Here is a 144179-nt window from a genome sequence, read left to right on the forward strand (position 1 = left end):
GCATCTAAAGCCGAATCCGCTTGTGTATCTTTGTAAAATACAGCAGAGGGAATACTAGAACACGATCTCTTTGACTTCACATAACGCCAAAAAGCCTTCGGATTCACTTTAATATCGTCTTCAAATTTACTTATATAATTCCGCTTCAAAACTTTGCTCAATGATTTAAATTCTTTCAAATATTTTAAATACAATTCCTTGGAAGTAGGAGACCTAGATTTTTTAAATTTTTTGAAAAACTTGTTTCGCAAATTCTTCAGTTTTTTCAACTCTTTTGTGAACCAAGGAATTTTGTAAACCTTTTTTCTTACACTCGGAATATGTTCACAACAAATGCAATTTAAATTATTCTTAAAAATATTAAAACAACTGGTAACTTCAACCTCAGCAAATAGCGAATCCCAATCAATAGACTCAATTGCCGCATTAACAGCATCAACATCGTAATTTTTAAAACAAAACTTGGAAAGGGAATCTTCTACGTAAGAATTAAACTCATAAAATTCCAAATGAAGAACAAGCGGTACATGATGGGGACCAGGAGTCGACAAAGGGTCTAGACATTCCTGGAGGCAAAAATTCATATTATCACTTAAAAATATGAGATCTAATATTCTATTAAGACTGTTATTAAAACTGTTAATCTGACTAAGGTCACATCTTGAGAAGCCGTCAATCAAATAGGTTTCAGCAAACGCATTTGAAGACATAGGAAGAAGCCCCCGACTATTATCAAAAGCAGACCATTCTAGGTTACTGAGGTTGAAGTCGCCAAACACGCAAACATTTTCATGACTAGATGCTAAGGCTAAAATATTATCAACATGCTCTTTATAAAGTAAATCGCTACTAGTAGGCGGTACATAAGAAACACAAATTAAAAGTTTAGAAACTCCATGTACAGAAACGCAAAGCATATCTAAAAGAGAATCAGCATTCGGCAATGGCACCAGAGTTGCTCGATATTTTCGCCGAATCGCAATTAAAACGCCTCCTCCTCTATACAGACCAGTTCTTAATGCATCGCGATCTTTTCGAAAAACGCAGAATAAATTTTCATCGAAAAATTCACCATCCATAAAAGTGTCATTTAGCCAGGTCTCGACAATAACAAAGATGTCAAAATCCAAGTTTGAACTCATCGTATATAGTGAGTCAGACTTGGTTCTTAGGCCAGATACGTTTTGAAAATAAATTTTAAGATCCTTGTAAGAATGAATATTAGCTACATCGAATCATCGTCATTCGTCCACTGTCGGTTGGGTCGCCAATGCACCTACGCGCTCCATAATTCCTAATGTTGCCCAGTATTATGAGAGAGTTCTTCTTAACTCCATGTATCGTTCCCTTCTTAATGTTAGCCCTTTGTCCGGGTTGGCAGACGGCTTCTTCTACCCAGCGCTCTGACTACTGCACACTATCATCGCTATTCGCTGATAGCGATTTCCTCTTCCCCGGTTTCCAACGCCATCGCATTTTTCTTGCCATCCTTTCTTATTTTTGAAGTTTTTGAGTTCATCTTGGCTGTACGACCTCCTGCTCGACATGGTGGGCTTAGCGTCCTAATATAAAATGTGGGGATAAAAAACCGCTTGCCACAGCAGTGCTACCGGGCCTGTACAGCCGAAAATACCTCTGGCTGCAAATCGTCTAATATTCCCGGTCCGCATAACATCCTGGATTAGGGAATTGGCAGTTCTTGACCACCGACATCCCACCGCCTTCCTATGAAGCGAAACGACATAGTTAGGCGCCATGGAGTTCGGCTCGGCCCTTACACTAACGACAAGGTGCCTTCTACAGTAAGCGCACCAGTAGCCAAGTAGATGAGAATGTCATAAAATGCATAGCGTTAACGCCGTTCAGATTGACAAAGGCCTTTTTGGACATGTGTGGAAAATTGTGCCGGTTTTTTCACCTTTTCGAAAACATTCGCGATAAAGACAATTCCTATAACTTCGCGATATCAAGCGCTCATCACTACTATGCCCTCACCATCAACAGAAAATTATAGGAGTGAGAACCATGTAACTGTAAGTGAGTGTATAAAATTAAAGCAACAAAGAATAACACAGCTCACAAGAGTGTAGGTGGGAGTAAAGACAATATGCAGCACAAAGTAAACGATTTTTATGTCACAGGATGCATGAAAGCAAATCACGTGATATACCACACTTGGGAGCAGTGAATATGCTTGCGAAGGATATCGACGCATAAATGTGCGTTTCGCGCAAATGCAATGCCATTGAGACGCTGCTGACAATTTTAAGCGTTTTTTTACGCATCATCAAGAATCAAAAAGGAAACGAATATTTCTTAGCTACCGTGACTTGGCCTTCTTTCAAAGGCTTCTGCGTCTGGTGTATGGCAATGCCAACAACACACATCGAGAAATTGAAAAATTTCCAAACGATAAAATTTTATAAAAGTTGATGAAGGAGTAGAATGAAAGGATGCTAAAGGTATATGTGTGTTTGTGTGTGTTGGAACTGAATATGTACTATTTAAGTACCTCATATGCTAAAATAAAAGGGTAACAAATTCGTTGCACAGACATTTTTGGCGGCAATCCGCGCCAATACTTACTTCCTTAGATGGCAGTAATAAAAATAAAAAAACGAAAATCGTATAGCAAATGGCGCTGATCACAACAATGCTGGGGAGGAAGCTAATGTCAAGTGGTACTAAAGGATACGCGCAGAACGAAGACGCAAGAAATAATATTACAATGATGCTGACAGAGATCACGCAAATATACTGTGAGTCAACACATCTCCATTATATGCAAGAAAATGCAATTAAAATATTTTATTAAATATAAAATAATGCCATTTTATATTTAGCAAAGAGTTACATATGAAATGGCAAATAGCTTGTAGTTCAACCCTGGGTTAAGTACATACCTTGCAGCGAATATGGAAGACAGTCACACAAAAGGATTGGCTCGCACTACAGGATTAATAACAAAACAAAGGCACGAATATGCCAAAGACTACAGACTAATATGTTTAAAGTTCTTGAGAGAATTTTGGATATCTACACTAGGTCAACAATAACAGGGTCATGCCTTTCAAAGGCGCAGCATGCTTACATGAAGGGAAGGTCAACAGAAACAACCTTTCAAAACGCCGGAGTAGATAGCCACATATTCGGTTGGACATAAGCAATGCTTGAGAGCGAAACTATGGACACAGACATGGGTTCGGTAAGGTTAGGCTGAACTGGCCGGTCAATAAAGACCTCCCATAGACTGTTTGACGACCAAACGGCAGAACTCTAATCAGGTGCCAGGACATATGACATATTAGCAGTTTTCTAGGACCCAGCTTAATTTTTGCCTCGAGATGTGGCAACTGTACAGCTCCTAATAGCTGGAGCCTTGACCTGGCGAGCGCAGGACAGGAACACAGAACGTGCTCAACCGTTTCTTCCTGCAGCTCACACTTCCTACACTTGCTGTTACTGACGAGGCCTAACTTATAAACAAGTGACGCCAGAAGCCAGTGTCCAGTCAGTATGCCCCTTGTGAGCCTTAAGTCATGGGCTCGGAAAAACGACCCGAAACTTGGGAAGCGGAGTAAATAAAAGAGGAAACCCTATTACTGTGGACTGTAGCACTGAATCAGATAATACTCGAGCCTGATAAGAATGGCGTAAAGGTAGAAGCGGACGATGTTGTTATCGCAATTTCGTGAGATTTTCCTACAAAGTTAAGCGAAATCCTACAGGGTGCGCTTAGTAGTCTTCATACCTGAGCGGCATCGAGTGGCATTAATGTTTACACAAGCCAGATGGAACTGATACTCTTCAGCAATAGAACCAAAATAACTAAATTTCGTCTGTCTTCACTAAACGGCACAGAACTCTTGCTCGTAGCTAGGGTTAACAACTTTGGAGTCGAAATAGGCAACAAGCTAAACTGGGAATTCAATATTGAAAGAAGGCGTATTTCGCCTACCACACCTGTAAGATAATAGTTAGCAGAAATTAGGTCCTAAGACCAAAACTCACGTTGTGGATTTACACAGCCATCATAGCTCCCATTCTATCGTACTGAGCGATAGTCCTGGAAAAGCAATATAACAATGAAAAAGAACACTAAAGAAATTTCAACAGGCAACCTGTGCAGGGTTAACAGGAGCGAGCACTTAGGTCATGTCCAACAGACGGATTAAAAAATGTTATCATTAACCAGATGGCACTGGAACTACTCACACGCCTTACGGCTACTACCGCTGCCGTCAGACTAAGGGAGTTAAGATGCTGCAACGGGAAGCAGTATGGCCACATCTGTATCCGTAAATTGGACAACAGGTTATCTTTCGCTTGTATCGAGCTGTAACAAGAACTTCAAGGTGATGATACCCTCGAGAACGGATTAGTCAGCCGAAGTGATATGTATCACCTCCTATTTACTGACTGGTCCTTTAAACCGATGTCGGAGTGGTTTAGCCAGGTTGCCGCCCTATTAAATTACCATACCATTATACGGATTTTCAATGGCTCCGAAGAGGATAATTGGCTGCAAAAAACGTGCTGTAGTGAGCTGCTTGAATCGCATGCAAAATAATGGCTTTAGTCATTTTCTAGTGAGCTGCAGTCAGAAGCTGTTCACTTGCGTGGACTTCTGCACAGGTCCTCACCCGTGTTGGGTGTTCAGTTAGTAAGTGTAAGAAAACGTTAACTTTAAGAAGGAGATAATATGTTATTTTTATCCTTATGCCGGCTCTGCATGACTGAATGATAAATAACCGATAACTTTTTAATAACATTTCGATAATTTATCGCTAACTTTTCGCTAGCAAATCGATTAGCTGATTGATAATATTTGTTATCGATAGTAATTCGATAACATTTCGGCAACAAACCTATAACTTTTCCATAACTTTTCGATGATAAATCTGTAATTTTTTAATAAATATAGATAGCTTTTTGATAACTTTTCGAAAATTGTTTGATAACAAATCTATAAGTTTTTGTTAACTAATCGATAACTAATAAGTAACAGGTCTATATATTTTTCCGAAGTTGGTGATAATGAGTCCATAATATTTGATAACATGTTGAAAACTTTTCGATAGTAAGTCGATAGCTTTTCGATAAAAAACCGATAACTTTTCGATAAAACACGGTGAGTGATAATTAATATTTTGTAATCGATAGGAAAGGTGAAACACTTAGATGACAAATCAATAACTCGACTTTCCCTCGTACCTCACATCAATAACTCGTTGATAACAAATTCTTAGCCTTTGTACAGCACATTAAAACCACGCCGTCCGGTTTCGGTTTCGACATCTGATCTTTCTTTCTGAATGTAGTCTGTCTACAGTGTAGTAACTACACTTGCGCTTACATTCTGTATTCCCCCACATAGCATACCACTTACCTTATGCGTACATACGGGATTCCCCAATATCGTGAGCGAAGATGTTTACACACCATAAACTTTATGGAATTAAAAGCACCGATCATCGTCCATTGCTGTGCCGATGGAAGCAGCCTTTCGTCCATTTTAATAATCTTTGGGATCCTTGAACTTTGTAGCACATCACCCGCCAGCACGCCAAATTGCAGGGCGGAAGCGATTTACTCATGCAGGTGGGCATCCAATGAAGTTAAGTCACCAAAAAGCTTATTAGGAAGATGATGAGAATAAGAGATTGAAAATATAATCTCATGTTGTCAGATGATAGCACTAAAAATGAGAAGTCACACTTGGAAAATGAAGGCGCATCCGAACAGAGAAGAAGAGGGGAGTACCATTCCTAGTATCTGGAGCCTTCAACCTGGCGTGCGTAGGACACGAACACAGAACGCGCTTTATAAGCATGAGAAGCCAGTAGTGCAATGTTCTGATAGTAAGCCCATTATGAGCCTTAAGCATTCTTAAAAAATTTGCAGCACCGCGCTTCTATCCACGCCTTTCCTGCTTAATTAATAATATGCAATTCCTGTCTATTTTCATTTCTACCATCTTTCGTAGGTTCATCAAGTACTGTACCCTACTTTGCCCACTCATCGGCCTTTTTCTAACCTGAGCGCCAAACATACATGTAGAAGTCTCCCTTATATTTGTTGGCCTTAATGGCCGCCTGGCTATCAATTTATATTTATATTTCGAGAGTTTTCGCTGCTTACTTTACGGCTACACTTTTCACCTGAAATGAACTACAACCTGTAAGATTAATTTTACTTATTCCGACCCCTTTATTTTGGAACCATCAGTATCCGCGTGAATAGTTTTTTTCTGTAATTTACGCACCCTTACTTCAACTTACATCTCTTCTGTAACTCCAAGATCTCTTTCGAAGTTCAGTCTGTTCACCTTATACTAAATGACGCTATGCTTCTATGGCCATACAGTCAGCACTCAAGCTGCCCCGAGGCTGCACTAAAATTGCTTGGATCGATGACATGTAAGTCCAGGACTGTAGAGAACTGCCACAAATCTCTTAACGATATCGCTCAGCAAACTTCCCGTAGTCTGGTATGTGCGCCTGGACACTCGGATATACCGGGCAATGAGATGGCTGACGAACTTGCAAGAGGGGCACATCCGTTCCGCTTTCGTCGTCTTGGAAGGGATTGAGCATGCCGCTCGCTACCTGTAAGCTAACTTTGAAATCTGCTAGCTTCGAATCCTGCTACCACACTAAGCTCGCGTAGCCTGAATGGGACGCGAGACGCACAAGAAGTCTCCTTATGTTCGGAAGGGGGGACATATCTCTGGTGGTTGGACTTATAACTGGCCACATAGCAATCGAGAAGCGTGCACAACGGCTGGGTGCTCCCTATAATGATTACTGCAGGAGCAGCAAAGACGAAGAGGAGATAGAAACAGTCAAGAATTATCTGTGCGATTGTTTGATTTATGTTTGACGATCTTTGTGATCTTGATAAGTTGGAACCTAAGAAATTCCTGATATTTGCTGCATCAACCCGTTGGTTTCAGTAGGCGAGAGATCCACGTGGCATCGCAATTAGACCTTTTTGGGCCTAAGTGCACTGGTGCTCGTACCGGTGGCCACTCTAACCTAACCTAACCATACTCTTGGCTATTCGGTCTGCAATCTTCGCCTCCTTCTCCCTAACTTTGTGTCTTTCTAGGCTAATGGAAAGTGGCCAAACTAACGCTAATGCTGTCTTCATTTACTCGTATTTCCTTAGGAAGTCTTACGAGATACTGTACATTTGAACATAACAAATGTGAGACGGCGCTCAGGTTCCTAGTATGATACACTTGCCGCACTGAGAACGAGGACGTTAAGGGTAACATATTTGACATTCAATTCAATACCTGCGACTCGGTGGCCAATAAAACACAAAAATATTTTCACAAACCTCCCGCAAGCGTATAAGGCAATTCCCCCGGGGGTTAAGTCTAGGTGATTATAAAGCTGTTATTATAAACCTTATTTATGGACAATCAATACCAAATTACATATGTTTCTATTATGCTCACAAACCTAAATTCTAAAGCGAGGCGTATCGACCGGCTTACCAAGTCTTTGTGCTGCACGTGCCTACCTCGTTTGCGCTGAATGAAATGTGTAACATAAATAAAAATAATAAAAAAACACTAGTAAATTATATTTATTTTGCATTAAATTGAAAATTTTAAATCAACCAGCAAATGTATTGCAAACCCTCCCCCCCACACTCCGGGCCTTTTTCCAAATTTAAAATCAAGCATACTCGACCTTTTGGCAGCGCAGTCATCAATTGCCATTCGTACGGTTATATTTTGTATTGTTGTTATTGGCTTGCATCTTGTTTGCTGATGGTGACTTCTTTTTTTCACGCTCCATATGTCACGTGTGCTTTTATTGTGTGCATGTGGATGTGTGCGTGTGCTTGCCGCAAGTGCTTTAACTTATGTGTGTCCTTTAAAGTGGCACAAAACCAGCAGGGATATGAGCATAAGGATAATGATTACAAACGTTAAGGCCAATGGCCACAACAAAAGAAGCGTCTCAGTTTTTATATCCCAATTCGCCAAACAACGTCGTATCGCATTGGCTTGCGACGAGTGATATCGCGTGTCGATGCGATATTATTATTTCAGTCGCTCTAAACGGATTTTTTTTCTCCGCTGCCGATTCGCAAAAGCCCGATCTCAGAATATTTTTCGAAAAGTAGAATGCGCTTGAAGAATATCAGAACTTTGTTTGAAACCGCGCTTATTCTCTGAAAAACCGACATCACAAACATCGTACACCAGGAAAAGATATGTACTATGAGAATCAAATAATTCGGACTATTCAAATCGGCGGGATCGGATAGAGTGATACCGGCCATGTTGTTAGCCTTTTGCGACCTTGGAGCAGGTGTTCATTCCTAAAGCAGGAAAAATAAACCACTGGAAAGTCGAGGACTACAGGCCACTAAGCCTCTCCTTCATTATTCTTAAAACATTGGAGATACTTATCGTCCTGCATATAAGGGACAACGCACATTCTGCAAGATGGGTGCAGTTCAGCATGCATATTGGAAAGGTTTTTGACTTCCAGGTGCAGAACATAATATATCCTTCAGGAAGAAGTGGGAGGGAGACCTAGAGATTGGTAGCGTAATTACAGTACAGTACAGATGGCTCTAAAATACAAAAGGGAACATGAGCTGGAATTTACTCAAAGGTAAATCCTTCGTACGTCCCTGAGAGAGTAGTAAGACTGCTCAAGGATATTATGGTACCACACATCAATATAGCGACCTTAAAAGCATTAGAATTCAGCGTTATAAAGAGAGATATAAAGCGGACGTGAAGACAACGAATTGATTCTTAGGGTTTCGATATAAAATCTATAACTTTTCGATTACAAATCGATACCTTTCCATGTTAGGTTATGTTGAACTGGCCGGTCCATAAGGACCGTAGTGTTACCAGAAGTTTGTTTTAACGACCAAACTGAAAAGCCGTATCAAAAACCAGGACCTATGTTTTAAAATAACTCCGTCCTCTTGGCAAATACCAGAAGCTTACTAGGACTTAAGCCACTTGCCACAGATCTGACAGCTGTATCACTCCTATTAGCTGGAGTCTTAGCCCGGCAAATGCAGGGCACGAGCACAAAACGTGCTCGATCGTTTCCTCTTCCAACCCGCACATCCTACATCTGCTATCACTGACCAAGCCTAATTTAAAGGCATGTGACGCCAGAGGGCAGTGTCCAGTCAGAATACCCGTCATGAGTATACAGTCCTCTCTTTTTAATGATTGAAGTAACTTTGTTAGTCTAAGGTTGTAAGACCTACACATAAACTTCAACACTTTACAATCCCGCGCTTGAACCCACGCCTTTCCCGCTTGGTCGATCATTTGCACCTCACGCCTTCGTTTAATATCGCCCAGTCTAATTGGGACGTAAACGGATCAAGCTTCAAGGGATGCACCCTTTTTAGCTAGTTCGTTCGCTTTTTCATTTCCATCTATTCCCATATGCCCTGGGACCCAATATAGATGTATGCTTCTCTCTGTCCCGATTCTCTCCAGAGACTGCTTACATTCTAACACGCATTTAGATGCTGTGCTATGCGAGATTATTGCCTTAATTGCTGCTTGACTGTCAATATAAAAGTTAACACGATTGCAGCTCGGGCTATATTATTCCAGGGTTTCTACTGTTTTGGTTACGGCTACTATTTCCGCGTGGAAAACGCTACAGTAATCCGGCAGCCTGTAGGATCTGTTTATTTCCGGATCAGCACAGTATACCGCAGACCCTAATCCTTCCACTACTTTGGAACCATCTGTGTACACATGTATTACCTCGTCCGCCATTTGCGCACCCTTGCGCCAACCGTCCACCTCTATTGTGGCCTTAATATCTCGCTCAAAGCGCAGATAGGGAATCAGGTATTATGTTCGTCTTGTGGTTGATGACGCTATACTACTATGGCCATTTGGTCGGCACTCAAGCTGCCCCGAGGCACCGAACCTTTCCATGTTATGGAACAAGAATATGATAACACGCCGATAGAAAATTGATAACTTTTCGATAAAAAAATTGATAATTTATTGATACAAAATTTACATATTTTCGATAACATATATGTGTTTGATAAAAAATCGATAACTTTAAAACAACAAATGGATAACACTTCGATAATTGGTTTAAAAAAATCGATAATAAATCGATTAGTCTTGGATAACATAACCATAACTATTTGATAACAAATCGAAAACATTTCGATAAGTGGTCGCTAAAAAACCAATAACTTATCGATCAGCATCATTAATTGGCGATCAACCACCTAAGCCTGGCCTGGACGTTTGGTAACACGTCCAGCCAGTTATTCCTGTTTCGCGATTACTAACGCCTACCAGGAGCACCAAGTGAGGTCACGTCTTGTTTCACTTGCCTATCACAACTCAGGGCGGTCCGCCTCTTCTTCTGCTTCCAAACTGCAGCGTCGACTGAAATATTTTCTTGGCCGAAGCGTCTTCGTTCACCCGCATAAAGTGAACTAACTAGCGAAACCTTTGCACTATCTTCATATCAGCGTAAAGCTCATACAGCTCCTCATTAAACCTTCTTAGATAGTCGCCGTCAGCATCACGAACAGGGCCATATCTCTTCTGCAGAGCTTTTCTCTTGAGCACTCCAAGAGCCATCTCATCCTTTCTCGACACCATTCATTATTCCGAGCCGTACATCAGAACAAGTATGATGAGCGACTTGTAGAGCGTGATTTTGTTCATCTAAGCTGAGACTGTTTTCGTATTAATGCTGGTTCCCAAATACAGTAAAGTAGCTGCCAAAGCGCGAGTGCGCCAATTCTTTCTTGCATGAAAGCAAGTACTTCGTTTTGCCTTCATTTAACGCAACTGATAACGCCCCAATAACAAACCGATAAATCGTCGATATGAAATTGGTAACACGATATCAAGCCGTCGATAACAAACCAATAACTCAACGATAACAAACCAATAACTCAACGATAACAAGCCGTTATCAAACGAGCTCTCTCATATCAAGTTTATCACGTAAGCTTTAGTCTTTTGGAACTCATCCTCTCCCTATAGCAAATTGGGTTTTCCTTTTTAACGTCAATATATAGTAGGCATGGGCTTTTTAACAAGAAGCAGAATTGTGGGTCCAACAACCACAATTTAAAACTGTAAAAATTCATTGAAAGTTTTATGCCACATAAATTTTGTTAGCACAAGCCACAGGATTTGTGACGATTTACTTTTTCTTTGCGAGTAAACCAAAGGAAACTTCAATAAATTTAGCGCCACCAGAAATGATTGTCCTTTTTTGCCCTTAATTCCATACGCATAAAATCTCAATAACTGCCCTTTATTTTGTGAATTTACAAATAAACAGAGACATAGAGTTTTCTTTTCGCATAAAGGATACTTGTGTCCTTTTTATGTGTGTGTGTGTGTGTGTGCATGTGGCTTGTGGTATTTTAGAATTTTATAGCTTTTTGATTTGCCATTTGATTGTGCTGTCGAATATCCTTAAGATTGTTGTTGTTCTTGTAGATTTTTTTTCTTTCTTTTCTCAAGTGGTTTTTACTTGTGTCCTTTTTGTTTGTTTGCTTTGTAATATGTCCAAGTTGTTATATGTTTGTACGTCCAATTTGTGATTTTTTGATTTTTTTCCCCACCTCTTCATTTTGAGCTACAAAATCTTCGAGTGTCCTTTAGTCAGGGTTGTTATGCACCTTAATCAATTTTAATTTGATGAGCATTTGGGCAGAATAAAATATGCTGTCCCTTATCCCTCATTGGAAGCAGTTGCCTTGCAGAAGCTCAATAGTTTCGTACATACGAACTCTAAATGGAAGTAGATTAGCTTCCCAAAGCTCCTGCATGCACCACTGCTTAAAATGTATTAATTTTCTATGCTTGTAATTCATGTGATCCGATTTGATTGAAAGCTAAAAATTAACGTACCTAATACCTTAGATATCTTTAACCGGGAAGTGGAGTAAAGACCGACCCATACCAAGGAGCCAGAGAGGTAAAGGGTGTAGGAGAAAGTCAGAGCGATGGAGACGTTAAGGGTAAAGAGGATATATATGTAGGTGCAGGAGATGAGCAGGTGTTGGGGCGGGCATAGAGTCAGATAAGTGAAGAACAAGAGGGACGGGAAGGAGTAAGGAATTAGAGCGAGATATTCAGAGGCAGAGGAAGACAGAAACATGAAATGAAGGGAAGATAAGGGGCCGTGAGAAGAGAAGCAGATTAAAGAGAGAGGCAGAGAAGGGTATAGTGATATATTAAATAAAGGAGAGTAAGATACCAAGTTGGGAAAATAAGAAAAGGAGAGTATTAATTATGAGCTATAGCTGAATCTTTCAGATATGAATTTTTCTTTGTTTATAATTTTACGGGTCATTACCAACACGGTATTGGAAGGTGCTTAACTCGTCTCGACCCACGGGGGGGATGCAGCACTACAACTTTCAAATTAATAAGAAATCGGAAGATGTATTGACCTTACAGCTAAGAAGAATGTCCTGCGACGCTGGCAGTATTAATACGCGCCTAAGGTAGAAAAAGCCCTTTGAGAACCTGAAGATAGCCGCAAATGAAGAGGCGGAGGTGGCGGAGGCGTTAGAAGCACACAAAAAGCTCTATAGCACTGCGAGTCTATGCTAACAGCAGGTATAAAAGGAGCCCGTAAGCCAGGATGTAGCATCACATACCGTAATGGCGGAGGTGATGGGAGCGGACAAGCTGCTCAATGATGTTGCGGGTTAGATTAATAACCATAAGACACTACAATCAGGGGAGCTAGAAAGGACCTGGAGAATTTCAAATGGGCGGCAAAACTCCATTGCGTAAATGCCGTGGCGGAGAATTGAGGGAGTGTCAAACACCGCAATGGCGCTGCGAGTCTTACAATTAAACCTCAAACACAGTAAACGGGCGTCGAGCGAACATCTCCTGTTTTTTGAGAAGGGTTTGTCTGATGTGGCGCTGAAGTGGGGCACAGAAGTGTGCAGGGATGAATATTGAGATCTTTTGAAGATCTATAAATCTGAAGTCAGCAGATCGAATAGGGTTTCGTGGAAAAATTTCTATACGGATATAGAATGCTCCAGCGAATCGGCAATACTGAGGAAAGCCCTATATAAGGGAGATACATTGAGGGGACAAGGGCAATATGCCCACAGTAGTGAATAGCCTCTTGAATCACTTTCATCAGGAGATGATACGGAAGATTTGTGTAATAACTTCTGCACTCCAAATTAGAAGAGAGCAGTACCAGGATTGGTGCTAAATACCAAAATTGAATGGGTGCTAAAAACTTGTGTCAAGTCAAATCGTCGGGTCCAGATGTTATATCTTCAGCTTTGTTCCAGATGTCAGTTGGAACGATTATAAGTTAGACCTCGTCAGTAGCAGTAGGTGTAGGGAATGTAGGATGTAGTAAGCAACGACTGGGCACATTCTGCATACGTGTCTTGCGCTCGCGAGGTCAAGGCTTCAGCTTATAAGGACGGGAGAGTTACCAGTTCTCGAGGCAGTAATTAAGCTAGGTTCTAGAAAAGAGGATGGAATTATTTTAACAAAAAAGTATTGGTGCCGTATCGGGGTTTTTTCCGTTTGGTCGTCAGACAAAGTCAGAAGCCATTCGATAACACCAACGGAAATTAAATTGTGTTCCACCTGGTCCTTACAGCGGAGTGAGGGACACCTTCTACCTCTACATTCGTAGGCGGGTTAGGATAACCAGCGTAGCCGCTGCTCATCATTAAATTTTCTTCGGTACTCGCCAATGCCAACACGTAGAGGTCCGTAACCTTCGAAGAACTTTCTGTCGAACATCTGATGTTGTCATTATCCATGCACAATATGACTGGACAGTTAGTATGAGTAACTTGTAGAGCATGATCTTCGTTTGCCTAAATAGGACTAACTCAGTCCAAAGCTGCTTACCAAATAAACGAAGTCCTTCAACAATTCTAAATTATGGCTGCCAACAGTGACGTAATTGCCAGTTCACGACGACTATTTGCTTGATGACCGCAGGTAATACAGTTTGCCCCCATTCACCATCACACCCTCTTTTCCCCTTCTTTTACCAGTTTAGAGTAAGCAGTGTAATTTTCTCCAGCATCAAATTAAAGAAATCGCATAATAGTGGACACCCTGTCCGAAACCTAGTTTAGTTCCGAACGGCTCGGGAAAGTCCTCCCCAATCCTGACTGATCTGATGGTGTTGGTCAATGTCATTCTGCACAGTCGTATAAGTTTTCCATAGGCAGCTCCATTTTGTGCTGTCGAATTCGGCTTTAAAAGTGACGCAGAGTTGATGTGTGTATATTCTTGGGGCATAGTGAAAATCCGGTAGACTTACCAGGTCTACCCGCCATGATCAGGTCCAGTCAGCGCATTCACCGTGCGCTTCAACCTTTTCACAATACTTATGTCTGACGATTGGAGTTTAAGTGTTCTTTGCCCAATCCAAAGGAGGGAGATCCTGCAAACTGTGTTAACTATTGCGGAAACAGCTTTTATAGTATCGCTTATAAGTTTGAGCAAAGAACCCGTCAGACCATATCTTGCAAACAAGCTGATGCATGAACCACGGTGCCCTATTTGAGGTTTTGTTTCGCTGGAAATCCATCAGCTCTCGCGTACATTAGTCTTCCATTTATCATGGCTTCCATAATAAATTCAGAGCGAAAAGTTACTTCGTTTTAAATATGAGATGATCCCCCACACGCCAAGGATAGCCTTCGTGAGATGTTCTCCAGGTTCATGGCCTGTCACCAGTCTTCTTACCACACCACCCATATATGGCACTACCTCAGCAACGAGTTTGCGAACATTTTACTAAGTCGCGTGGGTAATACATCCTCCATCCAGAAATGATCGATTAATCCATCGCTGGTCAATCACATCTCTTAGTTACTTTTAAATTTAACAAGATATGTGCTCATATCTTCATTTCCTATAACACTGAAGCTGTAAACATTAATATCTAAAACTGCACTTCACTCATTTCCTGTTCTCATTAAGGGTCAATTTATGTGCGTGTGGCAACTTCACACGCCCTATGACACGATCGCTAGCAGACGACAAGCAATCGGACAAATAGACAGTGAATACTGTTACTTGACTAGTCAATGATTGTCAGTTAAAGGAAGAACAAGATAATACAAAATGTCATTTTCAATTAATATTTAACACCACCGAAGTAGTATATTTGCATGTATGTGTGTATGAATGTGGTGAGGCATGCCACATAATTTATGCAGCAATAAAGTCAATGAAGATGCAAGTCTTTGAAATGTTTTGTATTTTTATCCCAAACTGTCGATGGAATAAAAATTACTGAAGTTGTTGTTTAAATAGCGGTTTTTCTAGTATAACATGAACACTTACAAATGATATACATGCATTAGGATGTCCACTAGACTGGGTAGATTTATTAACCTATATCGCGCCATCGATTTTTCTATAGCATTTGGGCTCAGGAAAAAAAAGTTCCACTACACATACCCAAAAAAATAATTTTCGAGCCTGCGAAATTTTTATTTTTTTGTTTTTGATTTTTAAGGTTTCTTTCTAAAAAAATGTTCATATGTAACGTTGTCGATAACAGTTTAAAAAAAAAATATGTTTTGGGTTTTGGGGAGTGTTTTGGTCGAAAAATTTACCCTTTCGCCATTTTTTTTCGCAGGCTCGAATATTATTTTTTTGGGTATGCGTAGTGGAACTTTTTTTTCTGAGCCCAAATCCTATCGAAAATCGACGGTGCGATATCGGTTAACTTTCGTCCATACAAATCGACCCGACCCAGTGTCCACTTCTACTTTAACTTACGCTGCTCCAGGTTAGTACGGTCTCAGACACCGATGTAATAATCTTTGTCGAATTCAACGTGATACATTAGAATATCGTGCGGAGTCGTCGATCTACGCTGATTTCCATAAGGCATCTCAATGTGATTTTGCTAGGACCCTGGCTAAAGCAACATAATCGAGGTGAACAGCTACGTACGACCCAAAGCGGGTTAGGGGTTAGAATATACCCGCGGCAGGTATGTCTGTCGTAAGAGGCAACTAAAATACCAAATAGATTCAAGGGGTTGTGTAGCGCAACCCTTTCAAGTTGCCAGCGCAATATATAGCTTTTCCAAACCCAATTGTCAACTTCACCTATCCGTAGCGAATCCTATTTCATTAACAGTCGAGGATCTGGCGACCCCGAGCTCCTAAGGATATAGGGGCTGGGAAGGCGGGATGGGCTAGAAGCTCGCATGTGTTCATAACAAATCGTTCCCGAGATGGTCGGGCTTGGTACCGGAACGTACTGGATCTGCATAAGACAAAGGACCATCAACATCGATAACACTCCCCAAGGCCTTCGGGGAGTGTCCTTATCGTTACAACAATTACAACAACCACCGCTGGGTTATGTCTTGAGAACAATTGAGGAAAATACGTTTAAGGCAACGCACTTGCTGTGGCCAATCGGGTTGATTGCGCGGTCTCAAGGTCCTTATGTCCCTATTTGGATGAAAAAGGAACTACCTTCCTTCTCAAGCTAAACAAATCTGCAGTGAGAGTACTTAAGGGTTTCTTCACAGCTCATTTCGCTATTGTACCAATGCTCCCACTGTGGCACATACCAAAAAGTTCGCTCTGTATAATCTATCAGAAGGAGGAGGAAGAGGTGTCGATTCATCACTCTTTCTGCTGATATTCAGCACTGCATACAAGACGACTCAGATTTCTGAGCTCACGGTTTTTCGACATTCTGGCAGAGATGGATATTTAACGCCTGCTTTAGTTCATCAGAGGAAGCAAGCGGTTCGTTGGGGAAGAAATATGGCTAAATGAATTTCCCGCCAACCGGCAATCAGTGAGTGCATGCACCATGGACAAATTACTCTGTGTGCCTAAACTAAGCTAAGACGTAGACGGAAACAGTGAAAGAGTGCAGATATTTCAGAAATAACAGCAACCCTAATGTCTGTTTATACATGCATTCATATGTACAAATTTACATGTGTTTTAAGCGGATAGCTGCTTTTCGTTGCTGTCTATATAAACAATTGACTGTCGTTAATTGATCAACATCAACGGCGCGACATGTTGTTATTGCTGCTCGGACCGAAAGAAAACCCGAAGAAGAGGAGTCACAAATGTCACCGACTCTATCCGCACTGAATTGAACTGTAAATATACATGCATGACTAGTCGTACTTTTTTAGTCCTTTGCGCCTCTTAGAGGCCACTGTGGTCGCTTCAACAAAAAAAAAAAAAAAAAAACACACACACACACACACTTAAAGAAGTACTCACTTGCAGCTGCAATTGTTGCAACGTGCCGTTAAAAAATTAATAATTTGCCGCCATCGAGTATGCCAACACGCCAAGCTAATAAGAATTATTTATAAGTGATGCACATGTCCAGCTCACAGTCTGCTATGACGCTGCGCTACTCATTAGATAGGCAAAGAAGAAAAAAACAGAACCAAAAAAAAAAAAAAACAAAACACGTGCACTTTTTATATTCCACAACCCACTGCGACCTCGTTAAATACTAAACATTCGAAGGCTGCAAAAGGGATAATTTTTTTATTTATCTCTTGCCTTATGCCTGATCAGTTGATCAGTGAAAATTTAAGCGCTTCATTTCTTGATCTTACTTTTGCCCTTGCAGCAATGATACCGGCAATATTGTGCTTTATGTGTTGTTGTTTTTGTTTTGTTTTTACTTCTGACAGTAGCGCGTTTATTACATTAATTGCATATTAATGAAGTGTCATTACTCATAAAAAGCTCTATTGAATTATTGCCCATGTGCATAGGGAGCACAAAAATTACAATACAGTGGTTGCTAGAGTAATAAGGAGAGTGAGGTGCATACCTTCAACAAAGCTGTTATGAAGTGAGTTTTGTCGAAAGCTGAGGTAGCACTAAGTCATGCCAGGATTCAGCAGAGTTCGAGCAAACCCCCATTCAACAAAAGCACAATATTTTTGGGTTAAGAACACTCACACATGGTTTGAGGGGTGAGAATGGCAGCAGTTTTCCGTACCAAGACAGTCGTTATAGAGAGAGATGGCCTAACGCATCAGTATGCGATGGACGAAGGATGCAGAAAGTTGGCGCAGCAACAGCCGAACGGCGACGGTATAGCAGCGGCGGAGGGTGTGACGACGGTAACAGCTCGGCGGTATGGTGACCAACAGCGATCGGAAGGCGACGGAGCGTATCACAGTGGCATAGCCAGGAAAGGAGCGTTGGGATAAAGGGGGTGTAGGGATATGTCTTGATTACCTTTAGGCAATGGTGGATTCTTTACAGCCGGAATGCAGAGTCGTTTATGATGCCTTGTCTGCAATGATACTTTAGCAATAATCCTTATGGTTACAGGTTATGCAAATGTAAGTTTGAACAAGTTGTGCACAACTCAATTCTACAGATGCAATGTAAATTTGTTGATAGTTTTTTGGTAGCGCTAAAGCTTTCATCAATGGAAGGGTCATGAGTCAAACGGGGTGTCTCAATATACGTCTCTCAACGAAAACGGTTGTAAGTGCCATGCTGGCCTAGCTAGGCAGCTCAAAAGTTCCCTGAAATACTAATAACTTGCAATAAGACACTGTTCTGGCCACGTTTTTTTTTATTTGATCCTATTAAAATTGGGCTGCTTGGGTGATATTATTTCATAGTTTTCACATGATTTCATTTGCTGTTATTTGATTGAAGTTATCGTATGATTTGATATGTTTTGATTTGATGTCACCTAATATTTGATTATGTAATTTGATGTCTCACCTGATATTTTATTAAGTGATTTGATTTGACGTCACCTGATTTGATACGACTTGTTATGATTTGATATGCTTTGATTTAATGTCACCTGAATTGATATGACTTCGTATGATTTGATATGTTTTGATTTGATTTCACCTGAATTGATATGACTTCGTATGATTTAATATGCTTTGATTTGATGTCACCTGAATTGATATGACTTCGTATGATTTAATATGCTTTGATTTGATGTCACCTGAATTGATATGACTTCGTATGACTTGATATGCTTTGATTTGATGTCAACTGCTTGGATGGTGTAGTGTGCCATAATTTACCATAATTTTATATGATCGATCTAGATTTTAATATCATATGATTTTATTGTATGTTTTATACTGAGCGTGCTTTGCCCACAGAGTATATTAACTTTGATTGGATAACGGTTGGTTGTACACTGGCACCGCCCCTATTATGACTGAGCAATTTTCTATATTTCGGGAGCCATAACTCGAAGAAAAATTAACGGATCGTAATAAAATTTGGTACACACATTTTCCCTAAAGCAGAAAATATTTCTAGTAAAAATGGACGGGATCGGTTAAAGACCATGGCAACTTAGATATAAGACAAATATAAAAGGGTCGTAGACTAGAATATAGGCTATAACCTAGCAAAAAATAGTTTTGAATCAATGGTATTTCACTTATCAAGTTTTACTGTAAGAGGAAATGGGGAGAATTTTTTTTTTAAACGGGCGGTGCCACGTCTTATATAGAAAAGTAATTTATCTGAAATTAAATGTACAATTGAAGCTCACGCTGAGTATATAATTTAATTTAATTTAATTTATTTGGATTAAAGTCGACACAGACACAATGCGGTCGACTACTAAGTTATATAAAACATAAAATTAATGTTACAATTAAAAATAATTAAATTCAACCATACATATGAAAGAAAGTACAAAATATCAGGCCAGACGTGACAGTATTGAATTATGTAACTCGGAAAACGAACATTCAAAACTGATGCAGTTATACAAGTTGTTGTAGTGCGAACACCAGCTTCGCAGTGGATTATTTTTGGCTAAATTTTGCCGGCAAAGCGGTAAATAAAAATAGTGTTCGGTTACAGCCGAACTTAGACACTTTTACTTGTTTACCACTTGATTTGATGTTGCCTCAAATGAAATGATGGAATTTTACATTATATGATATGTTTTGATAGGTCTTGGTTTGATGTGATGTGAATTTCATATAATGTGATGTTACATACTTGATTTATGATGTTATTTGATTTGATATGACTTCGTATGATTTGATATGACTTGGTATGCTTTGATATGTTTTGATCTGATGATCTCATCAAAGTGATGTAGATTAATATAATTACATAATATGATTTGATAGGTATTGATTTTATGTGATGTGATATGAATTGATTACATTATGACATGATGTGAGATGATTTGATTTGACCTGATGTGGTATTACTCTATTTTTGAAAATTTGATACGATCAAAATACCGAATTTTGCGTTTTTGTGCTTATAACTTAACCAAAAATGTCATAGAAGTTTTTTGCATAGCACCACAAATGTAATTGGATATGACTACATATGATTTGATGTCACATGATTTGAAATTTAATGCTGTTTTGCAATTTGTCATAATTTGTTATCATGGCCACTTGAATTGAAAGGATGTGATATGACGTAACTTTGCATAATTTATACTTGGCTTAAGATTATTTGATTTGACACGATTTAATATGATGTGATTTTATTTCATTTGATATGACTTCGTATGATTTGATATGTTGTGATTTAGTATCACCTCATACGAATGATGTTATTTGCTTTGATAAAATCTATCTTGATTTCAAAGTCATGTGACTTGATTTAATTCTCTTTTTAACACGCTTATTGTTACTTGATTTGATGTTGCTTCAAATAATTTGATATAGATTTACATTATACGGTATGGTTTGATAGGTCTTGGTGTGATGTGATATGAATTGATTACATTTGATATAATATGATGTTACTTGATTTATGATGTTATTTGATTTGATATAACTTTGTATGATTTGATATGTTTTGATTTGGTATCACGTCATATGAAATGATGTTATTTGCTTTGATAAGATCTATCTTGATTTTAATGTCATGCGACTTGATTTAATTCTCTTTTTAACACGCTTATTATTACTTGATTTGATGTTGCTTCAAATTATTTGATATAGATTTACATTATATAATATGATCTGATAGGTATCGGTGTGGTATGATATGAATTGATTACGTTTGATATAATATGATGTTATTTGATTTGGTATGACTTCGTATGATTTGATATGTTTTGAAATGATGTTATTTGCTTTGATAAGATCTACCTTGATTTTGATGTCAGGTGACTTGATTTAGTGCTCTTTTTAACATGCTTAATATTACCTGATTTGATGTTGTTTCAAATAATTTGATATAAATTCACATTATATGATATGATTTGATAGGTGTTGGTGTGATGTGATATGAATTGATTACATTTGATATAATATGATTATGATATTACTTGTTTTATAATGTTTTGATTTCGTTTGATGTACGGAGGTAGTCATTAAACCAGTAGTGTGAAACTAAAGCTTTTCGTGACTGTTCCAATTTTCGCTGCAGGCTTGTTTCGTGCTACGCAGTGATGGGAGATGATGCATTGTGATGAGTGTGTCATTGCACTTTGTTATCTAATTTAACTTTAGCTTTAAAATTTCATAATTCTAAGATGTTTATTTATTTGCAGGGCCTATTTTAACATGTACGACCAAGCATGGGACGGAGAAAGAGAGGAATCGAAGCACGCTACTAAAGGAAAATTTGTTTTTAAATGTTTTACGAGCGTCGAGCCCATCGAATCCCTAACAGAACGCCTAAAAAAATCATTGACTTTCAGCAATTCTTATCAACATCAACACAAAGAAAACGAATCAATCCTTGTTACTATGTTCATCACTGTGCTTGCCAACTACTTATTTAAACGATGTACAATTCAATATTTTTTACACAAAAAAGAAAAATGGTTCATTTTTGTAACATGAATAGCTTGCATGCCTAAATCCCTAGTTTCCTAGAATAAGTATATCCTTTTATTTCTTTTCTCTTTCATACTTTTTCTACATACAGAGTTCACGTTTGTAACTCAGACAGTCATCAATAATACAATAATATATAGCGATCACTAAGATTTGCATAAGAACAGCTAGTACGAGTTGCTTCGAGTCCCACTTAAACTTCGTCTTGTACCTTTGCTAAGCCGATATGAAAAATTCTATTGAACCAATCGCTGCGTTGTGCTAATCGTGCTACACCACAGGTTAGCTAATATTTTTTATATCCAGCTGTTGTGTTCTGATTGCTGTTAGCTGCCGTAGAACGTGCTACACGTCCACGCTGACGGTGGAAGATTGGTCTATGAGTGAGGTGGTGATAGAGTTGCCAAAGTAGTTGTGAATAAGCGTTTAAAAGTATTGTTACGATGTATACGCTTATTTGTGACATGGCTAGCATTTGAGGTAAGCTATAAGATAAGGCTTTTCTCAACAGTCATCATAGCAATGGCGCCAAACGTGGGGCCCGAGCCTACGCACGACGTTGATATTAGACATATATAGCCAGTTTCACAACATCTTCTTTAACCTTTTTAGTGCCTTGTTAGATAGACCTTGCTCAACCTGGCCAAAACTGGAATTAAAGCTGGTGCATACCAGAGTCATAGCAGAGCACAAGAACAAGCAGAGTTTCAAAGACATGCAGCTCCGCGCGTTATACCAGTATGCTCTGGCAAAAATGTCCCTGTGTCGGTTTAAATTTTGTAACATCAACCGCACCTGGACAATCATAAAGCAGTAGCAAAATAGGAGGTTGATGTCTAGGGCTCTTCAAGAATTATGGCTACGCGCGATATGGAACACTTCTGTTGAAGACATGAGCGATAACCTTATAGAGTTTGAGGATTAAAATAAATTTATATATATAATACATACATATTATCTGAAAAGAAAAATTATAATTATACTGAAATGAATTAATTTCTAATACTTACATTATAAATATTTACCTTTTACTTACCTTTGAAATATTTACCTATATGAAATATTTGCTTAAAATTACTTACCTTTATTCTATACTCACCCTTTTTGGAATACCATGTATATTTACCTCTTTGGTCCGAATTGGACCAGTTTCTGACTACTCGGTATGAGGTGGTTGAACGCCTAACCACATATAGGCCTAACAAACCAAAGCCTAATCAATCGAATTTCACCCCGCGGTCTTCTACTCCTACTAATAACTCGTTCCACTCAAGGAACAAGACACACTCATTGCACACTGACCCAAAAAGGCAGGCTTCGTGCAAATTGTGCAACAGTAATCACTCGCTGATGAATTGTGTCAAATTTAAAGAGCTCTCAGTTCAAGATAGAAACAAATTCGTAAGGGAAAACAGGTATTGCCAGAACTGTTTGGCTTACTCCCACTCAGAAAGACAATGCGGAAGCAGTTTCACTTGCGTTTACTGCCAAAAGCGACACCACTCCCTCCTACACTACTCAGCCAACAACCAAACGCAAAACAGCTCAAAACCGAAGAAAAATCTCGTCACATCTCACGTGACCATCGATGAAGAAAAGCCTTGTACCTCTCAACAAGCGGCATCGATGAACTCTGAGCTAGCTCCTCAAAACAGCACGAAGAACGTACTCTCACACTTCTCTAGTAGTAGAGAGCGAACCTTGCTCCCTACAGCAAACATTCCCGTGTTACACAAAGGAGAAACCTTTAATATTCGTGCTCTTCTGGACCAAGGATCCCAAAAAACTTTTGTAACCTCTAGAATACAAAAGCTACTTGGTCTACCCGTTCAAAAGACCAATTACGAAATATTGGGAATGGGCGGACGAACAGTCCAGAAAGCAGATAAGGTGTGCTCAATCACCATATGTTCTCCAGATCTCAATATTAAAATCGCAACTAATGCGATCATACTCCCTCAACTGACGCAATTCTTGCCAACGTTTAAAGTCTCTTATATAGACCTCAAAGAGTACTCAACACTCTCTCTAGCAGACCCCAACTGTTTCGCGCCTGCCAAGATAGATATGGTACTAGGTAGCGACATACTCCCTCAAATACTGATTCCGGGCCTCAAAACCAATGTAGCTGGAAGTTTAATAGCCCAGAACACAATCTTCGGGTGGATATTAAGCGGGCCACTTAAGGAACAGATCTCAACATTCTCAACTCAAGTAGTTGAAACGCAAAAGGAGTTCCTCGAAGACCTACTCAAAAGGTTTTGGGAACAAGAAGAAGTGCCATCGGCTTCCTCTCTCAAAGACGATGATCTAATATGCGAAGAGCTCTACAAAAGTACCACAATCCGAAGAAATGATGGCCGCTACGTAGTAAAACTCCCATTTAAAGACTCGTTTCCCAACTCAATAGCTTTAGGGCACTCTAGACCCGCTGCTCAGCAACAATACCTCAGCGTAGAACGAAGCATTGAGAAAAAACCAGAGCTTCGAACGACCTACTCCAACGTCTTAGCGGAATACTTAACCCTAGATCATATGGAGCCCACAACCCCTCGGGAAATTATACGTGATGGAAAGTATTTCTCGTTTTACTTACCACATCATGCCGTACTCAAACCCGATAGTAAAACTACTAAAGTCCGAGTAGTTTTCAATGCATCCAAACGATCTCACTCCGGCATCTCACTCAACGACGTGCTTCATACAGGTCCCGTTTTACAAAATGATTTAATGGTCGTTATACTCAACTGGCGACTCTACAAATATGTATTTAACGGCGACATTGAGAAGATGTATCGGCAAATATATGTCCACAAGGAAGATCAAGACTTCCAACGAATACTCTTTCGTCAATTTCCTCAAGGCCAAGTAGAAGATTTTAAATTAAAAACAGTAACCTTCGGTGTTAACTGTGCTCCCTACTTGGCGATTCGCACCCTGCAGCAGCTCGCAGAAGACTGCAAAGCCGAACTCCCCCTCGCTACCAACGTTCTCCTGCGAGAGACCTACGTGGATGATATTCTCTCAGGCGGACATAACATACAGTCCATTCGCGAAACCATGACTCAGTTGATCGAAGCACTAAAGTCAGCAGGCTTCCCACTCAAAAAAATGACAGCGAACCACCCAGAAATATTGGAATCAATCCCCGAATCTGATCTTCTCGATGCGGACTTTCTAAAATTCCACGACTCAAGCTCCACAAAAACTCTTGGAGTACGCTGGAACGCACTCGAAGACTCCTTCTCTTATTCTTACAACCCCATATCAGACGCACACTCGGCAACCAAGCGATATATTCTCTCGTCCGTCGCGAAACTTTTCGACCCGGCAGGATGGCTATCGCCTATAATGATAGTAGCAAAAACTCTCCTGCAACAGCTCTGGATGGAAGGAACGGATTGGGATGAGCACATCAAACCCGGTTCACTTCTCAAATGGAAATCCTTTACGGAAGACCTCTCAGCAATTGGAGATATAAAAATTCCACGTTGGGTTCAATTCACCCCCAACGTGCCCACTCAGATACATGGTTTCTCCGACGCCTCTGAAAAGGCATATTGTGCCTGCGTCTACTTAAGAGTTCAACACAGCGATAACTCTATATCCTCTCACTTACTCGTAGCAAAAAGTAAAGTTGCACCCCTACAAACAGTGAGCCTTCCCCGATTAGAGCTCTGCGGAGCGTTACTACTCTCAAAATTAGTAAAGCATATTCGAACTTCGCTTAAACTCACAGGGAGCAACTTGACTCTGTGGACAGACTCCTCCATAGTGCTGGCTTGGCTCGAAAAGCCACCACATACATGGAAAACCTATGTAGCAAACCGCGTATCCCAGATACTCGACAATGTCAGTAACGCAACGTGGCGACATGTACCCAGTGGAGAAAATCCAGCCGATATGGGCACTCGGGGATGTCGACCCCAGGACTTGGTCGACTGTTCACTCTGGTGGAACGGCCCAAGGTGGCTCGTACACTCCCTTCCTGACTGGCCGAAAGATAGCCATCATAATGACTCACCCCCAGAACAACGACGGATAAAAGCCCTGCACTCACTGGAAAATCATGACTTTCTGGACCGGTTTTCGTCATTTGCTCGAGCATTGAGAGTCCTCGCTTACATTCGCCGATTTGTCTCGAAGTCCAGGAAACAGCTGATACCCTCCACAATTCATCTCACCCAAGAAGAGATTCGTCATGCAAAGGTGCAGCTCATTGCGAACGCTCAGAAAAACCAGTATGGAAAAGTGATTGCAGACCTCAAAGCCGCAAAGTCTCTCGGAAAAGGAAGTGCGTTGCTCCCGCTCAACCCGGTCTTGGACGAAATGGGACTATTACGCGTAAATGGACGCCTCGCCTATGCAGACATTAGTCACAACGAAAAGCACCCTATAATCATACCCGACAACTCACGGTACTGCGCTCTCCTTTTGGACTTCCTCCATGCAACCTTACTCCATGCCGATGCACAACTTATGATCCGCATGGTCCAACAAGAATATTATATTCCCCGCCTGAAACAAAGGGTGAAAAAATGCATATTTCAGTGCAAGAAATGCACTATCTATAAGCAAAAAATGAAATCTCAAGTGATGGCCGCTCTACCACCAGAGCGCGTAACTTACTCACTGCCCTTTCATACCACTGGAGTAGATTTTGCAGGGCCTTTCCTCGTCAAAACGTCAACTCTCCGACGTGCATCATACGCCAAAGCATACGTCTGCGTTTTCGTATGCTTTTCCACCAAAGCCATACATCTCGAAGTCTGCTCAGACCTCACCACTGAAGCTTTCAAAGCAGCATTCGCCCGTTTTGTGGGCCGTCGAGGCATCCCCTCAAAGATTATGTCCGATAATGGTAAAACATTTGTAGGAGCCCAACGCAGCCTGCAACGCGAGTTTACCACACTTCTCCAGGAAGCTGCCGAAGACATCGTAAGCAAATATGCTCTCCACGGACTCTCATGGCAGTTTATCCCTCCGTACGCCCCCCACATGGGAGGATTGTGGGAAGCAGCAGTGAGAAGCTTTAAAATTCACTTAACCAAGGTTGCCGGAAACCAGAAGTTTACCTTTGAGGAGTTCAACACTCTCCTCATTCGCATAGAAGCGGTCCTCAACTCCAGACCGCTTTCACCAATGTCACAAGACCCCGACGATCTAAAAGCTTTAACTCCAGGTCATTTTATACGCGGTGCTCCCCTTCTGTCTATTCCTGAGCCTAACTGTGAGAACCTCTCTTTAGTGAACAAATGGCAAAAGCTAAAGGTACTGCATCACCAATTCAGCAAACGCTGGAAAACCGAATACCTCCAGGAACTCCACAAGCGATACAAATGGCAACGCCAAGAAGCCAACGTTAAGGAAGGTGACCTCGTCGTCATTAAAGACGATCTCTTACCACCCAACGAATGGCGGTTAGGCCGAATCACAAAACTTTATACTGCTCGTGATCAAAGTGTTCGCGTAGTAGATATCCGAACCGAGGGCGGAACTGTCACTCGCAACATAACGAAACTCTGTCTGTTACCCCCCGCCTAATCGTATTCCTCAGTTTTTATAGGACCCCTCATGATACCCGAATGTAATCTCTCCTCATCACACATACCCCCTTCTAATAAGGTTTCGACGTTTCTTTCCAGATCCAAGGATTATCGGAAGTGCCGCCTCTGCTGCCGCATTCACTCACTTCGATTTTGCCGCGCTTTTCTGGCTATGACTCCAGACGAGCGCTATGAATCCGCAAAGGCGCACCGTTACTGCATAAATTGTTTAGCCACCTCACATGTAACGGGCGCCTGTGACTCTCCAACAAGTTGTCGTCGCTGCGGGCTAGCACACCATACTCTGCTTCACAGGCCCCCCCGCGCTCTATCAAAACGCTCGCCAAATCATGACCGCGAAACAAATCGACCTCCGAGGAATCAGAAACAGCGAACTAGCACGGCAACCAGGCCGAAGTCCACTACTCAGTCCCAGCGCAGTCGTGTAGAGAAGCCGCGCCAACCACGTCGTCCTATCCTCCAAAGGCGCCTTCGCGGCTTATTCAATCAAGCCAAGGAAACGCTGGAGGAGCTGCAGGATCTCATGCAGATCACCTCGCCCCAGGCCCGCCGGCATGTTGAAGACATGAGCGATAACCTTATAGAGTTTGAGGATTAAAATAAATTTATATATATAATACATACATATTATCTGAAAAGAAAAATTATAATTATACTGAAATGAATTAATTTCTAATACTTACATTATAAATATTTACCTTTTACTTACCTTTGAAATATTTACCTATATGAAATATTTGCTTAAAATTACTTACCTTTATTCTATACTCACCCTTTTTGGAATACCATGTATATTTACCTGTTTGAAGAACCCTGTAAATAAGAAACATAATTACTGTTTAGCGTACACATATCTATGTATACCCACATACATATGTATGCTCTCAGCAAAAGAAGTAAACGGTCCAGTGGAATGTGCTGGGCCGTTGTAAAGTTAGTTATTCGCCATCAACCTAACTAATCACGCCGCTAAACTAAAGAATTATAATCGACTCAAAGTTAAAAGTGTCAATTGAAAAAATAAATAATTTATAATAAAGTTTGTAATTTATATTTAAACCTAAAGTGTTTGCGCGTTTATTTATTGAAGTGAAGGGCTTCTCTAGTGCACCCTACCCCATATAGTGCCAAATTATACAACTTCAAATATGTGTGTAGGTATATTCACGCGGAAACCCTTTACTGGTGCTTTAACTAAGCAAAATCTCAACCCTTATTGTTTATTTTATGATGCATACCTATCTAGTTTATTTTTTATTAAATGGCAAAGTCTCATGTTTCACATACAAACACCTCGCGATTCCGCATAATTCCGCGACCTGTACACACACATAAACTCACACATATCATAGCAGCGGGTCACATAATGCGCTGCGATTTTTTCAAACTGTCAAAATTTTTTTATTAAAACAAAAAAATGATGAACAATATAAAAAAGGGGTATATATGCGAGGACCAGTGGCTGGTGGTCGCGCTCTGTGTCGCGTTCAGACGCCCACCAGCTGCGACGCCAAAACTGTTCACTGCAATCGAAGACTATGTTCGACTGGTTATTTATGCCGCCAACTATTACTTACATAGTAGCTTTGAACATCGCTTTTGTTGTTATTGTTGTTGTTGCTGCTACTGCTACTTTTGTTATATAAAGTTGTGTGTCTATGAAAAATGCTGCCAACAAATAAGTGTTTATAAAAGTGGCTTCTTATTTGCAATTTAGCCACTGGTTTTGATTTTTCATAATGCGCAGGCGCGCGCAAATAACAGCTGCGATATCACAAGCCGGAGCGCTTTTGCAAAACGGCAGCAAATAGCGAAAATATATCTTCTGCAGGGCCACCAGTGCACTTTGTTTACCTTTCTTCTAGCTGGGATGTATGGAATGCTGCTGTCATGATCATTATCGCAGTATTTTACTATAAGAAATTTTTTTAATGGAATTTAGCTCACATAGGGAGTAAGTGCATATACATGTACATAAGTATATAAGCTACAAATCAGTTGTCACCGAGTTGCAAAAAAGAAATAAATAAATATATCGTGCGTACCAACTAATTTTGATGCACGGCTCAGGGCTTGAAGTTGAAGCACCACAGTTGTAACTTTACCACAAACAAATAATTTCGGATAATTTACGAAGCACCTCATCGGCTCTTATCGGTAACAAACGATAGCGAAAAGCTACTGTTTTACATATTATCAGCTTATTATCGAAAGCGAAATTATTGTCGAGTTAACATTTTGTTATCGCCGAGTTATTGGCTTCTTTTCGACATCTTATCGGAATTTTATTGACAACAGATAATTTTTCAATAAATAATCGAAAACTTTTCCATAATAAATCGATAATTTTTCGATACGAAATCTATCACTTTTCGATAACTACTGGATAACACGCTAATCGATAGATCAGGGTTTGAATTTAAAGCACAATAGAGGTAACTTTGCCACAAACAAATAATTTCCGATAATTTACGAAGCACCTCGTCGGCTTCTTATCGTTAACAAACGATTGTGAGAAGTTAATCTTTTACATATTATAAGCTTATTATCGAAAGCGAAATTATTTCCGAGTTATAGTTTTGTTATCGCCGAGTTATCGGCATCTTTTCGACTTCTCATCGGATTTTATTGACAGAAGATAATTTCTCAATAAATAATCGAACACTTTTCCATAATAAATCGATAATTTTTTGATATGAAATCGATCACTTTTCGATGGCTCCTCGATAACACGCCAACCGATAGCTCAGGGTTTGAAGTTAAAGCAGAACAGAGGTAAATTTACCAGGAACAAATAATTTCGGATAATTTACGAAGAACCCCGTCGGCTTCTTATCGTTCACAAACGGTAGCGAGAAGTTACTGTTTTACATACTATGAGCTTATTATCTAAAACGAAATTATTTTCGAGTTATCGTTTTGTTATCGCCGAGATATCGGCTTCTTGTCAGAATTTTATTGATAGATAATAATTTTTCAATAAATAACTTTTCAATAACTACTCGATAACACGCTAACCGATAGCTCAGGGTTTGAAGTTAAAGCACCACAGAGGTAACTTTACCAGAAAAAAATAATTTCGGATAATTTACGCAGAACCTCGTTGGCTTCTTATCGTTAACAAACGGTAGCGAGAAGTTACTTTTTTACATACTATGAGCTTATTATCGAAAGCGAAATTATTGTCGAATTATCTTCTTGTTGTCGCCAAGTTATCGTCTTCTTTTCGACTTCTTATCGCAATTTTATTGACAGAAGATAATTTTTCAATAAATAATCGAAAACTTTTCCATAATAAATCGATAAATTTTCGATACAAAATCCATCACTTTTCAATAACTACTCGATAACACGCTAACCGATAGCTCAGTGTTTGAAGTTAAAGCACCACAGAGGTTACTTTACCAGAAACAAATAATTTCGGATAATTTACCAAGAACCTCGTCGGCTTCTTATTGTTCACAAACGGTAGCGAGAAGCTATTGTTTTACATATTATCAGCTTATTACCGAAAGCGAAATTATTGTCGAGTTATCGTTTTGTTATCGTCGGAGTTATCGGCTTCTTTTTGACCTCTTATAGGAATTTTATTGACAGAAGGTGATTTCAATCGAAAACTTTTCCATAATAAATCGATAACTTTTCGATACGAAATCGATAACTTTTCGGTAACTATTCGATAACACGCAAACCGATAGCAAATCGGTAATTTTTATATAACATATCAATAGTTATCGGCTTCATTTCGACTTCTTATCGACATTTTATTGACAGAAGATGATTTTTCAATAAGTACACGAAAATGTTTCAATAATAAATCGATAACTTTTCGATACGATATCGATAACTTTTCGATAACTACTCGATAACACGCCAACCGATAGCAAATGGATAATTTTTATATAACACATCGATAGCTTTTCGATAAATAGTCAGTAAATTTTCCGTAATGAATCGATCACTTTCGAAAAATTTTATAAAACAAATCGATAACTCTTCATTCAGAAATTTATAAACTTTTAAAAACAAATCGATAACTTTTCCATACGATTCCAATATGCAAACGAAGCTGTCTGCCTCGCATATCTCCAATACGGAACCTGTCCCTGGCCATCTCATCGGCAAATTCATTCGCTTCCTTTGCCTTGAGCTCAGCAAAAGCCGGCAGTTAGGTGCTTAATGGGAGCCAGCGTGGCCGGACACACCGAGTTCGTTGGCCTAATCTCATATTCCTCTTTTTTCTTCAGGAGATCACCCAGCAGTGGTCATACGGGGCTATCCGCCTCAATTATGTCCATTTTGGCACTTTCCTGGCCATCTCATCTGCATAGCATTCCCTACAACATCGCTGTGCTCCGGATCCAGCAAAGGGAGATACTTAGGTACCTAATGGAAGCCAGTGTGGATCGACAACTCCGCAGCATAACCGATTTTTTCACATTAGACTCCAATACCTTTAAAGCGGTCTGACTGTTGACAAAGATTGTTACTTGATATCTGTGACCGTTCTCTCTCAATATGGCATAGACCTACGCCGAGAAGATGTTGCATGTATCTGGAATTTGGTACTTTTCATTTTCCTGCAGATGCTTTGAATACATTCCAGCTTCAGTTCCTTTTTTAATTTTTGAGCTGTGTACATTGTAATGCCCCTGCCACTGTATAGGCCTTCTTCCCATTCCTCCCTTGAAGAATATCTTATGTTCCAAGCCTAGTATACTGTGGGAGGCCCACTGAAAGCCCATTTCTTACTGTCGTGTTCCAAGTTGCTGAAATTGAAGAAACTTAGACGAAAGGCTTCAGATTGAGCATATTTGCGCAACTGAGACTTTTAACGCAGCTGGTCGTTGCTCTTTATATCTCAACTGCAAAAGATTACAGCCATAAGCATGATTACAAACATACTACAACGCATACACTAATATCTGTAATATTTACCTATTCTTCTACCTCAATGCGCCTTTGTCGATCTTTGACTGCTGCACAATTTCGACAGAACTGCTTGCCTCCTGCCAGTAAGTGGCCGCTAATTCACTGCGGTTGGTCCTGCCAACATACACACATTTACATGTGTCCCTATTTACATATATACCTACATAGTCATATAATATTTAGTCTCACATTGCTCTTACCTGCCAAATGTAGCGTTGTAATGAGTGAATTATGCCCTTGTTGAACAGGTACTCTCTGCCGTTGTCCTAAGGTGTTGTGATCTTGTTGCAACACCAAATTGAAACTATTTGACTGTGGATTTATTACGTTGCGGGTGCAAGAAATAAATTAAAATCGCACATACATATATATATGTTGAGACTAATGCAACGGGTTTGGGAGGGAGATGGCCACCTGATGCGCAGAATTAGAAATAAGCGGTATATACCTACAACTTTTTTGACTTACATTGGATCTTAAAGGGATCAACTGCGGGTTAAAGCATCAAAGGCGGCACGTCTGCCACGGAAGCCCTTTAACCAGATGTGACCACTTACTATTTCCAGCTACATTTGTGACCCTTCCTCTCTTTCCGATTACTCACCGCCGCTGCTTGCCGATTGATTAGGAACTTTGTGACTTTCCTTTATTTCATGTTTCTGCCGCAACAAAATGTCTTTTCATCTGTAGTTTTATCTATGAACATGGTTTCCCATTACTTATGGTTGCCCTAGTGTATGCCACAGAAGTTCACAGAAGGCCTCTGGACCATAGAATGCTGTTATAGCTATCGCTGCTTGGCTAGGTAGTCTGTATGTTTATTGCCCTCATTTCCCTGATGCCCGGGAAACCATCTTAACAAAAGGTTGCTCCTCGAAGGCTTTGGGGAGTGTTATCGATGTGATGGTCCTTTGTCGGATACAGATTCTGTACGCTCCGGTAACACAGCACCATTAAGGTGCTAGGCCTACCATCTCGGGAATGATTTATATGGTCACATTAAACCTTCAGGCAATCCCTCCCTCCCCACCCCCAAGTTCCATGAGGAGCTTGGGTTCGCCAGAGCCTGGTCTGTTGGTGAAACAGAATTCGGCGCGGATAGGTAAGGTTGGCAATTGGGTTTGGAGGAGCTATATATTGCGCTGGCAACCTGAAGGGTTGCGCTACACAGCCCCTTTGAATCTGGTATTTAAGTCGCCACTTACGACAGGCATACCTACCTCGGGTAAATTCTGACCCCTAACCCGCTGGGGGCAACAAACACCAACAAAACCTCGTTTTAGGCATTTGTATCATTTAGGACTCCAATGCATTCATTCACTTGCTTAGAAGTAGTTGTGCAAGACTGCAAAGCACGCAAGGCTACCTGTCCGTCTACGAGGATACTCCTCACGAATGAGACTCGCTACAACAACAACAACACTCTCGGCGTTCATTCCCTACTTCAAACTTTTATTGCATGGACTTCTGCCTGAATGTAGTTGGCATCCCATTGGTATCGATTTCTTGAAGTTCGGCCTATAAATACCAGCTCCCTTTTTTCTGTCATCAAGTTTTTTTAATCCATCCGTGAACCGTACCTCTGATTCAAGATCAGTATATAGATTCCTAGTTTTCCAAGCAGTTATGTCAATAATGAACACCTTAAAATTCCGTGAGATCCGTGATCTTTAAATAAATAAATTTAAGGCGCAATAAACTGCGATGAGATTTAAGGCCGAGCTCCTTTTCCAGTTTGCGTCGTTCTCCCTTAAATTTTTCCTACAAATTGGCGGAACGGGACCTACACATTTTATGCTGACTCCAAACGGTATCTGCAGAGCAGATGAGTTTTCACTGAGAAGCATGGCGGAAATATACGCGAAGTGCTTGCCAAATTACTGCCGAGGGGCGACCCCTCTTAGAAAAATTTTCTTCCGATCTTTAGCTGGGAAATATTTTGAAGTATTAGTGCGGCAAATGTTGCCCCTTTCTCTTTTAGAATAGGAAAGGAAGGTATTCTTGCTAAGGCGCCAAGTGCATCATATGGGTAGGTTCTCATTGCACTTGTTATGCCTAGGCGGCCGATCGGGAGTAGGTGGATACTAAACCGGTAGTAGCTTCGGCTGCGAAAGTCAGACCAAGACCCTAAAGTGGTACCATGAGGAGTAGATAGTCCGCGGAGCTTGCCACGTTTCTACTCATTTGAGGTAGGTCCCGTTTGGGAGCATCGTGGTGGTTGTGGTTGATATCCGAATGCGCTAAGAGTTGGTTAGCTCGTATGTGGGGTTGCATTGCAACCGGGTGCCATGACCCTTTGAATGGAAGAGGTGTTAGATAGGCCTCAAACCCCACCAAGGTGATTGTGTGTCCATTCACATTATCGATTGGGACCAAGGTAAGCGAGCCTTGGGGGCTGGTCACTGCTGCTTTGACTTGTGTACTATGGTGCATCCGTGAGGTTAGGCCGACGTCGCCAGGTGCTCGCGTAAAATCTACACTCGCTGCACTCGTTATGCCAACACAAGTTAGTCGATACAATTTGCTTAGATTTGTTATTGATATTCTTTACGTGGTATTCGGCCACTAAGGAAGTATTGATGCCTATTGGCTTCACAACGGTATTAAATGTCCAGTATACCATTTTCAGAGATAGCATCCATGTTTAGTCATAGAGTCAAGCGCAGTCGAAAGGTGCTCTGATTACTTTGCTACACATAGTTACGGGGGTGTAGGATCAGCATTTCATAAAACATCTTGGACCAATACAAAATCACTCTCTTCAAACAATGTCTGACCTATACTATTTCCACAGTGAACAAGGTCATACGAACTCTTCGACTAGTGGTCGACTTCAAATTACACAGCTTATTCGTCAAAGAAATCTGAAGTGTAGGCATGAAGGTCAACCGAGCTCGGTTAACTGCCTAAGCGCCAATCAAACTAAAAATAAAATAAAGTCTATGGGCACCGCTTAATTCCAATCGCCTTAACAAGTCTTGCAACTTTACAAAATGTAATTTGTTGTTCCACCCTTCTGAGCTCACCTCAAACAAATACGTGCACACACACACAAACGCACAACTAATCGATAAAGCAAATCCGCAAAATCTTGTTAGTATCAAACGCAAGCAATTCATTAAAATAATAGGTGCCATTCATTATGAAATGGTGCTGTTTGTGAGATAGAAAGAGTGCGCGCGGGTGTAGGACTATAGAAGATTTTACTTTAAGATCATTAGCGATCGCACATAATAATATAGTGACCACCAACCAAGATGCGACATACGAGACAGAATACGAATATGCTACAACTAGAAAAGTATTAAATAAATAGCATTTACTATCAAGCGAGGTGTAATGGATGCTTTATTAATAACATGCGACAACGATCGCTCTCGAAACTACAGCAGAGATACTTAAGTAGATGGCGATCGACGATCTACAGTGTAGATTCTACACATAGCAGACTATTAAGCTTTGGCAAAATTCAAATTAAGTGTATGACTGCGGAGATTGGTGGGCGCGGTGGACTGAGAAGCCATTAAGAGTGAAACGATTGCTTTGCGATGGAAAAGCGGCTTATAAATGAATAATATTGAAGATGTACTCAGAAACAGCTGAGCAAGTGATCGTGTAGTGCTCTTTGCTGGGATGGTGAAGGTATGCGAGACGAGCCTTTATACATGAGGACAAAAACTGAACAACATTCGAGCTAAAATCGATGCATAGCAGGTGGAGAGTGAGTGTAAATAGTGAAACTCGGAACGAAACAAATACATTTTTGAATGAGAAACTAGAAGCCGACGAGCAAGTGAAGCACAATGACTGGTGACTATGCGGCCAATGCCGCACTCAACCGCGTAAACGTACAAATAAATGAATTACCAGATTAATGGACAGCATAAATCACATTATCGCTTCCCTACACAATAAAACACAGTCGCATAATATATTTATGCAACAAAAATAACAAGAAACTAATTAAAGTACTTGGTGGAGTGAAGATCAGTGGTTAACGCGCGTCGAACACAATGTTATGCGCACATCTATGTAGGGTGTGCTTGCAAAAACAAAACAATAAAAAAAAACGCGCAAAAAGCGGATCAGTGGTCAGCGCGCTGTGAATTTAACACTATGCAAAAGGTACACACGCAACGCGCTACTCCAGACGGCTAGCGGTAAAATCGCAAAACATAGCGCCTACAGCAAGCGCACAAAAGTTATATAAATCTGTGTATGCGTATACAGGCGCGCAAAGGCTGCTTTCAAGATGAGATGCTAGAATTTATTAAACTCTAGCAAACTTAAGTGCTCTCCAGCAGCTGCCGGTTGAAACAGAATCATCGTTGATGCGCGAGTGGCTGTGTATACGCCCGCGCATTTCGCACCGCGCCACGCTGCTGCTTTACGTTTTGTGCATCTCTTCAGGTGCACATATATCTGTTTGTTTGTATTTGCCGTGCGCTTAACATGCAAATGCTGCATGCAATGACAAATCACACCTTCTACATTTGTTGAACAAAATAAATCTCGTAATGAGTTACGATAAGACGATGATTTCGACAGCTAAACAAATCACCTGCAATTGATCTTGCAAAAATGCGTTCACGCGCGTATACAGGTATGTATCTATGCATGTGTGCGCGCACTCGCGCGCTCAATGCGCATTGCGTTTTTTTACTTGTTCTTGCATGCTTTGTTGATTCTTTGCCTTTTTCGGCAGATTTTAAGTTGCCGGCGTCCCAATGTTCCCAAAAGCGATCATGAAATATGGCTTGCATTTTGCATTCTGGAGCAATCGAGCTGCCGTCTGCTTTGTTTGTTTTGAGAAAGTTTTGCGAAAATAAATTACATTTATTTGCACTAAATAAATTTTGTAATGTGTTTTGAATAAAGTGTGCAATTCACGGTATTTGGTGCACATAAATGTGAAAATTTCGTTTATTGTGCAAGTATTTGTAATTCTCAATCGATTTATGAAAAAATTATTTGATATCTTGCGTAGCCCAATAATGAATTGTAAACTCAAATCCTTTTGCCCACTTTCACTGAAATATCACCGCTAAGGTGAGCCGATATTGTTATTTCTGAGGACCATCCCCCAATTATTCTCTAGCGCGTCGTTCCTTGATCTTATCCCGGTGCTGCTGAATACAAATACTGAATGCGAGATAAGTGTCCGCCACAACTGTTCATATCTGAGCAGCGGGTTTACTTCAAACCATGCGATAGACTATCATAGAGGTCAGTTGTTGTTGTGCTAACAGTGCTTCACCGCATTCATTGAGTGCGACCACTCACAATTTGTCATCAAAATCCTCTGACGGTAGTCCAAGAAACTAGCAGTTTCAACAGGGTCTGACCATAGGGATGCTGTTCATAGAGGCGTAGATTCTACACGACTGCATTGAAAAGATGGTTGGTGTTATTTTGGGGTTGATTCTGAAAATGTAAAAGTTACAGTATCCAGAAGTTAAACGTATTTCCCTTGCTAGTCTAGATTCCCTTTTCTACAAATATTGGATAGTGTAAATTGATAACGTGGCACACCGGGCGCGACCTAGCAAAGTTGTTAACCGATTCTGTGTGGATTAGGCTTTTAAGGTGGCTCTCATGCTTATCTGGATAAAACGGCTGCGTAAGCAGGTGCCGGATCTCATTATTGTGCTAACGGAGATGTTTCCATATGCTTCTTGGAGTCGGGGCTAGATCAAACCGTTCTTTGTGGTCTATCTTACTAATAACACTGTCACTTCCTATCACGCTAGAGTATTGTTTACCTCCAGCTCAACGCTATATTTATACCAACAAAATATACCAACATCTCTAAATAATTAATTAATTCACGCACGCAAAGAGCTTAGTGCTAGAAGAATCATATTCCACGAATTTCAAAAATTAGTGATATGTCAGTTGTTGTTGTGGGCTATTTGTAAACAAATTACCAAACGATCGCGGTCAATCCTTTGATTAATTACTTTATTGAATGCTACAAAGAAGTATACTGATTTGATGAGGCAATAATTGAATTATTCTTAGTCTACAGCCAAGAGATGACAAAAGAATTTTCGAAAAACAAGATAAATGAAAGAAAATCAAAAAATGGTAGAAGAAACAAATTTCCATAGTCAATATATCCAAGCAAGAAAACTTTGATGAAGTCAATCATGCAATGAAGCCATCAAAGAGCACACTAGAAATGAACTGCAAACAAAAAGGGAAAAAATCTATGGCTCAACAAATAATCTAATTTGTTTTACTTCATTATTATTTTTCCGTCCAACACACATTGACGTCGCCCAAAAATCAAAGCACATTCTCTATTGAAGCGTTTACACGACATAATCTATCAGCTGTCAGCAGCTGTCATTCATGTGTCAAACACACACCCTCACACGCAGCGCTCAAAAGATTGACAGCACTTGTCAGTTACGGCCAAGGAGAGTAGCAGCAGGTGGCCATATATGCCATGTATCAAATAATGTTGTGGCACGTTGCATTGGATACGACAGAACAAATGTAAAACAAAAATTAATAAATTTTTAGGGAAAAAATCACTCAATAATGCACAAAAAAAAAACCATTTAAATTTTGGTTAGAAAAAATGATTGAACAAGACATAAGTAAACAAGAGTACTGACAGCACTGAGAAGCAAGAGCAGTAAGAGAGCGCAGCACGATGGGTCAAAATGTCTACTTTTTTGCGCAAAAATACGATATCAAGAAAAGAAATGGTAATCCCGAAGTTATCCTGCAACAGTTCTTAAATAGTTTGGAAATGATCCAAAAGTTATACCGTAAGGATAGCTCAAACAGTCCTGAAGCAATGCTGAAATTGTTCCAAGTTGGTGCCGAAATAATCTCTAAATAATTTTGAAAATAGTCCCGAAGTGATCTTCAAAACAACCTGGCGCTGTCTCGAAATGAGTTCAAAATAGTCTCGAAAGGATCAAGAAGGTGTTCGAGTTGATGGTTAAAATAATTCTGATGTTATCCAGAAATCGTGCTAAGTTGGCCACAAAATGGTCTCGCAATGATTTCGAAAACAATTCCGATGTGATTCTATAACAGTCCTAAAATTTTTTCGAAAGTCTCGCAATGGTTCTTAAATAATAAAAAAAATAAAATTTTACCTAAAGTAATAAAAAAGTAACTCCTCAACAGTCTTAAAATGATTGCGTAATAGTCTCGAAATGATCCAGAAGTTTACTTGAAAAGATGGCATCAAATAGTTCTGAAACAATCCTCAGATTGTTCAAATTGTGCTGCCGAAAAAATTCCGAAAATAATCCCGTAGTGATTCTAAAAACGTCCTGCAGCTGACTCGAAATGAGTTCGCAATAGCTTGGAATTCAGAATGTGTTCCAATTGAAAGCAAAAAATAATTTTTAAGTGGTCCTGAAATTGTCCCAAATTGCTCCCTATACAGTCTCGAAATAATCTGGAATATAACCCAGAAGTTATTCTAAAACTGCAACAAAACCGCATCGAAATAGTATTGAAATAATCCCTAAAATTACCACGAGGTTTCCTTGAATTCATGCCGCGATTTTTACGAAACAATCCCGAAGTAGTCCCAAATTGGGCCGAAAATGTACGATACATTTCCATCGCCTCCAAAATTTGATCGAAGTTGAACTACGGTAAATTTTATCATAGCTCAAATTTACCAGATTATTTTGCATAAAGTGGCGAGAGCTTAAGATTTCAAATAAGGGCGATCCACGCCTTGCTTGATGAATCGTGATGCTTGCTTGCTTGCGACCGTGATAGAGCGTGAACTCGACGTACACACCGATGCGTTTACTGTCGGGCTCGCTGGGGTTGTTTGACAAGCATACGACTGCAAGAAGTGGAAACTCGAGACGACATAGAGACGCTGTCAAAACTATGATCTAAGAGTGTATGTTGGTACCGAAATATTCGACCGCTTTCCGAGAAAAATATTGTAAACCGAAAATTTCCGATTATCCAACCTAATGCCGAGAGAAATGGAAACAATTGACGTCGGGTTTGAGGTGAAAATTGATTTAATTATGTGACAAGAAAATGAAGTCTTTTTCAAGTTCTTCACTGGCGTCATTCATTTCTGCTCAATCAATCCAATCCGTTTCCAAGGATGAGTATACGTTTTATGAATACGCTGATTGCTAGTAAACATGGCAACCGTTAAGTTCTAAGAGAATTGGGCTTCCATAGCACATTCCGAATCGCAAAAGGCATGCCCGACACCAAAAAAACGCCCTTACTCAAGGATTCCAACAACGTATATAGTGATCCCAAAAAGGTATTTGCACACCTGAATAAACTCTCATCCATACCAATTGAAATCACAAATTTTACGAAATCTTTTCATTACCAAACCAATTAGAATGACCCACAGTACAGCAGTCACAGCAAATCACTTTTGATAGAACGCAAAACTTGCACGCTGGAAGGAGAAAGAGATATAGAGAGAGCTAGCGCAAGCAAATTTAAAAGAATAACTGAACGCACACAGAATCATCGCATTGCTTGGTAATTGGTAAAGTGTCAGTATTTGACAATCATTAATCATGCGATTAGTTAAGTAGGCGTATGTGTGTAAACCATATACGCAACCTGCTGAATGACCACTATGCTGTCGTTGCCGCTGCTGATGACGTACACAAAAGCGCAGCTAAACGTTATGGTTCCACGCTGTTTAATTTGACGTGCGAACGCATGATTGCAATGCAATATTTGACAACAACATATTGGCAGTTCTTAATGATGCACATCATACTCACCTATTGATGCGAGGAGCTGAAGATCATCAGTTCATGCTTTGCTGCTGCTGCTGTCAAAATAATCTCACATTCAATTAGCGTTGGGAAAAATAAATCAATTTTCTTATTTAAGAACACCTCACGTTATTCAGTGGAGATTTGGTAGGGGTAGCTGGTCGTTCGATGAGGCGTGCGTGTACTGAATAAGTTGTTGTAGGTATGTAACTGATTGACAGTTGGTTCCGTGTGACTGGCTGATGAGCTATCTGCTTTCCGGTCTCTTAGGTAAATAATTAATGTTTTAAATGATTTTTGTAATTGGAAAATGATTTATGGTCAATGAGATGACTATTTCCGAGGCGGAGGCATTTTTTTGTTTCTACCGGAAGGTCACTTGGACTAATATGAGAATAACTGAATTTCACTTGTTGTAGTAGCGTTCGTTGCCCAACACATTCAAGGCCCTTGACACAGGTCTGGGCAAGACAACGTCAAAATTCAGACAAAAGCTTTTCTAAGCGAAGGTCTTCCCTCGGCAGTGGTTTGGTAAACACTTTGACTACAGAACGGGGCTGCCTCTAGCTTGTCAGCAATTAGAGGTAGTAGGTTATCGAGCTGTATTTCTATGCACAACGAATGATACTTTGTTGCCCTAAATCATCGCCGCTCTTAAGCTCGACATAGAATGTCAAGACTATACAGAAGCCTTTAACATAGAGTATTTGGTACCACCTTGGCGCCATCTGAAATTGTCTCCAGTTTTATCTAAAAGATGCGGTAAAATGTCAGAGTATACCAAACGAAAAATTTGGTCTCAAAGTCACAAAATGGTACCTAAGCATATCCCAGCTGGTTAAGAGGCTTACATCATTCCCGCGGTTGCCATGCCTGTGTTAATAGGTGACTAAAATCCACAGACCTGGAAGGTTCGACGTGGTCTTACTGAATCATTTCCGATATGGTGGGGCTAGTGCATTAATTACGACAGTCCTTATCCAAAACCATTAAAAAATACTTCCAAAAACTTGCAGGAAGGGGGAGGTGGGTGCATTTATCGCTTAAGAAAGAAGAAGAGCATACTCAATCGTTTACTTTTTCCATTTAAAAGAAATATCACACTTAGTGGAGTTATGCCAGACTGCAGAGTATCCTTAAGGCAGAGCTACATAACCAAACCTTCTGTCTATCTTCCCGAAGGCACGCGAATTGTCTGCTTTGCAGATGATATAGTCGAAGAAGCAGTGGCCAAGAAACTGGCTCTTACTTACTTTCTTAATTGGCGCTTAACCGTTTAAACTGTTATGGCGTTCCAACAAAGCGCGCCAGTCGCTTCTTCTCTCTGCCAACCGGCGCCACTTGGTCACACCAAGACAGTTTAAATCGTTTTCTACCTAGTGCTTCCAGCGGAGGGGGCCCACGCTCTACATCTGCTTCCATAGGCGGGTTCCGATAGAAACACTTTCTTGGCCGAAGCTTCATCTTTCATTCGCATAATATGGCCTAGCCAGCGCAACCGCTGCGTTTTAATTCGCTGGGCTATGTTGATGTCTCGTAGAGCTCATCGTTAAAGCTTCTTCCGTTCCCGCAATCGCCAACGCGTAGAAGTCCATAAATCTTTCGCAGAACTTTTCTCTTGAGCACTCCCAGAACCGCTTCATCTGATGTTGTCCATGCTTCTGCACCGTGTAGCAGGACGGGTACGATAAGTAACTTGTAGAGTATTATTTTCGCTTGCCGATAGAGGACTTTACTTTTCAGGTGCTTACCTAGTCCAAAGTAGCATTTATTGGCAAGAGTGAAAAGGTTTGGCATGGTTTTATTGGGCTACTTGATGCCAGTGCGCTGCCGAAATGTCTAAGACAGAATGTATAATGTCGCGGCCTCTGTCGAATTGTATCGCGCAGCCAAGGCGAATTTATGCAAGGTGGTGGAAAAGCGAGTTCTAACCAATTCGCTGTGAAGAGGAATGTCAAAGTCAAAAGAAAATTTGCACTGATTGCGATTAAATAACATTTTGCTGAACCAAGGCATAGCCTGGAAATTATCAAGATGAAGCAATCAGCTGATGGGATCATACCACCTTGTACCAAGTTCGCCTTGTCAGGCAACGTAGGCGTACGCACCATAGTTTCAGTCTTTGATCTACCCTCGAAAAATCTCATTAATGGTTAGTTAAATTTTGGGAATGTAATAAAATACTATGAGAAATCTATCTGTACTCTTTCTATTTAAAACATGCAGTTCCAGCATTTACAAACTACAAAAAAACAACTAAAACAAATCTTTTACGATCTGTCATTAAAATGAGATCAAATGAGCGCCGAGCTGTTCCACGTGGAGAAGCAGTTGCTGCAACAAGCCCTTGCGGCTCGCTAGGCAGGCAGATCGTGTGTTAGTACCAAATGTGTATGTGGTTGTCAATAATCACCACACATTTGCCTTGACACTTTATCGCTACCGGCAAATCGGACGTTTAATGGGTTAATGATGTACCACACACACGGCATGATTGTTATGAGCCCTTCCGTAAGCAAACAAAAAAGGCAAACAGATATAACAAACAAAACAAAAAATCATAAAAATTGTCTAAGTAGGCGTAAACATTAATTGAACGCTTCGTAAAACAACAGAGGCTGCCGTTGTGGCTATAAATGCCGACAACGCTTGAACAACGGTATCAAGCATTCAAATGGCATAAATGGGAACTGTTTTAGCGCATCAGACCACCCAAATTCTGTCAGCGCTGCATCAATACAGGCGAAATATTTTGAAGAGTGTATACGTCTGTATATATGTCAATTTAGGGTAGCCATTATCCGGCGGCGTTGCTGTGGCAGGGAATCCTATTTCAGAAATCTTTCACACACTCCCACCACTCTCCACCTTTGTCTCTCACTAGGCCCTCTCCTATAGCTCTCTGCAAGCCTCTTCACTCCCTTTCATCTTCCTCTCACTATACATCTATCCCTCTCTCCCAATTCCTCCCCTTCTGTAAATTTAGGGTAACCATTCCAGCCGCGTTGCTGTGGCAGGGAATCCTATTTCAGGAATCTCTCATCCACTCCCAACACTCTCCATGTTCTTCTCTCCCTAGACCTCTCCTCTACCTCTCTGCAAGCCTCCTTCCTCCCTTTCATCTTCCTCTCACTATACATCTCTCTCTCTCTCCTAATTCCTCTCCTGCTTTCCTCTTCTCTCTACCCGTCCCATGCCATGGCTTCTTCCTGTCACTGTACATCATTCTTTATTTGTAACTATCCGTCTCTCTGTCCTCCGCCCCGTTCTTTTTTCTTCTTTTCCTCCTTAACCTACTTCCGTTACCTATCCTTTTCTCTTTCCTCGTCCCGCCCCCTTACACCTTTTCATCTTTCAATTATGGAACGTTTTTTTTATACTCAGCTGAGCAAAGCTCACAGAGTATATTAATTTTGTTCGCATAACGGTAATCCATAACGGCATAAACTAATCGAGGTGGATATAGACTTCTATATATCAAAATGATCTGGGCGAAAAAAGAAATTCATTTAGCCATGTCTGTCCGTCCGTCCGTAAACACGATAACTTGAGTAAATTTTGAGGTATCTTAATGAAATTTGGTATGTAAGTTCCTGGGCATTAATCTCAGATTGCAATTTCAAATTAACGAAATCGGACTATAACCGCGCCCACTTTTTCGATATCGAAAATTTCGAAAAACCGAAAAAGTGCCCTTTTTCATTTAATTTGTCTATAATACTTTTAATGCCATAATTCGAACAAGAATTTACCAATCCTTGTGAAATTTGGTAAGGTTATATCTTCTATGACGATAACTGTTTTCTGTGAAAATGGGTGAAATCGCTTGAAGCCACGCCCAGTTTTTATACACAGTCAGCCGTCTGTCCTTTCGCTCGGCCGTTAACACGATAACTTGAGCAAAAATCGATATATCTTAACTAAACTTAGTTTACGTACTTATCTAAACTCACTTCATCTTGGTATTAAAAATGGGCGATATCCGACGATGACCACGCTCAATTTTTCGATATCGAAAATTTCGAAAAATGAAAAAAATGCCATAATTCTATACCAAATACGAAAAAAGGGATGAAACATGGTGACTGGATTCGTTTTTTGACGCAAAATATAACTTTAGAAAAAACTTTATAAAATGGCTGTGACACGTACCATATTAATAGAAGAAAATGAAAAAGTTCTGCTGGGCGAAATCAAAAGCCCTTGGAATCATTCATATTGCATATATAAATAAATTAGCGGTACCCGACAGATGATGATCTGGGTCACCCTGGTCCACATTTTGGTCGATATCTCGAAAACGCCTTCACCTATACAACTAAAAGCCCTCATTAATACATTTAATTTGATACCCATATCGTACAAATACATTATAGAGTTACCCCCGGTCCACCTTTATTGCGATATCTCGAAAAGGCATTCACCTAGAGAAGGCCCACTCCCTTTTAAAATACTCTTTTATACCTTCCATTTGATACACATGTCATACAAACACATTCCGGGGTTACCCTAGGTTCATTTTCCTACATGGTTGTTGTTGTTGTTGTTATAGCAATGCTCGCCCCACCTAATAGCCGCGACCGACCACAAATTGTCATCAATATCCTCTAACGGGAGTCCAAGGAAACTTGCCGTTTCAACAGGGGTGGACCATAAGGAAAGGGGTGTTAGAGGCGTTGGTTCCACATTACAATTGAAGAGATAGTTGGTGTCATGTGGGGACACATTGCAAGCGTGGCATACATTTTGTATGTCGGGGTTGATTCTGGATAGGTAAGAGTTTAACCTGTTACAGTATCCAGAACGAAGTTGAGCAAGAGTGACACGCGTTTCCCTGGGGAGTATGCGTTCATCTTCCGCGAGTTTTTGATAATTTTCTTTAAGTACTGGATTCACCGGGCAATTCCCGGCATAAAGGTCCGACGCCTGTTTATGGAGTTCACCAAGGACCTGCTTGTGTTTTTTCACTTCATACGGCTGGGTCCTCAGGTGCCGTATTTCCTCAAAATGCTTACGGAGATGACTCCTTAAGCCCCTAGGCGGTGCTGGTTCATCAATCAGATGTCTGTTGGGATGTCCAGGTTTCTGGGTATTCAACAGGAACTGTTTGGTCAGCATCTCATTTCTCTCCCTGATGGGGAGTATTCTCGCCTCATTATGCAGATGGTGTTCTGGGGACATAAGAAGACAGCCCGTGGCGATTCTGAGAGGAGTATTTTGGCAGGCCTGTAGTTTCTTCCAGTGGGTAATTTTTAGGCTTGGCGACCATATGGGTGACGCGTAGCACGTAATCGGCTGGCTAATTGCTTTGTATGTAGTCATGAGCGCTTCTTTATCTTTTCCCCAGGTACTGCCAGCGAGGGATTTGAGGATTTTGTTACGGCTCTGAATTCTCGGAACAATTGCGGCTGCGTGCTCACAAAAAGTATATCCTGATCAAACGTCACACCCAAGATTTTGGGGCGTAGGACAGTCGGTAGCGTAGTGCCATCGACGTGGATGTCCGAAATGGTCGACATTTGGGACGTCCATGTTGTAAATAAGGTCGCGGAAGATTTAGACGGTGATAATGCCAGGTTTCGCGAAGCGAAAAAACTGGAGAGATCAGGGAGGTAGCCGTTTATTTTATTGCATAGCGCATCGATCTTTGGGCCTGGGCCTGTGGCCATTATTGTGCAGTCATCGGCGTAGGAAACGATTGTGACTCTTTCTGGTGGTGAAGATAGCTTAGATATGTAGAAATTAAACAAAAGTGGGGATAGGACACCACCCTGTGGCACCCCTTGTTTAATTCTCCTTGGTTTTGATGTTTCGTTTCTAAATTGCACCGATGCCTGCCGACCACCCAGATAATTTGCGGTCCACCTTTTAAGACATGGGGGAAGGGTAGACCCTCAAAAGCTTTTGATAGGTCTAGCGCTACGAGTACTGTTCTATGGTGGGGGTATTGATTTAAACCGCAATTTATCTGGGCGCTAATGGCATTTAGCGCGGTGGTAGTGCTATGGAGTTTTCTGAAGCCATGCTGATGAGGGGCTAGCTGCAAATTTGCTTGGAAATAAGGGAGCAAAATGGCTTCAAGCGTCTTTGCCACTGGCGATAGGAGAGATATCGGACGATACGACTCTCCTATGTTAGCTGGTTTCCCAGGCTTTCCAACATGGTGATTTTCACTTATTTTTTCTCCAAAGCTCTTAGCTGAGTATGTAATGTTCGGTTACACCCGAACTTAGCCTTCGTTACTTGTTTTTTTAAAATAATTTCTGGAAGATTTGTATTTTACATGACCTTCAAAGAAAAAATCTATCAGAGCATGGCTCTAAGATCAAATTCGAAATTGTGCGATTCAGAAGAAACTTAAACAACCATCCATGAGCTATTATTTGCCGATATTTCGAAGCCCACTAACATCGGTTCATTATCTCTAATAATAGTGATATAAGAAGGGATTTTTTCAATTTCTTATTATGTTTATTATGTAGAAGGACTAGCTTTTATTCAAATCAGCATCATGAAAACCTCCACCTCACCCTTACGTTAGAGGCGCTTAGAGGCCTGGAAAGGCTGCGCTGCTTCAGCAGCTACCATACAACGCAAAGGGTTTCAAGACCGGAATTGGAATATGTGTTTTCCAACCGCGGATGATACAAAGAAGAAATCAAACAGTAGAAGGGGGGTACGTATTGAAGACTAGGCCTCTCCAACCGTCCCAACCGGGGAAGAAGAAAAAAAAATAAGAAATAGTAAAATCTAAAAGAATGAAGCGACTTCGCGACTGTCAAACTTTACTGAATGACAATGCAGCTACTTTGTGGTAGCAGCTGTAAAATCTGGGTTATGAATGTTGAAACGAAACTAAATTTTCTTATAGAAGCTGTTGTGAAGGAAACTTCTCCGAGTAATACCAGTGGGCTTCAGCTCGTTTTAAAGCTGATCGGGATACTAATGACAAATGCAGTGATCTTGTAGCATTTATTGTATTTGGTAATTCAATCGAATCCCTCTTGACCCGTTTTTTGGACCTTCGAAACTGTCTAATGGGAGAACATCGGTAGACATGTGAATTCCAACGAAAGTGGCAGCTCTAAACATGAGTAAGAGTTAGAATGGGGCTATGAGTTCAAGGGGCTTAGAATATTCCTGCGGTAGTCATATCTGTCGTCAGAGGCGACTAAAACACACAGAATCAAAGGTTCGCTTGTTAAAAAAATATCATTTCCGAGTCAGTCGGGCAGAAGGTGCTAGTACCTGAGCGTACCGGTTTCTTATGCGCAAAGAACTGTCTATAACCGAAACACGCCTCTAACGATTTTATGCCTACAAAAACAGCATAAGGAGATAGAAAGTGTTGAGCACTTTGCAGATGTTCCTGATGTCTGCATCGGCTCTCAGTGAAGGTCACCTCCTGCGCTGTGTGCTGAAACGCGCTTCCACAGATATTCATATTATTAAAAATCGTCCAAATATTACAATAAATGGTACTTAGCATTGCACCGTAGTGTTGCATAACGTCGACATATCTTCGAATACAAACGCAACTTTTTTTTGTAGTAGTGTGTATTTACATGCTGAATGTTTGAGCTTAGAACTCACATATGACATATTTACTGCTTGTAGGACAAGCTAAAACTGATCGACTACTTGCTTTACTGAATCTCTGTATGTACGCCGAACAGTTTGCCGAAACTCTACGTAGTTCTTGAGTGCATATCTGATCTACACCTTAATACAAATCGCATGCTCCTGAGCGCATAGCAATCAATCAAAACGAAATGTTAATAAAATTTCAATGCGAAGTGCAAATGCATTCGCAATGCTATGAAAAACGTCGGAAAATTGGTCACATTGTAGGCGCCAATCAAAAATGAAGGCGCAACGAACTGTATACATACTTACTGACCCGTAAAAATATTTATAGAAACCAGAACTTTATATTTACTCAAGCTAAGCGCGAGACAAATTGAAGAACGCGTTCAGTGAACACATACAAAGTTGCACATACCGCGGCACACAGGTTGCGCGACTGAAAGGTGATCAATGATTTGTCACGATCGCGATCGCGTACGAAATTTGCGCTTTTGACGCAAACCCAAACACAATTGATTTGTCACAATGCCAATACAAAAGTCAAATAGATAAGATCACGAATTGATTGTTGCATAGTCAAATAAATAAATGGCAAGAGCGTTTTGCAGAGCAAGCGATCAGACGAGAACTGGAGCTGGCGTGTGTTGATCACGTTGCTTGACGCGCGTACGAACATGCTGCGCGCGAACGTACATTGTTTGATGGCGCTAAAGCCAGCGAATGGCTAGAGCGCATGGCGTTGCTAGAACGAATTATGTGGCAAGGTTTCTTTTTTCATGTTTTTTTTTTGGCTTGAAAAATTGGCGAATTTCAAGAAAATCACGAAAAAGTGTCGGTGGACACGCGTTGCATGTATTATTATTTTTTTTTTTGTTTTAGCGCTTTTATATATATTTTTTATTATTCAACTTAAAATACAAAATCCAATCGAATCGAAATGCAAATTACTATACAAACCGCAAACAATAAAAAAAATTTGTGTGACTGCATCGAACTGGCGCAGCGTAAATGTGACGCGCACAGCGTGTATGTTGAGGGCGACGCGCAACGCGCACAGCGTACAATAAAGACTAAAATCGCTAGCGTTACAAATTGTTAACTGAGAATTCACCTTAAAACACATTGAGTTTACGAGTTTTTTGTTTTAAGATTTTTGTTTTTGCATGCATTGAAAGTAAATAAAAAGAGATGCAAATTAGTTATGGTTATTCAGCGACGATTTTTGTTGACCGTAAACTGCGCGCATGCGCCGCTTGCAAAGAGAAAATGATTTTTGAAGATGACAACGATGATGACATTAAACAAGTCAATGATGAAAATGTTTCTTGTTTTTGTTGTTCCCATTCTTTGATGGTTTGTTAGTGTATTGGCCATTGAAAGTTTGTTGAGCGCGTGGTTGAACTCTTGCAATAGTCAAGCGCTTCATACAACTGCTGCAAGAGTTGACACTCAATCACGTGATTATTCGTAGCGATTTGAATATCTGTTACATTTCTCGCCGATTGGGGTTTTTAAGTATGAGAAAGCTTTATCGGCACGGATAGGACATAACGAATTAATTATTGGGATTTCAACGTCTTGAGTTATGAGAACTTACTTTTATAAAGGCCTCAATAAAGGCCTCAATAGACTGACTGTGTGTGTTACCAAAATTTGTTTGACTACCAAAAGCAATGTACTAAACTTACAAAAAGGCAGTAACTAGTCAAAAGCAAAGCGCTACGTTAATAGTCGCCGATGTTTGGACGTGGCACATCTTTGTATGTAATATTTGCACTTTCAAATCAAACCCAGCTACGCATCTATGAAAGCAGATGGAGGGGACAGGTCTAGTTTTTTGGCCACTTGGCTTTCCTTTTGTGAATGATCATCCAACCAGATTAATTCCTAGTGATCCTCAACGAACTACCTGCTTTCTTTGACGAACTTCAGAAAGATCCACCTTCTAAAACTCTGCCACACTGTCGAAAAACCGTACGCGCAGAAATCTGAGTCGCCTTGTTTGCAGTCCTGAACATCGGCAGAAAAAAGTAATGAATCGACTTCTCTTCCCGAGCATCCTGATAGCTGCTGCATATGGAGCAGTTGGTATGCGCCAACGTCGTAGCATTGCTGCAATAGCGCAATGACCTGTGATGATCCGCGTCAGAACCCTCACTGCGGATTTGTTTTGCTTGAGAAGGAAGCTAGTTTCTTTCTTATCCAGAAATGGTCATAGGAAGCTTCACAATCAACCAAATTAGTTCACAGCAAGTTCATTACCATAATCTTATTATCCTAGACGACCTACGACCAGCGGTGGTTGTACGGTGCTATCCGTCTCTCTTATGTCCATTTCGGAACCTTTCCTTCCCATCTCAACAGCAAATCCATTCCCTTCGTTGTCGCTATGCCCACCAACTCAGCAAATATAGACATTCAGATGTCTTAGGGACGCCAACGAGGCTCCGCACATCCGCACGATGCCCGAATTTATCACGCTGAATTCTTTTCATGCCGCCTGGCCGTCGACAAAGAAGTTTATATTGGTTTCTGCGATCGTACTATTCTGGAGCAGTTGGCTGTGCTCTCAATAGCATAGGTGGGTCTTTTGTCAAGAGCTAAATGTAAGCCGCAACTTTAAGTTGGCTGATAACTCCAGGGTATTCCAAGCGGAAGTTGCTGCGATTAAGGATGCGGCGGATGAAATGCTATCCAGTGCTACTACGATTAGGGAATTTAACATTTACTCTGAAGCCAAGCGGCTATTAAGGCCTTGAGCTCAACTACAGTGCGATCGAGGGTGGTTCGGGAGTGCCTGACCTCGCTTGTGATTGCATCGAATTATTTTACAATTACGATTATCTGGGTCCCGAGCCATAGTGATATCCCGGGTAACTGTGAAGTGGATCTCTTAGCCCGCATCGGTACAACTGAACCGCATGAAGATGGCTGTAGGGATTTTGGGATTCTGCTGCCCACCTGTGGATTGCTCCTCCATAGCTGGGCTTCGAGTCAGCTCAGCAAATGTGGGCGGACACCACGTATTGCAGGGTAGCAAGATAATTCTGGCCGAAAGTGGATGGCAGGACGTCTGCTGAAATAATTGGGTTCACTTAGGCTCACCTATCAATGGTCATTGGGGTTTTGACAGGGCACTGTCCAGTAGGTATCAATGCGGTACGTCTCAATATACTGGAAACTCCATCCTGCTGCAGCTGTATGGAGGATGATGAGGTGAAATCACCAAATCACTTTATGCTTGATTGCCCAGCTTTTGCCAGAACTAGGCGAAAGTACTTCGGTCGCGACTCACTTGGATCTCCTGAGGATTTATCCAAAGTTAAGATCGGTATCATTCGGAGCTTTATCGTTGCTACTCAACGATTCTCTAAGTAGCTAGATCTAAGTCATCGTTATTTTTGGTGTATGTGGTATCACAACGGACCTTCGTGTTGTCCAAGTGAGCTATCCTTATCAGGGCAGCTACCACCTAACCTAACCTTTTCAGGGAGTCTTCTTTATTTGTTTTATATTTTGTTTAATACAGAAGATGAACTGAAAAGGTACGAATAGTATCGAAAAATGTAGGTGGAAAAGGAAACCTTTTGTTTTTGCCTGCGTTGATTATGTAACTTGGGGTTCTCCTAAAATCACAACAATTCAACACATAAAATGTTCCTCGGCGTATATGGTTGGCGGTTTATATACTCAGATACTCCTTAACTCATCGACTGTTAATTCCCTGTATGGAAATAAAATGCAGCTCAATGCAAAAGGTTTAACAAAAAAAGCTTGGTCTGACTCAAACTCTCTACGAACGGCGTCGAGTAATAATTCATACCTCTACAGACCATTAAGGATAGATTAACTATTAAAAGCTAAATAACAAAACTTACAAAATGAGCTATTTGCTGGCATAAGAAACTACTAATCAACACAATTTACAAGGTGCTTTAGTCAAAAGTTAATTATTTTAACCAAAACCATTAATCTAATTTCCCGAAAATCATTTCATATACCGACGCCGAGCGTATGCGCACCGACCTGACAGAACCACATAAAATTGTTGCAATTTTCGCAGCATGTAATTGTGGTAAAAAAAATAATAAATTTACGCCAGCTACTGGTCACACCGTTCAGCGGGCAATGACCAAGACTGTAAGGCTATAAGCCGTCGTACGGACGGCCGCAACCTGTAGGCCACCCTAGCAGACATTATTAGCGCATGTGATATGTGACCGATTTGCATTTCAGCTTTGATGTGAGTGCTAAGCAAAAAAGAATTTACCGTATATGGTAGAAGAGCAACAACAGTAAAGTGGAACGTTGTAGAGTGCAAAGGTGCTGGTGCGGGCGCAAGGGCATGAAATGTGGAAAGTTGCGTGGCTAAATTGTTGCTACTGTGCTGTGTTTAACGTAGAAGAAGTTGTTAAATTTTTTGCTGGATTTTAAACGAATTTTCGAAATTGTTCTTAGTAAGAGTTTGGCGAACTTGAGTTGGCATGTGTATACAGGGTGTTGTTGTATAAGGCGTCACTAAAATGTAGATCGTTTAATGCCACAAACATTAGTTCATATGACGCTTCATTCTAGATCGGTGTTCAAAATTGAGACTGTGGCTGTGTTGTTAGGAGTAAAATAATTGTAGGTTTAGTGGTTTAGTCGTTTATTACCGAGCAACGAGGCAAGATGTAAGCACGCATGTTTGCGCATGGGCGTTTGTTTCCAAGTAAACTCAAGCCTTTCCGATCTTGCTATTCTGTTGTGCCTACTAAACGAAAGAGAATTATAAAATAGGTGCGAAAACTTCAGTTCTAGATATTTTAATTACATCTAAAATGAATGTGTTCCTTAGCGTAACCGTAAACTAAACTGGGGTAAACTATTAAGACTCGTCACATTAAGCCCCAAACTTTCTGCATGCAAACTTTAAAGTACTTAGGTTCTTGTGTTCATTAAAGAGGAGCCTGTTATAATTTAATGTAAGTCATCTTATCTGTAGAGGCAGAAAATATGTGTCAATTATTAAGAAACCATTATGTTAACGGCGGCCACCGTGGTGTGATGGTAGCGTGCTCCGCCTACCACACCGTATGCCCTGGGTTCTCACCCCGGACAAAGCAACGTCAAAATTTTAGAAATAAGGTTTTTCAATTACAAGAAAATTTTCCTAAGCGGGGTCTCCCCTCGGCAGTGTTTGGCAAGCGCTCCGAATATATTTCTGCAATGAAAAGCTCTCAGTGAAAACTCGTCTGCCTTGCAGATGCCGTTCGGAGTCGACATAAAACCTGTATGTCCCGTCCGGCCAATTTGTAGGGAAAATCAAGAGGAGCACGACGCCAATTGGGAGAGAAGATCGGCCTTAGATCTCTTCGGAGGTTATCGCGCCTTACATTTATTATTTTATTTTATTATGTTAACGGAATATTCATCTCCTGCCATAGGAGGAAGAGGGTTTGGGAAATTGTATATTATTAATGTTCATACACACACAATGTTTGGTTCTAGTTCTTCTCTATCTCGCAGGAGTGCGAAGTGGGTGAACGAGGAAGAAGGTTTAGAAGACGGAAGGTAAGACGGGGAGTGAGAATGTTAGGAAGGAAGAGAGTTTGAGAAAATTTATAAAATCAAAAATTCAGAACGAAAAATGTTCTCGGATCACATTGGTCTACCACATCGATTTCGAATCCAATCGTCCGACTTTCCGCAGTCACTTTATTTTCTTGGACATTCGATGGGACCATTTGTTTTCCGGTGGACTACGGCGGACCCACCATTCGAACAAATTTTACTTTTATTAAAATTTGATTTTAATTTGGGACAAAGGAAACTTATTATTATGGGCTATTTCATGAAAGTAAACAAAGGAACACAATGAGTGACCTATGAAAATTTATTATTGCAATTATTTTACAATTATTCTGGTAAATCAAAGATCGGGCACGGAAAAGTCGCTCTGTTCTCATAGTATCCTACGCAATAACAACAATAATTTGGATTGACACATTTTAGGGTTGACTAAAATACCCAATTGACGCAAGGGGTTGTGCAGCGCAACCCTTTCAAGTTTCAATGTGGTCTTAATAAATCGTTACCGAAATGGTCGATTGCTAACACGGCAGCCCAAGGCTCGACTCAGCTGGCTTATATGTCCCTGATAGATGTTTGGAGTAAATATAATCACTTGAAGTAAAGGTAAGCAGGCTACTGGTATTGCTCGTTACAATCCTAACCTTGCTTGGCACTGCGAGGATTATGGGCACGTCAACGTATATTTTTGTTTAGGATTTCGAAATTACACTTGCAGAACGATTAAACGGAATCAATGCCACCTAACGTCCGACACCGACGGCGGCATGCAGACCATAAGATATTCTTCGAGAGGGGAATGGGAGGAAGGCCTAGGCAGAGGTAGGGGCATTACAATGTACACACACGGCTCAAAAATGGAAAAGAAAATGGGAGCTGGCATAATCTCAAAGCTTCTGTAGGTTAATCAATCGTACCGACTCCCTTACGCATGGTGTGTCTTCCATAGAGAGATCAACCAGACTGCTGAGAGTACGGTCCCAGACATCAATGTAAAGATCTTTGTCGACAGTCAGATTGCCTTAAAGGCGCTAGAATCCAATGTGATAAAGCCGGACATCGTGCGCAGGTGTCGAGCCCAGCTGGCGTCCATAAGGCACCCAAATGTCTCCAGAGCTGCTAGGTTCCAGCGCACAGCGATATTGAAGGGAATGGATTTGCAGATGAAATAACTAGGAAAGGTGCTGAATGAACATAAACGACGCGGACAGCTCTGTTCTACCCACGCTAGGGTTTCTTCTCCTTAGGAAATTCGAGGAATATGAAATTCGTGCAACGCACTTGCTGTGTACCAACCTGAATAAAGGCGAGATATCAAGGTCCTTATGGAAATAGGAGAGGAACTAACTTCTCTCTCAAACTTAAAAAATCTGCAGTGGAAGTACTGGTCATTGCGCTTCAATACCAATGCTCTGACGTTGACACATATCAACAAGCTCCTTTGCAGAGGCTTTCAGGATGAAGAAGAGGCCAGGCATCATTTCTCTCAGAAACACTATGGACTCAGTCATTCTATGTGGGGGCCGCGCGGACCAGCCGGTTCAACCTAGATTTATCAGAGAAGGCAAATGATTCGTTGAGAACTGTTAGGAAGTCATTTGGTTGGAAGAATCTGCCGCCACCCTGCAATCACAATTTACAAAAAATTATTCCGAGTGAAAGTGTGGAAAACACACTAGACCGCTCTCCTACCCTAACCTGACCTACCCTGTTGCCTTTTACGCCACCCTGTTTAACATATATGCTTGTGACTCTAATTATGTAAAAATTACCAGAACGTGTCACAATTACATAGCAGCCGATGACGAAGTACCAAGTACAATGGTTGATGTTTTGTCTTTAGCGGAATTGAGCTTCTTTATTTGTGCTGCAAGTTTACATTAACAAAATTTTTTTGTAATTTTTTTTTTAGTACTGCATTATGAAATGCTTCTTACTTGGTTGCCACATAATCACATACATTTTTTATTTTTATTTTCTTTTATTTCAAACTGGCCCATTAGACCACCCATAATATTTGCGACCGCGTCTGCTCCGTTTTCGAAATTTGTTTCCCTGCCTCTACATCGCGGTTTTTAATGAACTCGCTAAACATTTTCATTTATCTGCACATTTGCTTCTTCTTCTTGTTTTAAATTCAATTTTGTAATTTTGTTTGTATTTCAATTCAATTCAATTTATTCACTAAATCAGTTATTACCATACCAGCAGATTAGTTACCATCTTCGTTTCATAACACATCATTTGCCAGTGATGCACAACGTCGATAGAGCTTTGAATACAAACATGGCGAAACCAGACAAGGTGACAGCACGGTGACATGAAGACATATATAAATACAAAGTCCATGTACTTTGTTTGTGTAAAGCGATGGACTAATATCAAAATCGCACTGCGCCGGAAGTTGAAGTGTTAAATCGTATTAAAAAGGTACAAATCAGCTGATTTCCGGTGGTCACCTATTCTTGGTTCCGCCATGCAAACAAAAGCAACTTTTTTTGTAGTGGTATGCGTTTACATCAGTGGTCAGCGTGCCATAGCTAAATTGAACCAGACTTGCTTCACACATATTCTTACTTTCCATCGTCAGTCGTCAGCGAAACAACTTCATCTATGGAAATAGCAACGAATAAACACTGCGCAGGGCTGTCGCAGAAATGTAAAGGTTCCCTGTGAAAAATATTACGATGGGGAAACGCAATTGTAATGACGGCCTTTCCATATGTAGCTAATCTTCCAAACATGTTTAGGTTTGGATTTTTACCCTTTCAGGTATGTTATATTTAATAACTTTTCAATACAATATAATATTTTCAAATTCTTTTAACAAAAGTTATACCAATTTTATTCTGTACTGCAAAAAACTACTATAGAATATTTAAAGAAACTTAGCAAAATAGTAAACAAATTGTATTGTATTTTTTTTTGTAATACAGCTACATATTTTATAAACTGGGAAAACTTCAGAATATTTAAAACTATTTCTGAATTAAAAATTAAATTTTCCAAAATTTTTGGTTTTTAATAAATGCACCATCTGCATGTTGTAATTTAAACTTTAATTTCCTGCTGGGATGCTCTTGCTTTCGCTCTCACTAATACAATTACGTTTTAATTTTTGCCTACCACTGGTGTACATGGATAATGTTTAAGCATAGAATTCTGTCATGAGAAGAGTAGAGCCCAGAACTGATTGCCAGCTTGCTTTACTGAGTCCCTGTCGCTGCGCTCACACGACAGTTGCGTGAACGTCGAATAGTTTGCCAAAGCGCTCGAGTGCACCACTGTCGTAAGCCAACTTGCTGTGCTCTGGTTTGTCGTGTTGTTGTTGCTCGTCAGCATTGCGCGTTAGTAATTTTTGCTAAAATTGATTACTCCATTTCTGTAATTGTGTTTACTCTGCGCATTCCCTGCTCTTCATTTGCTTCTGCAATTGCTTGACGGCTGACATCAATGTTTCGATCTCAGGGTGGTCTCTTGGCTTATGTTGATACGCTTGTGTTGTGCTTGATCCATCTGATAAGTGCGGTTTAAGCAAATTTTCAATTGCAATTTATTTACCTTTAATTTATATAAATTTTTTTGGCAATCATGTAAATTCATATTAAAATCGATCACGTTTCGATATTTGTGGTTTCAACAATTGATCGCAGACCACCAAGCGTGGTTTTTGCAAAAAAAAGATGAAATTGTATTTTGTTTATCAAACGAATTTGGGTGAGCACAGCAGTCTTACTTTGGAAGAATTTATAAGCCGAAATATCGTTGCTGATTTTTATGTGAAACTTAGATCAAAATAACCAAAGAATATTACAGGAAGGGTCTCAAGTAGTCGTGTAGGGCACCACTTTCGAGGGGTTGCCTGCGCAACTTACAAATTCTCTAACCCAAGTATTTATTTAGCATGCGAAGCTCTGGCACCCCTGTTACCTATTAATAGAAGGGGTTTGATAGCATACGAGGTTCAACGTGGTCATATTAAATCTTTTCCGATATGTGCGGGCTAGTACTTTAATGGTACCTTTTTTGGGAACGTACTGGAACTATTTGTATCAAATAATCATAGGTGAGGTTGAACTGGCCGTTAGTTAAAGACTTTACATAGACTGAATGTGTCCAAACGCGAAAGAACCCAAATTAGGTAGCAGGACATAAGCCTCATAGAAAAACTGCAAGGTCTACTTATTTCTGGATGTAAATAGTAAACAGAAGACCCTACTCCCTACATTACTTTCCCTGTATCGCCTCGTCTGCCATTTGGCACCTTTGCGTCAACCATTCATCTCTATTGTGGCTATTAGAGCCACTTCGAAGCGCAGGTACGTTATTAAGTAATCTGTTTGTCCGGTAATTGATTGGACCGTACCTCTATGACCTTATAGTCTGCGCTCAAGCTTCTCCGAAGCACTGAGCCTCGTTGCAGTTGTTAGAGGAGGAGGAGGAATGTGCAGTATGGTATGCACTACAGCCGTTGGGGGTTGTTTTAAGGGTTCTATTAATACTAAGCATTGATAGCCTGCATACCGCCTGTAAATTTTTGCGGTACCTGCTTTTTGAGTCGCCCCACGTACATCCCAGCATTCTGTTACATGTCTAAAGTGCCATCAATGCCTTTTTCACTCTCTCCTCCACATTGAGTTTCTACGGCAACTTACTGTCTAGAATAATTTCTAGGTATTTGGTACATGGTTTCCACTGCGGGGTTACACCTACCGACGTCGTTCCGCGTAGGTATGCCTGTCGTAAGAGGCGAATAAAATAATAAATTCATTCAATGGGTTGTGTAGCGCGACCCACTCAATGGTTTGCCTGCACAATATATATCTTTTCCAACCCAATTGTCAATCTCACCTACCCGTCGCGAATCCTGTCTCATTAATAGCCGAGGCTATGGCGACCCCGAACTCCTGATGGGTCTAGGGGGTGGGAGCGCAGTATAGTAGAAGGTTTTATGTGGTCACACCAAATCGTTCCCGAGATGGACGGGCTAGTACCTTTATGGTGCTTGTTACTGGAACGAACCGGATCTGCATCCGGCAAAGGACCATCAACATCGACAACACTCCCGAAGGCCTTCGGAGAATGTCCTTATCACTACAAAAACAACAAAAACAGTCTACAGACGTCAAAACTGCAAATAGAACCGACACGTGATTTTTTAAGTGATTTTCGTGGTCTCATCATCTGTCTCTTCCATCTGTATCTTCCAATTTCAACGTACTATAAGAAAAATTACCGACAGCAAGCATTTGGGTGTCTTCACAAAAGTGAAAGTGAAAAGATGCAGGTGACCTTACCTTTGAACTATGCAGGCAATATAAAGAAATGATTAGCAATCACAATTAGGTGCTATAAGCCAGAAAAAACATAGAAACAAAAGAACAATACAAATATTATAAAAAACAACAGCAATAGAAACTAAAACCGCAACAACAGTAATTGCAGTCAAAACAACAACAAAAACAACAAACGAAACTCATTTGCTAAACAAAAGACTAATAAGGAGCAAATGTGGGATAATCAGACACAAAACTAAAAGCAACATTTACAGTTGTTTGACAAACAATAACAACTACAGTTGAGCGTAAAGGTACGTATATTGAAAACAAAAACAACAACAAAACATAATAAATAGCAATCAATCGATGACCCAAGCTACCTTCCTACCATTATTTCATTATACACCCATATGAGCTCAACCAAATGGACTTCCTTTTAGTTTTGTTTAGGGTATCAGTATAGTATTGTTGTTGTTGTTTTAGGGAATTTATTGCATATAGAATTTCTGTTTCGATCTTCTTCTTTAATGTACAATCTACACAAACAACTACTTAATGCCTTGTTCAATTGGACATTTTGACTTATTATTGTGTATTTGTCAACATTGGCTGTGCTGTCAAGAAACAACAACAAGCACATTTTAGGCGTACAAGCAGGCAGTCTGTTCTTTTGTTTTTTTTTGAGATGGATGACTAAGTTGAATGGACATGCACCGACTGCCGTCGCTAATAAATCCAAATTCAATGGCTCAGCTTAAATGCTGTGGGAAAGTAATTGTAAGCGATCGTTAAAGATCAGTGAAGATCGTGTTCAATGTGGCAAAACAATGAACAAAACAAATAATAGCAACAACAGCCACACCATAGTAGTACCTACGCATTCTAATGAGTTTATCACGTGGTAAATGTGTATGTGTGCGAAGCTTGTGGCTCACTTGGTCAGCTCCGACAATAAAGTTGATCTCACGTCGATCGATGCGCTTCGATCAGCGCCTCTGATTTTTTTGTTTTTGTTTTTAAATAAAAAGCAGGTAGTTATAGTAGTAGTCATACATTGTTGGAATTGAGGAGGTTTCATTCGTAATGCACTAAGTTACAGTGTTTAGTAAGAACAATTATAGCAGATTGGCATCTTGGGTTTACGTTTAAGTAGTAAATAGTATCAATTCAGGCTTATCAACTTACAGTGCTGGTTCTGACTTTTTACTGATGACCGTTGTTTTTAATTCATGTAATTTTTTTATTTTTAGTTTTTATTTTGGTTCCTCTCTCCTTTGTAAGCGAATATACGCGTCTTGCATATGAAATTAATCGATTGTCATTACTAATAAGATTTAGGAGGGCATTTAAATGTTCGTATGACAATTTTTCATTTATTGAACGCACACAAGCACAAAATTGAATACGTTGGAGATTGGGCATGTTTGCTCTCGGTTTACAAAGAAACGCGTTATTCTTATGAATTCCCGAGCTCGTGCAGTATTTACGCAGATCGACGAGCTTAGGTTAGGTCAGGTTGAGCTGGCCGGTTCATGAGGACCTCACATAGACTGAATGAGTCCGTAGTGTTACCAGAAGTTTGTTTTAATGACCGAACTGAAAAACCCCATCAAAACCAGGACCTATGTTATAAAATAACTCCTTCCTCTTCGCAAATACTAGAAGCTTTCTGGGACTTAAGCCACTTGCTGCTTCTAGATCTAACAGCTGTATCACTCCTATAAGCTGGAGCACGAACACAAGCGCAGAGCACGAATACAAAACGTGCTCGATCGTTTCCTCCTCCAACCCGCACTTCCTACATCTGCTACCACTGACTAAGCCCAATTTAAAGGCATGTGACGCCAGAAGGCAGTGTCTAGTCAGAATACCCGTCATGAGTCTACAGTCCTTTATGAGGCGAAACGCCGCCCTCCTATGAGGCGAAACGGCGTAGATGCTAGTCCTAAACCGCTCCGCCTCATAGTCTGGCGCTATGGAGTTCGGATATGCCCTCACACCAACGACAAGGTGTCTATCCTAGTAAGGGATTAATGAGCTTAATAAATACAGAAATTATTTGAGAAGCATTCCACGTGAACGCCTGAATTACAGCGCGGTCTATTCAAAATATTCTCTTTCTTGCTTCCGTACAGATTTGGTAGTGAATTCCCCCACCAACGAAGCGTACAGATTTGGTAATCCTATCAGATAATTATCATCGTAAATTGGTGCCTAATAGCCTAGCAGATTTTGGCCTTTTCGTAACAAGTCACATCACAGCTTCACCATAACTGACGCCAATTTGGAGTACCAACAAAATGCGAGTCTTGCTGCACCTGCCTCTTGCAACTCAGTGGTGGTCTTTCGCTTCTTCTGCTTCACACTGCAGTGTCGACCCAAATTGTTTCTTCTCCTGAGTGTATTCGTCCCATCGCATAACAGGACCTAGCCAGCGAAGGTTTTTACTCCCTGCGCTACCTTATATATCTGTATATATATATCTTCGTAAAGCTCAAAACAGCTCATAATTTTATCTCCTTCGATACTTGCCGTTGACTTTTCTATCGACCAATTCAAGGGCCATCCCAGCTCCTCTCTGATAAGGTTCAATCAGTTCGTTGACTAACGGCTTCTTTTTTTCGCACAGTACGCTAGATAGTATTTTACATGCGGTGTTAAGCAAGCTGATTACGCGTTAGCTGTACAGAGGCGTGTAAGTATCTTGACTGCAGCAAGATAATGCTCCGAGTCGATATTTTGAACTTGAAGAGTGCGCACATTCCGGACACTGGAAAAATGTTTGCGTTGATCATGATGGGATCGATTAATTTTTTGTTCTTTGATCAGAAGACAGAAAAGTAGCTTGGTGTATCTTTTTATGCCGGAACCTGGTACTACATATGATTATAATTTGAGTCGCGGCGAAGTCAATCAGCCTCTGATGTTACATCGTGTGGGCTAAATATTCCGCCAGTAGGCGTTAAAGTCGTCCAGCATGATTTAAATATCATGGCGGAGGCAGTCATCGCATGTATTTTCTAGTTTCTCAAAGAAGATGTCATTGACCCTTTCGTCCACATCGTCTATAGGTGCGTAAGCGCATATAAACGAAATATTGAAAAGCTTCGTCTTAATGCTGATCTCGGAGAGGTTCTCGCTCACAGCCGTGAACATTAGTGCTTTGAGGCGAAGTTTCTTTGCCACCACAAAACCTGCACCTTGGCTCCGAATTTCGCGTTTGTTCATATGACCATTGTAGTAAACCTCCCATGACCTTGTGGTTCTCTTGTCTTGTCCACGTCCAACATGCTTCCTGTATGGCGGTGATGTCGGTCTATGCCTTGACAAGGATATCAACCAACCGAAACAGCCTAAAAGTGTTCCCACATTCCAGTTACATGCCTTAAAATCATGCTCTTTAACATCTTAGTCCGACAAACGCTTGGCGAGGTCGTAATCTGAAATAACATAAATAAAATTAAAAAAAAAACGCCGTAGCGCAGAGTCTCCGCTATTAAGCACAACTTGTTTTGTAGCGAGTTATTCAGTAATTGCCGCTAGATGGATCTCTTTGCGCGCCTAGCCTAGAGAGTTACAACCATACAAGTGAAGCTTGTATAAGCGTGTTAAAAATAAGTTCGCGCAGTCCCATCGTCGGGCACCATGGAGTTCGCCTGAGCCCCGATATAGTGAGGGATTCTGCATATCAACTTGAGAACTAAAAACTTCCTTAATGTTGAAGAATATTTTTTCGGTGTTTATTGGGTTGGTACTGAGAGTGTAGTTCACGTCAAATACGATGGCCAAATTTATGACAAAAACAATCAGAATTCTAAAAAAACTGAAAAGGTTGATTTAAAGTAACTGATAGAGTAAATTAGAAGAAATTAACAAAACCAACACATACTCACATGTTTACATGTAACATTTCCTTGTAATAATATATTTATTAGGAGTTAAAAAACAAAAACACTGTAAACAACAACAAAAAACAAGTGAATTACAAATCGATGCTCAAATTACGAGGTCACCAATGAGCTATGCCCAATTTCCACAAAAAATAAACCAAAAAATGACTACTAACTGCCAACTTTTGATTTACTAGAAGTTTGGTGGATTCTACATATATGAACCCTGCAAAAAATCGTGCGATATATCCATCAAGAGAGTGGTCTGCGATTGATCTCTTTTGTCCCCATTGGGGTACAATTGATCCCCTATAGTCCCTTTTGGGTATATTTGGCATCAGTCAGTTGAAATTTATGTAGCCAATTGAAGAAATCAATAAAAAACAAACAGCAAAGAAATGAATAAAATAAAAATATTAAATGTGATTGAATGGCATTATTTAAGAAAAAATGCGGAGCTCTATACCTAACCTAAAATACTAGGACCATATGTTCCATTATCGTAATATTTCTTTTGTTTTTATTATTCTACAGCACTAATACGAAAAAATTAAGAATATTGTATTATATGTGAGTTTAGAAAATTATAAATCCGTAAGAAATTCCGTACGGGTAGAAAGAGGACTTGTCCGACAGTACCCATAGGCGAACCAAATAGACTGGTGTGACTCTGGCTGTAGGGGCACGAAAAAAATATGTCCGTCACTACTCGTATGGATATAAAAAGGGCCTATCGGACACTTCCCATATGGATACAAAGAGGAAGTTTCGAACGGTAGAGAAAAGATCTGTCCGACAGTAGCCGTATGGGTAAAAAGAGGTCGTGTCGAACAGTACCCAAAGGGGTAAAAAGAGGAAGTGTCGAACATTATAAAAAGGCTCTATCCGACAGTACCCGTAGCGATATAAAGAGGACCAGTCCGACACTACCTGTTCAGGCAAAAACAGGTACAATTGGTCTCTCCATAGGACATGCTAAAATAAAAGGGATCACTCCAACCCATATAAAAAGAGCAGAACTGGCTATAGTCGCATACTCCTTTGTGACTCAACCCAGATTCATCCTAGACTAGTCGCATTTTTTGCAGGGTATACATTTCTACAAAGCGTGTGATTCTAGTACAATGTTGTTGTTCTGGCACATTTAACACACCACAATGCAGCGTGACCTGCGACTCGAACGGCGTTGATGCTTCGCACCTGAAGATGAGCGAAGGCTTTTTTGTTTGGGTAATTTGTGATTTGGATGTGCAATGATGTTGATCATGTTGATGACGATGATGATGCTGCTGCCTTTCCTGCAGAAGTTGTATACTATTATTTGTTGTTGCCTTTTTTCTTCATTCAATGTTTACATACACACAGTATTTGTGGTTTTGTTGCTCATTGTTTATCATATGAGCTCGTATTTTACTTATTTGTTATTGCTTATGTTGTTGTTGCGCTTATTTTTGGTGTTATTATAACGTTTTTAGTAAGGTGGTCCGTAATACATCAAAATTTGATTTATTCGCGCACGAAAATTAAGGGACTACCAAAACAATTACACCAACAAAAAGCAGCTAAAATATTGGTCGCATGCTTTCACGCGCTCACAGCCTCGTCAAATCCCAACACATTTTGCTTGTGTTTTTGTTTTTGTGTTTTAAGCAGAAATTGATATTTAATAGATTATGAAAATTTTGTAGAATTTTAAACATTAAAAAATTTAGAATTTAATACTAAATCAGCAGCTTAAGATCTGTTTCGCATTTCTACTTAATTGCTATGCAGTTCAGCTTCTGTTTGATAGGAAGATAATCTGTAGCTGAGAACTTGTTAGAAGAGGTGTAAGTAAAATGCTAGAAAATGATTGTCATCATTGTTGTTATTGTTGTATTAACGATAAGAACACTCCCCGAAGGCCTTGGTGTGTGTTATCGATGCTGATGGTCATTTGCTGGATACAGATCCGTTACATTTCGGTAACAAGCACCATTGAGTTACTAGCACGACCATCTCGGGAACGATTAATATGACTAAATTAAACCTTGATACCATAACACCTCCCACTTCTAGTTCCATGAGTAGCTTGGGGTCGCCAGACCGTCGCCTGCTTAATATGTGCATGATACATTCATATTTGTAACAGGATTCCCCACGCATAGGTGAGGTTGACGAAGCCATAAATATATAAAGATTTGTATTGCGTTTACCAACCACTTGAATTCCATGATTGATATCAAATTCCTCTACCGGTAGTCCAAGGAAACCAGCAGTTTCAAAAGGGTTCAGCCATAGGGATGCTGCTGTCAGAAGCGTAGGTTCCATATTGCAATTGAAAAGGCGTTCAATGTCATAGGCATACACTGATTCTGAAAAGTAGGAGCTTTAACTGTTGTACAGTGCACAGAACAAAGTTGGCGCAGAGTGACCCTTGGTACTCTGTTTTCTTCTTTTTTTATACTGTTACAGTATCCAAAACGAATTTGGAACAGAGTAACTCGTATCTCACTTGGTAGTCTGCTTTCTTCTTCTGCTTTGCTGTTACCGGTTCCAGAACAAAGTTGGTCAGATTGGCTCGTGTCCCCCATGTCAGTCTACTTTTATATTTTACTAAACTGTTACAGGTTCCAAACAAATTTGTGTCAGAGTAGCTCGTGTCCCTCATGTCAGTGTACTTTTCCTTCTGATAAACTGTTCCGGTGTGTAGATTAAAGTTGGGGCAGGGATACTCGTGTCTCTCTTGGTAGTCTGCTTTCTTTTTTTGCAAGTGTTGAACACCCTTATCAATGTACACTATACAACGGTTGCGACTCAGCGAAGGTGTTTACTGCCTCAGTGTGGATTAGGTTAAAGGCCTCCTTATGCTTATCTGGACCAAACGTACGCAGCCGCAGGTTGCGGATATCATCATAGCGCTTACAGATATGTTTCCCTATCCCTTTTGGAGATGAAACTACATCAAGCAATTATTTGCTAGAATATGCAGGTTTGTGACGACAATTCACCAAAAACTGTCTGCTCAGCATTTTGTTATGCTCTGTTATGCTCAGTTCTTTTCTAGATTTTGAGGTATCGTGCCTAAAGTGTGTCGGCGCTTGCCGACCAACGCATTCGCCACTGGCGAATGGCTCCCTGCCGTAAAAATTTCCTAAATATAATTATCCGTGCGTCTTAATTACTTACTTAATATTAAAACTTATTGTCATTTGTGTTGTACTCACTTTGACCCCCATATTATAGATCATTAGTCTTCTTCTTCTTGCGGCGATAAGTGGACTCCCCCAAAGATTTGGCGAGTTTTATCGATGTTCATGGTCTCTTGTCTAATATTGATATGGTACGTAGAACTCTCTAGGTCACCCCTCCTTCCCTAATGAGCTTGGCGTTGCCAGAGCATAGCCTGCGTAATAAAAATTACTCGCCACGGATAGGTTAGACTGACAATTGGACTGGGGAAGATATAGATTGAGCTAGCAATCTCTTGAAAAGTTTGCGCTACAAAAAGTTATAAATGTGACTTGCAAAGGCTCCAGCGGTGCCGTGGATTTGACATGCTTTCCTAAAAACAAAAAATTCGAAACTCTGAAAGAGTTTTGCCAGTTACATTCTTACTACAAAAGATAGAGCAATAACCTTTAGCCAAAACAATATTTAGAGGCGTTTCTGGAGTCATTTACTTAAAGGCTGTCACCATGTAACCAATTTTCCACAAGGTTCAATGTGGCGTGAAAATATGGAGAATTCGAAGATGCTGACTGTTAGGATTCAGCATCAGAGGGAACAGTATATCTACTCCTCCTGTATTAATAGGTAGGTGAAATGGCTTCGACCCTGGTCGCTCAAGTAGCTATTTGCCGTTTTGATGCCATATAACTTTTCTAAAAACCTACGGAATGTTACGGTCAATGTATTACAACCAGCCAGAGTTGTTGATAAAATTAAGAATATTCGGGATTGCTATTACAGATAACTCTCTGAAGTCTTCTAGAAACGGGGTTCCATGGAACCCTAGCCGGACTCTTGCTAGAGCCGGGCATTTACACATAAAGTGTTTTACTGTCTCCCTGGCATTTGGAAATTTGCAGCTTCTGCAGTAGTCTCCCCATCTTTTCCGCATGCGTACCTACTGTCCAATAACCGGTGCAGACTGCTATCAGTTTGCGTGTGGTAGCCCTGGATTTATTCAGAAGGCGTCTCGTCCTCTTTCCATCATAGTTTGGCCCATAGCTGGGGAATAATGATTAGTAATCCTAATGATTAGTAATCGGATTAGAAACTTTTATTTTGCAGAATAATTTATTAATTACGATTAGTTGGCTATACTAATCGATTACTTATTGATTGGCCAAATGGATTTTGGTATTGCACAGGTGGTGATGTTATTCCACTTTGTTTGTGCTTTCTTCAAGTAGAAGCTTTGGATATTCCCCTTGGCTATTGTTAAGGGTATTCCTATTTCGACACTGGTTATTTCCTCGTTCATCTCCGATGAGCCCCTACTTGCTAGCTCGTCGGCCTTCTCGTTAACCTCTATCCCCCTATGACCCGGGACCCAGATATCGTGTAGTTCTAGATTGGTGGATAACTGGGATATGAGTCGCTTACAAGCCCACACTAATTTTGAGTTTGATGTGTGGCGAGGAAAGCGATTTTATCGCTGCTTGGCTATCCGACAGAATGAAAACGTTACCAGCTATATTCAAGCCCTCCAGTGATTTGCAGGCTTGCCAAATCGCGAGGATTTCTGCTGGAAACACGTTGCAGTGCGATGGGAGTCTGAATGATGCAGACAAATCTAGGGACTCAGAGAAGACTCTGGCCCCCATTCCCGACTCCATCTTGAAGCCGTCAGTGAAGATTTGGATGTCGTCGACCCTTATGCCCGGGTTTCTCTTCCACTCGTTCCTGCTTGGAATGGCGGTATTACAACCGTACTCAAACTTCAGTTTGCGAGGGTAGTAATCTGTCTCGGTACTACATGTACCTTCCGGAAGTTTCTTCAGGATACTGCTATGCCCTTGCTTAGCAAATTTCCAACACCCAGACTCCCTGAGTCTAGTGCGGTTTGTGACGATGTACAAAGTATATGCAAGTCGATCGGAAGCAGGTGCAAATGGGGTCTAAAGCAGCTGTGGGGCAAGTGCGTCCGGCCCCTATGGCACCAACGCACGCAGTGTGCCGGACTTTTTGCAGGCTGGTGAGATTGTAGCTCTTACTTAGAGTTTTATTGTGTAATAATAAGTATGGAATAAAATATTGTAAAGCAATTTATCTTGGTTAAGGGTATGTAAAACTGTATTCCATGGATTTCTTACGTAAACTCTCACTACGCTGAGCGTTGAACTCTTCTTCATATCTTTCTTAATTCAACTGCTAGTTTTTTTCTTCTTATTTCTTTTGAAACATTTTTTTGCCGCTTCCACACCTTCCTATCACCACCCATCTACAAACAGCAAAACATATCAGCAGCAATTCCTAGTACAACAACAATACCCACGAGAAATGCAGTAGTCGTACATTTAACGATCTATGTTGAAGCTTCATTATAGCAACATGTTGCTGAAACAAATCGCTAACATAATGTGTACATATAAATATCTGCCAACTTTACACAATATAAATGTACGCGTAGCATCTATAACTTGTCGAACAGCAAAATGCAATAAATGTTAATGTAAAAAAAAATAGGCGAATTTTGCAAAAAAAAATATTACAAAAATTTTACAACAAAAATCGTATGCGCTTAATAATGTGAATATGTCGCTATTTGTTTGGAATTTATTTGTATACTCAGTTGAGCAGAGCTCACAGTTGGTTGTACAGGTATAAAGGAATCGAGATAGATATAGACTTCCATATATCAAAATCATCAGGATCGAAAAAAATTTGATTGAGCCATGTCCGTCCGTCCGTCTGTCCGTCCGTTAACACGATAAGTTGAGAAAATTTTGAGGTATCTTCATGAAATTTGGTATGTAGGTTCCTGAGCACTCATCTCAGATCGCTATTTAAAATGAACGATATCGGACTATAACCACGCCCAATTTTTCGATATCGAAAATTTCGAAAAACCGAAAAATTCATTACCAAAGACAGATAAAGCGATGAAATTTGGTAGGTGAGTTGAACTTATGACGCAAAATAGAAAATTAGTACAATTTTGGACAATGGGCGTGGCACCGCCCACTTTTAAAAGAAGGTAATTTAAAAGTTTGCAAGCTGTAATTTTGCAGTCGTTGAAGATATCATGATGAAATTTGGCAGGAACGTTACTCATATTACTATATGTACGCTTAATAAAAATTAGCAAAATCGGAGAAGGACCACGCCCACTTTTAAAAAAATTTTTTTTTTAAAATAAAATTTTAACAAAAAATTTAATATCTTTACAGTATATAAGTAAATTATGTCAAGATTCAAATCCAGTAATGATATGGTGCAACAAAATACAAAAATAAAAGAAAATTTAAAAATGGGCGTGGCTCCGCCCTTTTTCATTTAATTGGTCTAGGATACTTTTAACGCCATAAGTCGAACAAAAATTAACCAATCCTTTTGAAATTTGGTAGGGGCATAGATTTTATGGCGTTAACTGTTTTCTGTGAAAATGGGCGAAATCGGTTGATGTCACGCCCAGTTTTTATACACAGTCGTCCGTCTGTCCTTCCGCATGGCCGTTAACACGATAACTTGAGCAAAAATCGACATATCTTTAATGAACTTAGTTCACGTGCTTACTTGAACTCACTTTATCTTGGTATGAAAAATGAACGAAATCCGACTATGACCACGCCCACTTTTTCGATATCGAAAATTACGAAAAATGAAAAAATGGCATAATTCTATACCAAATACGAAAAAAGGGATGAAATATGGTAAGGTAATTGGATTGTTTTATTGACGCGAAATATAACTTTAGAAAAAACTTTATAAAATGGTTGTGACACTTACCATATTAAGTAGAAGAAAATGAAAAAGTTCTGCAGGGCGAAATAAAAAACCCTTAAAATCTTGGCAGGTATTACATATATAAATAAATTAGCGGTATCCAACAGATGATGTTCTGGGTCACCCTGGTCCACATTTTGGTCGATATCTGGAAAACGCCTTCACATATACAACTACCACCACTCCCTTTTAAAACTCTCATTAGTACCTTTAATTTGATACCCATATCGTACAAACTCATTCTAGAGTCACCCCTGGTCCATCTTTATGGCGATATTTCTAAAAGGCGAACACCTATAGAACGAAGGCCCACTCCCTTTTAAAATACTCATTAACACCTTTCATTTGATACCCATATCGTACAAACAAAGTCTAGAGTCACCCCTGGTCCAGAAAGGCCCACTCCCTCTTAAAATACTCATTAACTCCTTTCGTTTGATACCCATATTGCACAAAAGAATTCTAGAGTCACCCCTGGTCCACCTTTATGGCGATATCTCGAAAAGGGGGAAAGCCCCACGCCCTTTTAAAATAATCATTAGCACCTTTTATTTGATACCCATATCATACAAACAAATTCTAAAGTCACCCCTGGTCCACCTTTATTGCGATATCTCGAAAAGCGAACACCTATAAAACGAAGGCCCACTCCCTTTTAAAAATACTCATTAACACCTTTCCTTTTGATACCCATATCGTACAAACAAAGTCTAGAGTCACCCCTGGTCCACCTTTATTGCGATACCTCGAAAATGCGTCCACCTATAGAACTAAGGCCCACTCCCTCTTAAAATACTCATTAACTCCTTTCGTTTGATACCCATATTGCACAAACGAATTCTAGAGTCACCCCTGGCCCACCTTTATGGCGATATCTCGAAACGGCGTCCACCTATAGAACTAAGGCCCACTCCCTTTAAAAATACTCATTAACACCTTTGGTTTGATGCCCATATTGTGCAAACAAATTCTAGGGTCAGCCCTGGTCCACCTTTATGGCGATATCTCGACCGGCGTCCACCTATGGAACTAAGGATTACTCCCTTTTAAAATGCTCATTAACACCTTTCATTTTATACCCATATCGTACAAACGCATTCTAGAGTCAACCCTGATCCACCTTTATGGCTATATCCCTAAATGGCGTCCACCTATAGAACTATGGCCCACTCCTTCATAAAATACTCTTTAATGCCTTTCATTTGATACACATGTCATACAAACACATTCCAGGGTTTCCCTCGGTTCATTTTTATACATGGTTATTTTCCCTTATGTTGTCACCATAGCTCTCAACTGAGTATGTGATGTTCGGTTACACCCGAACTTAACCTTCCTTACTTGTTAAGTTTGTGTTCGTCCGTGTTTTTTGACACTTTGTTTTCGCTTTCACATCAGCTGTTCGTGATATAGAATGCTGAGATTACGTAAAATTCGGCTGTTATCGTTTTGCCTATCCTATTGCTAATCGTGCTACTAGCAGGAGAGCGACGATCGTTTTGAACGCGATAGCATCAAAGGTAGTTGTATACTGTAAATCACTTCAGAATACTTAGAAAGGAAACGAGCGAGCACGTTTTGTGTTCGAGTCTTATGCTCTGCAGACCAAAACTCCAGCTATTAGAAGTGACACATCTACCAGATCTAGAACGAGCAAGCAGCAAGGTAGGTCTCAGAAATCAGCTGGTATTCACCAAGAGTTCTAAGCTGTTCCTAACTTTTGGTTCAAGTAAAGTAGTGCAGAACCTCCTAGGTGTGTTTGAATAAATGTTCTGTATTTAGTCTTCCCATTTAAGAAACTATCAGCTGCTGCTGTGAAATTCTTCCCTTATAATGAGTATCATAAGCTTTGTCTGAAAGATATTTTATTACTTTCCTAAGATCATGTGCAAAGCCTACGATATTGGCCCCACAAAGTGGCTCATATTTCTGAAGAGAGAAGACTTAAGGCTGACGGTGGGCATACTGAATGGACACTGCCTTCTGGCGTCACATGCTTACAAGTTAGGCCTTGTCAGTAACGGCAAGTGTAAGAAGTGTGAGCTGCAGGAAGAAATGGTTGAGCACGTTCTGTATTCATGTCCTGTCTCGCCAGGTATAATTACTTATACTTAAATAGAAACAATTGCAATTTGCATTTAATAGGGTAACGCAGGTCGCGACCTAGGAAAAGGTAAGTCTCTACCGCAAACACTTTGCTTTGCACAGGCCCGTTACTTTTCATCATTCGCCTACTACTTTCTCTCAGACAGAGTTGCGTCCACCATTTCCGTACCTACGAGGACAGACCACCATATCAATTGCCTGGGTATATTTCCAAAAATGCGTTTCCTGTACTCCTCGGCCACCGATTCCATCAACCATAGGTTGCTTTGGAAATCCATTCACCAGTTCGTCGCCTGGAGCATTCCAGATATCGAGTTCACCAACCTTCAGTTGCTGCTAAATCGACCCTCCTGCATCCCATCCACCAACCCACCTGTTCACCATCTACAACTCGCCGGGTCTCGATTTTACCGTTGCTGGAAATCACTGCTTTATCGGGTATGGCCATTACAACGCCACCAAGGTATCAACGCCACCAATGGCCTGTTCAATCATCGTAACCCGTATACTGGTCGATAGGAAATTAGTCCACTGCAAACCAAGTCACCACTCACTGATTCCACCAGCAACCGTAGGACACCGTTGACCCGTGCTACGCTGCCTATCTGACCAAGTCTTTTAAGGAACGAAAGCAAATGTTTCGAATCTAAGGCGGCATTTCATTACACAACAACCCAAAAAGAAGCAGAGAAAATAATGAGCCAGCAGCGCTAATGAAATTTTATCATTAGTCAAGGAATGAGTTGGCCGAATGATACTTATAAGACACAGTGATGAGCTAAATAGGATTAAGCAAGGGCTACGTACATAAGTTGCTACGAGGACTTTAATGTGGTAAAGGCCAAAGTGTTATGTGTGTGTGCGGCTTAGAGGGTGGGAGGCTGAGTTCATGTGTCTGGGTTTGATTAGAAAACATGTCATATTGTGGTCAAGCAAAAATCAATGATTATGAGACAATATTTAATAAAAGCATGCAACATATGCGCACATACACACACGTCGACATACACACATACACATGCAAACACATATTAAAACAATTTTGGTCAAGTCATTGTCAAAGGGACATTCGACAGCAGATGATGACAATTGGCAATGTGACGAAAAAAAAATTTAGTGCGATGGTTAAGTATATTAAATATGACTCAGTTGGATATTGAAGATAAGTATACTTAATGGGCGTGCTTTCGAAGGATATTGTATTACATGCGTTATAAGAACGTACCCTGTAGAAAGACTTGTACGACCGTACCCATACAGGCGCACAAGTGCCATTAAGGGTACGAAGGGGACCTGTCCGATAATAGCCGTAGGGGTTAAAACGAGAACGTGTCGAACAGTACCCGTAGGCATACAAAGCGGACTTGTCGAACAGTAAACGTCGGGGTATTATGGAGAGTAGAAAAAGGATCTGTCCGACCGTGCCCGAAGTGGTATAAAGAGAACCCGTCCGACACTATAATTGGTCTCTCCATAAGACATGAGGAAACAAAAGGGATCACTCCAACTCACATAAAGAGATTAAAACTGAATATATCTAGTCGCATATGCCTTTGCGACTCGTCCGGGACTCATTCTAAGCTCGTCGCATTTTTTACAGGGTACTTACTTATTCAAGTATGTATTTGGTTCGAGCTTATTTTTACATGAAGATGACGAGCATTAAAGCGATTTTGGTAAGACAAAAGTCGAAAATCATTAAGTGCATATGTACTTGGGTAACAACTTACACACATATATACAATTGGTACGTATATGTTGCGCTTTCATTATGGTTTAGTTTGTAATAAATATTATTGACCATTGGATATGAAATTAAATTAGGCGGATGTTGTAAGGGTGAGAAGGATTTTATCGGTTACTGCCACCCAACAAGGCGCGCCAGTTGCTTCTTCTTTGGGCTAACTGGCGCCAAATGGTAACACCAAGAGAACGAGAAATGACACTGAAGATGGCGCAACACCGAAATTGGCCGGAAAATTAACGGAATAAAAGAAATTTTATTCACCCTGCAAGGACCGCAGCGGGGAGCCGCCTTTTTCCTATGCTTCCTTCGGTGAGTTCAGATAGGAATACCTCCATACCTCCATAATACCATGGCCGGATCATCATCTTTCATTCGCATAAAATGGCTTAGCTAGTTTAGCAGATGAGTTTTAATTCGCTGGACTATGTTGATGTTTGCGTCAATCTCGTACAGCCCATCATGAAATATTTTTCTGTACTCGGCGTCACCGACGTGTAGAGGCCCATAAATCTTTCAAAGAACTTTTCTCTCGAAGACTCCCGGCGCCGTCTCTTCTGATGACGGAGTTGATGGTGTTGCTCACCGTCATTTTGCACAGCCGTATAAGTTTTGCAAGGAAACCAAATTTAGACAGCAGCATCTACGCAGCTCCCGTGCTGTTAAGGGTGGCTTTAAAATCGACGAAGAGGGGAGGTGATTCATTTTTCACGGTTTTCCTCAAGATTTTGGGCATAGTATGAATCTTGTTGATGGTCCATTTCTCAGGCCTGAAGACGCACTGACTAGATCCAATCAGCGGTTTCACAAAATACGCTACACAGGACCTTATATGCAATACTAAGAAGGCTGATTCTGCAGTTCTTCATTGTGATAGTGATCCGAGTTGACGTTACGTTCTCAAATCGCGCCTGCATATAAAACACTGGAGGCATACCATCCGTCTATCACAACGTGGTCGATCCGACTATATATGTATATGTTTCGGTTGCGTGCCAGCCATGAAGCTCGATATATACCTTTATGCTTAAACCTGGTGCTGGCTATGATCATATTTTGAGAACAAGCGAAATCGGTAAAACCTCAGTCCATTAGGGGAGGTTTAATTGTGGGGCCAAAACACCTTCTTTACTCACCTTGTCGTTAAAGTCACCAAGCACCACTTTTTGCGTCCTTCACCTAATCGCCCTTCTCCTCTTTCGGTGCATGGCGAGGATTAATAGGGAAAATTTCGATTTTATGCGGATATCGGGCAGACGTTTGTCCATATGCCTTAACGGAGGAAAAGCGGCAGGTAACAGTTTATTTTAATATCAAATAAGTTTAGAGAATGTTAGTGGGAAATTCATGAGAATTATGCATGCCCTGCTTCCAGCTGTTGGATTTTCTAGCTGTTTCCCGTAGGATCAGTCGAACCCTTGCTCTTGCATTTAGCTAAGTAGATATTGGAAACAAATGAAGAGCGCAACTTTTAGCCGCCTGTAGTTAAGTTTGAACATGGCGGAAAAGAATAATACCACAAAAGACTCGTACATTATGTCACCTCTTCATCTCTTTCATGGGTAAAACCGCATCTCAACGGTCTGGATGAAAGTCTGTGAGAACAGCAAAAATTCTGATTTTTCATCCACAACGGCAACTCTGCTCAACATACCGCTTTTTTGAGTCACCTCTCCATCCGCCATGCACTCAAACCGCTTCTTTGGAACACACCGCCTTAGTGCTTTGATTACTGATCCACCATTACTCAATCAGATACCTATGTCGTCTATTCCATGCATGCCCTCGATTCAGTCTTATGCATATTTGAATATAAATTGTACGGCTCGATGACATTACAACATTTTAGCTTAAGACTCTATATTAAATAGTCATTTTAGCTATAGAAATGATCCATTAATGGTACTTCTCTCACTAGACGAGTTAGGTTCATCCTAGTTCCGAATAACAAATTTCTTGGTTTCCAGGAGTTGAAACGTCAGCGTGCTACCACCTATAGTACGTTCTCCCTCATTCGGTCTAAGCCCCCAACGACGTGACCAGCACTAATTCGGTGTTGAGCTTTTGGAATGGCGGAGGACCCCGCATAAAAGTACGAAGTTTGCGTTTATCGCCATGAGCGAGAATAGGGACTGGGTGGTATTTCAGGTTTGCGATCTAGATGAATATAGTGGCTGTAGCTGGACGTCGCTAGGCTATAGTAAAGTGTGGACTTCGTTTGTACTAACATCCGCTGCCAAGGCCTACTTGTGATTTGACTATGTTCTGTCTCCACAACAGGGTGTTTGTCTTCGCGATATTGATAACAAGATTTTAGTTGAGTCGGTCTAAGATGCTCAAGTAGTGTAAACTTCGGTGATTTCGACAATTCTTTACTACCGATTAAGCTTATTTCATCTGTCCCAATTGTATTTCATATTGATCTTTATGAGGGTTACCACCTTCCTACAGTTTGAAACCTCCTGTTCTTTAGGTAGAAATCGGAGACTTTGTATACGTTTTTCCAGCGAAACAACTAAGCTCTTTCGAATTCCGTGAAACTTTTAATTTGTTTATGAACTGCAATCAACGTATTCAATTTCCATTAAGATGTTCTATAATTTTATGATATTGCACGTACGCACGCAACATATGAAGATGAACCAAAACAGCAACAAATTCAAAACGCATATGTGTGACAATATCGGACGCTTGCGATCGGTTAACGATTTTGACAAATCACAAACGCCAGCACGATCACCACCGACAATAAGCTAGCAACGAGAAGAAGTTACAAAAAGTCAAAGCGCAAAAGAAATAATGGAATAGAGGAAAAGAGCAAATAGGAGCGTGTGAGCCATATCAGCCAAAGCTGTATACACTACGCCAGTGTTGCACTCGAGAGCTTCGGAAAAGTATTCGGTGTCGAGCGCAGCGAGAGCGATTCAATAAAGCAAGCCATCAATCAGTTTTAGCTTGCACTTCAAGCAGTAAACATCTAATGTGTTAGTTCTATGCTCAAACGTAAACAGATAGGTTATGTTAGGTTGAGGTGGCTGCCCGTGGGCACACTTAGGCCAGTAATATTAGGCCTGTTGTGATACCACGAAAACACACTCTTACCTTTCCTCTTGGAACCATTTTGAGGACCTGATAAAAGCTACCAGGTCTTTGACGTCATGCTCCACAACCTGGCTCAGATTATCTAGAAATGGAGCACCCAGAAAGCGCTTCCGGGCTCCGCTTAGTGCCGGGCAGTTGCAGATGAGGTCAGCCACCGTTTCCTCTTCCTCATCCTCTTTACAACTCCTGCAGCATCGATGAGGAGGCGTTCCTATCCTTTCTGCATGCCTTCCTATAAGGCAATGATCAGTTAGTGCCCCCACAAGTGTAGAAATTGTATACCTACTTAGGTTGTACACGAGACGGGATCATTTAGGATCCCATTTAGGCCAGGTTTCCTTCGATGTTCGACAGCGCGGTGTTTGTAGCCATCTTTCGTCAGCTTGACGGTGGATATGTTCTTTTAGCATTAGATTGCATATGGAGAGGGGCATACATAAGCTTTCTTGGCCGGGAAGAATCTGCCTGGTTGTACCCTGCCTAGCGAGTTCACCTGCAATTCAGTTTCTCTCGATGTCCTATGTAAACAGGTACTATTACAAAAAAAGTTGTATTAGCATTCGGAGCTCTGCCGGCGGTGTGCACCACTGCAGTACACACTGTACGCCTTCAGATACCATCATAATTTTCGCGATTTTTATTACTATTTTTTGAAGTTTTTGATTTCTGAGAGGCTCCGAATGATTTCAATCTGAAATGCACAAATCGTTCATTTTTTTGCTGACACTCTCGTTAAACGCTTGCCTTTTGTAGCTCCGCAAAGGCTTGTGAAACCAACAAAAAAAAGTAGAAGTCCTACTAAAAAAGTCACACAGTCTGGTAGGATCGAAAGTGTGGTCACAACATAAAATGAAGACGTAAGCCACGAGGTAATACTTTTAACTGTGCTGCCATATTCAAACCGTCAACAGCTATGGTACGGTGTTGGCAGCCGTATCGGCGGCGGGTTTGGCTGGCGGCTTTTGTTTTTGATGCATCAGCGCATGCGCGAAACGACGACATTTTTATGATGCTGACGCTTTGCGTTGTTAATTTGGTGCGCGTTGCGCTTTCCACGAGTGAAAAAGATTCAAATGTTCAAATGATTCCTCCTTTTCTTTATAAACTAATCGTTTTGATTGTTGTTATTGTACGACGTACTCTTTCAACGTGTTCGTCTGCCGCAATCGTGCTTTGCATATATAAATACCATATGAATACTTTGTTTAATATCTTTATCAAAGGTAGTGATGAGCCTTATTTTAAACCGTTTAAAACTTAGGTACACTAGTGAGACCGTAATGGGCTATTTTGTCAAAGATAGGCAAGGGACTCAGTCAGTGCATAGGCCTTCAGTTGCTTTTTAATAGAAATGCTTTCGTAGAGACAGCGTTGTTCTTAGAGATGAGGTCTTTAATCGCACTGACCGGCGCATCGAATAGTTAATTTGATGTGGGCACTACGGGAACACAGACGTGTATCCAGTTAGGATTTTTGCAGAACACTTGCTGCTGGAAGTACATGGTGTCCGAGCAGGAAGAAAGAGAAAGTTTTGAGCACATACTGTGCAGCTGTCTTGCTTTGACCAGAACTCGTATATTTGGTGAGGGAGCAGGAAAAAGGTGCCTCTGCCGAGAGCGCATGGAAACTGAGAGGGAACGAGGAATGATAGAATTCTTGGGCACTTTCTTGCAGATGTTTTGCTCTGGCACCTCTGCCGCAAGTACATGGTGACTAAGCAGCAACGATGCAAAGAGAGTACAATTTGAACAATCACTTTGCAGATGTCTTGCTCTGGCCAGGATACGTTTTAGTGTTTAGTAAAGCTATACTACGTTGAAATTGGGCACATTTTACGCTACATTCTATGTATAAAAAGGTGGAGTTCATTATACATCCAAGGAAGGGGTCACTTCAGCTCACACTAGGAGCACCATAATAGGCCTACCGGCCACTATGACTGCAAACCACTGTGCTGATAGGCTGTCATCATAACCTAGACTAAGCCGAACATGATTTTTCATTATCATTATTACAAGGCCACGATGCACTTACTGCGACCTTTCTTTAGATATACTATGCTTGACCTTTCAGCCTATTACTAAATGTGGAGGCTATCAATGTACTTAAGTACTTCCTCCGACTTTTATTCCATATCGCGATGGGAGAGTATCTGTGAGCCAACGTTTCATCCTCCAGCGTACAAAAGGTGATACGGCGGACTAAAGTGTTTCGTATAGCAACCAATGAGGGTTCGTAGGTACTCTCTGCTGAGATATATAAGTTTTGCTGATACTCCCGTTTCTGGGAGTAGAAATAATTTGGTATGTATTTGCCTTGAGTATTCAATCCAATGTTGTTTGAACTGCTGTTTTTTCTAGCTACTTATGGTTCTTCTAAGTATTGTGTGCATTTGTGAGTTCACAGAAGGGCTCTGGACCATATAAAGCTACTATAGCCGTCTGCTTGGCTAGGTAGTCTGTCTGTTCAAATCCCTTATTTTTTTTTGATGCCCGGACACGCTTTCTAACAAAACGTTGTTTATGGCTCACAGATCATTTAAGACTACAATGCATTCATCCATTAGTTTAGAAGCAGTTGTGTAAGACTCCAAAGCATGTAAGTCTGCCTGGTTGTCTCATGTAATGAAAATATTCCGCGAGGACAAGCTTCTTCGTAGACATTCTCTACTACACGCTCCAATTGCAGAGATTTCTGCCATACAAATAGTTGATTAGTATTCAATTGATATCGATTTCTTGAATTTCGGCCCTTCGATGGCAGATTCCTATTTTCCGTCATCAAATTTCGATTCATCCGTGAACCAGTGTTAGGGTCAGGGTTAGTATATGAATTCTTCGTTTCCCAAAGGGTTCTGTCCACAATGGACCTCACAAAGTTCAGTGAGATACTAAGCCAGGGCTCATTGCATCCCGTAGTTGCATTATGGTATTTTCTATAAGTTTTCTTATTACTTTCATATGCCCTGTTATGTTTCCGATTTTTAGCTCATAGTTATTTTGAAGTCTTAGTGGAGTAGGTGTTGTCTCTTTAGCCATTAGAATAGGATATATTCCCACTAAGGTACTGCAACAGCAGGGGATGTTAATGGCACCCCCGCTATGCCAGTACAAACTAGTCGATGTAGTTTGCTTAGTTTAGTTAGGTAGTTTTGTTATTGCTGCTCTTCGGCTACCAAATACTTATGAGGTTGGGACAAGAGAGAAAGAGTGTCCCTCCGAGTTTTATCAAGAGATTATGATAAAGCTGTGACTAATAGATTACGGGGCTTCCCACAAATAATAATAGTTGTGTTGTGATCCAGTTTGCGTGAGTTAGAGGCGACTGAATTTGCTTATCTTGCCGTAGCTAGGAGACATATATGTAATCCTTCCCGGTAAGGTGGCCGCCTACGGCCAGTGAGCCAGTCACTGACCCCTCTTTTAGGTCCATTATGGACAAGAAGTGTTAGACATGCTGAATCAATTCCTTATTTATAAATTTTGGTGAAATTGTTGTTGTACAGTGTATCTGTATCTTATAGATAAAGATTGTGGCGCCACATTGCTTTATTATGTTATATTTAAACAAAATCATAACATATTCCAATGAAATGGAAAGCAATCAGGAAAAAACGTTAATACCAAATGTTGATGAAGTGATTACACTAAATTGTGTACAAGCGCACGCGCTACAATGACTCTGGAGTGGGTTCGGGACTAACCCGCACCAGTACATACATATGTATGTATGTACATATGAACATGAATAAATTTTTGGAGCTAACCCGTACGTGAAAAATTTGTTGATGATCATGGTTTAATTGTTGTCGATTAAATTTTTGGTAGAATTGAGCGTGCCTACAAATTCAAGTTCAAATGAAGTATGGCTCAAATACCGCGTTTTACATATTGTGATTGGAATGTTAATAAGTTTTTTTTTCTGCTTTTCAAACTACTAGCAAATTAGCAATTGCAATCAGCTTGTGTTTTTTTTAACGAGCTGGATTTATTGAGCATCTAAAAAGTTGGAGAGTTGTACAAACCAGGAAATGTTATCGAAGTTCGACGAATAACACTCCACACACATAACCAGCAGCTTAAAGCCAATATATTATCTCATATACACATATGTAGTCATCAGCTAAGAGACGAAGTTCGTACTCACACATACACACGCATATAGCTAAATAACCAAGTATGCGATACCGCGGTTCGATCTTCGTGAAAAGTCTAGAAATTAGCAGAAATATGCGAACGAAGCAACAGAGAGTATAACAGCAGCGCAAGCTGAGGAATCAGTAATCAGTTTGATTTAAACACGCTATAAGTGAAGTATAATAGTGAAGCACTACTCGCAAAGTAGTCTAAATAAAGCCCATCTTGCAATACTGTATATTGGAGCTATGTATTCGACAGTTCAGCGATTCGAACGTTTAATGGTGTAAGCTGATAACATTGTAACGAATTTACTGCAAATTCTCTTATTTGCCCTTTTTCTAAGTTCGTATCACTAAACTGTTGAATAAATAACTCCAATATTGAATAATGGAAAAATGGCCTTTATTAAAGTACTTCACAATAACACTTATACTTTGTAACTAGCTGGCTTAATAACCAAACTGATTGATAGCTCAAATGAAACTAAACCATTGCCCGGCAGATAGCGTGCTTAACTGAAACTGGCCATAGCGCCCCTACCGCTGATGCTTTTATACTCTGTGATTTCCTCGTGCCATCTTCTAGGCGCTTTCAGAATTTTACTTAATTAGTTATAAATTTCTCAGCTACAACTACAGATGAATAATTTTTATAGCTTCTCTCATACCCCATGCGCTTGTATGTGTGAGCAACAATTCCACAATCACAATTGCATACCTTTAGGAGCATTTCAGATAAGATATCTGCATGTGCTTGTGCGTTGCTCTCAGGTGCGTGTACCTACATATGTGTACACATAATGATTGATTCGTTTATGTAGATACATAATGACTGATCCTTTAGTTTTGCTAATATTCGTAACACCGCCCCCTCCACCTAAGTCTGATCATCCCGATCAGACAAATCTCTCGACCTAAACGCTGCTAGCATCGCCAAATGTACCACTCTTCTATTTCGTGATTTCCCAATTGCTTGTATGCGGTAGATGACATCACTGATCGTATTCACAACTCTGTACGGGCCTTCCCAACTGTACCGATATTTGGATGGAACACCTTTCCGCCGGTGAGGGTTGTATAGCAGTAACAAATCTCCCTCCTGGAAACCTTCCGAATTATTTTCTTTGTCGTACCTCTGTTTTATCTTACTACTCTTTATCCTGGATCGTTCCCTTGCACTCTGTTGCTTGGCCAATGAAGAACTACTTAGTAGAGCTTGATATTGACGGATTGACTTTGCATCATCAGTATCGTCTTGACGTTTCACAACAGTAGTGCGCGCTGTCATGAAACCACCCTTGCATTCTTTCTGGAAAATTCTTTCAGTCGTTTTGGTGCGTCCATTAGGGTTTGTCAATGCCAGTGTTTTTCTCGCAGGTACCTTTGATTTCGCTTTATTTGGCCCATTTGATGCATCAACCTTTGCTCGATCTACTTTCCTTGACTTTCGTGGTCTCTGTCGAATATCCTCCACTAGCACTTGCTTACTGCTGAACCCTTTTTCCCAACTGAAGTTAAGTGGAACATCTTGGTTCACATAACTCATCACCCTTGATCTTGATGTCATGGTCAACCAAGAAATCTACTCCCAATATATCTTCATCAACAATCTCCGCCACAACGAATTTGTGTAAAACCATGACCTTCTCAGTTAAGACTTCACAGATCACTTCTCCCCGGACTTGGTTATACTCACCAGTGACCGTACGCAACCTCGCTCCAGGTAATGACTTTACTCTCCTGTAGACCAAATCAGATCGAATCAAGGAATGAGATGCGCTCGTATCTACAGTCAGTACATGTTTTTTACCATCCGCATTCCCTCTGACGGTAAGACTGCTCGATTTTCTACCAATTTGCAACACAGATATCACAGGGCATTCAATAGCTGGATCTAGCTCTCGATCTCTACCTCTTACTCGCTCCTGCTCATCTCCTCCAGATTTGCGTTTACGGTCACCCACATTGTTGGAACTAGTAGGACCAAGATCGCAATGACGTGCAATGTGACCGGGCTTCCCGCATTTGATGACTTTTTCACTCCGCTTTTGCGATCCTTTCAGCGCCTCCAATATTGCGTCTACCCACTCCGGCTTTTCTACTTCCACACGGCGTGCTTAGAAAACTGGCTTACACAGAAGCGACGCTGTTTCCTGAATCAGAGCTTGTGACACCGTTTCTGCGAACGTTGGCTTTGGGTTTGCGTATGTAGCTCGCTTTGTTTCGACCTCCCCTATGCCATTTATGAAGCTCTGAATTTTTACCCTTTTAGTGTATTCCACGGGTGCGTCCGCATTCGCTAAATGTGCCAGCCTTTCAACATCCGGCGCAAACTCTTGCAATGTTTCACCAGGCCTCTGGAAGCGGTTTAGTAACTCCATTTGGAATATCTGTTTTCTATGCTTGCTTCCATAACGTCTCTCGGCAGCGGCCATCAATGCTTCATAGTTGTTCCACTCTCCTTCGGGAATTGTCTGTAGGATTTCGGCTGCTGGTCCCTTAAGTGCTACGAATAGAGCTCCGACTTTATCTTCAGCATTCCAATTGTTCACTGCTGCGGTCTTCTCAAACTGTAGCTTAAAAAACTGAAAAGGAACAGAACAGTCAAAGGATGGTGTCTTTACCTTTGGATTACTCGCTGAAACTGTTGGGCGATTTATTTGCAACTCCTGTATACGACCTCTCAAAGCTTCTATCTCGGCATCCATTTTGTCCTCGAGCTGTATAATTTTTGTATTCTGTGCTTCTAACTGCGAAGATATTTGTGCCACCTGCAATGATAAGCGCTCCTCTTGTGCTTCCATCTTGGATGTAATTTGTGTCGACATTTCTGAAATACGCGTTTCTTATGCTTCAATCTTCGATGTTATTTCTGACGACATTTCTGCAATACGTGTCTTCTGTTCTTCCATCTTGGATGTTATACGGTTCTCCTGGGATTCTAGTTGAGATGCCATACTTATCTTTTGTTCTTCCAGTTGAGATGCCAGTTGAGATGTGACATCTGTCTTTTGCGATTCAAGTTGAGAAGCCACTGTCGATGTTTGAGCAGATATTGCAGCCAAAATCATCTTGAAGTCTGTGCTCGTAACTGTCTGCGTAGCTGTCTCTTCCATTTTTGTTGTTGTCTCGCCATCAAGATGAAAGTCATACTCTTCCACGTCAATTCCTTCTAATTATATTGCCTCTCGTAGTCGTGCCTGAAGTTCGAGTTTAATGCCGGTTGTATTCAATCCACGGCGCTCCAACTCCTTCTTCAGTTGCTGGATCTTCAATTCACTGAACTTTGCCATGTCCTTGTTGTCCTCTGGAATTTATTCAACAATTCCTCTTCTGATACCATTTGTAACGAATTTACTGCAAATCCTCTTATTTGCCCTTTTGCTAAGTTCGTATCACTAAATTGTTGAATAAATAACTCCAATATTGAATAATGGAAAAATGGCCTTTATTAAAGTACTTCACAATAACACTTATACTTTGCAACTAGCTGGTTTAATAACCAAAATGACTGATAGCTCAAATGAAACTAAACTATTGCCCGACAGATAGCGTGCTTAACTGAAACTGCCCCATAGATGCTTTTATACTCTGTGATTTCCTCGTGCCATCTTCTGGGCGCTTCCAGAATTTTACTTAGTTATAAATTTCTCAGCTACAACTACAGATGTATAATTTTTATAGCTTCTCTCATACCCCATGCGCTTGTATGTGTGAGCGACAATTCCACAATCACAATTGCATACCTTTGGGCGCATTTCAGATAAGATATCTGCATGTGTTTGTGCGTTGCTCTCAGCTGCGTTTACCTACATATGTGTAGACAATGATTGATTCGTTTATGTAGATACATAATGATTGATCTATGGATGTGCATGCAAGGCGCTGCTTAGCATCGGCTTAGAAATGGCAGCACCCCTTAGTTTTTCTAATATTCGTAACAATATTGATATAATTTGCCTTAACAAATGCGCTGTGAGTTCTACCGTCTCTGGATTAGATAAAGAGTCAAAAACGTGGGTCTTGCGGGTAATGACAACAAGGCGAGGTACTTGCTGTCATCTAAGAAAGAATCAGCGCACTCGCACCTTGGCAACCACGTCACTATTGACAGATATAAATTCGAGACCGTGAAGGAATTTGTCTATCTGCTTAGAAATCAAACAAATAGTGTTGCTTTGGACTGAGTAGGTAGTTGAAAAGTAAAGTCGTCCTCTCTCCACGAACAAAATTCGCGATTTAAAAGTCGCTCATTATATCTGTCGTGATGTATGGCTGGGAATGAAGGACGGTGTCGGAAGAAGAAAAATGGTCTTTGGAGTGTTCGAGAGAAAAGTTCTGCAGAGTATTTATGGTCCTTTATCGATTGTGGTAATGATGAGCTGAAAAGATGAAGAAGCTCCGGTCAAGAAAGTATTTCAGGCGACACCGCAGTTTGAAAGCAGAGGAAAGCAGAGACCTTGACAGAGTTGCGAGAAGAAGGTGGAGGTAGGGTTGACGTCCTGTGGTACTCCCAATTGGGGCGCGTTATTGTGAAACAGGAATAGCTTAAGGTTGAGCGCCAATTAATGATGATGATGATGATGATGATGACAATACTTGTGTGTGGTGCCTAAGCCTGCTGTAATAACTTCATGTAAAGAATTTTCAATAAAAAATATTTCAATAGTAGTGGACACGCTATTTTCTTAGGTAGGGTTGAACTGGCTGGTCAATAAGGCCTCACATAGACTGAATTTGTGCATAGTGTTGTTTGTGTTAGTTTGTTTGACGAACGAACGGAAAAAACCAGTTACCAGGACTTTTGTGATAGAAAAGCTCCGTCCACTTGGCAAATATTAGAAGTTTTTAGGACCTACATCCGCTGTTACTGACGAAGTCTAACTTATAAGCATGTGATACCAGAATGAAGTTTCCAGTTAGTATGGCCATCGTGAGCCTTAGGTCTTCTCTCTTTAGAGATATAAGCAGCTTTTTGAGTCTCACGTCATAGCATTTGCAACCCCGTGCTTCTGTTCACGCATTACCTGCTAATGGATCATATGTAATTCCTGCCTCCTTTTGATTTCTCCCAAACGGATTGGGATGTCAAACGTCGTTTCATCGAGTTATGCACCCTCCTTTGCCAATTCATCGCCGGAAAGGAGTTCCACGAAGGAAATTTTTATCAACATAAATTCAAAGGAGTACAGTAAGCAACCCATCTCTGAGTCAATTCGTCTTAAATATGCCTAAGTCTTTCAGAAGGCGACTTCGGGGAGTCCAGATTTTTATTGCCTGTGCACAGACACTTATGAATGCTCGTACTTTGTATTGCGTAGCCGGTGTTAGACTGATCCTGGGATATTCTTTTAATGAGCGGCCAAAGGCCGCCAATGCAGAACTGTAGCAACTAAAATATGTCGAATTTTCGCCTGCATCAGAACTATTTTAAAGAGGGAGTTGATATATCCAGTGCAGATTATTATGGAGTGGTTTGGAATTATCTAAAAAGGCGATAAAATCGTATTAGAAGCGACATATAGAGTTTCGGTCTGGTTCGCAACAAAGAAAGTGATCTAAACTGTAAATTTTTACACTAGTTTGGAACTATTGAAAAATTTCCAAGAAAGTAACTATTTCTAAATTGGAAACTTTTAGCTAGTGCAAAGCTACAGAAAAGTTAATGCAGCGCGGATGATCTGCACCGTCTAGGACATCGTGGTGTTAAATTCGCGAGTCAAAAGCATGTAAAAGAGATATAGTGCGTACTACGAAGTGTTCCGAACGCACTAGAAGCGCACCAGTTTTGAAGTAGAGATTTTCCTTACAGGGCACTGACTTGCCCTAGGTCTATGCATGTTGTTCTTAAGAAAGTAACGCTTCATTTATGTTTGATTTAATATGAACATCGTACGGGTAGAGATGACTGGCTCTTTCCACTTTCGGTATGAAGATTACTCGAGCCGTTCTCCAAGATTGCGGGACAAGCTTCAACATTACGCAACCCTCAAATATTGTTATAAGCCATTCCACACAATTCTTCAGCATCATCTCCAAATGGGAAGTGTATGCTTAGTAGCGCCTCAAGGAATTCTTCACTACTGTGTGTCCATTCCCAGTCGTACTTATTTATCAGACCCTGGGCTGTATCTCCCTTAGGTAGGGCTTTCCTCAGTTCTGCCGTTTCTCAAGTAATTTTTCCTTGGAACCCCTTTTGACCTGCGGATTTTAGCTGATCTGTATATTCTCCCACCACTGCAATCTAAAAAGACTCGACTTTTACTCCACAATGGCGGCGGCGGCTTTTTTCCCCCTTTAATCTTCTCAGAGAACAATCTCTGTTGTACGCATTTGCCAGCGCCTTTGATAAGAAGTTGTGGCTCTCCTCCAACTCCTCTGCTGTGATAAAATCTTCAGGTTGCGACAGTCTTCGTACATGTGAATATTGTTAGAAATATTTAATAAAGAATTTTCGATTGAAAAAATTTAAGAAAACTTTTTCCTCAAATTAATGAAATTTTTATACAAAAATTCTTAAGGCCGGAACACATTCGACTTTTGCGTCATTTTGGCGCTGGTGTCACTTTGAAATGATGCACGATGGAAGTTTGCCTGTCACAACGAACGCAAGAAAACTCAAATTTTGATTTCTTTTCATTGAATAAATTTTAGAAACAACAATTTTTTTAACATGAATGTGGAAATATTTTCTCAATATAAACAAAATAAAAACAAGTAAGGAAGGCTAAATTCGGATGTAACCGAACATTACATACTCAGCTCCCAAATTACAGCTTGCAAAACTTTTAAATTACCTTCTTTTAAAAGTGGGCGGTGCCACGCCCATTGTCTAAAATTTCACTAATTTTCTACTCTGCGTTATAGGGTCAACCCACCAATAAGGGGATTGACAGCGTAAGGGGAAACGTAAGTTTTGAACTCTTTTGCTGCGGCTTTGGCGTTACCGCTGCATCGCCAGAGGATTGGGAACAGAGCAATAAAGGCAAGTGTGTTTAGTCAACTGTAGACGGAACGTAAACGCCAAAACGACGCAAAAGTCAAATGTGTTTGGGCCTTTACTCATGAAATTGAAAAAATTCCTCATTTTAAAGAACTATTTTTTGGGAATGTTCTTTTTTGAGTGTATGGACGTATCAGTTTAGTCGATGTTTGATCTCTCTGCAAAATTAAAGTAATAAAAACATAAAACTTTTTAAATATCAAATATTTTGGTCTAGCTAAAGAAATTTAAACAGGGACCGAAATGGTTTCAAATACAAAAAAGAAGTTTTTGTAAAAGATTTAATTTCATCAAAAATAGTAAACATTTTATCAAAAATGCCGCAATAAAGAATTTCGATTAATAAAAGAAGGGTGCAATCCATCCTTCCGGAAAATTTAGTACAAAAAATTTTAAATTTTTTTAATTTCAGTTTGGACAGTAAAAAGAAAAACAAAAAAAAATTGGTCAAACAGCCACTTATGAAAAAGGTGCTTACAAAGATTCGTTTGTAAAATATCAAATATGTTTATGTAATTATGAAGAAATTTCTTTAAAAAAATTAAAAAAAAAAAAAAATTATTTTCAATCCCTGTCGACTTATTTTTTTAAATTTTTTTACATATATTTTGTACTTTTCACCTTAATCGTAAAAATGCATTTTTATTACTATTTTTTAGTAAAATATAATAAAATATGTATTTACCTTTCTTTTTTTTAATGTTTGTACAAGTAAAATAGTAATTAATTTTTTTTATTCATATTTTATTTATTATATTTAAAAAAAAGTTATTTTGAATTGGAATTATTGTGTGTGAACATTTAGGCAAAGACTGCAGCAGCCCAACAGTAGCCGCAAAGCAGACAAGTGCATGTAAATGAAATACAATTTTATGTGTATTAGGGTGATTCGAAAAGGCGAAACTCCAGTAAAACTCCCAGGCGGGCAGTAAAAACTTGATTGCGGCTGAGCTTGTTTATGGTCGGGCTGCAAGAAAATAAAATTTTTTTTATTGGATCCCTTACCCATTGATGATATAGTATCCCTATCTTAGGTACACTGTCTTTGCAGCTATGAATAATGGTATATTTTCTTGGCTTCTCTTTGGGGCCCTGATCGGGCGCCACTTAAAAACAGAAATTTCTTTATAAAATTTATTTGACGGGCTAACTTACGCAAAGTTAAATACTCAAGCTGAACTTTATTAATATTATTAAGTAGATCACACTCAAGCCTAGAGTTTCATCTACTCAACAGCAGCTACCGCCAAACTGCCTTGACTGATTTGATTAACTAGTTTGTGTTAACATTTTCGGAATCAGGGGGTATATCAGGTGTTCAATGTGCGCTAGCTAAGATTAGACTGGGAGACATTGGGTATTAACTTATTTTGTTGTCGCATATAATTTCAGGCAACAGGCTCGAAACTCCGCTAACTGCATGTATCCTTGAAAGGTCCCAAAACAGCTTCGCAGGATGATAGCGTTCATAGCCATTTTGCTCTGTTTCACAAAATTCTTCGCTGTCACTAAAACGCCCATGCTTCTCAGACTGATTAAGGCTTTTAGTCCTTCAGTGCCTTCAGATGCCGAGCCGATATGGTTAGGCGCATAGATTCCACCCACCATTCTTACTTTTTTCATAAGACACCGTCAGTTCCATTGGAGCTGGTAACACATGATTTCCATTTAGATCTCAGGGATGATAGGAATGTTGGTTGTTTGGTTGCTGTTCCGCTGGAATATTAGAGATCCAAGCTCAAGTAGCGCACGTTGCGCCATTTTGATGCACATTTTCCTAGTACCAATTTTTGCTGTTTAAATATGATTTTTCGGTGGTCCGTTTAAACCGTTTAGTGTAGGCAATGAACCTGCTGACATCCCGTGACATATAAGTGCTCGTAGTTAGAAACCGTGTGTGTTCTGGGGCTGGGTATTCACGCAGTTAGTGTGCGAATGTTTCTTTGCTGCCATCTGCGCAGCTGCTATAAATGCTGTGTAAAGAGATCCATATTATTTAAGCATGCAGGCCTAGCGGCCAGTGCCTTGTGATTATTGTTCTCCTACTATCGTAATCGGCCAGGTTTGCGTGGTTATCCAAGAAGTGCCGGTAGAGACCGCTAATTCCATCAATCTGCCTGGTATTTTCTTTTTATTGATGTAAGTGTACGATACATCTCGTCCGCCTCCGTAGCATGCAGTTGGGCTCCGGCCTTTGCAAGTTCGTGAGCCTTTTTATTTTCCTTAATGTTCCTGTGTTTTGGTATTCATATAAGAATTATGTTCACGAAGTTAGATGCTGCTTTAAGCGATTGCTTGCAGTTCCTGACGGCCTGAAACAAAGTAATGGTGGGGTTACCCGCCATGGGAGCTGCATGTAGTGCATGTAATAGTCTGATGACGGAACTACACGTGAATCCGTTTGAGGATACTACTGTTGGCCATACTACCTACCAGACTAACGAACTATTACTGCCGAACACTTTGCAGTCTCCCGTATGTGAAGGTTCAGATATAGGCGGCTTAGGACCGTATGTAGCGCGTCAGTTGAACACGACCTTAGTGCATCTCCGAAGGTTGCCCGTTGTACCCTATTCATGGTATGCATGTCGCCCCGACTCTTTATACCACCATCCTGAATGTGCTGTCAGTCCTGATATAGCACAGTGAAGACTCTTAAAGGATTCAGAACCAAATGCACATTTTTAGGAGGATTCTGCCTTTGTACCGAAACAAATTTTTATCTCCCTACAGATATGGCTCACCCTAAGTTATGGACTCATATAAAGACATGCGATCATTTATTACCAAAAAAAGGGCCACATTATAGCCATCAAATGCATGCTGTGTTTTTATGATACGACAGGCGCTAGCAGAGATAGAGATCGCACTACAAGAAGCTAACATTTTCTACTTAGTTCACTTGTGTGAGCGCCCACCGAAAAGAAAGTCTACGCGTAAGAGCTATAAAATTAGAGAAATTGTCAAAAAAATGGCAAAAATAAAAGACGTTGCAAAGAAGATGAGATCTCAATGACTGCAATTTCAATAGGCACTCGCATGGCATCTACAGCTGAGCGAGACAGTAGTCGGTAGCGGTAAAGAGACGAGAAAAACAAAAACAAAACCCATTAAGTGAAATCAATACACAATGGGATAATTGAATCCTTTGGGTGATTTTTATGATGTCATAAAATTGTTAGAAAAACTAACAAACATAAAATGCAATTGTTGAAGCGCCAGCGTAACGAGGAACTAAAGGCAATATTTAACAAGTAAAGGTGTCTAAGTTCGGGTGTAACCGAACATTATATACTCTGCGTCAGCTTTAATTGTATATTTCATTTCAGATAAATTATTTTTCTACACTGACACCGCTAGTTTAAAAAAAAATTTCTCCCCATTTCCTCTTACAATAAAACTTGATAAGTGCAATATCATTGATTCAAAACTACTTTTTGCTAAGTTATAGCTTATTATTCTAGTCTACGACCCTCTTAAACTTATTTTATATCGAAGTTGCCGTGGTCTTTAACCGATCCCGTCCATTTTCACTAGAAATATTTTCTCCTATAAGGAAAATATGTTTACACAATTTGATTACGATATGTTAATTTTTCTTCGAGTTATGGCTCCCGAAACATGGAAAATTGCTTAGTCATAAAAGGGGCGATGCCACGCCCATTTTCTAAAATTTTAAGTTTTTCCTATTTATTGTTATAAATACACTTGGGAAATGAAATACCATTGACATAAAGCTGTTTTTTGCAAAGATATAGCTTATTTTATTCGTCCACGACCCTGTTAAAAATATTTTATATAAAAGTGGGCGTGGTCCTTAACCGATTTCGTTAATTTTTCTTCAAAGCATTCCTTATAGTAAATGCAACCTCTCTACCAAATTTTGTTACGATAGCTTTCACGATTTTTTATTTATGATTAATAATATTTGTAAAATTGATTTTGTCACAAGTGGGCGGTGACACGCCCATTTAAAATCTTTTTTTCAAATTTTTATTTAATATCAGTACACGCGTCAAATTTTTACATTCTAGGTGTTTTATTTACTAAATAATCAGGTTTTTGTGTTTTCCAAAATGTTATATATATAAAAAGTGGGTTTGGTGAAGATATCTCAATATTTACTGAAGTTATCGTGTAAACGGGCAGACGGACGGACGGACGGACGGACATGGCTCAATAAGATTTTTTTTCTATACTGATGATTTTGATATATGGAAGTCTGCATCTATCTCGATTCCTTTATACATGTACTACCAACCGTTATCCACGCAAAGTTAATATACTCTGTGTGCAAACCACTCTGAGTATAAAAAGACAAAGAGGGTGGGCTGCAGGTACATGACAAGTATTTGAGCGTAAATTAAGATAATCTTAAGATGGGGATACAATGGAAGCATTTGCTAATCAAAGCAATTGGTTTGAAGTAAGAAATTTTTGGTTTTGGATTTTAATTATTTTCAAAGCAAATTTATGTGATGCCTATCGGTAGTAAAGATGGAGTGATAGATTCAGCTGATGGGTGGTTTTGCGCAAAGGGTACTAAATTACGTTACATGAAGGAACTTTATGGTGATCCAAAGGAAGTGTTTTTATTGTAACTGCTACCACAGAAGAGGCTATAATAGGCTGACAAGATGTATTCTTTGTAGTTCGGTGATTTCTCGTTGACATTATCTACCTCGTGAAGGGCTTTTTGAACTGATTTGCCTTACCCGTTCGCGTGCTGAGCTGCGTCCAGCTTGCAGAAATTTGCGTTGTCTTTTACATGCAGGTCTATAAGTCCCTCCAGTATATCCAGCATAAAGTAGGAGGGGGCAACCGGAAAGTTTAGTTTGACATCTTTTGGAATGGACAGCACACTTGCAAAGTAGATGGTGCATACATTTTTCGAAAGCGGCTTGCGCCGAATTATTTGATAGCAAATAATATCTTATTCTGGTCTATGGTGTTTGTTATATCGTTGTTCGACATGCTAATGCTAATCGCATTCGTCAATCCCGGAAAGTGTGTCTCCATCAAGATTTCAAAAATTTTCTAACTGAAGACGGGCCATAAGCAATTAGAATTCTTTATGCTACTTGGGGCTACTTTTGGCCCCAGTATTTTGCGAAGTCTTGATGCCTCATTTGTTAGCCTTAGGTTCTCACAGTATTATCCCCATACTCTTTTTTGGTCTTCCTAATGCAGATTTGGTATTTGTCCAAGTTGCATCTATAAGCGTCTCATCGGCTGTGTTCGGCTTTATTGAGGTGTTTTGTTTTCATTGAACTAAATTTGCCTTATTCTGTATTCCACCACATTGTCCTACGTTTTGCGCGTAGCCTAGTTAGGGGACAGCAGAGTTTGAACGTGCTGGTGAATATCTCTGTAAACCAATTTACCGCACTGTCTATAGTGCCAGTCCCCTTTCTGACTTGTACTTTTGTGGCTGCCTGCCTGTACTTTTGTGTTGGGATATCACTTGAGAATATTTTGCTAGTTTGTGTTCTTCGAATTTCTCTACGGCCGAGAGACTTCAACTTCAAAGTCAAAGGTGAAGAGTATCCTGCTGTGGTTCGAGAAGAAGAACGTATCTTCTCCTCTCCAGTTACCAATTCCAGATGTCTTAGAATCTCTTGCCAAGATGATATCTATTACCCCTCTCTACTATAACTAACTCTACTAAATGTAGGAGCTGGCACGCCCACTTTCCACAATTTTGACAAATTTCAAATTCCCTCTCGCGTTTTAAAGTTAATTAAGTCTTAAAGTTTCATCACTTTATCATTTTGCGAAATTTTCGATATCGAAAAAGTAGGCGTAGTTGTTATCTGATTTCCAAATCGCTCAAATTTCAGCGAAGGACCATCAACATCGATAACACTCCCCAAGGCCTTCTGAAAGTGTCTTTATCGCTACAACAACAACAACATCTGATTTCGACCATTTCCAATACAAATATATTTTGAGTTCAGAAAAGTTTGCTTACTAAATTTCGGTAAAGATATCTAAATGTTTGCTGAACGAACGGACGGAAGGGCAGGTTGGGTATAAAAAGTGGGCGTGGCTTCTAACCGATTCCAGCTTTTTTGCAACAAAGAGATTTTTTTCTTAAAAACAAATTTTGTATCAAATTTCTTAAGGATTGTTCAATTTTTGTTCGATTTATGCCATTGAGGGTGTTGCTGAGAATTTTGGGAAATTCTTATTTCTTCTGCAGCTTCTGTTATAGTTCGAACCGCTGAAATGTCGCATAAATAACTCAAATATTCAGTATATCAAAATATTATTTATTGATAACACTACTCTGGTATTAGTACTTCACAATTAAATTACTCGCGTACTTTACTTAAAGCATGTTAAAATCCAACTCATGGATTATTCCCCAGCTTGCACTGCTTTTAACCCTCAGTTGCCTCGTTGGTCTACTTCTACTAGGGTCAAGATTTTTCACGAACAGCCTTCTCGAACAGTTGTATCTCATACTTGGTTATTTAGCTATGTTTAAACGTGTATGTGTGAGTAATGCCACCTTCGCCTTAGCTTCTGATGTAAGCATGCGAAATGTTCTCTTCGCTCTTAGCTGTTCTGTTTACATGTAAGTGTGGCTGCTTGCTTTTATGTTGTTGTGCATTTGTTTACAGCGAAGGTTTGGAGAGTATTATCATGAATGCTGATGGTCTTTCGCGGGATATAGATCAGGTACGTTCCGGTAGCATGCACTCGGCCGTCCATCTCGGAAACAATTTAATATAACCATATTGACCATTCTAGGCCATCGCACCTCTCACTCCCTAGTTCCATGAAACTTGGGGTCGACTGAGCCGCGGATGCTAATGAAACAGGATTTGCTACGGGTAGGTGAGGTTGACACTTGGGTTGGAAAAGCTATAAATTGCTCTGGCAACCCCTTGAATAATTTGGGTATTTTAGTCGCCTCTTAAGATAGGCATAAATGCAGCGGGTATATTATACGACCCCTAACCCGATGGGGGTGTATATATATACCTTTTGTACGTGTGTTTGTGGCAGAAATCTTACCAAACGACTGGTGTGTTAAAGGGTATTTGAGTATGGTGTAAGTTCACAGTTTGGTTAGGTTTCTTTATTACGTTTCCGGTAAATGAACCGCGTCCGAGCTTTCCTAAAGCAAATGAATTATGGTGCGATTTCCTTTAAGTTGGTATAGGGGTACTCTCTTGACTGGCTTGTTATTTGCAAAACTTTTCATTCCGGGAAGTGGACCAGGGTCTGGAATATTGTGATATATCGTTTTTAAGAGAAAGGAAGTGGGGAGAGAAGGTGAGAAAGAAGAAAGAAAGTGGGGTTAGGAAATGGAGATAAAAATGTAGAAAAAATGTGGGGTTAAGATAGCAGAGAGACTAAACTTGAGTATGGACCCAGATGAAGAAAAATGAAGATATGTTGTGGGAGAGGAAAGAAGTTGAAAGAAGGGAGAAAAATCGAGAAAGGAAGAACCAGAGAAGGGACAGGGTTATAGATAAGGAGTGAGAGAAAAGCAGAAAAAATGTATTTATTTTATTTCGGGGAGCACTTTTTTAACTTTTTTTCAGAGATACCCTCTGTAATCACATTTTAAAACAATTAAGAAATTCTCTTACTGAGAAACCCTTTATTACACCCTAGCCATTTATTAAAGCTTTGATGTGAAATTATTGAACAGTGCCGGTATAACTGCAAGGTTTATAGGTTTCTTGACTAAGTTTCCTTTCAATTGATATATGAAAGACGAGTCGGTGATACAACAACAATTCCAGCAGATATTATGAGAAAGGCAAATATGCTTCAAACCTGTATGTGGTATGTTTCATGTTGTTTCCAGCAACACATCATAACTTCAATATGACATAAGAGTGGCTTACAGAGTAGAGCAGCAGGCGAATGGGAATATGAAATAAAATGTGAAGGGAATCGAACGAAATAAAATGAACTAAGGCGCATAATTGTTAGCGTCCAGCAAATTTTCCGAAAACTGTTTGCTGGAGTTTATCCCGATTTATATCAGGCACCTTATCGTTGCAGTTAGGGCTTTCACGAACTTCGTGACGCTCGACTAAGGGGCTGAGCGGTGTAGGGGCCTGCATCTACGCCGTTTCGCTTCACAGCGGAGAGGCGGGATGTCGGTGACAAAGAAATGCTAGCTCCCTTATCCAGGGTGTTATGCGAACCGTGCCTCTTAGAGAATTTGCAGCCGGGGATATTTTTTTTCAGCTATTTTCGAACGGAGCTTTGCCGATACCACGCCGCCTCGGGAAGTAATGTTGGTCTTGGCACAGTAAGGGCCGCTACTTTGTCGGCTTTTTTTTATTTAACATTCGACCAGGTGGTCCAACGACCAAGATAAACTCAGAAACTTCACATAAGAAAGTATGTGAAGTAAAAGGCGATGACTTTGCAAGCCGGGAAAGAGGAAACCAATCAGCGATGATTCGAACGCGGATAGCGATACTAGTGTGAGGTAGTCAGCGCGCTCGGTTGAAAAGCAGTCTGCCAACCCTGACAAAGAATTAAGGTTGGGACTGAAACGAAACCATAAGCTTAGGAGAACCCTCTCACAATACCGGGCAGCATTAAGAACTACGTAGCGCTTGGATGTAGTGGTCGGCTCAACCGAGTGCGAAAGTGAGCGTTTGGCACCTATCTCTCCAAACTCAGTGGAGGTCTCCCCTTTCTCTGCTTCCAAATTGAGCGTACTTTAATTTTGAATTGCGCACTCAGTCCAAGATTATACCATTACGGTTAAGTGCTGCTGCTAAAATTATCTTCACCAGCATTATGTTAAAAAAATTGAATGAAAGGAAGTGCCTTGTTTAAAACTTCATTTGGAATGACTCGGAGAGGTCCTTCACATCCCTTACGTAGCTGGTAAGCGTCATTTGGCAAAGCCTTATTCACTTTGAAGAGAGCCCAAATTAAGACATAGCAGCATATAAGCAACTTCTTTTTGTGCTGTCAAAGGCCGCTTTGAAGTCGACAAAAAGATGGCGAGTGACGATTCTCTTATTGTTAGTCATTACCAGGCGCCTTGTGATTTTTGGGTCGGGTGCCGCGACGGTGATTTGGGTGTAGAGTTTGTCTTCTCCCTTGCTAGCTCGCAATAAATTTTCGTGTTCCCTACACAACTTTTCCTATCAGACAGCTTCCGTAGCCCGTCGCACTCAAAGCGTTCGGCCTCGCATTTCTTTCCTTCTAAATATGCATATTTCTTCCTTCTCCGTCTCCCGATAACGTTCCAATATACCGCGCTTTGCCACACTAGGCAGCGTCCTTCTTTTCCGAGGTAGCGCGACATTCCTCATCGCACCAGTTATTTGTGTGGACTTGATGGAAACCTATGGTAACAGCAGCGGCGTGAACACCTAAATCCCAAACACATACCAAACATGTCAGAGTCACTGCTATTATCACTAGTTGCTTGTCATTGGCAACAACAAGCATCAGGAGGTAAACTTGGCAAAAACAACAACTATGACATCGCCGATGTCTAGCATGTGACATTCTTTAAAATACTGAATTGCTAATTTAGTGACTGTTGTAACTTCTGTTCGTAACTGAAAAGACTGAGTTGTTACCTCGCTGGTAAATAAATAAAATCGTTAAACAACATTTAGCACATACATAGTATGTTACAACAACAATCAACCAAAACTCAATAAGGCGGTGTTTAGATAAGAAAACTAGTAGCTTGGTACGCGCAGTCACATGATAACCGACAGATCGATGCTATAAGGTACCACTGCACTCAACATAAGGGTGCACGCTCTGTTTTCATAGTTTTCTTTACTCACTGCAAAGCTACAACTAGGAGTTGCCATGTAGGAATATGGCAAGCAATGCCGAGTTGCCTGGTCTGAACAACGCTTAAGCAGCATGCGATGTCAAAACGCGCATACGAAAATTCGATACATTTTGGGTAGAAATCGTAAGCGAGTTACATAAGCTACTGATCAGCAGAAGTTGCTGTGCTTATAGCCATAACGAAATGCGACCAAAACAAGAACGATGATGTTGTTGTTGTTTTGGCCAGTGGTGTGGCATGCCACACAACAGTAGCCATGAATTTGCATGTACAACATGAAAAGCGTGATCTGCAATTTGTAGGCTAAGATTTCAGTGAAGAGCGCAGAAAAAGACAATAACAATAACAAAGGAACCGTACTTAATGCCTCTAGTCAGACGTAGTTGATGAGGAAGAAGTCGGGAGGATATCCCTTTTTAACAATGAAGCTGCAGGGATGCTGTACTCAGCTACATTGGTGGTACACAGTGAAAAATTTTGATACATTTTTACATTTGTTAAATATAAAGAAAGTTCCGTCTGGTTAGTATTTATAAACTCTCTTGACGAGAAAATAAAAGTTAAAAAAAACTAAAAAAAACACGCTTTTATAGCTAACCGAACTAAAAAATAGAAAAGATACGTGTGCAAAATTTCAATCAAACTTATGGCCATTCAAAGTGGTAATAAGTCCAATTGACCTTATGACCGTTGACCTTATGTCACCACACTACCACATTAATGCATTGCCATCGGTCCCTGATACGTATGCAAAGTTTCAAATTAATCAGACTTCTAGAAACCGGTGAAAATTAAGCTCAAAGATTCCGTTACATACAGGCCAAGCTAATAAAAGCGTGTTAAAAAATCTACGGTGCAACACATTTGCAAAATGTAAGTCTTTTACGCGAACAAGTTATAGAAGTCATTATTAAGAGCAGCCCACAGAGAAAAGTTTGCATGAGAATGTCAATAGGAAGTTGTAGCTGGCCCACGACAATCCTACACAGCTGTCGCCCGTAATCGCTTGCATGATTGCGATCGAAGCAATGCAGAAAACGTCGTTTATTCACACCATGTGATTTAGAGAAGCTCGGGTATTAACGAATGAGTCAATTTTTACCTTTATTTGAACGGGATGTTGTATGTTTGTTGCAATGATGTTTACTACCATTTAATATCCAAATCGTCATGTTGGATTTGTGAAGGTGGCTCGCGCCTATGAACCAGCCCTTTGCGCTTCTAAGCGGAGCCTTCACGCAGACTTTGAAAAATACAACTGTAAAACGTTGCGAACGTGGTGTGGTGATAGCGTGCCCCGCCTACCTCAACGAAGGTCATGCGATCAAGTCCCGGCCAAAGCAACATCAATGTCTTTAAGTTTTTTAAATGAAAAGAAAATTTTTCTAAGCTGTGTTGGTTTGGCAAATACTGTGAGTGTATTACTGCCATGAAAAGCTTCTCAATGAAAATTCAGCTGCCGGTTGGAGTCTGTTCCGCTCGACCAGTTGGTAGTAAAAATTAAAAAGGAGTACGCCGCTATATAGAAGCGAAGTTTGGCCTAAATCTTCTCTGAGGTAAATCGCGCAAATTTGTTTTATTTTCTCAATTACCTAACAGTAATTCTTTGCGACTCCAAAGTCTGGGTTGGAGAAGCTATATATTGCGCTGGAAACCCCTTGAAATGGTTGCGCTACACAACCCCTTGAATCTCTTTCGTAGTTTAGTCGCCTCTTACAGGCATACTTACCGCCGGTTTATTCTAACCCCCTAACCCGTGCATCATTCCTGTTAGCCACCATCTGATGATCCTTGCAATCACGCCGTTCTGCCACACGTTTTTTAAACTGCTAAGAAGTTCTCTCTCTTCCTTCTGCGCGGAAAGATATCGTACCCGTACGTTGCCCTTGAAAATTGCTATATTTAATATATACGCTATAGAGGCCTATGAGGAGTGGAACTTGCGCACTGTTGAAATGTGATCACTTTCAATTCGAATGCCTTGAGGGAAGTTTTATAACCTTCGAATAAATAAATCTAATCTTTATCATTGAAAATAGAGGATAGTAAGCGCATGATGGGTATTCTGATTAGACATTGCTCTAGGGTGTCACATGATTTAAATTAGGCCTTGCCTTTGATAGCACATATAAGAGGTGCGAGTTGAAGGAGAAAACGTTCCAGCACGGCTTAGACTCCAGCTATTAGAAGGGGCACAGCTAGGAGCAGCAAGTGGCATAGGTTCTACAAAGCTTCTAGTATTTTTTAAGAGGATGGAGTCATTTTATAACACAGGTCCTAATTTCTGATAGGTTTTTTCAGTTTGTTCGTTGAGCAGACTTCTGGTAATACCATGAACTTATTCAGTCTATGTGAAGTTCTCATCGAGTAGCAAGCCTTACTTAAGGCATCTAAGCGGTCAATAAAAATATTTTCCTATTTTTGAGCCGGTCGTGTAATTAGCAATTGTCTTTGCACTATTCGGCTATAGTCTCTGTGGGTTAGGTTGCACTGGCCGGTCCATGAAGACCTCACATAGACTGAATGGGTCCGTAGTGTTTAGTCTCTGTGGGATATAAGGCCAGAAATTTATTGTTGCGCTGTTCAACTTCGGCAGTTTTAGGATGGTTTTTTTGGTGTAACAAGTATGACCAAGTGAATCAAATGCAATTTATTAGAAATTTTCTTCTATTGAGGACGCTTTCATGATGTATTTTTATTAAACTTTTTTTTTCAGTGTATCCTTTAAAAGCCAGTCCCAGTTTGAAACTTCTTGCGGAAATATATATATTGTGTGCATAATTCCTCTAACGCAGTGGTGCACTCGAGAACTTCGTAGAGCTTCGTAAAACTATACGACGTTCACCAACATATCGTGTGAACGCACCGACAGATATGTATTCGGTAAAGCAAGCAGTCAATCAGTTTAAGCTTGTACTTCAAGCAGTTAATATCTCACGCGTGAAACACATTCGGTCGGCATTGTGCACCACTGCGCTATTACAAGCCAAAACTTATTGACAGCTTGCTTCACCGAATCTCTGTCGCTGCGCTCTCACACGACATGTGGATGAACGCCGAATAGTTTTCCGAAGTTCTACGAAGCTCTAGAGTGCAACGCTGCTCTAGTAAGTCAATTCTGTTAGTTACTATGTCAACTTTGAACTGCATTTTTTTTTAACATTTTTTTTAACATATTTATTTTTCAATGTTGTGTAAAAATTTGCGAACGCAAGCGTTCGATAAGACAGAAAGCGCAAATAAACAAAAACAGATCACATAAAGCACTGCAGCAACAAAATAAAAACAACAATTTTTTAACAACAACAAAAATACATTTATGCATGCTTAAAGCACAATTGAAGAGTGTGTTTGGTGAATACAACAACAAATTGCAACACAACCAGCAACACAATATAAATTAGCCAATACACAGTGGTTACAACAAAATATAATAAAAAAAACAACAACAAATCAACAACTCAAACCAATAACAACAGCGTAACTTCTTAAATTTCAATTTGTTAACGCGAATCGGGCTGTTGTTAGCAAAAAAACAAAAAAAGTATTAAAACAACAATGAAAGAAGTGCAATCATGCTGCTGCTGCAACTCGCTATTGCTACAACAACAAAGAAGCGTCTTGCTGTGGGCACGCGCATATTTCGTGTGGGTTTAGCGCGCAGCAATGTGTATATTGGTAGTTTTGCTTGTTTTTTTATGTTGTTGTTGTTGCTGTTGTTGCTACAACGCTTGTTGCTCAGTGTGACTTTATTGACCATATTGATGTATCGATCGCTTGGCGCTGATAAACTTTTTGCATGTTGCTGGCGCGTTTGCTGTTATTGCAATTTGTTACTGCTGCACTCTGTTGTTATTGTTGATTTTTTTTTTTAATTTTTAGCTTATGCATGTATTTTATTGTTTGTGTATACTGCATGCTCCCTGCCTGGAGTGCATATCAATAAATAAATATTTGTTTTTGTTACTTTGCTTTCTGTATTTCGCTTGTAAAATATTTGCCATCCACACTTCGATTGTTTTTAGCAGCTCACAAATCTCAATTTGACAGTTTGTCGTTTGTGTTCGCGCAGTAGGTGGTAGTGATTCAGTTAATTTATATTGAAACATATTTACATACCGAAATATACATAAATGTAATACAAACTCTGTATCAAGAGGTTGTATAGGATTTGGAATAGAGCTAAGCAACATTGCCAAAAAAAATTCATAGTTTCTTCTTTCTTTTTTAGAGGAGAGAGCAACGAAAGCCGCAAAGTCAATGTGGGAACTTCACCAGTACTAAAAATCCTACCGTTTACATAAGTACCATTTCCCGCCAGTACTACCGTCACGTATTCCATCGGAAAGTGGGCTAAGCACTAGGCTCTACACATCCGTTGGCGTCACGTTGCAGTACTTTCTCAGCCGGCTGTCGAGCTTCGTAGTAGATGAACTCCTACCGAGGATAATGGAATTCACTGTCAGAAGTATGCGGATGATATCATTGTCATAATAAGTTACAGATTTGAGAGCACCCTTTATGACATAATGCAAAAGACATTGATGTAGACAAAGGCCTGGTGTACAGAGGTAGGGTTAAGCATCAACTCTAACAAGACAGTCATTGTATCCTTTATTAGAGGAGAATAACACCGGAAGGGGTGAGGTAAATCGTAATGTATGGAGTACGGTTGGAACATGTGACTGAGATGAAGTACTTGGGAGTTACGATCGACTCCAGGCTAAACTGGAGAAAACATGACGACAACACCATATAAAATGCTACAAAGAAAGTAAAGGCGTACAGATGCATTGCAGGAAAATTCGGAGCATGCAGTCCCAAGATCCTAAGATAAATGTACACTATGATAGTGAGATCCCAACATAGTGTATGAAGCAGTTGCGTGAGCACCAAGAGCAACTATGGTGATTGTACAGAAATCACTAGCCAAATGCCAACGCTTGGCGTGTGTCTGCATTACGAGAGCCATGCGAACATGCCCGACGGCGGCAATGGGATGCTACTCAGCTAACGCAGCTACAAAAACAACAACAACATGCAGCCAACAGCACTTTGGTGATCATTGCTAAGGAGGGATTTGGCAGAGGAAAACTAATATAGACGTGAAATTGGGTGGGACTGAAAGAGCAGAATCCACACATTCAACTTCGCAGGAATAACACGGGCAAATTGGTTTAGCTTGAGAAGCATTCAAAATAGCGCTGGGGAACAAAGGTACGTGGGACACGTGCTCTACCAGGCTCATTTTCTTATATAGTACACCGATGGCTCGAATACGTCAGGTGGCAACAAAGCGGGGATTTTTGGTCCCAGATCCAAAATGTTCATACCACTCGGTAAATATCCGAGCATTGTTATACTCAGCGAGTTCGTGAAGACGTTAAATCGTTTAGGGGCTACTAGCACCATTAATTTGGCTTAGGTACCTGGCCACAGAGGGTTGAATGGAAACAATCAAGCATACAGGCTGGCAAGAAAGCCCCTGACGGCGACAGGGTCACACATTATTGGAGAAGAGCACAGGCAAATGGACGCATGCCTCAAAGAAAAACACTGGTGCGAACAACACTGACGCGGAAGTCCAGAACTGTAGCAGGTAAAGGCATACACAACTCAAAGCGTTATAAAGTATTAGAATTTTAACAGGCATACTCACAGGCCACTGCAGACTAAAAAGCCACATGCACAAACTGGGTTTATGGTCGCATAGTCTCTGTCGGTTGTGTGACAATGAGGACGAGACTGCAGAATATATTCTACTCGCATGCGGCACAGTCGCGAGAAGAAGACGAAGAAATTTTCTGTATTTCCTCAAGAAACTCGGTTTGGACGAGTGCCGAATAAACCAATAGGTCGCGGCGCATTACCTAACAATCTGTCTATCTTTAAATCTATCGCAACATCTATGAGTTATTGCTTTGCCTCCCGTCCGTAGATCAGCCGTTGCTACCGCGGTGCAACCTTTCAAGGGCTCTTAGCCACCACATGATGTCTGTAGCTTGCAAGCATATGCCCCACAAAAGTCTCGCAAGTGTAATCTGCACCAAATATGCTAAGGAATCTCTATCTACAGTTATGAAGGCTTGCATATGTTGACCCAACATCCAGCAATGTTTTTGATATCATATTGAGCTCTGAAAGCGATATATCACGTTATGGTTGGATGTCCCTTCCTAGACCATTCTTATGCGACCATGAGTATATCAGCTTCAGGGTTACCCGTAAGAGGGTGGAGAAAGAAACTTTAAAAACCGTATAACAACGAACTGGATGAAATTCCAATAACATGTAGAATCAAAACTTGGACAACTGAAAGAGGTTGCCAATATGAGGAAAAAGCCGCCATAGTAGAGCAATGAGCTGAGTCTTCTTACTATGGCAGCTTTGCTTTTCCTCTGAATCTTTTTAGAAGCCAAGTAAATGAAATTTTTAAGCGAGGCGAAGCGTGCCGGACGAGTATAGAGATCTCGTGGACAAGTTTATGAGCGGACATCGAGTGTTTCAGCTAATCAGCGCTGTTGAGGAGAGTCAGATAAAAGTGAAAAGTCCCTTAGCGGAAAGAAGATCTTCTAAATACTTATCCTCCACAAATTGATAATGCGAACATTTCTTAAAGTGTTTCGATCGTGTCGCAGATGTGTTGTAGACTATTACGATTTTTGCACGTTGTTGTCATATATAATTGTTGTTGTGTACGTTGATGGCGCTGATGCATGTCCGACGCCTGTCTGGACACCTACGCAATAAAAGTGGATACAAGCACCAAACTACCATTTGTGGCGCAAAGAATCTTGTTGCTTCTGCAATCAACAGACATACACACATATGCCTCAGCAGCAACAACAAAAAGCATCACTGAAATCAACAACACCACCAACACATTTGTACATGGAAATCTTCCTCCATCGTCATCGTCTCTGCTGTCAAAGTCTATATTGTGTTGACACTAAATTTGCATTAAAACACACTTTTGCCACCGCTGAGTACACTCAATCGAGTGGGTAGGTGCATGGTGCATGCAACAAATGTGCAACCAGACGATGCGACCTGCAATTTTAAAGCGCTGCATTAGCTGTTGCTGGCGATCATGCTGCTTTTACGGCTGATCGTTTTGGCAATGTAATGCAGCATGCATTTGGGGGCACCAACAAAAGTTTGCGCCTGTTGCGATTCGGGTTTTGCAATTTGTATGGAGACAATAAGAGGAAAGAAAAAAGCAAGAATAAGAAGTAAGACAAACAATTTTAATAAAACTTAAGGGGAACATTAAGACGAAAAATAAAATCAAAGAAAATGAAAGAGAGGAAGTGGTGAATATTTTAAGAAAAAGAGAGATAATAATATTGATCGGTAATCGTTGATTTAAGCATTATTAAGCAACGAGTTACCAGTCTGTTATCGATTTGTTACCGAAAACTAATCAAGTTGTTATCGAAAAGCTATAGATTTTGTATCTAAAATTATCGATTTCTCATAGAAAAGTTATCGATTTGTTATCGCAGTTTTACCTTATAAATATCGGTGTGTTATCGATTTGTTAACGATGACTCATCGATTTGTTAAAAAAACATATATCGATAAAACTGCAATACAAAATCGATTACACATCTGTAAACCGTCGCTAACTAGCCATTAAGAAGCCAATAAAAAGCTGATGTCTCGGCCATAAGGAGGCGATTATAAACCGATTACTCGACTATAATTTTCTCACACACACTATATTTGAGCCTTTAAAACTTGTTTACAAGAAACAAAGTAATCACACAGGTACAACAGACAAACACACAACAACAAATAAACCCAAAGCAATACACGCACCAAAGCAACAAACCGATGAAGGTAAAATGACTAGAATTACTGACTTTTACCTGCCTCAGTCAGCCACACAAATCGATCAGTAAAAATCAAATTTGACATGGGGGTTAAATTTGACCTGTTCTGCATGTAGGCCTTATAGTGAAAGATCTACTAGAGATGGCGTCTCCCCGTAGAGCTTTAATGACATTAATTCTGAAGACCTTATGAAAGTTACCCTCATTCGAATAACAGATGAGGGTAGATGTGGTTTCTAATGGATGCAAGGCTATAAGGTCTACGTGCAGAACGGCAAGTTAGCTGCTTAACTCAGAGTTCACTTCTTGTGAGAGGTTAGAGTCATACAATTGACACATTTTTAAATTAAATGTGCGTAAACAAATTTTTATTTTAATAATTATTTTCTAGTCAACTAAACGAACGTTTGTCATTCCCCACGTATGTTGCACGTTTGGCGCGCTTGTGGCAGATTACTCATTCAGCTAAGAGTGATCTTATAAATGTGAACAGCTAAGTTTATATTTGTACTATGTAAGTTTTTGCACTTGAAAGTTAATTTGTTGTTGTACTTATTGTTTTTGTATATTCGGTCACATTTGATTTCGGTGCCTTAAGTTAATTAGTTAAAACTTGAAAAAGAGAATTTGAAGGTATATTCCTAGTGGACTATTGATCGGGGAGTGCCTTTATCGCTACAACTTCAACCTCACGAGGAAGGAGTAATTCTAAAAACAGTCGGACTACACGCGCAGATAATTTCGATACGGAGACGGACAGAATACTTTGGCAAATCGCTGTACCTAAGCCAACTTCAGATAGTTCTGTTGAGATGGAATTTTAGAGTTCAGCATCAGTAAGGGATCTATATGAAAAAGTGACTCACAATGGAATAATTAAGAGTCATATCGTCGCTAAGCCGCCCAATACTTCCGGACAATATAGCCTGGTCCACATTAGTATGGGTTTCAGCAAGATAATGGACGTACAATTGATCAGCTGCCCACCAACAAAACAACTGTCTGCGTGACCCTAGATATATTGAATACTATCTGTCTCCTTAGAGATGTAAAGCATCCTCACCTAAAAATACAAAATTTAGTAGAGTTCAGCAACGTATAAGCAAAGTGAAGAAACATGAAACAAGATGCCCCAACCTTTTTGTAGTTCTTACATATCGAAACCCCCCGATTAATAGTAATGATGATTACTCGATTGTATGATTGCTGAGATTTGCTCAAAACTAAAGTTTATATATCGACTGAAACAATAACGTCGCCAATCAGTCCACCGCCACCCAATCACGACCTAAATAGAGAAGATAAGACTACCATTTACTGTTTACTAGAGCAGAACTTTTGCTACCGACCTGCAAAATTTTGGCCAAAGTGTAGCCTTGTAACGAAATCCTTAAGTCAATTGACCATAGTCTGCGATGTCGGGTCTAAGCACTTGCAGTCAAGTCTTAGGTTGAACTTGCCGATCAATAAAGGCGTCACATAGTCAGGTCTTAAGTTAAGTAAAGTATTGAAGTTGTGCCAAGGCGAAACCCATCTCGTGGAAAGTCTGCTTTTCTCGACTGAACGTTTGAGGTATTGAACTTAGGTAACGGGGTTGGTTGGCATTTATCGACATAAGGCTTTGTCGACTCTTTGTGAAGGAGGGCAAGGTCCTTATTATGCTTTTCTGGCTCAAAGCGTTTGAATGTTCCGGATCTCTACGTAGCGCTTACAGTCATGTTCTATTTAATAGAAACTGCCTGTTCGGCATTTTCAGTCTCTCCTTAATGGGGAATGAATTCGTCCCATTGTGTAAATGGCGTCATAAGAAATGAACAGGACGTACGAAGCTGTGAAGAATTTAGGCTTCCGCTGGCCAACCGTGGTCTGCTCCTGTATAGATGTGCTTTTTTTCTTTTTTTTTGGACGTTGGGGCAGCACACTGCCATCAAATGGTCCAATAAAACCAGGTTAATCCTGTTTATTTACCCATACCCCCCGGTTCCGCCGTTAGGCATAACGTAAGGAGCGAGAAACGCGATTTAGTCGCCACTTCTTCGCATGCGCATTTCTCTGCGCTCCCACCAGGAAGGTTCCTCCTCTGTCCTACGCTTATTTAGATACTCCTTGAAACCGCCGTACTCACTCAATATCTGCGTGAGGTGGTAGTTTAGTTCGCCGTGCTTCCGCTCATACCATTCCGCTATATTCCGCACTAACTGAAAGGTCCAGCGCCCTTTCCTCGATTTTTGCCACCTAACTATTTTTCGTGACCTTGCGGGTTTTCGGCATCTTTTGTTGGTCGGCTAACTCCAATGCTTCAAGCGGTGCTACCACTCACTTATTGTCATAAATATCCTCTAATGAGAGTATGAGCCAACTTGCAGCTTCAAGAGGGTTGGACCAGTGAAATAAGCGTGTTAGAGGCGTTAGTTCCATATTGCGTGGGGACACATTGCAAGCGATACATACATTGGGTATGTCCGGGTTGATTCTGGAAAAGTAAGAGTTTAACCTGTTACAGTATCTAGATCGAAGTTGAGCTAGAGTGATGCATGTCTCCCTGGAGAGGTTGCTTTCCTCAACTGCGAGTTCAGGATATTTGTCTTTAAGAACGGGGTTCACAGGACAATTCCTGGGGTAGTAGTCCTATGCCTTTTTATAGGTGATACTGGAGGCCTTGTCATGCTCCCCTTTTGCAAACGGTTGCGTCCTTAAGTGCCAGATTTCTTCATAGTGATTATGGCGATGACTTCTTAAGTTCCTTGGAGGCCGGCCTCTTCAATCAGATGTCTCTTCGGATGCGCAGGTTTCTGGATATTCAGCAGAGCCTATTCGTCCAGAACTTTATTTCTCTTCTTTATTCTCACCTCACTGTGTAGGGATGTTCTGGGGGCAAAAGTACACATCCCGTGGCAGTTCTGACCGCAGTATTTTATAGGCCAACAGCATCCTATAGCGTCTTTCTTATAGGCTCCTCAACCATATTGGGAATGTGTAACATATACGCGACAGGCCAACAGCTTTATAGTAGGTTAAGAGCGTTTCTTTGTCTTTGCCCTAAGTGCTGCTGGCAAGCGACTTAAGGATTGCGGCTGTATGCTAGCTTTATTTGTTTTTAACTTAAGTCATCCCAATCCGGCAAGTAGTTTATAAGAAGGAAACGTTATGTTTGAAAACATAAATTGCGTGGTAGTACTTACTCGATCAAATAATCTTCTTCAGTATGTGATAAAAACCATAAGCCTATCTTTTAACCCTCTAATCTCCAACGCATATTGTACTTATGCAATTTATGAGTATTATCTACTTGTTATGCTTCATTACCAGATTTGTACTCAAAAAATATCTAAATACCAGCGGAACAATGAGCGAAGTGCTACAACCACCAGCCTAAGTGATTTTCAATATTTCCATATAAGCCCTTAAATCGCACAAGAAAAGGTAAACAAAAAAATGTTATAAAATGTAACAAAGATATAGAAATTCGCTTCATGAGACGCACCCCTCACACTTCATTCACACAAACCTGCCAACATTGACGACAATGTCAAAGCGAGTTAATCGAGCAAAATAAGACAATCGCATACGCACGAATTGATAAAACATATTAGGGGGATTCGCTTTGTCTGGCAGTGCGCTACAATGGCACGGATTGTATATATTCTACGACAAAATAAGCAAGAATTGGAGAGCACCACATTGTGAAGTTGCGAAGCATGCATCAGTACGAAGCGTCAAAAATTGGTACATAAAGAAGCAAAATACGACAAAAAAATATAAAAAAATCTTTTCGCGAGAGAGGTGAGAGGATTGAGCTGAGATGCCGTTACAGCAGGGTTGCATTTTAAATTTCCATCATTCATTGTACAACATATATATGTACATAGGTTTGAGCATCCTATGAATTGCACGGATTGCCGTTTTTGTTGTTATTTTTGTAGTGCTTCGGCCTATCCAGTGGGAGCGACCACTCACTAATTATCATCAATATCCTCTAATTGGTGCCCGAGAAAACTTGCAGTTTTAATAGGGTCGCACCATTTAGATAAGGGTGTTAGGGGTGTTGATTACATATTGCAATTGAAAAGATGGTTGGTATCATTTGGGGCATATATAAGGTATGTCGGGGTGATTATGGATAAGTAACAGTTCAACCCATCAGTATGTAGATCGATGTTGAGCTAGAGTGACTCGCGTATAACTGAAGAGGTTGCTTTCCTCAACTGCGAGTTTCGTATATTTGTCTTTAAGTACGGGTTTCACTGGCATAGTTGTCAAACGCCTTTTTATAAACTAGCCGGAACCGTGCGCATCTTGTGAAATAAATATAAAAGTCTCACATCAAATATCAACAGAAATCAGCTGTTCTATCAATCAATCATCTATCAGTAAAAACTTGATGCGCTTGCGCTGCCATCTGGCGAATGTTAGCAACTGTCGGTAATGCAGCGTTAGTTCTAATCAAATATTCACAATAGCGCCATAGTACAAATAGATTTCTTTGTGTGTTCACAATCGTTTATTTTTAACAAATTATTTTAATAAAATATAGCTAAACTAAGCACTACGACCAATAATGCTCAAAGCTCGCCAAAGCACGAATCTCATCTTTACAACCAAAACTTTATTTATAGATTTGGATTTCAAATAAGAGCCAAAAATGGACCTGCACATAAAAACAGCAATTAGTAACAATATATAAGGTTTTTCTGAGGGCCTTGTCATTTTGCACTTTTTCATAAATTTTTTTCTTGAATTTTATTGTTGTGACTTTACAATCTATGCTACCTGTGCAATCCGTGCACCGTTTGCAAGACAAAGCGAATCACCTTATTGTCAAAGAATGAATCATTGACTGACTGAATGACTGTCACTTAATGCAATCTGCAGGGAATTTACTTTTTTTCAACCAACAACAACAAACAAACATTTTCCTTTTACTTTGAGCTCTGTTTGGACTTTTTTGGGCTCAGTTTCCTTTTTTTTTTGCAGACAAGAAATTTGCTAGGAACAAATAACGCCGAAGGGATGCTGAAATATTTGCACACAGGCTTTTGTCAAAGGATTAGCGGTTACACACACAGTAAATGAAGTGACAGCCGAGTTATGGAAACGAGGAAATCCGTAAAGAATGAAAGTGTTGCTAAAAGATATTTAGCAAAGGCTAACACGCTTAAGAGCCCACTGAAATGAGTCGCAAAACTTGCTTTTCTTTTTGAAATAGGCACACATCTTACACAAAAAGAAAGTAGAGAAGAAAAAAGGGAAAGAGTGAGCGAATTATTGGCGATTGTTTGAAGAATTGGCCGACATTGAAGACGTAGGTGGATTTGTATGCTAGGATATGGGTAACAATTACAATAAGGTAACAAGGCATTTGGAAATCTTCAGCAATTGGTTGGATTATGGTTTCTTTTGATGGGCTTAGTAGATATTTGCAGGCAAGTGTGATTTGGGCAATTGACAAACAGCAAAAGTAAGTTTAACGTACTTGAGGTTATTTTTTATCCTTTGAAGCGAGTTGTTTATATATGAAGTTCTTTGAAGATTTTCAAAAGAAATTAAAAGATTAAGATGTCTAGCTAGCAAATTTCAATAAAAGTTTGGAGCAGGTAAGAGCAATGGCTCATCAAACTGAAATAATCAATGAATTGAAAGAGCACAACAGGCTTATAAATATAGCGGCTGAAAGATGGAGCTCTGATCTATTTAACATCCACTCAATCCACTTTGAAATCTGGGCATCCCCGCGGACCTCTAAAAGAATAGGCCAGGATACAAGGAGCTTAAGAAGTAATCTCCGTAAGACTTATCAAGAAAAGGAGCATAAAAGGCCTTCAGAGACATCTACACACAGTCGTTGGACTACTATAATAGACTCTGTCCGGTGAATTCCGTTCTTAAGGATAAATGAAGAGGCCGGGATACAATGAGCTTAAGAAGTGATCTCCGTAAAAATTATCAAGAAAAGGAACACAAAACGTTCTCAGAGACATCCACACACAGTCGTTGGACTACTACGGGTATAATAGACTTTGCCCGGTGAACTCCGTTCTTAAGGACAAATGCCGGAACTCGCAGTTGAGGAAAGCAACCACCCCAGGGAGACGTGCGTCATTCTAGCTCAACTTATCCAAAATCAGCCCGATATACTCAATGCATGTTCTGCTAATATCGCTGTTTAACCCTGTTGAAACAGCAAGTTTTCTTGAACTCCAGTTGAATAATATTCATCGTTTCGTGAGCGCATTGCGTGCGTTCGTGAGAGAGCAGAGTACAATCGTTTCCTTTCAAGTGAAAGAGAAGCTCATCAGCCTTTTCCATGCACGGTTGGTAGATTTCTATACACATTACTCCAACCATAGTTTTAATTTTCGGTCGAACCAACACATTTTAATGATCTTAACCTGTCAATGACAAGCACTGAGTGATCGCACATATTTCATGGGATAAAGCACTGCTACGAGAGAAAGAGCAGCAGTACTCCCGCTTCCCCCGTCAACAATCCAGAATATTTCATAAGTGGGTGGTATAGATCGAGGCTTAAGGTATTTTAAAAAAGTTATCAATATATCTACCTTAAACCGTTTTTGCAATCATGCGGATCGTTTTGTGACCATTTTGATATCGTTTCGGGATAATTTTTATGTTGTTTACTGCTTCGCGGTTACTTCGAAAAAATGTTGGAACTGCTGTCGGAGTCATTTCCGAAATATTTCAAGATTATGTTCGGAATAATTTTGGCACAATTTCGTGATAGTTTTGAACAATTTCGGCTTATTTTCAGAATCACCTCGGGAATGCTTTCGAGATTGTTTCGGGCCTATTTTTGGATGCTTTCGAGACTGATTCAGTATTGCATTCCAGACCGATGCGTGATGGCTACGAGACTGTTTTGGGATTGTTAAGGGTTTATTTCGGGTCTACTTACGAACAATTTCGGAACTGTTTTTTTTACTATTTCGAGGTCATTTCAGGTCTATCAATGAAGAACTCAGTAGTGAAATCAAAATTGTGAACTAGCCGAAATTTTATGTTTTATTTTCTTTGTGCAGATGAAGCCGTTGGTAAAATTCACTTCTACATACATCCTCTACTCTACTACATACGCCCTCTTATATTTCCATATGCCACACTATCTTATCGAAGTTCCTAAGTTTTATGGCCATACACTGAGATGCATTTGGTGTGGAACTTAATTTGCTGCCCTTTTCTCATATCTTTTTGAATCAATAAAATTCCTTTCTCAAATGCTTCATTCTAAAGTCATTCTTGGAATATCAATTTTAATTTCACGCCCAATCACATAAATACAATACGGATTCGAGCTCAAGCAAGCGCATCCAACAATTCTACATCAACTGTCAAATGGTAAAGTGTTAATAAAATTTCATTTAATTAAACGTCAACATTCATTGGGATGCCATCAGTGTTACGAAAGAGAAATTCAAGATGAGATGAAGCGCACAAAAAACGATAAGCAGAAAGATTTTTTTATAGTGATTTGAGTCATTCTTGCATCCCAACCAGCCAAATGTGTAGTGGACCAAGACAACAGACTATTGTAGTTGTAGCAGTGTTTCGCCCCATCCAATAGGTGTGACCTCTCGCTGAGTGTGAACAATGTCCTCTAACGAGAGTCCGAGGAAACTTGCAGTTTCAACAGGGTTGGAGAGGTGTGAGAGGTCTGGGGTCCACATTGCAATTGAAACGATGGTTGATGTCACTTAAGTACACATTACAAGCGGGACATGCATTGGGAATGTCGAGGTTGATTCTGGATAAGTTAGAGTTTATTACATTTTACAGTATCCAGATCAAAGGTGGGAAGGTTGCTTTCCTCAACTGCGAGTGTGTGGTATTTGTCTTTAAGAATGGGGTTCACCAGACAAGCACTGGCATTGTGACCCGACGCATTTTTATGGATGTTTCTGAAGGCCTTTTCCTGCATTTTATCATACGGCAAAGTTCTTATTGTCGGATTTCTTCATAGTGCTTATGGAGATGACTTCTTCTTCTCGCCTCACTGTGACACCACATTGTGTTATCCCTTGATTATTTATTCTGAGTATGGATGTTACGTTCCTGAACTGCGCCGATACCTGCTACACATAAAGATTATTTTCAGTCTACTTTTTAAGCAGGAAGGTAGGGTTGACCCTTACAAGTTTTGCAGTAACGTGCTGTGATTGACTTTGCCAAAATCTTTTGGGAAGTATAGTTCTAGGCGTACTGTTCTATGATTGGGCTTCTTGACTCAGTCCGCAATTTATTTGTGTGTTGCTGGTGGCGGTCTATGTAATTTTTGGAAGCCGTGCTGTTGATTGGCAACTCCAAATTGCTTCTAATGAATTCTGAAGTCGCAGGTTTGTTGTGAAGTACGGCTTCAAGTTGCTTTGCGACTGGCGATAACAGATATATCGGACGATATATCCCAGGTAGCGGTTCCACCCTCGCAATTTTCCATGGGATGACGAAAGTTGATAGAGACAAGATGAAGACGAGCACCAGATATTTTAATCCATCATAGGCAATGGTCTTTAGCAACGTCATTGCAATCCCATTCGGGTCTGCTGCTTTCGATGGTTTAGCAAGTCTGATGGCTTCTTCAGCCTCTTTGGTGGTGATGATTACAAGAGATGCACTGGGCTTGTCAACTAGGAATGCATGTAGGGTAACCCCGAAATGTGCTTTCCAACGACATAGCGAAATTTTCAGGATCATACAGAACCACATTAATGATCAAGCAGAGATACAAACACGGTAGGAGCTTTAGAGCAGGTTAAAGTCGCACACTGACCATTTTACCTTCAAACAAGTAAAGAAGGCGAAGTTCGGGTGTAACCGAACATTACATACTCAGCTGCCAAATTACAGTTTGCAAAACTTTTAAATTACCTTCTTTTAAAAGTGGGCGGTGCCACGCCCATTGTCCAAAATTTTACAAATTTTCTATTCTGCGTCATAAAGTCATCCCACCTACCAAGTTTCATCGCTTTATCCGTCTTTGGTAATGAATTATCGCACTTTTTCGGTTTTTCGAAATTTTCGATATCGAGAAAGTGGGCGTGGTTATAGTCCGATTTCGTCCATTTAAAATAGCGATCTGAGATGAGTGCTCAGGAACCTACGTACCAAATTTCATCAAGTTACCTCAAAATTTACTCAAGTTGTCGTGTTTACGGACGGACGGACGGACATGGCTAAATGAATTTCTTTTTTAGCCCAGATCATTTTGATATATAGAAGTCTATATCTATCTCGACAAGTTTATGCCGTTACTGGGTACCTTTATTCGAACAAAATTAATATACTCTATGATCTCTGTTCAGCTGAGAAGAAAAAGAAAACAAATTTACTCATCGTTTGTGTAGTAAACATTCTCATGTTGAGTCCTCTCTTTTTGAAGATCACTGCGCCAGGGTGGGGTAAGGTTATGGGTTATAAAATAACGCGTTTTAACTATTGACAGAGCGGGGACCCTGACCTAGTATAAGGAGGTCTTGGTCCAGTTCGTAGTTTCTGATTAGTCATTGAAGTCGTTCGTTTTCTCAATTATTTCCAGCTAATCAAGCCGCAAAATTTTAATTAAAGACAACACCAATACACTTGAATGGTAGCAGGAACTGCAGATATTGCATTAACTAATTGAAAGCGGCTCCTCTTTGTATGCCACGATTCACGCTCATCTCCCTTTTCAACACCCAAAAGAAATTATTTTTTTTTTGTCTGCAAATTCTAAGAAGTGCAATTCATTCCTTTGAAATGACAGCAAAAAAAATTGCGTCTGAATCGTTTTTTATATTCGATTTATGTATGGTCGGCAGTCACATTGACAGACAACAACCCCATCGACTGATCAGCAACCAACTCATCGCAACGACTGATCAGCAACACAATATTCACTGTCAGCCAATCGATGATGATAATTTGCGCAAGTTGTGCATAAATATAATTTTTGTAATTATTATCTGTAACATGCGATCTGTAAATTATGAGTGGGGCGAAATGTGTGCTTACGTCGAAACTCGTGCAATATGGCCTAGGGATTGCGGCAAGTTCAGAAATATGAATGCATGTTGCTTGATCGCGTGCGCGGCAGCTGTCGAACATTTTTGAAGGGTGCGAATTGGCAACTCAATGTGCGATTGTTGTTTGATTGTCAATGTCAAAGTGAGTTTGTAAGGAAGCTAACGAATGCAGCATGCAGAGCAAATAAGAAATGAATATTTACGCCCTCATTAATTGGAAAAGACGATAGTAATGTAAACTTAGTTGTTGTTTTGGGAGCATCGTTAGACACCTCTGAGAGAGTCAATGTGTACAGGCCACTTTCATCAATAAAGATTGACATTTTAATCAATCTCAAGATAAACGCAATTCGCAGTTGATACTCTACGAATGCCTGCAAAATCAACAAGCAAACATGACCTGACTACACTCAGAGAAGAACATAGTCTCTACTGAATACGTCTAAGAAAAAGAAAGTCACATCAACCATTGCAGAGACGACAGTTGCAGGAGCTGTAGTGTGTACAGTTGTAAGGAGACAGTCACCGATTTCCTTTGAGAGTGCCCAGCCCTGCCAAACATGGGGTTTCGAACTCTAGGCAGTTTTGCGCTTCACGACCTAAGGGCGGTGACGAAATGCTCCATGTAGGACGTCAGGAGATCTTACCAAATGGTTTGAGTAAATAAATACAATATGAAATTGGCTCCAGAAGAACGTGCATCAAAATGGCGCCTATAACGCCACTTGGGTCCGGTCTCTTCGGGCGGGCAACACGGCGGCCAATCAACCAAAATCTTACCGCACGTAACCGATTATTTATATGTTGAAAACTGCACATCACTAATATTTGTAACTTTTGTTACGCCAATGGCAGTATCGCCCATCTTTTAACCAGTTCATACTTCAAGTTTGCTTACGACTACTTGACTACCATATTGATACGCTTGGGCAAGCATGTGGAAATTGATGAGATGTGTTCGGCGAATGAATAGATGGAAGGTGTACAATTACCTTAACGCATCGACAATTATATGAATGAATGCGCGTAAAGCCAACAACTACAAGAAACTGAATAGTATTGGCTACGGAAAACTAAATTAGCGATGGGCACGAGATGTGGGCGAGCCATGGGATCAATGGTAGTTAGCTGATGTATTGTTTGTTTGAATCATTTTTCCGTTAACTCTTGTAAGATCAGCGTTCTGCCATCTTCAGTCCAAGCTTTCCACCTGGCTCTGAAGATGCTTGTATTAAATTTGTTATGTGATGTCGATTCAATAAGCATAAACTTCCCACTGTGCTGGTATATCAAAACTTACGAGATCAGTGTTATTTGTATCTTCTCCATCTTTCCGGATTATATTCCCAACAATCCCAAACATTAAATTTTGCCCGTTGACGCAAAGCAGCTTTGTAACAATTTTACGACGGGATAGCGCTTATTTATGCAGTCGCTCGCCCATCTTTAGTTTGAGTCTCAAAATCAAGCGCTTATAAAAGTGACGAAAGCAATTGGTAGAAGTACAAAAACCGTGAACACGATATGGTAAAACAAGCTTTTAAATGCGTATACTCGCACATATGTAGATCTATGATTAGGATGGTTGATTTTTACTGAATATGGTATTAGAATTGAATGAAAGCCAAATTCTTTTTGTTTTTTTTTTTGTTTTTTAGGATGCGGATGAAGATATTGGAAGGAAACTTGTTATGCGGTCTGGTTTCCAAAAGGGAGTTAAGGTCGGGGGTTGTCAGACCTCGGAAGCTAGTAAACGTGGTGTCTACCACAGTGCTAAAACCTCGTCAAATCATTCAATGTGGTGGATGCCACATCCTGCACTGGCAACTAACTAACACTCATTGTGAAGCAGAACGCAAAACTACCGACAAATGTGTGCCAGGTGGTCCCTATGGCAAAGAATTACTGACTTACTTAGTTGGCGCTTAAAAGGTTATGGCCGTCCAACAAGGCGCGGCAGTTGCTTCTTCGCTGTGCTAACTGTCGCCAATCGGTAGCATCAAGGCAATTTAAAACGTTTTCCAACTGTTCCTTTCAGAAGATTTGGTGCCGATAAAAATACTTTCTTAGCCGTAGCAACATCGTTCATTCGCAAAAAATGGCCAAGGCAGCGTAGCAGCTGTGTTTTAATTCGCTGGACTATGTTGATGTCTGCATATTCGTCGTGACCAAAGCGTGTATCTTTCGTAGAACCTCTCTCTCGTACACTACCAGAGTCCCATCTGATGTTGTGACTGTGGCGGTCCTTTGCTGGATAAGAATTCAGTACGCTCCGGTAATGTGGTAATATCCGAATCCCGCGTGAACGATTTGTTTGACTGTTCGCACATTCCGGTCTTTGGTATTTAGGTTAGGTTAGTGGTAGCAGCCCTGATAAGGAAAGATCACTTGGACAACATGAAGGTCCGTTGTGATACCACATACAGTAAAATATGCTCTAACAGATTTAGTAGAATGCGCTTATACTTTATCGTTAGATGACAATGTTTTATCTGATCATAGACTTTTATCACTAACTGTGAATAATAATATACAAAACTTTGAACAGCAAAAAACTGAAATAAGGCTTTGATTACACCCGGTTTGAAATTAATAACCATTTAAATACCATTTTAAATCAGACAAACTTTTCAGACTTTCATAGGCAGCTATGTATAAGTATTGAAAATTGCACTAAGTGTGTCAAAAAATCAAATAAAACATAAAAAAACCATGGCTGAATAACGAAATTTTATCTTTAATCAAAGAGTGAAATTAATTTTATAAATTGAAGAAGAAGTTTCAGAATAACTTGTATTTCGAAACTCAATTTTGAACTTTGAAAACTTTAACGCAGAATAAATTAAACAGAGCAAGAAAATAGTTTTAGGGAAGCCAGATAGAACAAAATATCGAATCTAGTGCTAAAACATGGAGAGTTCTTAATCAGATTATATATGGGCAAAAGAATGCATCGTCTCTGGAAATCACACAAATAGAATACAATGATAAAGTCTTAACAAAACATTATGAAATAGCCGATACTTTTAATAACTATTTTATAAACATTACAAACACTCCGGAAAACTTTGAGTACTCCCCAGAGCCCGATGCTGAAATACCTCATCCTTTTGATATGAGTCACTGCAATATCGAGGAAGTAAGCCGTGCAATTTGCAGCCTTAACCCAAGGTCGGCCAACTGGCCCAATGGAATTTCAACACAATTTTTACAGAAATATAAAGAGTTGTTATCTGGTCCCTTGTCGAATTTTATAAATCCTTGCTTCGAGAGCGGTCAGTACCCAGATGAATTGAAAATCGGGTCTGTAGTTCCAATTCACAAATCTAGAAACCAATAGGGGGTGCTCAAACTACAAGCCAATAACAAAATGGAGTGCAATCGATAAGGTTTTCGAAAGCATTTTGCTGAACCGACTCAAACATTTTATTAAAACAAGTAAGGAAGGCTAAGTTCGGGTGTAACCGAACATTACATACTCAGTTGAGAGCTGTGGAGACAAAGTAAGGGAAATCACCATGTTGTAAAAGGAACCTAGGGTAACCCTGGAATGTGTTTGTATGACATGTGTATCAAATGGAAGGTATCAAAGAGTATTTTAAGAGGAAGTGGGCCATAGATCTATAGGTGGACGCTATTTAGGGACATCGCCATAAAGGTGGACCAGGCCTGACTCGAGAATTTGTTTGTACGATATGGGTATCAAATAAAAGGTATTAATGAGTATTTTAAAAGAGTGTGGGCCTAAGTTCTATAGATGGACGCCTTTTCGAGATATCGCCATAAAGATGGACCAGGAGTGACTCTAGAATTTGTTTGTACGATATGAGTATCGAATGAAAGGTGTTAATGAGTATTTTAAGAGGGCGTGATCCTTAGTTCTATATGTGGACGCCTTTTCGAGATATCGCCATAAACGTGGACCAGGGGTGACTCTAGAATGCGTTTGTACAATATGGGTATCAAATGAACGGTGCTAATGAGTATTTTAAAAGGGTGTGGGCCTTAGTTCTCTAGGTGGACGCCTTTTCGAGCTATCTCCATAAAGGTAGACCAGGGGTGAATCTAGAATTTGTTTGTACGATACGGGTATCAAATGACAGGTGTTAATGAGTATTTTAAAATGGCGTGGGCCTTAGTTCTATAGGTGGACGTCTTTTCGAGATATCGCCATAAAGGTGGACCAGGGGTGACTCTAGAACTTTTGTGTACGATATGGGTATCAAATGAAAGGTGCTAATGAGTATTTTAAAAGGGTGTGGGCCTTAGTTCTCTAGGTGGACGCCTTTTCGAGATATCGCCATAAAGGTGGACCAGGGGTGACTCTAGAATTTGTTTATACGATATGGGTATCAAATGAAAGGTGTTAATGAGTATTTTAAAAGGTAGTGGGCCTTAGTTCTATAGGTGGATGCCTTTTCGAGATATCGCCATAAAGGTGGGCCAGGGGTGACTCTAGAACTTTTGCGTACGATACGGGTATCAAATGAAAGGTGTTAATGGGTATTTTAAAAGGGTGTTGGCCTTAGTTCTATAGGTGGACGTCTTTTCGAGATATCGCCATAAAGGTGGACCAGGGGTGACTCTAGAACTTTTGTGTACGATATGGGTATCAAATGAAAGGTGCTAATGAGTATTTTAAAAGGGTGTGGAGCTTAGTTCTCTAGGTGGACGCCTTTTCGAGATATCGCCATAAAGGTGGACCAGGGGTCACTCTAGAATTTGTTTGTACGATATGGGTTTCAAATGAAAGGTGTTAATGAGTATTTTAAAAAGGCGTGGGCCTTAGTTCTATAGGTGGATGCCTTTTCGAGATATCGACATAAAGGTGGACCAGGGGTGACTCTAGAATTTGTTTATACGATATGGGTATCAAATGAAAGGTGTTAATGAGTATTTTAAAAGGTAGTGGGCCTTAGTTCTATAAGTGGATGCCTTTTCGAGATATCGCCATAAAGGTGGGCCAGGGGTGACTCTAGAACTTTTGTGTACGATATGGGTATCAAATGAAAGGTGTTAATGAGTATTTTAAAAAGGCGTGGGCCTTAGTTCTATAGGTGGATGCCTTTTCGAGATATCGACATAAAGGTGGACCAGGGGTGACTCTAGAATTTGTTTATACGATATGGGTATCAAATGAAAGGTGTTAATGAGTATTTTAAAAGGTAGTGGGCCTTAGTTCTATAGGTGGATGCCTTTTCGAGATATCGCCATAAAGGTGGGCCAGGGGTGACTCTAGAACTTTTGTGTACGATACGGGTATCAAATGAAAGTTGTTAATGAGTATTTTAAAAAGGCGTGGGCCTTAGTTCTATAGGTGGATGCCTTTTCGAGATATCGACATAAAGGTGGACCAGGGGTGACTCTAGAATTTGTTTGTACGATATGGGTATCAAATGAAAGGTGTTAATGAGTATTTTAAAAAGGCGTGGGCCTTAGTTCTATAGGTGGATGCCTTTTCGAGATATCGCCATAAAGGTGGACCAGGGGTGACTCTAGAATTTGTTTATACGATATGGGTATCAAATGACAGGTGTTAATGAGTATTTTAAAAAGGCGTGGGCCTTAGTTCTATAGGTGGACGTCTTTTCGAGATATCGCCATAAAGGTGGACCAGGGGTGACTCTAGAACTTTTGTGTACGATATGGGTATCAAATGAAAGGTGCTAATGATTATTTTAAAAGGGTGTGGGCCTTAGTTCTCTAGGTGGACGCCTTTTCGAGATATCGCCATAAAGGTGGACCAGGGGTGACTCTAGAATTTGTGTGTACGATATGGGTATCAAATGAAAGGTGTTAATGAGTATTTTAAAAAGGCGTGGGCCTTAGTTCTATAGGTGGATGCCTTTTCGAGATATCGACATAAAGGTGGACCAGGGGTGACTCTAGAATTTGTTTATACGATATGGGTATCAAATGAAAGGTGTTAATGAGTATTTTAAAAGGTAGTGGGCCTTAGTTCTATAGGTGGATGCCTTTTCGAGATATCGCCATAAAGGTGGGCCAGGGGTGACTATAGAACTTTTGTGTAAGATACGGGTATCAAATGAAAGTTGTTAATGAGTATTTTAAAAGGGTGTGGGCCTTAGTTCTATAGGTGGACGTCTTTTCGAGATATCGCCATAAAGGTGGACCAGGGGTGACTCTAGAATTTGTTTATACGATATGGGTATCAAATGACAGGTGTTAATGAGTATTTTAAAAAGGCGTGGGCCTTAGTTCTATAGGTGGACGTCTTTTCGAGATATCGCCATAAAGGTGGACCAGGGATGACTCTAGAACTTTTGTGTACGATATGGGTATCAAATGAAAGGTGTTAATGAGTATTTTAAAAAGGCGTGGGCCTTAGTTCTATAGGTGGATGCCTTTTCGAGATATCGCCATAAAGGTGGACCAGGGGTGACTCTAGAATTTGTTTATACGATATGGGTATCAAATGACAGGTGTTAATGAGTATTTTAAAAAGGCGTGGGCCTTAGTTCTATAGGTGGACGTCTTTTCGAGATATCGCCATAAAGGTGGACCAGGGGTGACTCTAGAACTTTTGTGTACGATATGGGTATCAAATGAAAGGTGCTAATGATTATTTTAAAAGGGTGTGGGCCTTAGTTCTCTAGGTGGACGCCTTTTCGAGATATCGCCATAAAGGTGGACCAGGGGTGACTCTAGAATTTGTGTGTACGATATGGGTATCAAATGAAAGGTGTTAATGAGTATTTTAAAAAGGCGTGGGCCTTAGTTCTATAGGTGGATGCCTTTTCGAGATATCGACATAAAGGTGGACCAGGGGTGACTCTAGAATTTGTTTATACGATATGGGTATCAAATGAAAGGTGTTAATGAGTATTTTAAAAGGTAGTGGGCCTTAGTTCTATAGGTGGATGCCTTTTCGAGATATCGCCATAAAGGTGGGCCAGGGGTGACTCTAGAACTTTTGTGTACGATACGGGTATCAAATGAAAGTTGTTAATGAGTATTTTAAAAGGGTGTGGGCCTTAGTTCTATAGGTGGACGTCTTTTCGAGATATCGCCATAAAGGTGGACCAGGGGTGACTCTAGAATTTGTTTATACGATATGGGTATCAAATGACAGGTGTTAATGAGTATTTTAAAAAGGCGTGGGCCTTAGTTCTATAGGTGGACGTCTTTTCGAGATATCGCCATAAAGGTGGACCAGGGGTGACTCTAGAACTTTTGTGTACGATATGGGTATCAAATGAAAGTTGTTAATGAGTATTTTAAAAGGGTGTGGGCCTTAGTTCTATAGGTGGACGTCTTTTCGAGATATCGCCATAAAGGTGGACCAGGGGTGACTCTAGAATTTGTTTATACGATATGGGTATCAAATGACAGGTGTTAATGAGTATTTTAAAAAGGCGTGGGCCTTAGTTCTATAGGTGGACGTCTTTTCGAGATATCGCCATAAAGGTGGACCAGGGGTGACTCTAGAACTTTTGTGTACGATATGGGTATCAAATGAAAGTTGTTAATGAGTATTTTAAAAGGGTGTGGGCCTTAGTTCTATAGGTGGACGTCTTTTCGAGATATCGCCATAAAGGTGGACCAGGGGTGACTCTAGAATTTGTTTATACGATATGGGTATCAAATGACAGGTGTTAATGAGTATTTTAAAAAGGCGTGGGCCTTAGTTCTATAGGTGGACGTCTTTTCGAGATATCGCCATAAAGGTGGACCAGGGGTGACTCTAGAATTTGTTTATACGATATGGGTATCAAATGAAAGGTGTTAATGAGTATTTTAAAAAGGCGTGGGCCTTAGTTCTATAGGTGGATGCCTTTTCGAGATATCGACATAAAGTTGGACCAGGGGTGACTCTAGAATTTGTTTGTACGATATGGGTATCAAATGAAAGGTGTTAATGAGTATTTTAAAAAGGCGTGGGCCTTAGTTCTATAGGTGGATGCCTTTTTGAGATATCGACATAAAGGTGGACCAGGGGTGACTCTAGAATTTGTTTCTACGATATGGGTATCACATGAAAGGTGTTAATGAGTATTTTAAAAGGGAGTGGGTCTTAGTTCTATAGGTGGATGCCTTTTCGAGATATCGCCATAGAGGTGGGCCAGGGGTGACTCTAGAATTTTTTTGTACGATATGGGTATCAAATGACAGGTGTTAACGAGTATTTTAAAAAGGCGTGGGCCTTAGTTCTATAGGTGGACGCCTTTTCGAGATACCGACATAAAGGTGGACCAGGGGTGACTCTAGAATTTGTTTGTATGATATGGGTATCAAATGGAATTTCAACACAATTTTTACAGAAATATAAAGAGTTGTTATCTGGTCCCTTGTCGAATTTTATAAATCCTTGCTTCGAGAGCGGTCAGTACCCAGATGAATTGAAAATCGGGTCTGTAGTTCCAATTCACAAATCTAGAAACCAATAGGGGGTGCTCAAACTACAAGCCAATAACAAAATGGAGTGCAATCGATAAGGTTTTCGAAAGCATTTTGCTGAACCGACTCAAACATTTTATTAAAACAAGTAAGGAAGGCTAAGTTCGGGTGTAACCGAACATTACATACTCAGTTGAGAGCTGTGGAGACAAAGTAAGGGAAATCACCATGTTGTAAAAGGAACCTAGGGTAACCCTGGAATGTGTTTGTATGACATGTGTATCAAATGGAAGGTATTAAAGAGTATTTTAAGAGGAAGTGGGCCATAGATCTATAGGTGGACGCTATTTAGGGACATCGCCATAAAGGTGGACCAGGCCTGACTCGAGAATTTGTTTGTACGATATGGGTATCAAATAAAAGGTATTAATGAGTATTTTAAAAGAGTGTGGGCCTAAGTTCTATAGATGGACGCCTTTTCGAGATATCGCCATAAAGATGGACCAGGAGTGACTCTAGAATTTGTTTGTACGATATGAGTATCAAATGAAAGGTGTTAATGAGTATTTTAAGAGGGCGTGATCCTTAGTTCTATATGTGGACGCCTTTTCGAGATATCGCCATAAACGTGGACCAGGGGTGACTCTAGAATGCGTTTGTACAATATGGGTATCAAATGAACGGTGCTAATGAGTATTTTAAAAGGGTGTGGGCCTTAGTTCTCTAGGTGGACGCCTTTTCGAGCTATCTCCATAAAGGTAGACCAGGGGTGAATCTAGAATTTGTTTGTACGATACGGGTATCAAATGACAGGTGTTAATGAGTATTTTAAAATGGCGTGGGCCTTAGTTCTATAGGTGGACGTCTTTTCGAGATATCGCCATAAAGGTGGACCAGGGGTGACTCTAGAACTTTTGTGTACGATATGGGTATCAAATGAAAGGTGCTAATGAGTATTTTAAAAGGGTGTGGGCCTTAGTTCTCTAGGTGGACGCCTTTTCGAGATATCGCCATAAAGGTGGACCAGGGGTGACTCTAGAATTTGTTTATACGATATGGGTATCAAATGAAAGGTGTTAATGAGTATTTTAAAAGGTAGTGGGCCTTAGTTCTATAGGTGGATGCCTTTTCGAGATATCGCCATAAAGGTGGGCCAGGGGTGACTCTAGAACTTTTGCGTACGATACGGGTATCAAATGAAAGGTGTTAATGGGTATTTTAAAAGGGTGTTGGCCTTAGTTCTATAGGTGGACGTCTTTTCGAGATATCGCCATAAAGGTGGACCAGGGGTGACTCTAGAACTTTTGTGTACGATATGGGTATCAAATGAAAGGTGCTAATGAGTATTTTAAAAGGGTGTGGAGCTTAGTTCTCTAGGTGGACGCCTTTTCGAGATATCGCCATAAAGGTGGACCAGGGGTCACTCTAGAATTTGTTTGTACGATATGGGTTTCAAATGAAAGGTGTTAATGAGTATTTTAAAAAGGCGTGGGCCTTAGTTCTATAGGTGGATGCCTTTTCGAGATATCGACATAAAGGTGGACCAGGGGTGACTCTAGAATTTGTTTATACGATATGGGTATCAAATGAAAGGTGTTAATGAGTATTTTAAAAGGTAGTGGGCCTTAGTTCTATAAGTGGATGCCTTTTCGAGATATCGCCATAAAGGTGGGCCAGGGGTGACTCTAGAACTTTTGTGTACGATATGGGTATCAAATGAAAGGTGTTAATGAGTATTTTAAAAAGGCGTGGGCCTTAGTTCTATAGGTGGATGCCTTTTCGAGATATCGACATAAAGGTGGACCAGGGGTGACTCTAGAATTTGTTTATACGATATGGGTATCAAATGAAAGGTGTTAATGAGTATTTTAAAAGGTAGTGGGCCTTAGTTCTATAGGTGGATGCCTTTTCGAGATATCGCCATAAAGGTGGGCCAGGGGTGACTCTAGAACTTTTGTGTACGATACGGGTATCAAATGAAAGTTGTTAATGAGTATTTTAAAAAGGCGTGGGCCTTAGTTCTATAGGTGGATGCCTTTTCGAGATATCGACATAAAGGTGGACCAGGGGTGACTCTAGAATTTGTTTGTACGATATGGGTATCAAATGAAAGGTGTTAATGAGTATTTTAAAAAGGCGTGGGCCTTAGTTCTATAGGTGGATGCCTTTTCGAGATATCGCCATAAAGGTGGACCAGGGGTGACTCTAGAATTTGTTTATACGATATGGGTATCAAATGACAGGTGTTAATGAGTATTTTAAAAAGGCGTGGGCCTTAGTTCTATAGGTGGACGTCTTTTCGAGATATCGCCATAAAGGTGGACCAGGGGTGACTCTAGAACTTTTGTGTACGATATGGGTATCAAATGAAAGGTGCTAATGATTATTTTAAAAGGGTGTGGGCCTTAGTTCTCTAGGTGGACGCCTTTTCGAGATATCGCCATAAAGGTGGACCAGGGGTGACTCTAGAATTTGTGTGTACGATATGGGTATCAAATGAAAGGTGTTAATGAGTATTTTAAAAAGGCGTGGGCCTTAGTTCTATAGGTGGATGCCTTTTCGAGATATCGACATAAAGGTGGACCAGGGGTGACTCTAGAATTTGTTTATACGATATGGGTATCAAATGAAAGGTGTTAATGAGTATTTTAAAAGGTAGTGGGCCTTAGTTCTATAGGTGGATGCCTTTTCGAGATATCGCCATAAAGGTGGGCCAGGGGTGACTCTAGAACTTTTGTGTAAGATACGGGTATCAAATGAAAGTTGTTAATGAGTATTTTAAAAGGGTGTGGGCCTTAGTTCTATAGGTGGACGTCTTTTCGAGATATCGCCATAAAGGTGGACCAGGGGTGACTCTAGAATTTGTTTATACGATATGGGTATCAAATGACAGGTGTTAATGAGTATTTTAAAAAGGCGTGGGCCTTAGTTCTATAGGTGGACGTCTTTTCGAGATATCGCCATAAAGGTGGACCAGGGGTGACTCTAGAACTTTTGTGTACGATATGGGTATCAAATGAAAGTTGTTAATGAGTATTTTAAAAGGGTGTGGGCCTTAGTTCTATAGGTGGACGTCTTTTCGAGATATCGCCATAAAGGTGGACCAGGGGTGACTCTAGAATTTGTTTATACGATATCGGTATCAAATGACAGGTGTTAATGAGTATTTTAAAAAGGCGTGGGCCTTAGTTCTATAGGTGGACGTCTTTTCGAGATATCGCCATAAAGGTGGACCAGGGGTGACTCTAGAACTTTTGTGTACGATATGGGTATCAAATGAAAGGTGTTAATGAGTATTTTAAAAAGGCGTGGGCCTTAGTTCTATAGGTGGATGCCTTTTCGAGATATCGCCATAAAGGTGGACCAGGGGTGACTCTAGAATTTGTTTATACGATATGGGTATCAAATGACAGGTGTTAATGAGTATTTTAAAAAGGCGTGGGCCTTAGTTCTATAGGTGGACGTCTTTTCGAGATATCGCCATAAAGGTGGACCAGGGGTGACTCTAGAACTTTTGTGTACGATATGGGTATCAAATGAAAGGTGCTAATGATTATTTTAAAAGGGTGTGGGCCTTAGTTCTCTAGGTGGACGCCTTTTCGAGATATCGCCATAAAGGTGGACCAGGGGTGACTCTAGAATTTGTGTGTACGATATGGGTATCAAATGAAAGGTGTTAATGAGTATTTTAAAAAGGCGTGGGCCTTAGTTCTATAGGTGGATGCCTTTTCGAGATATCGACATAAAGGTGGACCAGGGGTGACTCTAGAATTTGTTTATACGATATGGGTATCAAATGAAAGGTGTTAATGAGTATTTTAAAAGGTAGTGGGCCTTAGTTCTATAGGTGGATGCCTTTTCGAGATATCGCCATAAAGGTGGGCCAGGGGTGACTCTAGAACTTTTGTGTACGATACGGGTATCAAATGAAAGTTGTTAATGAGTATTTTAAAAGGGTGTGGGCCTTAGTTCTATAGGTGGACGTCTTTTCGAGATATCGCCATAAAGGTGGACCAGGGGTGACTCTAGAATTTGTTTATACGATATGGGTATCAAATGACAGGTGTTAATGAGTATTTTAAAAAGGCGTGGGCCTTAGTTCTATAGGTGGACGTCTTTTCGAGATATCGCCATAAAGGTGGACCAGGGGTGACTCTAGAACTTTTGTGTACGATATGGGTATCAAATGAAAGTTGTTAATGAGTATTTTAAAAGGGTGTGGGCCTTAGTTCTATAGGTGGACGTCTTTTCGAGATATCGCCATAAAGGTGGACCAGGGGTGACTCTAGAATTTGTTTATACGATATGGGTATCAAATGACAGGTGTTAATGAGTATTTTAAAAAGGCGTGGGCCTTAGTTCTATAGGTGGACGTCTTTTCGAGATATCGCCATAAAGGTGGACCAGGGGTGACTCTAGAACTTTTGTGTACGATATGGGTATCAAATGAAAGTTGTTAATGAGTATTTTAAAAGGGTGTGGGCCTTAGTTCTATAGGTGGACGTCTTTTCGAGATATCGCCATAAAGGTGGACCAGGGGTGACTCTAGAATTTGTTTATACGATATGGGTATCAAATGACAGGTGTTAATGAGTATTTTAAAAAGGCGTGGGCCTTAGTTCTATAGGTGGACGTCTTTTCGAGATATCGCCATAAAGGTGGACCAGGGGTGACTCTAGAATTTGTTTATACGATATGGGTATCAAATGAAAGGTGTTAATGAGTATTTTAAAAAGGTGTGGGCCTTAGTTCTATAGGTGGATGCCTTTTCGAGATATCGACATAAAGTTGGACCAGGGGTGACTCTAGAATTTGTTTGTACGATATGGGTATCAAATGAAAGGTGTTAATGAGTATTTTAAAAAGGCGTGGGCCTTAGTTCTATAGGTGGATGCCTTTTTGAGATATCGACATAAAGGTGGACCAGGGGTGACTCTAGAATTTGTTTCTACGATATGGGTATCACATGAAAGGTGTTAATGAGTATTTTAAAAGGGAGTGGGTCTTAGTTCTATAGGTGGATGCCTTTTCGAGATATCGCCATAGAGGTGGGCCAGGGGTGACTCTAGAATTTTTTTGTACGATATGGGTATCAAATGACAGGTGTTAACGAGTATTTTAAAAAGGCGTGGGCCTTAGTTCTATAGGTGGACGCCTTTTCGAGATACCGACATAAAGGTGGACCAGGGGTGACTCTAGAATTTGTTTGTACGATATGGGTATCAAATGGAAGGTGCTAATGAGTATTTTAAAAAGGAATGGGCCTTAGTTCTATATGTGAACGCCTTTTCTATATATCGCCATAAACGTGGACCAGGGGTGACTCTAGAATGTGTTTGTACGATATGGGTATCAAATTAAAGGTATTAATGAGGGTTTTAAAAGGGAGTGGCCCTTAGTTGTATATGTGAAGGCGTTTTCGAGATATCTACCAAATTTGGACCAGTGTGATCCAGAACATCATCTGTCGGGTGCCGCTAGTTTATTTATATATGTAATACCACGTACAGTATTCCTTCCAAGATTCCAAGGGCTTTTGATTTCGCCCTGCAAAACTTTTTCATTTTCTTCTACTTAATATGGTAGGTGTCACACCCATTTTACCAAGTTTTTTTCTAAAGTTATATTTTGCGTCAATAGACCAATACAATTACCATGTTTCATCCATTTCTACGTATTTGGTATATAATTATGGCAGTTTTTTCATTTTTCGCAATTTTTGATATCGAAAAAGTGGGCGTGGTCATAGTCGCATTTCGGACATTTTTTTATACCAATACAAAGTGAGTTCAGATAAGTACGTGAACTGAGTTTCGTAAAGATATATCGATTTTTGCTCAAGTTATCGTGTTAACGGCCGAGCGGAAGGACAGACGGTCGACTGTGTATAAAAACTGGGCGTGGCTTCTACCGATTTCGCCCTTTTTCACAGAAAACAGTTATCGTCCTAGAAGCTAAGCCTCTACCAAATTTCACAAGGAATATAGGTGGTATTACATATATAAATAAATTAGCGGTACCCGACAGATGATGCTCTTGGATTACCCTGGTCCACATTTTGGTCGATATCTCGGAAACGCCTTCACATGTACAACTAAGGGCCACTCCCTTTTAAAAACCTCATTAATACCTTTAATTTGATACCCATATCGTACAAACACATTCTAGAGTCACCCCTGGTCTCGAAAAGGCGTCCACATATAGAACTATGGCCCACTCCTTTTTAAAATAATCATTAACACCTTTCATTTGATACCCATATCGCACAAAAAAATTCTAGAGTCACCCCTGGCCCACCTTTATGGCGATATCTCGAAAAGGCATCCACCTATAGAACTAAGGCCCACTCCCTTTTAAAATACTCTAACACATTTCATTTGATACCCATATCGTACAAACAAATTCTCGAGTCACCCCTTGTCCACCTTTATGGCGATATCTCGAAAAGGCGTCCACCTTTAGAGCTAAGGCCAACGCCCTTTTAAAATACTCTTTAACACCTTTCATTTGATATCCGTATCGTATAAACAAATTCTAGAGTCACCCCTGGTCCACCTTTATGGCGATATCTCGAAAGGGCGTCCACCTATGGAACTAAGGCCCACTCCCTTTTAAAATAATCATTAACAGCAGTATAAATATGCTTTTTGACTATTATTTGCTTAGTGCAAAGTTAAATTAAACTCCACTATTTCGGCTCAACGTTTCGCTAAGCACCTTAGCTTCTTCAGGAGCGAAACTGAATTTATTTAGTAATTTTTATCACAAACCAGTAATTTTATAACAATAACAATGTACATAAAAGAAAGTTATTAAAAGAAAGATTGTTTAGTAAAAAACTTACATATATAAATATATGTATCCCTAGATTACATTAGGCGTCACAAATTGCACAATTTTAGTATAAACTAACTAAGTTATTCATGAAAATTAAAAGTATAAAAATGGTACTAGTAATATGTAGTACACTTGTCATTAAACTGGACTTTGATCATCAAACATAATTGGTATGTTTTGTTTACATATGTACGTATGTATGAAAGGCTGTGTTCACATACATACGTTCTACACTATGTTTTTAATTATACTCATATAATATTAAATTATTAAGCTAAATTTTAGTTTTAATTAAATTTTAATTATTATAATGTCCTTACTGTTGTCTTTCATTGTAACCTCTCATTACAATTGATAACAAATAGAGTAAAATAGAAATAAGCTATTTTCTCTCGCAAAAACTTCGTTTTTTTTGAGAAATCTTGTAATAATTTTAAACTTTATTGTCAATAAAGGAAAAAAAAAAATAACGGTGACGTAGATATAGCTACTAAGAGAATCGTTGGGTAAACGATAAAGTTCCGAGTAATACCGATCTCAACCTTCGATAAATCCTCTGGAGATCCAAGTGAATCGCGACCGAACTACTTTTGCCTAGTTCTGGCTAAAGCTAGGCAATCAAGCATGAAGTGAATTGATGATTCCACCTCATCATCCTCCATACAGCTGCAGCAGGATGGAGTTTCCAGTATATGGAGACGTACCGCATATATACTCATTATTTCGGCAGACCAATTTCGGCTAGAAAGATCTTGCTACCCTGCAAGAGCTGGTGTCCGCCCAACGTTTGCTTCCATAATTACTCTCTGAAACCGCCTTGTCCACTCAGTATCTGCGTGAGATGGTAGTTCAGTTCGCCGTGCTTGCGCTCATTCCATTGAGCGACGTCGTAAACTAACGTGAAGGTTCAACGCCCTTTACTCGAGGCCTTCCACCGTTCTTGCCAATTAGCTATTGTTAGTGTCCTTGCTCTTTTCTTGGCGTCTTCAGATATTCGCTTGATATTAGTGTTATAAAGGTCCCTACTGACGCGACTTGTTCAATTGGTTGAAGTTGGAAACACTTTGGCAATTCACAAAAGTTTCCTATTCTTTGTAAAGTTGAAGTTCTTTTCGTGGCTGCCAATACAATATTTGTTTAAAACATAGCATTTACGACAAATAGTAGACCTTGTGAGTTACCTAATTGTTCAATTTGACGAGAAGGCTCATTTGGGCATTAATATGGCAATATTTCCGCATTTACTATCCACACCTCGTGTATATGAGATAGATCAGTAGTGCCCAACGCCAGCAGAGCTTCGAAAATAAACGAAACTTTATTTGTAGTAGTATGTTCTTACATGGAGAACTATTCAATATGCGCATGAGATGTTTACTGCTTGAAGTACAAGCTAAAGGGCCCATTACTAATACTTAGCATAGACTTGACTTGACTTGGCGTAAACTTGGCAACTTAGCCACGATTATACTCCACTTAGTGCATACAATCTGGCATCGTAATCAGGTTTGAAATTTAGTTTTAAATAAATGTCAATTTGTATGACAAAATGTCAAAATGAAATGGAAACAAAGAAATGACATCTCAAAATGTAAACGTCACTTAGAACTTACATAGAAAATCAAAATTCAACAGACTTCTAAGTCAAGTTAAGTGTTGCCAAGTTTTGAGTAATCAGTAACATGCTATGTTCATTTAAAAGAACTGTAAGTGACAGTTTCTCAAGTCAAGTGAAGTCTATGCTAAGTATGAGTAATGGACCCTTAAAAACTGATTGATTGCTTGCTTTACTGAATCGCCGAAGCTGCGCTCATACAACATGTTCGTGAAGATCGAATGGCATTCGAAGTCTAAGATGTTCTTCAGTACCCCACGGAGATAGATATCATTGTGAATGATAACTAAGTGTGATATCTTATCTGTCAAATGCCTGACAGGATGTTCAATATGACTACTTTTTAGCGTTTTGACAGGGTGTTCAATATGGCGGCGCCTATTTTCAGCGGGTGATAGAAGAGATACAGAATGAGACAGCGATAGTCAAATAAAAATCAGGTGATCCAATAAGTTTGGAATTTTGACGTCTATGCAGAAGATATCACACTTAGTTATCATTCACAATGATAGATATGTACATACCCTGCAGTCAAAGCCAAAGTAGTCAGCAAACATTCTAGTTCATTGACTAGAATTTTGTGGGTTTATTCATACTAGTCAGCTTTTGAATAGTTCATTGGCTATAATTTTGTGGTGTTCATCATACTGGTCAATTTTAGAATGATTCATTGGCTATAATTTTGTGGTGTTCTTAATACTAGTTAGTATTTAAATAATTCATTTGGACTAGAATTTCATCTGTCGGCTCGAGAAAATGCGCGAGTGCTTTCTGTAGCAAATTTGCAATACATACTTTAGTTTGACAATGCTAGATATCGTCCAAAATCAACGGGCACATAACACAAGCATGACGAGCTAACCCTCACCGTTACCTCAACAGAGGTTAAAGAAGTTATTGAAAAGGCCAAGCCATCCATATCAATAGTCCCAGACGGAAGACCTCTACCGATGCCAAAACACCTGTGCCATGAGGGCATCAGTAGCCTAGAAATTTTTTTCTACTTGCCGTTAAAAGCCTTTGCCTTTCCAGAGTAACAGAGAAAGACCGGAAACCCAACCAGTATCTACCGATATTATCCCTTTAGTCAGTAACGAAAACGTTTTAAAGCCGTTATGATTCCCTCAATTAAATGAAATTGTTCGGCTATCCAGCCATAAGCATGACTTCCGTAAAGTGCATATCACTACCACCATTCTGAACTCCATTAACACTCATAACAGGACGGCGCTATTGCAGCTTGGCCTGTTTTTACACAGTCAACCACTACTGGTTCGTCCCTTCTCCGTTATATAGATAGATAATTTATTGAGGATTGCACTGCGACCTTTGGTCAGCACCTCATCCTATCCGACTTTCCATGATGAACCCTAGCAGTTCTCTTGGCTTGAGGGATTGAATGTGGGAAAAACGGAGATAGTACTTTGTTCACTTAAGCCTCAATCTCTACAAAAAAGTGGGTTTTGTCAATACCCAGAAAAAAAATTGATTTTGTCGCTTAGTGTTATTATTATAAATACGAAACTACAGGTTTGGACTCACTTATTTACTTTGACTCCCCTATTCCTGATATTTGGCATATTGTATTAACTTTTCAATCCAAACCCTGCAATTTTTCCTACAAAAATATCATGAGTTTCAGGTCTAAGTATAATAAGAATCAGGTAAAATAACAGTTGCAATTAATAGTGAAAGTGCTATAACTTCTTTGTTTATTATTTTAGTAATATGGTTTCAAAGCAAAATTTTCTTGAATTTTTAAGTACTTTCGTTTGGAAAGGAAAACAACATACATTAGGGGGGGGGGGGGGGGGGGGGGTAAAATTTTGTTAGCAGACCTAATCATGTGGAAAACGACCTTCATAGTTTAAAAGGGCATTAACCGGAAATGTGGAGCTTCTCAAGGCCAAAATAATGACATATCAATTTTAAAAATCGGTCGTCAAATAACCAAGTTACAACGAAAAAACCCTTTTTTGGTTATATTTCGAAGGATCAAAAAAAATTAAAAAAAAATTTTCGAAACCCTCACAACATAATCTTCAAATTTAGGGGCGGACATTAGCAACTTTTTTTTTTTGTAAGGGGACCAACCCAGTCTACTGACTAGTAGGTCAATTGGTATGATATTGTTGTATATAATAACTAGTATGCCATCTGGTATAATGCTGGCGCAAAGGCTGACTAGTATCTTAATTGGTATGAGTCTGATGGGTATGATGACTAGTATTTCATCTGGTATAATGTTGGTGTATATAATGACTGGTTTGTCAATTGGTATGATGCTGATGCAGAGGCTGGCAATTGATATTTCGTAGGACATCGCCGTGTTAAAAATACCATTTGGTAATATGGAAAAAAGACAGAACTCATACTAGTATAGTTTTTTGGCAAACTAGTATTTTTCTAGTATACAACTAGTTGGTTTGACTGCAGGGTAGTAAATTGTAGTAGCGTGTGTAAAAAAAGTATTAAAGGGGAGCCAACGGGTGACTATCCCCTTTACCCAACTTCTGCATACTAATTGTTACAAAATCTCAGTTTAGTCGATTAAAAATGAAAAGGCCAACAAATACAATACAAGGCTTCGTGTATTTATTATTTAAATATGGGCTGCAGCCATACAAAGTACATTATTTACATAAATAGTAAAAAAAAACAAGGCAAAGAACTCGTATTTTTGAAATGTAAAAATTCAAATATACATGAATAAAAATATACTTATAAATACATCCCAACAAGCATTTCTTTACTTACTTACTTAATTGGCATTTAACCGTCTAAACGGTTATGGCCGTCCAACAAGGCGCGCCAGTCGCTCCTTCGCTCCGCCAACCGGCGCCAATTGGTCACACCAAGGGAGTTTAAATCGTTTTCCACCTGGTGCTTCCAACGGAGTGGGGGCCGCCCTCTACCTCTGCTTCCATAGGCGGGTTCCGATAGAAACACTTTCTTGGCCGGAGAATCACCTTTCATTCGCATAACATGGCCTAGCCAGCGCAGCCGCTGCGTTTTAATTCGCTGGACTATGTTGATGTCTGCGTATAGCTCTAAAGCTAATCATTAAATCTTCTTCGGTACTCGCCATCGCCAACGAGTAGAGGTCCATAAACCTTTCGAAGAACTTTTCTATCGAACACTCCCAAAGCCGCGTCATCTGCTGTTGTCATGGTCCATGCTTCTGCCCCATATAGCAGGACGGGTACGATAAGTGACTTGTATAGTATGATTTTCGTTCGCCGAGAGAGGACTTTACTTTTCAATTGCCTACCTAGTCCAAAGTAGCATTTATTGGCAAGATTGATTCTTCGCTGGATTTCAGTGCTGATGTTGTTGCTAGTGTTGAAGCTGGTTCCCAAATAAACGAAGTCTTTTACTCTTTCGAAATGATGGCTGCCAACAGTAGCGTGGTTGCCAAGTCGCATATGCGCTGACTCTTTGCTCGATGACAGCAGGTACTTCGTTTTGTCCTCATTCACCATCAAACCCATCTTTACCGCTTCTTTTTCCAGTTTGGAGTAAGCAGAGCTAACAGCGCGGGTTTTTAGGCCGATGATATCAATGTCATCAGAATATGCCAGTAATTGCACGCTTTTATAGATTATTATTCCAGAGAGGTTAAGTTCTCCAACTAGTATAATTTTCTCCAGCATCAAATTAAAGAAATCGCACAATAGGGGGTCACCCTGTCTGAAACCTCGTTTAGTTTCGAACGGCTCGGAGAGGTCCTTCCCAATTCTGACTGAGCTGATGGTGTTGCTCAACGTCATTTTGCACAGCGGTATAAGGTTTGCGGGGAAACCAAATTCAGACATAGCGGCATATACGCAGCTCCTTTTCGTGCTGTCAAAGGCGGCTTTAAAGTCGACGAAGAGGTGATGTGTGTCGATTCTTTTTTCACGGGTTTTTCCGAAGATTTGGCGCATTGTGAAAATCTGGTCGATGGTAGATTTACCAGGTCTGAAGCCGCACTGATAAGGTCCAATCAGCCGGTTCACGGTGGGCTTCAATCTTTCGCACAATACACTTGAAAGGACCTTATATGCGATATTGAGAAGGCTGATTCCACGATAGTTGGTGCATTTTGCAGTATCCCCCTTCTTGTGGACTGGGCAAAGAACACTTAGATTCCAACCGTCGGGCATGCACTCTTCCGCCCATATTTTGCTAAGAAGCTGCTGCATGCGCCTTACCACACCCTCGCCGCCGTACTTGAATAGCTCCGCAAGCAATCCATCAGCGCCCACGGCCTTGTTGTTTTTCAGTCTGGTTATTGCTATTCGAACTTCGTCATAATCGGGCGGGGGGACATATATTCCATCATCATCGATTGCGGGATCGGGTTCTTCATCTCTGCGCTGTGAATTGCTGCCTCCATTTAGGAGAACAGAGAAGTGTTCCCTCCATAATCTAAGCACTCTCTTGACATCAGTTACAAGGTCGCCGTTTTCGTTCCTACAGGAGTTTTCCCCGGTCTTAAAACCTTCCGTCTGTCGCCGTATTTTTTGGTAAAATATTCGGGCATTTCTTTAAACGTTTTTAAAAATAATTTAAAGTGAATTAGCTTGAACAAACGATAAATAAACGTTTTCAAAATTTTACTTATTTTGAGTTTTTTAATGAGGTATATTTTTGATAAAGTAAACAAAATATGAGTACTTGGCTGGCTGCTATTGGTGTTGAAATAACATCAATTTTGTAAATTTTTTCTAACATACTCTTTTTCGTCCGTGCTTTTTTTCGTTTCAAAAAACAAACAAATATCCAAATAAAAACTTATTACTTCCTTACACAGCTGCGCCCGGTGATTATTAAAGATGTCATTGTTAAATAAATTTTCGATGGCTATGTGATCGTCCATGATACTATTGGAGAATGCATCGCTTGTATTTGGAAAAATTTTATTTATAAAACCTAATTTTGCCTTTCCAATTGGGCATGCCTTGGAAACTTTTCTTAAATCTTTCTCTGACACTATACAAATATTACATATGTCCAAAGATGGTGCGACAAACGGACCTTTATTTTTGTGCGCTGAAAGTAAAGGCATTTATTCGCGTATCAATTTCCCTTGACATGTGGAACATTTTATTTTCTTTTGTACCTTCCAAGCAACATAGCCAGCAATATAACGAACAACATTGTCCACATATACAGACAATCCCCACATCGTATTAACATAAACATTTGCTAACTCGAAATCTATTACCTCGCTATTTTTTTTAAGGATAATAGTAGACGCTGATGACGCCTCTAAAATGGATACGCCGTCGAAGGTACAATTCCCACATTCAATCGCACTTAACTTGTGCCTTACTAAGAGTCGTCTATATGCACTTTTAAATTGAACTGCGTTGGGATTGTTGTTGGAACCCCCTCTTGCCCTAACTGCACCAAAAGAGGTTTCCAGGAAGTCTTGTGAAAGCTTATGAGTTAAAAGGTATGCCATGCCAAAATGTTTAAGCTTCTCAAATAGTGGAAAAATATTTCTTAAAGCAACGATCATACCAACAAATCCTGCTTCCCGGCCAGATTGAACCAGACGGGTGCCATTAGCATCTCGTAATGAAGAGATATAAACCTCGAATCCCTGTGCGTGCGTCTTTAAGTTGCAATATGACACATCCGTCAAAGCTCGTCTGAATTCATGCTTAGAAAAATAATTTTTGCAATTGAGTATATCGGTGATAGACGGCTTGTTGAAATATATATATATTTAAGCCCCTTTTTTTAAAAAAATTTAACGACAGCCTTGAGATTTTGTCTCCTTCTCTCGTTGTATATCTGTACTGTAATGTTTGACAGGCTGCACAGTTCAGTAGTAGTGATATAGAAGTATGTATTACATATATGGTGCATAAATACCCTGTTGTAGCAATTTATGACGATTCAACTTATCTGTTATAGCACAGTGTCTGCTCGAGTGACAACAACCTGTTAAAAGCAAAGCTGTCATTTCAGTTCTTAAGCCGAACACTCCTCCCAAATGTTAGCGGTTTGTTACTTTTATTAGTCAGAATGTTAGCTACTAGTTTCTGCTACTGGTTTTAATAATTTTTTGCTGTTTTAATTTTTTAAATAATTCTGAAAACTCAGGTACTTTTTGTTCTTTTGTATCTTCTTTTTCAAGGCGATACACTCTTTCGGAGTTTTTGTTGTTGTACAAATCACTGACATTTACTAATGCCATTGCTGTCATTTGGACTCTGGTAAGTCGAGTTTTTGCTACAGAGATTTGTTATTTTAATGACTTCACATGACCATCACACAGTCTTACATAATCATCTGAATGTAAAAAGTCGCGTGTGAGTATTTTGCTTCTGACCATCATCACCAACCTCATCACCACGTCAATGACAGCGTTGACAACAATAATGACTTCAAATACCGCCCAAGCTATGTTACTGCTGCGCTTCAGCACTTTCCATCATAACTCAATGCATTGATCACATACAAACACTGATCGAAGAGTAAAGATGCTACATGTGCGAACTTCAGTGGAAAGCAGCGGAGCTTCACAAAATTCTAGTAGATACCTTCCACCACACCATAAACTTTAACACAAGTTTTAACATAATTTAAGCATACAAAATACACTGATTGTAGTTTGAGAGTGTAAAAATGTAAATTCTGAACAGATTAGCTGAATAAAAAGTGTACAAATAATTGTTAAATAACAAATACCGACAGTGGTAGTTTAACAAATTCTGCTGTGGTAAGTGGTGAATGTGACCTACTAGAATTTTGTGAAGCTTGCTTCTCGAGTAGAACGTCTATTGAGCGCACTAAGCGAATTTTGTTTCTCTCAAGTGGCGATTTTGCTTGCTTGACGTACAGATTATCCTCAACTGCCCACCAGGCATCAGTGCAAGCTCCTGGTTCATCTTACGCTACCTCTTCAGTGTTCTACGCATTACAAAGCATCTTAAGGATTACGTCAAGTGCTGTTATGCTTATGTGTTGTTTTGTTTTTGTGATTGCTGCCGTTTTTATAATCGCTTCTCCCATTTAAATCAAATTGAAATTTGTCAAGTCATTGGCATTTGTTTAAGGATGCAACTGGTTGTTGGCTAAAGACGTACTATTAAAGAGACATACTATTAAAGAATAGAGTCATAAAGGAAGAAAGGAGTGTAAGAATAAGTTGAATAGAACAAGCAAATTTAAGCGCGCTTTTAGACAATCTTTTGGTGTTATCGATATAAATGGTACTCGAAGTTTCCACCAGTAAGAAGCTCCCGTAAAAAGTTACATAGTGTGGTCGTCAGGCGTCCCAATGAAGGAGACTTTCGCTCAAACTTGCTGCAAGTGATTGACCATTCGAATACGGTATGAAATGCAGACGGTCACAGTCACGGCCATATTTCGGAAACACAGCGAGTAGCATCACAAGTACTCAGTAGCATTCACGTAGTTACCACTACACACGGCCTCACTGCAACAGCTATCAGCAAGCGAACGAGAATGCACAGACATTTCATTCGATCGACAGTCGCCTAACCACGAGGGCGCAAACTTCTCAAACTGTTTATAATAACTTATACTTAAGTACAAATAATTTCCAATTGATAGGGTGTGAATGAGCGACCGGTGATAGTGTGAATCTGTACAGCAAACACTTTGTGGGAACAGATCTTATTCGCTTATATTGTAGAGGCCCGTCGATGTTGATCAATAATAGGTGATCTCGGTGGCTCATTACTTCTTGGTGAGCCCGGAGATTGGGCGTGAAGGAACATAGTTCCTACCTTCTCTTTGTTTCAGATACAGGTGCATCCACCGCTCCCGTGCACATGAGTCCAGGTCACCATATAAATTACCTAGGTATGTTTCCACCACCCCGTCACCTGTAACCTTTCGGCCAACGATTGGACCAACGATCGGTTGTTTGGAAAAGGATTCTACAGTCCGTCGCCTTGAACTTTCTGTATATCGATTTCACCAACATTTTTTTACTAGGAAATCTATTCACCAACATCCGCTAATCCATAAATTCGACAGCTGAAACTCGCCGAACATCGATTTCACAAACTAGCTATTGCTTGAAAATCGATCAACCCATTCGTCATCTGCGCAGCCACCCTTTCGTCATTGAAGACTGGTCGAGTATCGATTCCGCTAACCACCGGTTGCATGTGAATTTATCCAACCATTCGTCATCGCCGATGTACAAATCCTATTCACCGGCTTCTAGCGATTCAATCCTTCACTCGCCAGATATTGATTTTACCAACAACCGGTAGCTTGGAAAAGATTTTCACCACTTTATCGGGTGTGACCATCACAGTCCCAAGCCATCAGTGACACCAATCCCCGGTCAAACCAGTGTAACCTCCGCCACTGACCGATAAAAGACTAGTCCGCTGCAAGCTCAGTCATTGTTCACCGATTTTACCAGCAACCGTAAGATGTTTTTCGACCGATATGCCGCTCGCCTGTTTACTCGTGCTCCTCAATAGCAGAGAAAAACATAGACATCGCTGCTAACCACAGCAGTACTGTGGTACGCAGGTCAGGGCAATATAACTTAGAACCGCTCTACCGAAGATCTGATCTGAGAAAACCGCTTAACAGATATGGGATAAACTAGACGAGGAACATTTCGGCGCCAAGGAATGGCTTCTATACAAGCTGTAAGTAAAGGAAGGACACATAATAATTTCTTACTTATCTTAAGAAGAAAAAAATCTTTGCTCTTATCAAAAGTGCTACAGATCCTACTATGCTGAGCAGTGCCCAACTTACTCTAACCTAACCTATATCATAGTGCACCAATAGCCGTGCTTGTACCATAAGGTGGTAGCACAGCTATATCCGGCATACTGTCCACGCAGCACTGAGGGATTTAAAAATGAAGAGTTCTTTTTCAAAAACTTTTTTACGAAAGAAAGTTAAAGCTGTATTGAAAGCTGAAATTTGAACAAACTTGAGTTCCAGATATTGCAGTGTTCTAAATAATGAACTGGCGGCTCTCCACTCTCAGGCCTATATAGGCTTAATAGCTTCGAGCCGAAATAAATTTTTTCTTTTTTTTTGTGAGTACAATGTCTAATACAAATCTCTGAACAAACCGATCAACTACATTACCACATAATTTTTCCATCCGAAAACCAGATTCAGATCAAAGGAGATCGGAACACGCTCAATGTCCAATATACCAATGTTGCGAATGTGAGTACTACACATGTGCGAAAATGAAATGTCAAACATAAAAGAGAGCCAATCGTCGATTAGACAGCCCAGCAACAATTACAGCAAAAACTATTTTCAATTCGAATGATCGGACCAACAACTGAGCCAATTCAAACGCGAAATTAAAATGAAGGTGAAACCACGAATGAATTTGAAGTCACAGACACAAACGATTTGAATGACTGACATTTGGACTGATGGAGGTTGGAAAAGTACGAACATACTACATACACAGTATAATGGTATGAAAGTGTATCAGTGTACACATATGGGGCATTCTATAGTGAAGGGTGGAATATGTTACTTGACTTCGACTCAAAATTTATCTAGAGTTATTATAGAAAATTCTATCACTTGAAAGTGAATAAATACGCATTTACGATACGAAGCTAATGAAATATACAATTTTAATAGGTATTTTCCGTGAAACATGGACGTGTGACGGTTGGGATTACGAAATCAACCGACTCTGTAAGTGGATGACTTCACTTTCCAATTTCAGACAATCTTGAATCCATTTTGTACCTTAATGTATCTTCTATATTTCACAAAGACAATATAAAAACTCACTCTAGTTTGCGATGACTGGAGGTAGAGATATGAAATGCTAAACAAACAGTTTCTGTTGAATACCCAGAAATCTGGGCATCCCAACAGGCATCTGATTGATGAAGCTACACCTCCCAGGGGCTTAATGGATCATCTCCGTATACAGCCGGAGGAAGCAAACAACTACAGGCGGTGAACCTCTATTACGGGAGTTGCCCGGCGAACATAGTCTTAAAGAAAAATACCCTGAACTAGCAGAAGAGGAACGCACTCTCCCTAGGGAAACTCGCGGCACTTTAGCTCAACTTCGATCTGTGTACTGTAACAGGTTAAACTCTTACTTATTCAGAATCAACCCCGACATACCAAATATATGTAATGCTTGCAATGTGTCCCCACATGACACCAACCATCTCTTCAAATGTATTGTGGAACCAACGCAACTTAAACACCTCTCATTATGGTCCACCCCTGTTGAAACAGCAAGTTTCCTTGGACTCCTGTTAGTAGACATTGATGACAATTTGTGTTTGGTCGCACCTATTGGATGGGGCGAAGCACTGCTACAACAACAACTACGGCTGGCCATGTTGCATTGGAAGCTTATAATGTGTGAATAAATTTTGACTGAATGCCTCACTGTAAATATTTATATGAAAAGCCAAATGGACTTATGAGATTCCTAGAGAATTAGTATAACTGCAACACGTTTTTCATACATTAAAGGACAATCATTATATTCCAGTTTTTTATTCCTCATGCCTTTTTTGGTGGAATGACACATATATGACTGAGTATGCTTGCGAATTGCAGTACTGAAATTTAAAATATCGAGATAAATAGACAGGCGGACATAAGCAGTCAAGACAGCCAAAATCAAATAAAATAATGTAAACCAAACCAGTGTTAAAGCAACAGCGACAAATTGTGCAACAACAACAAACAGCGATATCACTTCGACTACGTTTGACTGACATTTGATTATTGGCTTCCAATTTGCTGCAAGCACAGCGGCCGGACCTACAAATTGTGTTGCGCGTTCAACGTTGGTTGCTGCGGTGGCTGATTGCTGGTGCTATTACGGCTGCTGTTAAATTGTAGTCAATGCTGTTGTTGAACGTATCGGCCGACTGCTGCTGCTAAGTTCGCGTTGATGACGATCGCTACCATCTGCCACCGCTTTTTTGTTTAGCGCGCGTCGCATCGCATCCGATCATCAGCCAGAAATCGAGGTAATCAGAAGTCAACAGTCAAATTGTTCTGAGCGCAAAAGAAATCGTTGTTGTACATCGATCTGACAAGCCAAATAACAAATCAAAGCGATACGAAAACAACAATAACAACAACATCATAGTATGGTTGCGAATGCAACAATACTACGTGCCAAAGGAAAGCAGTTATTAATCTGCTGTTGTTGTGTTGAACGTGCGCATTGGTTTTGCTGCTTTACTGTCAGCTACAACCTTCCAAGCGGTGTTGTAGCAATTTGTTGCTCCAAACCCATCCATGTGGCAGATCAGTAAGCACAATCGATTGCAATTCATTTGTGTGTCTC

The sequence above is a fragment of the Eurosta solidaginis genome, chromosome 4 (assembly GCF_040869045.1).
Source record: "Eurosta solidaginis isolate ZX-2024a chromosome 4, ASM4086904v1, whole genome shotgun sequence".
NCBI lineage: Eukaryota > Metazoa > Arthropoda > Insecta > Diptera > Tephritidae > Eurosta > Eurosta solidaginis.